This window comes from Gobius niger, assembly GCF_951799975.1.
Source record: "Gobius niger genome assembly, chromosome: 18".
Taxonomy (NCBI): Eukaryota; Metazoa; Chordata; class Actinopteri; order Gobiiformes; family Gobiidae; genus Gobius; species Gobius niger.
Genome location: NC_136869.1, coordinates 13,685,366 through 13,829,544, shown reverse-complemented (window position 1 = coordinate 13,829,544; position 144,179 = coordinate 13,685,366). Strand labels below are relative to the sequence as shown.

Below are 144,179 nucleotides of genomic sequence, written 5' to 3'. Positions count from 1 at the left end.
CAGTAGATGGCAGTGCACGTCTATAGTAATATGCATCCCCTTGGTGTCTCTTATCAATTTCCTTTGCCCTTCCTCTGTCATTTCAAGTGAAAATGAATCTGAAAAGTAAAAACGAAATTCAAGAAAAAAAAAATGTATTAGCATAAGGGTCACCTGCTTGCATATATTAAATATTTGGAGTTGCATTTTCGCATATGCTTTTACGTTTAGACTTGTAGAAAACATCAGCATAAATTCTTTTGCTGTCTTTAACCATAGCCTTTGCATTTCTACATGTAAAATAACAAAGTTGGACAATGTTTCGCCCAAAAAACATTGCACAGAAGTTACACTTCTGCAACTTGCTATGGGGATATTGGGCCTATATGGTTTGAAATGAATGGCATGTGTCAGCGATGCCAGATTAGTGCCGGAGATTGCCGACTATCATTCCTCACCAGTGCATTTACCCATAATTCCCCTCTGTCTCCCACATATCCGATGATTCCTCCTGCAGGAGACAAGGTGATGCTCTATGAATCTCTGCCTCCAACTCGGGAATGAATTTAAGACCTCTCCTGAGTGATTTTCTGTGTCTCCATCCCAGCCCTATATATGTATGTGTATATGTGTGTGTGAATACATGTGCCCCTGCTGCAGAGGGGGTGAAGGGGACGGGAAAATACAGTGACAGCTTCATTTCCAAAGCTGAGTTCACTTAAATGAAGGATTAAAGCAAGCGTCAGGGTTAAGGCACACCTCGGCCTTCAATGACATACCGCCTTGAAATCACTTTCTTCCCTTATTCCATAATAATTCAAATTTCAAAGATAGATCTACAGTCAGTTCTATCACATGCAAAGTACATACGGAGACGTGAAATTGTGTTACTCTCGACCTCCCTGTGCAAATAGAGCAATATCTGAAAATGTGCACAATGTGGGTAACAGTGGAGTCAGAGTTGTAACAGCAGATCAGACAGAAGAAAATAGAAAACAGAATGATTATTCACAATATTTTCTTCATTTCCACTTTGATTTGAATTTGGAAAGAGCATGTTTGTATATTCCACAACCACATCTGTGCAAAAACAGTAAAACATAAGGTTCAAGTCCACTATATTAACATTATCAACATTTATTTTAAGTTCAGGTTTGGGAAAATATATTATGCAGATAGTGTATGTTAAATGTTTTGTCCTTCCATATATATTGTGAAATCAGACATTTGTGGGGGGAAAATACCTTTGTGTGCTGTGCATCTAATTGTGCAGCCTTTTTATTGATTGTGAACTAGCAGGTTGGTTTGTGTTGTTTACATTACCATGAAAACATCGCTCGGTGACAGCTACGAAACACACAGAGAGTTAGGAATAAGTTTGGACACACTTTCTCTTTCATTGTTTCATGGTAATTGCAGCAAAAAGGGTCTATTTGTATAGACTGTCTTCATTATGCCGTTATGCAGAATAAGTATGATGCAACTCTAAATCAAACATAAGTGAGTATTCAAGATTTCCTTTTCAAACCAGACATTATAGCAGCCCAATTTTAAGCTTTCATTTTAGCCTGCGGGGATTATAAATACATATGGATAAACATAAAAGTGTGCATATGCACCACGCCGGATAGTGTCCCCTATCATTTTAATGGGGACTGGGTTTGGGCAATAACATTAGGGGTTAGGGCCCAGTCAAGGGTGTGTCTGCACAGTGGGGTACATTAGGAAAATGAGAAGGGCTGAATCACTCACAGCAGCAGGGGCTTGTTAGAATAAAGGAGTATGTCTGAAATAAGGAGATGGAGAAGATGACAGGGGAGATGAGACGATGGTAAAATGGCCCCATGTACCCTGAAATAAGATTGGGCTGACCACAGGAGCAGCTTTGTTAATGCCTATATGTTCTGGAAGTGGGGAAATACATGAAGATATTTCTTTGCTTTGGAAGTTGTGGTATCAGTAGTAACTGTAGTATCTGGAGTTGTAATAGTAGAAGTAGTAGAAGTAGCGGTATAGTACAAACAACAAATCTGATTAGATTTTCAGCATTTTTGTTTATCTTTTTTACAGATACAAACGAGGGCTTGTATTATTTTTTTATCGCAGTATGTTGTATGGAGAATGATATCTTCCGTGAATGAGAAGTAGACATTTTTTGTGCAGACACAGACTAAAACAAAAACGCACACTCAAATTAAGTTCAATTTTAGTATTGTTTTTGTGTTGATTTAGCATATTAAGTCTAGTTTTGATACGATTTTATGAAAAACAAAATGCATTAGTTGCATAACGTTGTCATCATTGTAAGATGCTGTGTAGCCAAAGAAGACTCTTCAAAGTTGAATGCACTCTAAACACTATACTTTCCACCTTGCAAGAACAGTGCCTTGGCAGAGGTTTATCAAGCTCTCTATGCATTTCGAATTTTGGGGATTTTTTCTTGTGCAGTGATACCTTTTAACAGCTCGAAAAACCTGCCGAACCTCACACAGCACAGCACAGTCTGGAGGGCTGTAAATTAGGGAGAAGAAGGAGAAGAAAGGGGAGGTAAGGGAGGAGAAAGATGTCCGACTTGTTGGTGATGAAGCATAGTGGGAGTGAGCCGCAGCAGACACAGCGCCATAGCGGGACGAACAGAAGACGAAATAGAAGAGGTATTACGAGCCCGGGCCACTCTGAATGATAAGTGTCTGCCGCGCTGAGGGTTATGGGAAGTTCACACAAACAAATGACTCCCATTTGCCAGAGGCGAGGGACACAATCGAGAAGGAAGGGGCGAGCGAGGAGATGAGGTGGAGAGCGAGAAGGGTGCCGGCGACTAAACAGCGGCGCCATGATTTCAGATAACTCCATCTGCATTGAGGTATTGCCCACCTTTTTACCTCTCCTAATGTTCGGTGTGGCGCTAAACTAAAGCACCTTCAATCCAAAGAGTATTAGAATCCCCGTCGTGAAATTTGTACTTGGTGTCTGAAATTATAGGGCACCTATAGGCCGTGGTCAATAATACTAAATGTGTTCTAAATTGCAGTGCGTGGGTGGGGTGTGTTTTTTCCATAAGGGGTAATAGCACATGATAATAAGGGTGTATAGCTTTATTTATACACAAAGATATAAGGAATCAAGGATAGGAATTTCTCCCAGGCGTCCACTATGCGTTTTATTTCCAAGAATGTGACTTATAGACTGCAAAATAACGCAACATTGTCAATACATAACAAAGAAACCCAATTATTTCTAAAACCATCAAGAAAAAAGCAAGAAATAGCGTTTTTCCAATGACGTCAGTACAATACAAACAGTCTATAATGTGATAATGCAGCCAGCAGTGCGGTGTTTGCTCAGACTCGAGTAATGGGGGAACCTGTTAGAGCTCGTGGTCTTTCTTAGCACAGAACGCATTAGGAAGATCGGGTGCAAAAGTGTAAAACAAACGTGGTGACAGCCTACCATTGTGTTTGGCAGCACCTGTGTACGACAAAAACATTGCACATGGTTTTGGTCCCTGTTCAGTGACTTTTCCCTTTTCACCGGCCAGCAGGCTATAAAGTTAAAGTGTACCTCAGAAGCAATCAAGTGCAGAGAGAAACTCGTGGTCCTTAGTATAGAGCAGTGGTTCTCTGCTGTTGTAGCTTCAAGGCCCACTTTCAACTAATCAGGAAAAGACACGACTAAATAGGTTCAAATACATTATACTCATTTCAACTTATTAAAGACGCATTATGCAACTTTTTATGCGGGAAAAAAAGTTGATATATGTGTGTATTTGACCTTGTAGTGACCCAGAGGCTTTTATTTTCTATCATGGTAGCCTCTACAACGCTCCAGGATCAATTGTTTTGTAGGTTTTCTGGTGAGCGGGTCCGTCAGCAGAGAAAACCTTCCAAACAGTTGACCCTGGAGCGTCCTAGAGACCACTGTGATTGAAAGTAAAGGCGTCACACAGACCACTCATACAGCCTCTAGGTCACTACAAGGTCTAATACACACAAATATTAACTTTTTTTTAAAGTAAAAAGTTGCATAATGCAGCTTTAAACTAAAATGCAATTTGAACTTCGGGCATGTTCCAGTAGTTTTAACATCAAAATACATAATTTCTTAACAAAGTGTGGTTAATTCATGCATTAATCACAAAATGGCTTATCAACTCGACTGCGACCCTAGAGAAATGCTTCCACTTTGGGGTCCCGATCCACCAGTTGAGAACCCCTGGTATGGGAGGGGTCTAGAAACTGCTGTTTTTAAAGGATGGGGCCACTCTTCATAATCATGTGCTAACTGCTGCAAGTGTAAAGTGGCCTGAAATTCGTTTTATATGTTGAGGAGTTTTTCTAATTATGTACTCATACAGAAAAAAAAAAAAAAAAGAAATGGGATTTTTTGGGGGGATTGAGAAGCTAATCCACATTCCCTAGGAGGCAGAAGAAGTGCAACAAGCATATTCATACTATATTTAATTTCATGAGATAATAAACATCTTCTATTAACGTGGCCCAGCTGGCTACTTTGAAAACCTTTGCCGCTACGCCTCTTTGTGTCGTTCACTGAAACTATAATGAAAACTGTAATGGACATGACAGCAAACTGCACTGCACTGAAATACAGAGATGTAAATAAAGTTATCTCATGGTGCATTTGTGTGCTAATTGCCTCAAGATGAGGTTTGTGCAACAGGGCATTGCCGAGCGAGTCAAGTTTAATCATGAGAAAATGGAAAGGGAAAAAAAAAAAGAAAAAGAAAATCACCTGAGGAAGATCAGTAGAATTAGACAATAGCCAACCTTTATCTCCAGTTCACAAGACCGTCGGGCCTCCATTTTGAATTTTATCATCAGAAACAAACCAAGTGTAAATAATTTGCCTTTCATAGCAGAGGCGAGGCGTTTCATTTTCTACCAAACAGCTCCGGATCTAATTATTTTACCTCGAAATTAGACCGGCGGCCGCCTCTGAAATGTACAAAGGGATCCACTGTAAGCGTGTAATTAATTTCATATTACTGTTTACCTTTACGTTAGTTAATTATGATCGCTATAGGACGTGCCCCGCCGACACACGCGCGCAACACTGCCTCCGAGACACTCTCCCCGCTATGGGAAAAATAAGAGCGTGAATTTCACACACATGACTTCCTGTCCTAATCAAGGGTTTTCTAGGCCTCCTATCCGAGCGCCACACTTGACTGGCTCCCTTTAGCTGGATACCTACAGCCAGTGCGTGCATATATGTGCGCATGTGTGCCGGAGCAAGCTGGAGTGGTGGAGGATATTAGGGCTGGAATTGCAGAAAGATTGCAAGAAGTGACATCCTTAATAGAGAAAGATTACTGTGTGCAACATCACTTTGATTTGAGCCGCATACATTTCCCTCACATGTGGACAGCTCCTCGGCAGCGCCGGTTGGCCCCTTTGTGTGCAAATGCGTGCCGTAATGTATGCAGGTATACAGCTGAGGTACTTGAAAGCGATGGAGTGAGATGCAAGCGTCCTTTTTGGGCAATCATTTTTGACTGAGGTGCCGGTTACACACCCGCAGTGTTTTAAATTATACGGCGTTTCATGTCACCTTTGTCGGAGGCGAAACGCGGAAATGTGCGGCAGTAGTCCAGACTTACAGAACATACAGAGGAACATAAGCAGCATATTAATGGACTGAAAAGAGAGACAGTAAAGTCAATGTTACCTTTGCTTTGAACAGAGACACATGTCCCGTCCTGCAAAACGGTGGAAAGTAACAGGATAAGGTGCCAATTAACTGAGGGAGACTTTTGAAAAAGCCCTCGGTTAATGGTTCAATCTCAGCTCAGACCAGTGCATGCAGTCACTGTGTTCGTGAGCAACACACTTCACTGAAAAGTAATGCAATGTGTGAGCCAGTAATTAGGGCTGGTGAGGTGCAGGTTTCTGTCAGTCATACTTCTTAAGTAACTTTCACCACTGAGTTTGGGAACTCACTGACATGCAGCACAGTGAGCACAAGCTTGTAAAGTGCAATAAAAATCCATTATTGTTTCAATTTCAAAAGATGTTTAGGGCTTGGATATATGTTAACATAATTGGCAAAAGTGTAGAGTAGAAGTGGGTAACTCTTTTGACTTGTTTTGTTGTGGTAATAGTGGTAATAGTGATAGCAGCAATTCGTGACACTTTGAAGCAGTATTTTTTTTTTTTTTTTTTTTAAGGTAGGATAAAGGCAATCTGGATAGCCATTCATCTACTAAATCTGCCATTTTGTTGCAGTTTAGACAGCAACAAAACGGCAACGTTGGCCAGAGAAACGCATAGGTTTTTGCTCAGAATTGACTATGTTGTCAGAGGATTTTTCTTCACACGGACACCCGAAATCAGTGGAGAGGGCGTTATTTATTGATCAGCAAGACCACGCTCAAACTAAGGCCCAGGACCAAATACTAGCCTCTTAATCTGGCCCGCAAAACATGAAGCCAGAAATGCATTAGATAATAGACATAAGACATAAAAAATTATATATTGCAGAACTGGTGATATTCTTTGCTTCATGCAATTGAGAATTTGAGAATTGCTTGAAACGCCCCCAAAAAAAAACCTGGTTCAGCTTTCCCGGGAAGTAAAAAAAAAACCTGTGTGGCCCTTACATCAAAAAGTTTTCCCATAATGCTCTATACTATAAAAACAATGCAAATGAACAACAACTTTTAATACAAATATTTACAGTTTTCCATGATAAGCATTATTTTACACCTCAGAAAAAGTGAACATTGAATCCACAATGATCTCAAATCCTGTCCACTCAAGTATGTTTCTAAAAGTTTCCACTTCCTTCCACCGCACTCTTTTCTAACTTTCGATTCCCTTTGATTCTTAAAATAAACGCTCTAATCAATCCCAGCCAATACACAAAGCAAAAATCACCAGCCCCGTGTAGTCTTTATCATTTGTTTAATTAGCAGCTTTACCTCTCATTTCCATCTCATTAAAACCACACAACCATATTCAGTGTCAAGTCGCATCACGAATCTCACGCCGCGCCGGTGGGACGACATGTCAAAATAAAAGTTCCCGCCTTGGGTCAAAACAGCTTCAAATCCCTATTGCGCGCTCTCATTTTCAATCAAGTTTGCACGTTAGCAGGACAGAAGCAGCACCAGGGAGGTCCTTTATTTAGCTAATTCCCCATTATTTGAGATGTACATATTTCTAGTGGCTTTGATAAGGCCTGGGGGACATGCATGTTTTAATTAGACCTGAGCAGAAGGAGCACAGTGCGCAGACATCTTTGAACATTTTCCCTGGTTTTTAGTGACAGGCGATGCGTAATTAGCGGCATATGTGCATTTGCATATACGCACCCGGTGACATGTTGCATCGTATTTGAATAAGTCGACATGTCTCGCTGTGATATCCCTGAAGTGAATACATGAATATGAGCTGCTAATTATACCAATCTTGCAAATGATCTATTTAAATATTAATATCTTTTGCATTGTTTAGCTGGGAGCTTTTTTAGTCAGCGCATGTTTGTTTGTGTCTCTTCCACCTGGGCTGCTGCGCTGGGGATTGTCCTCAGTGCACCAGGATGTGTCACCGTGTTGCTTTTCATGTGCCGTATACATGGAGTGGCAGCATGCGTGTACACATGGTCTCCAGTGGAGGCAGACATGGTAAGAAAAAAGAAAAAGTCACATTATTGAGGCCACATACAGTTAGCAAAGCACATAAAGTATATATGAGAGTTGTAGTAGCTTAAAACCAGGTGTGCTGCAATATTGAGAACTGCCTCACCACATCTGCAAATGCACTGTGTTGAAACGGCACGTGTTGAATGATAAATAAAATCCCTCGTACTTCGCATTGATTGTTATAAAAGCGCATTGTTGCAAGCCAAGTTCAAGTCAAGCCTCGGCAATCATGAGAGGGAGAGGGATGTGCATGCAAAAAGGCCCGCAGACTCTCGGTGTTGAATGAAAATGTTTGGTCCCGTGGATTACGCTTTGGCATTTCCGATTTTCCGGGGCCTTTGATGATTGAAGCATATCACAGTCAACCGTCAACCGCCAGTGAGTAGCAGGAAGAGTTCTTGATTAAACACACAAGCAGGTGCCCGAGTAGAACCTGCAACTTGAGGGTTGGTTGTTAGTAGAGCAGAACAGGCACTGTCAATAAACTATTGCCGAAAAGTAAGTAACACTGTTGTCCCCAAGCTCAAAACGGGAAGGCTATGGAAGACATCCTGCAGAACCATTAAGCAAATAATAGAATAAATAAAAAAGTATGTCTTATAGCTAGTCAATCAATAAGTGAATAAGTAAGTATTAGTCAAGACCTTTTGTAGGAATATAAATAAAGTGTAAGCCACACTTTTTAATGACTTTTAAAGGAAAGGCCACCGTTCTAATATACTGAGATATGTTCTTACCTGATCTTAGACGAGTTGATGTGTACCTGTCTGGTCTTTGTGCGTGCGCTCAGTCATGCAAATAGACCAAAGACGTTGTTAGCATTTAGCCTCTCCCAGCATATTCCTATAGCTCCAAACTGGGGTGAAGTTAGAAACTCTTCCACGTTTACCACGTGGCTGTAATATGCTGTTTATATCCTGATCTCTTATAATGTCAGTGCCCTCTGCTGGACACGTGTGGAATTCTTTCCTTTTTTCAAATTTAAGCTGCCCCCTAGTGGCTGGAGAGAGCAAACTGGTTATTTCTTTAAAAATCCATAACTTCGCACAGGAATGGGCTAGAGACATGCTCAGGGATTCATGCTCCTCAAAGGGCCATATTAAATCATCTTGCATGTCCTAAGGTGTTATTACATGTGCAACTAGACTTAGATAGTGTAACTTTTCACATAACTGTATTTAAATGGGGGAAACGTGGAAGAGCTTGGTCACTTCTAACTTCATCCCAGTTTGGAGCTACAGGAATATGCTGGTAGAGGCTAAATGCTAACAACGTCTTTGGTCTATTTGCGTGACTGAGCACAAAGACCATGACAGTTACGCATCAATTCGTCTAAGCTAAGGTGAGAAGATATCTCGGTATGGAAAAACTGTGGCCTATTCGTTTAAAAATGGTCTCAAATCAGTATTGACATCCCAATTATATTTCCTCTATTAATTCTGAGTTAGATCTAATTTCTGCATCATTAAAACACTTCTATCACAACACAGGTGTAGAGAGAGGATTCAGAAAACAATACCGCAGCCACGCTGCAAAAAGACACATCAGGCTGTAATTTTCTTTCCCTTTTGATTTTTACATTTGCCGCCATGCTAATTATATAATAATATAACAGCAATCTTATGCTACCTTTTTGTTTGTAATGACAAGGAGTGTGGCACCACTAGATTGGATCATAAAATAAACAATTGTGTTTTTTGATTGCTTTCTCTCCTGTGGTGATACGTAATTGCCCTCATCTTTTGATTCCCTGCGCATGTTTTTGCCGCTAAGTGAGCCGGACAATGAAAAGCCTCTGGACAGATGAACACTATACTCAGCCTTAATTGCATGCTAGTTTTGATGTTTTGATGTGGATCTGCTTGTTTGATCCGTAACCTGCCGTGATTAAGTCAAGAACAAAGAAACGGAGGAAGGCATATTTTAAGTGCGTGCATAGCTATATGTCTAATAGCTGTCTGTCTGCCTGTACCAATCAGTCAGCGGCGAAAACTACAAAACTCCTCTCTCAAACTTATTAACATGAGAACAAAGCAGCCCGTCTCAAATTAAGTTGTGCCTCCTAATTGTTTTCGTGTTTGCGGTCTTTTCGACAACTTCACAAGGCATTTGTTGTTGCTTGATGTATGCTTGCCTCGCCTCGGGCAATGTTTTTTATGACCATTATTATTCAAATGAGCCAGAAATGTGTTTTGAAAGTCCTAAATCATTGAGCATGAATGACTACCCTTGGCGTTTATAAATGACTTTCCACACAAGCAGGCCGCAGCGTGCATGGCTCACTCCAACAAGCTCATTTGGGCTTTTTTTCCCCCTTTATTTATGTCAACAAAATTTGTACAAGTCGTCACAGACAAAACAAGTTATTTTACAAAGTTTGACAAGATTTTTCTGATAGTTGGATTTGCCTTCAGTGCTGAAGAATCTGGACTGAAAACCCACCTCTTCACCCCGGTGTTCAAACACGAATAAGGCGGGAAATCTTGGTTTACTTTTACAGTATTAGTTTGTTTACTGGTGTGCTATGGAAACGTATTTGTTTTACATTATTGATTTCTGGAAAGCACTTTTGTCATAAGTTGTTTATAAATGAGCTGATCTATCTTTCTTCCCAGATGTGATACCTAAGTTTAGCCAAACAAATGCATGAAAACAGCAAAGAGCAGCATAGACAGATGGGAGCAATAATTTCCCTATAGGGACAAAACAATGCTCCTGAACATTAGTACTGGCGCAATCAGGGGGACAAAAGACTTTGTCTGATGGTTACATGTAGTGTTGGGGGTAACGTATTAAAAAAGTAATGAGTTACAAAAATATGCTACTTTTTTCAGTAACTAAGGAATATAACATATTACTTATAGAAAATACGGGAATATATTAGTCATTACAATTCAAGTAACTCGATTTAGAAGTGCATTTAAATGTATGAACGAAAATATGCCAAACTTCCCCCAAATAAAATGCAGAAGGCCAACACTGGTGTATAAGATCTGCAGGTGCTTAAAGGGGCGAGATGCAAGTTGTCCATTTTATACTCACTACTGCCAGCTCAGGTCATACATGTAACTGCACCTTCTATATTAAGCTCGTGCATGACAGCACTTCGGACCCGAAGTAACAACATTTTGAGTGAGAGTGCAGGATTTTAGAGGCAGATGTGGTGAATAGGTCTGGGCTCATTCTACACATTAGGACATGGCTGGAACATGGAGGGGGAGGGGATTTTTAAACTCCGTATAGTCCCTTTAATGTTATGAAAACAAAGCATTAAAGAATGGGGAAATCTTCAGTTTATATTTTATCAAAAGTAACTCAAAGTAGTGTCACTCTACTATGCTACATTTTTGAAACAGTAATATGTAATACAAACATATAACATTTTTAAAACTATAACCACTAATATAGAATATATTACAATTTTAAAGTAAATTGCCCAACACTGGTTACATGCAGTGCAACTTGTGATCCACAATCAGATTGCATACAACAATGTGTCCATTATTCCAAGTTGTTTGTAAAAGCACAACATAACGTTGTATTATCCAGCACCAAATTCCACTTTTGCCTTAAATGTAGGTTAGCCCCAGAATCATGGGCGCCAATAAATCAATCAAAAAAACACTTAAGAAGCAGCAGCAGCAGCGAGACAAGATCATTCTAAATAATTACATACATAGAAATCCACCAAGTTATGCAAGAAATAAATTACTCCAGCTTGACTCTTGATCAACTTAAATATCCTCAAAACACTTTTCAGAGATTACAGCGCGCTCTGCCACAGAAGCAAAAACAGAACTTCTGTGGCTTTTATCTTGGCCTGATAAGATTTGGTTTGTAGATATTTTTAAATCAGCCTAACTGCCCAGCGTCTGCTAATACCACTTCAGCACAGCCTCCAACACACACACACTTGTAAGACAAAGGCCCTCTCTCTCCACACACACAGGCAGACCAAAATCTTGATTAGGTTTTCATAAAGTCTGGAACTATGCTGAGTCGGTAATTGACTTTGACAGCAGAAGCCTCCATGTCCTATGGCTATGTTAAACGAACAATTTACATCTTCATTTCAAATTCTACATGGATAAAAAGCTATTAATTACATTAGCCTGAGAAGAGGCTTTCCAGCTGTGTGGATGACTGTGTCTCTGGACGTCTACGCTCTTTGCAAGTCTAAACTTTTACTCATTTGTGTATTAATTTTATCCTGAGGCCAAACAATGTCCACTAAAGTGTTTCTGCAGTTTGAGCGTGGAAAGGGCTTAAATTACGTATTAAGAAGTGCGCTTATTTAGCTGGTTTGCAAAAGAGCTGCACAATACTGGACAGAAAATGTACTTTTTTTGTACACCAATCGTGTTCAGATTTGCGATTTATGCTTTGATATTAAGATTTAGTCCACTGTGCACATTTAAACAGGGGCATTACAGAGCATGACTGAGCTAAACAACTACTAGAAGGTTGGACCCTTAAAAAGACTCCGTGACATCAAGATATTTTGACATTTTGTCCAAATAAATGCAACCATTAATATTCCAACTTTCATTCAACTGCAATTGTGGGAAGAAATACTGCCTGCCTAAGTCACTGATTACTTTTAGCACTAACAGCTCTACTATCCTTCACAGTACAGTACAGTAATCGTAAGAGCTTTGACCCTTCATTACAACCTACTTATTGCTTTTAAAAGTGTTGGTTGAGTTGTAACAGCAACCTAATATGCAGACATGGATGGATGGATTGATGGATGCATGAAACAACATTAGCCCAATCCGGGTTGAAATTTCTGCATAATAAGGTATATATAAGGTAACTTTTCTCTCGCTGAGTGCTTCTTGTCGGCTTCAAAGAGCACTTTAAGAGGCCGGAAAGTGGCTCTTACTGAACTGAGAACACAGGCATCTGAACTATTGTGCGCGGCAGAGCAACAACAGAGGTGCATGTTTGCTTTGGAGATGTGACGATCAAAGAATAGGACTAACCATGTAATGAGGGAACAGATGGACCTTATAGGAAAATGGAGTGGAGTACAGTGGGAAGAGATGGGTCTCGGCACAACCCAGAGCTAGTCAGCAAGAAAAAAACAACAACAAAAAAATCACTAGAATGTGTACAGGTGTGGTTTTTTGGAGGATCCTCAACAAAATACTTCTCAACAAGTATTTTGTTGAGAACTTATTACACCATTGAGACGCAATTAAGAGTTGATGCCTAAAATGATTCAAGGCCACACTGTGTAGCGATACTGGCAATATCCGTGTGAAAGGGGGGCAGACGTCTGTTTGGAGACGGAGCGATCAAAGAGCGACATTAACCATATAATGAAGGCACCGACGGACCTTATACGAGAAAGCATAATACAGTAAAATGGGTAAAAAGAGGTGTAGACAAAATCAAACTGCAAATGCAACAATCTTTTTAGTAGCGGTGGCGGAAGAGGTGTGCACGCGGGGGTGTGTGTGTGTGTGTGTGTGGGGGGGGGGGGGGTGTATGATGTGGTGAAAAAAAAAAAAGTGCCAGCCATCGCCGTCGCATGCACACTGCCTGCGCTGAATGAGAAAGCTAAAAGGTAATTTCACGGATAAAGACGGGGCCTAATGCATAGAGGTAATGTAGCAGGGGATGGAACAAAGGCAAACTTTCATCTCTTTAAGCTCGGATGGAGAGAGAGAGTGAGAGAAAAGCGCCAGAGAGGAGCTTTGATGCTTTGAAAATGATAATAACAATCTCAAAGTCAGCCTTAGAAGAGAATGTGCACCCCCGTGGCCCCCTCTCCTGCCCCCTACCACTTAATACAAGCGCACAATGACTGTCTAGGACAAGGTGGGCTATGGGTGCCTGTGAGGAGCGGCGCAGCGGGACGGGGAAAGGGGAGGGAAAGTAGGGGAGGTGGGGGGGGGGGTGACACTTAGGGCCCCTCCAAATTACTCCAGGAACAAACACAAAGATGATGAGAATGAAGAGGCTCATTATACCTAAGATTAGACGACTTTTGTGGACACAGAAGGGACGAATTTATGTAAAGGTGAATTTTCAAATAGGCCGGTGCATAATACTATATTAAAATATGAATGCGTATAAAAGATTGATGGATCGCCGCTTCATATTCTCTTTCTGTAGTCAAATGAGCGCGGCACCTGTTTGAGATTTCTTTCTTTCCCTTTTCGGTCGTAAGCCCCTGTCTGTTGTCTATAGAGGAAAAAAGCCGGCATTGTTTTCGCAGCTTGTATTCCTGCCTGCTTTAATGCACAGTGCCAGTGAAAATGATGGGCATTACATCCCATCTGCCTTCAGAATAACGCGGGAGCATGAAATGAGCCGCTGTTATTGACGTGAAAGTACCTATTGTCTTTCAAGTCAGACAGACTACGCTTCGTAATGGAGTTTAGAAATAGCAACTTTCTATTGGTCAATTAAATAACAATGTCAGAATGCATGATGTACTTTTATAAACTATTGTGGAGTAAAAAGTAAAGTTGAAGTCATGGGCGCTCGAAGGCAATGCGATAGATCACGGGGCCCAAATGATTATATCGGCAACTTTTACTAAATAAATCATTCTTTTCTCAATTTGATGATGTATTTTTTCTATAAGTATCTTCATTGTTTGTCAGTAATAATAACACTATACTGCCTGTGCCTAAAATAGGAATCAATTGAAAGATTCCAGGCCATTCAGTCATCCGAGGTCAACAGTTAGTACCAGACTTGGGCCATAAAAGTTGGATGATGGATGACATCAGGATATATAAACCAAAAAGGTGAGTTGTTGTACAGCTGTATTGAGTATGGTAAGTCGTCTGGAGTGGCCCAGCAGGAAAGAGAAACATGATTTGACATTTTATTTTCCATTCTGAAAACTTCAAAAAAGTCTTCAACGTAAACACTTTATTCATGTGTATTAACCTTACCCTGAAAAGGCCATACAGATGATATTCTTAATAATCTTTCCCACATTCAAATGTTGCACAAAGGGATATTTCAATAAATAAAAATTAAATGCATAAATAAATAAGGCTAAGGAACTGATCAAGATAGGAGAGACAAATTGCAGGAGGCTGATTTAAATAAAACCATTTCAATGGAAGAAAAATGGACATTGCCCACTGTCATTATAGGCCAAATTCCCCAATTATGAGCATGGTCCAGTTCAGTTTTTATTGTCTTTAAATTGAACAGATGATGCATTTAAGTGCCTCCAACCATGTGAGTGCTTGCGCTGCTGATCTTTGACCCGCCAGAGCTGGGGGGATATCCCATTAGCAGTGTCCAGACGCTCAGTGTGTGTGTGCGTGTGTGTGTGTGTGTTTGTGTGTGTGTGTGTGTGTGTGTGTGTGTGTCCACTGCCCTTCCCCCTTTTTACGTCCAACGAAAATGCAATTTAGCACCAAATCTTCAATTATTCAAACCAAAAGCAGGGCCAAAATCATATCCACTTTCTTACATATGAATAAAACCTATACTTTTTGTGCAGCATATTGCAAAAAAAATGCATAATTACATTTTTTGATAAGATTTTTGATCTTTGTGAACTGATCAAACCCTTGCCACTTTGGCAGCTCAGGGATGTGTGGTGATAATTCGGCTTTGTTCTACCGAGCGCTGTTCTCCTGTTGATAGAGGAAATTGGAGCCACGATCAGAGATTGAATTCCAGCATAAAATGTCCTTGTGTCTTAGCTCATTGGTTATTCTGTCCCGGTTAGCGCCAATTGCACATAGAGAAAAGACCTTTTTATCCTTCCTTCCTCATTTCGCTTTGCTCTCTTCTGACCCCTCGGAGTATCACCAGACCTCAAAATTGCATTGAATATATAAATGCTAATGCTAATAACTGCTAGCAGGAGAAGATAATGTCCTTGACTGGTACAAGAGAAGATGCTTTTCTCTTACATGACTCACTGCCTCTGAATAACATTAGGCGAGTTCACAAGTCCCCGCTCCTATTCTTTCCCATTCCCTTTTTCTTTTTTCTTAATTTACTTGACTCCCCCTCAACTCTAGCCTCCGTCTTGTAGCGAGGAAGAAATGTAGCTGAAGTGTAAAATATTAATTCATTTATCTGCGCGATAAGATCTTGCAGCCTCGCCTGAAATTCCAATGACATCCATTTGCCATTAAGTCAACGCAACGCACAAGCAATAAGGCCTCTGGAGCTCGCCCGTCCCCGCACCCACAGCATTGTGTCGCGCCGCCGTTTTTATGCCTCTTGGAAGCTTTTCATGGTAAGAATTAAACTATAATACTTGTTTCAGTGGCACGTTAATGGATGCAAAGCTGTCATTTAAGAAACCGGGAGGAAACAGCGGCGCCGAACAAAGTGGTCTCACGTGAAATGGCCCGGGATGTCTCTCGGACCTGTTTTATTGTTTGCGCCAGAGTTGGATATCAGCTGTGATAGCTAAATCCCCGCAGCTCTGGAATGAATGTGCAACTTGTTATTGGGCATTCTGATTGGTCTGTGTTTAAGAGTGTCCGGTGGGGTCCAGAAAGCCTCTTAAGCCTTCTCACTAGGGTTTGCCAGTAACAATAGAGGAATTAAAGTGCCCTGCTCTGGTTAAAAAAGCCCCATGACATGAAGATGAGATGCCAAATATTCCATTGTTTCATATAGGAACTAGCTTCTCTTTGAAGATGGATGAGAGGAGAGCTGCTCGGCGGAATTTGCCCTTGCCTCAGTTTCTTAAAAATGAATTATTTCTCGTCTAGCAGGCAAGCTCTCCGGAGGTGAGAGGCTGTCTCTTTACATGAGCAGGTATCAGTCTTAAAACCGCTCAAAGTAATTGTAGCTTTGAAGTCACACACATCACAGATGGCACAGTCAATATTGCACCAACTTGTCTGAGTAGACTTCTCCCAACTCCACGGCGCTGCTGCTCCTCTTGTTCCTCCGTCTTGAGTCTTATTTGTCAAGAACTTTTCATTAAAGGAGGCCAACCATCAGTCAATCATGCAATCACACGCACACGCAATCACATTAATCATTTGTCGCGGCTTTATTTGCGTCATTTGCGGAGAGAGCCCCGAGTGAAATGTGCTTCACTGTGGGGCATCTGTTTCTACATTTTAAATCACGTCAGCAATATTGAGAGGAAGAGTTTCCACAACTTTTAGCGTTTCAGTTCTTCCATCAACTTTACAAAGGATTTAAACTGTATAGAAACTACGCATATCGAAACTACCCGTCCCAAATGATGGCACAAAATACAACATGCAAATGCTTAATGTGTGTGTGATGTATGTAAAGTATGTAGTCAGAGCTGCACACTGTTTGTTTAACCTCTTAACCCCCGCCCGAACTGAGCACACTTTCTCCAGTTCGGCTTTACCCAAATTTAAAAGCTTCTTGAAAAAAAAAAACATCAAAACATCGACAAAAACAAGCCAGTAAATAAGGATTAAGACGCAGCCAAAACAAACATCAAAAGAGCGAAAAAACAGGTGACAAAAAAGTGATGAAAAAGCAACAAAACAGTTACAAAAAAAGCATAAAAAAGGCAACAAAACAGGCTGACAAAAAGTGATGTAAAAAAGTGACAAAAAAGCAAAGAAACAAGACAAAAAAAGCACCCAAAGTACAACAAAACAGTGCAGACAACTCAGCAACAACGCAAGGCAAAATGTTAGATCATTTTCCTTCATTTTCATTTTCCCTCAAGGCCAGAAGGTTCTAGATTTGGGTAAAGCTGAACCGGAGAAAATGTGCTCAGTTAAAGTGGGGGTTAAGAGGTTAAGGTTGAGTCGTCAAAAAACAACAACTTACTTTCTTCTAATCCAACTATTACCCATAAAAGGTTATCTTTAAATATTTCTAAGCTACATCTAACAATGCCATTGGTGCCACAAAGGCCAAATAACTACTTCAAACGCCGCTTTTATCATAAGTTTTATGCGAGCAAAAACACAGCCCAGAGTTTAAGAAAATGGCCGTGTTTACAAACAAGAAACACAACTCCAATTGACTGAAAGAAATCCCAGCGGATCACAGCTAACCAGCCACAGGTAGCTGCATATGCTTAATCACAAACAACCACCAAACAGCGCAAATGAGCCGAGCGTGGCTTTTGACAGCGCAGAAGATAGGTGTTTTGTAAAGAAAGCTATAGCAGGCTTCAAACCATCTGTGGCCTTGTAATGAGAAGATGAAACGGATGAATCACAGAGACACAGGAGTGCGGGGTCCCCACAGGTGTGATGCTGTAAATCATTACCACCTCTCGAAGCCCCTGCTTGAAGAGGTATTGTTTTGAAATCCCACCGCTGCTATCTGATCTTCTCAGAGGCAAAATTTATCAGCGGGGCATTCGACAGAGAGAGAGAGAGACAGAGAGAGAGAGAGAGAGAGAGAGAGAGTGAGAAGGCGGCGAAAGGTGCAGAAGACAACAAGACAAACAAGACAAGACATCACTCGGAAACAACAAGCAAAGTCTTTAGGCCAGCCGGAGAGGTGGCACGCGCTCCTGACTTGATTAACAAGGCCTGTGCACCGGAAAACTTTTAAAATGGCTGCCAGCATTTCTCTACAGATGTCCTTTTTGTTGTTGTTGCTTATCTCAAAGGTGGGAGGATTGATCCAAGATGTTTTGTTGTGTGGGAGTTTTTAAATATTCACTGTGTAAATGGCATATTATTACAAATGTCCACATACAACATGAAGCGGTAACATTAGCCCAACAGAGGGATTTCTGAAAAGGTTTCTAGTCCATGCAGCAACTTCTGTAAATAAAAACATTTTACGGCATGAAACTGCCCGACATCAATAGTGGAAAAATCGACATAGTTTGCAACTTTTTTTCATTTTTCACCAAGATCTTGTATTGATGATGGGAGAGTGTGACCACTGTGCAAAGCCTTCTCTAGCACATCCCAAAGATTCTCAATGGGGTTAAGATCTGGACTCCATGTTTAAAATGATGTCTCATGCTCCCTGAACCACTCTTTCACAATGTGAGCACGATGAATCCTGGCATTGTTGGAATGTTCCCTTGTCATCAGGGAAGAAGACATTCATTAATGGAGTAACCTGGCCATTCTTCGGGCGCATAGTGTTACGGAGCCAAACCTTGAAGAACTGCAGCTGCGACAGATCAAAACAGTTAGCTAACTCCATGTGGCGATTTTTTCTTTGGGTATTTTGGAGTGTCAAAGTGTTAAAGGAACAGGCCACAGTTTTTACATACTGACATATGTTCTTACCTGAACTTAGACGAGTTGATGCGTACCTGTCTGGTCTTTGTGCGGGCGCTCAGTCACGCACAACAACCAAAGATGTTGTTAGCATTAGGCCTCTCCCAGCATATTCCTATAGCTCCAAACGGGGTGAAGTTAGAAGCGACCCAGCTCTTCCAGGGGCACGCACACAGACCAGACAGGTACGTATCAACTCGTCTAAGCTCAGGTAAGAAAATATCTCTGAATGGAAAAAAGATGGCCTGTTCCTTTAAATTGTCAATAAAAAATCCTTAAAAACAGGGGCTGGTCATAATGGTAAATGGTCTCAACTTTTAAAGCGCTTTTCTACCTTCATTATGCCCAAAGTGCTTTACAGCAAGGAACCAGTCACCCATTCACTCTCTCATTCATACACCAGTGTACGCAGACAATGGAAGCAAGGTGGGCACCTTCAGGAGTTGGGATTCGAACCCCTGACATTCTGATCATAAGACTACCAACTGCGCCACCGTCGCCCAAAAACACGTAGTTTGGGCCTTTTTTTTCACGTTAATGCTACCCAAAGTACATGCCTTTTTTTTTTTTATGTTTTACCACAAACAAAGTTAAATGCTTAAAAAAAAATCCAGTTCAACATTGAATTAATTCTGAGAGCTTTCAGGGACAACCCAGGGATCTTTCAGCTCATCCTAAGCCAGAATCCTGGACCTCGCCAGAGAATTTAGCGTCTTGTGAATGTTGGCGAGCATCAGAACACGTGATATACAGTTTGGAAACCATTGCAAATAAAATGCACTTTTAAGAGATTTGCAAACCATCAAATTGTTTTTGCTGCTTCTTGCAGCCTTTGTACTTTCTTGCTTACAATGTGCATCTTCCAAGCACAAGTGTGTATGTGTGTAGGCAAGCAGTCCAGCCAATGATAATGCAATAATGAGGTCATATCGGTATTCATCTCACAGGCCGGAACAGGCTGAAGTGTTGATAGAAATGATATTAGTCCATCCAAGATTAAGCACTTTTGCTCAAACACAGAGCCAGGTACTTTAAGCCTAACCCCTGGTAATGGCTCCATTCGTCCACTGCATAATGGGTCTCCTATTTCAAACTGCATTGAAAAGAATCAAATAAAACATGTAATTTTGATCAAAAAAGTAAGAAACACTCACCAAAATGCATCATTAGAGCGGCCCTTGCCCACAGTTTAAGACATTAAGGCCGTTTAGCGATAAGGAGTGGTGAGCGTAATGGGCTGGGCGTGGGTTCATCGGGTTGTCTGCTAACATTTTTATTGCCTTTCTGCTCCATACTTTAGCCATTAAAGAGTTGGAAATGTACAAAAATTGTGTGCCAATTTGTCAGTTATTTGCCCGCTAAATGTCGAAGCACTTTGCTGTCATTTGCCGTGATCAATGCTTAATGAATTAGCGTGTTTTTCACCTCCGTTAAAGGCAGACATGCTTAGCACCTTCACAATCCCTCCGAGGCCCCGTCTGATGGAAGCCTTCTACCCCTAATTTATGAAAAGTGAGGAGCTAAGCAGTTCACGCGTCTCCTAGTGCGAGCTTTTTGGGGCTAAATTGCTTTTTGTCAATTCACTGGAGTCCGAAAACGGAACTCTTACTCAACTTTGATTAAATGAGGGATGAAAGAATGTCTTTAGAAGTGGTGGATATAAGAGAGAAAACACAGAGAGAGAGAGTGAGTGAGCTAAGATAAATGGCAGGCGCTCAGAGCAATGTTTACATGATGGGAACGAGCGTCCTAATGCAGTGATGATTGCAGAGTATTTCCACTGATTCCATTTAGCCGATTGAATTAGCCCGAGCTGGAGTCTGCATTCTGGGCCATCCGAAACAGACACCCAGGCATCCAAATCTAATTAAATACATTTGTTAAATAATGTAATGATTGCCGAAGCATACTCTTTCCGCCGGACACCCATTCATTTTGCGGCCATAAAAACGCCATTGTTTTTCTGAGCTTTGGGAAAGGTTATGCAGATGGATAGAATTAATTGTCTGGCAGGCGAAAAATGTCATTAGAACACTTAGATGGCCATGATGGTCCATTTGTATCCCCAAGTCTGTTAGCGGCCAAGCATTTTAATTTGTAACTTGACATGATAATGTGGCTAGTCCCCCGCACACAGACACAAATATTACTCACATTGATTAAAAGGGCCCATTTCTTCCTCCTTTCCAATAGCCGGACACAGTGAATCCATACACTGTTAACTTTATCTGGCCAACATTTACTTTGCGCTGACTTTTATTGCTTTTATTTAAATGTAGAATGTAATAAGAATATCTGTAATATGCAAATGCAAAGTAATGTAGTGCTGGGCCGGAGGGCATTAGCTCTGATGATTAAAGTCCTTATTACCGTAGGGCATGGATTACCTTGCGAAGAACTATAATTTCTAAACAAAAACAAAGGAAAACAAATGTATTCCTGATAGGAGACTTCTTTCAAGTAATAGTGGATCTGTTGTTGTGGTGGTGGGAAAGAAGAGGGAGTGAAATCAATCAAGCTAGGACTGAGTACCAATACCTGTCTTTTGGTACAGGTACCTCAGCAATGCAATGTAATGTGAAACTGCGAGACAGAATTATAGTGTTCATAGATTCTTTCTTCGAGTTTCAGTTTCATTTCTTTGTTCTGGGACTGCCGTGAACCTTTAGGACCCACCAGGCATCAAAATGGGATTGAGTTTTCTGCACCTTTTCCCCGCAGCAGTGGTAACATTTTGTTATATTCAGTTGATCATTTGTTAGTTTTTTTTCAGGTGCCTTTTGCCGTTGGGTGCGGCTAAGAAGAGGGAAATGGGCGATCAATGGTTAGTTTGGCTCTGGTTCTAAGGTGGTGGTGGTTTAAGAAGCTGATTTGCAGATTTCACTGGTGAGGTGGCAAAGGGATTAATCGGTCGGGATGGGAGGTAAGGCTAAGGTAGTATTGGTGCTGGCAAGTGGAGACGGCTATATGATGACAGAGTGTTGTGAGAGATGGTTTTGCTGCTAAGGGGGTCAGAAGAGAGTGTGTTTTGCTAAGAGGCCACCAATGAGAGAGATGTTCATGTGGAGATGAGTAGGAAAGTGAGTGCAAGTGTGAGAAGGCAACGGAGAGGACAATTGTCTTGCTGCTTTGTTGGGAGCAGGTTGGAGACAGTGAGATCATTATGAGTGAGACAGTCAGACTGCTTGGTTGGTAGATAGCTATAGCAGGCAGATCAAGGGAAGGGACATGGGGGAGTTAGATGTTTCTGCTGAAGTGGAAATGAGGGCTTTGGCACCAATTTAGACATCTGAGCAACGATCGTTCGCTCGGTTGTCGAAGCAGATTGAATTTAAAGCAATCTAATTAGTATTTCATAGTTTAAATACATTTCCCGGTCACTCTGGGAGAGCCTGTTGTGCATATTGCCAGCAAGAGAGGTCACCGGCAATTACGTTCAGTGTATTATTTAACCTGGAGGAATCCTAACATGAGCTTAAGGCAGGCCAACAGTGTGCCGGCGCCAGCATCTCCAGAGAGGTCGCAGACTTGGCTCGAGACTGAATTAGACACGGATGAGGAAACCGGGCTGCATTAAAAAGGCCGGGTTTCCACGGTAACATATTCAGGGTGCGAGTGGATTGGATCATTAAACCCGACTGGAGACTTCAAGGTCAAATGTCAGCGGCGCGGCGGTTACAACAGGGAGCGGCGTCTCGTGAATCTATCATTAAGGGTGTGTTCATAAACATACAGCACACGGCACGGCAGAGACGCGCCGCGGGTCGACAATGGGATCCAGGACAATTAGAGAAAAGGTGGAGGATTTCATTTGTTTTTTGCACTTTTTCGAGATCTGTTTTTCCATTTACATAGAAGAATAAGGCGTCTGTGCAGCCACTTGTTTGTCCATACGTGTTTAATTAAAGTCTTTAATATAGGAGCATTTTATAGCATTACCTTTGTATGTAGGCCAAGGGATGTGCTATTTCATTGGTTATGGCAACTGTATGTCAAAGTATGTAGAAGTGTAAAATACTGCTCACCATGTAGTTTAGACCTTTCCAAATAAACTCTAAAACACATGTGCTTCTACAAAATGTTGCTTTGGAAGTTTATATATTTCAGACTTCTTTCAAATCACAAATCTAATGGTAATTGACTCATACCTTCAAATCATAACAACGCCAGCCCAAGAAGTGACTTCCTGTTTTGTACCAGCGCGCCAAAATAAAAGCACACAGCTTGTCTCATTGATTAGTTCAGCAGATACTTGCAAAATTACAATATAATTAATTCACACATTTTAAATGTTTTGCCTGTTAATAGTTAGGACGACAGAACATTTAACTTACGAACTGCTAAACTAATGAACAAGATGGTGCTTTTATTTTGGTGTGCTGGAATGAAACAGGAAGTCACTTCTTGAGTGGTGTTGTTATGATTTGAAGTTATGCACAGAGTCAGTTGCACTGCATGACCATTGTCCACGATGATGTAACTAACTGTTATGATCTGGGGCTGCTGCAGTTGTTCAGGTCTCGCTTCAACAACACTATGCGCCCAAAGAATGAGATTAAATAACCTGAATGACCAGGTTATTCCATCAATGGATTTCTTCTTCCCTGATGGCACAGATGACGATGCCAGGATTCATTGGACTCACGTTGTGAAAGAGTGGTTGAGGGAGCATGAGTTGGATTGGCCACCACAGAGTCCAGATCTTAACCCCATTGAGAATATCTTTGGCATGTGTTGGAGAAGGCCTTGCCCAGTGGTCGCACTCTCCCATTATCAACACAAGATCTCTGTGAGGAATGAATTACACTGGATCTTTTGAAATGGCAGAAGCTTTTTGAACTAATGCCACAGTGAATGTGTGCTGTAATCAAAGCTAAAGGCGATCTAATGAAGTATGAAGTATTAGAGCATATGACCTTTTTTTGTGCCGACTTGTGTATGTTGCAGTCACCACCAAGTTTTGGTAAGACAAACATCCTACAAACAATTATCACAAATCAATAAACTACATGATTCAAGTTGCCCTGAAAAAAAAAAAAAAGATCAATGTGTCCATATATACAAAGTTTTAATGAATAATTAGTCAACTTTTCCTGCGCTGGGAAGTAGGGAAAGTCATAATGAGCAAACGAACACACCTCAACATCTCACATTTTCCTTTTCTCCCGAGTGTCAGATTTTGTACAATTTTGTCTTTGAAATTAATAAAACGCAAAGATCAAAATGCTGCGAGACAAATGAAAAGCCTCCGGTATAGAGTTTTGATTTCTCCGACTGGAAGGTGCTCCACAAAGAACGGATGATGACAGATCCCACGGTAGTCATCTATATCATTATCAACCCTTATCAACTCGGTTCAAAGGCAGCAGATGCGTTACATGTCCCCACTTTGTACGCCATGGCAAAAAGCAAGCACGTCTTTTAACTTGATCACACAGACGGTTAAAATTAGCTCCTCTAATCAAAATACGGCACTCTAAGAAATTCAAATGACAGAGTAATGATTTTTTTTTTTTTTTTTTTGTGGTTTTGTTTAAAGCAAATCATGTCATGTCAATTTGCAAATTTTGTTCCCAGCCCAGGCCTATCTAAAGCTAAAATCTCCGGAGAACACAGGTTTACAAAGGTGAATCAATATAGGATCTTTCATGTGGATTCTCTTGATCAGGCTGTATGTGGGAAAAGGCACATGCTCCCAATATTTCTGCGTTCTTGGTTTTCAACTAAATTTGACAGCGCTGAAAAAAAAAAAAAAAGAGTTGAAAGTTGACTATCAATGATACAAAAATCAGTACAAGGTAATGCATTATTTATGCCAAGATGTACTTTAAGTTTTATCACACCTCAGCTACTTGGATATTCTTTTTGACTTCATAACAAAAAAGGTGTTAAGCAAGTTATTGATGAGCAAAGATGTATTTTTAAAACATCGGACCAAGAAATACACCTTTGGAGGGCATTGCTTTTTGTATTCAAATTGTATTTTAACATTTTAGAATTTGAATCTCATCTTGCAGGAGTGTAGTTTATTCAACAAAGAAATGGAATCCTTTGGTTACTTTATTATTATTTTATATATAGTACACTATCGTATGGTAAAGTAATGGGCCACCGTTTTTGCATACAGAGATATGTTCTTACCTGAGCTTAGACGAGTTGATGCGTACCTGTCTGGTCTTTACGCGTGCACTCAGTCATGCAAAAAGACCAAAGATGTTAGCATTTAGCTTCTCCTCCTCTCCTCTATGGGGCCAAACGGGGGTGAAGTTAGAAGCAACCGTGCAGCAATATTCACTCCTAAGGAATTCTGAAGATATTACTGCGTGGATGTCGAAGTACTCCTATGGTGTTAGTACGCCTTACAATATAGTACCCCTTTTTATCCGCTTAGAAAATTTAGATTTAATTTTCTACTCACGTAACCGTATTTAAATAGAGAAAACGTGGAAGAGCTTGGTCACTTCAAACTTCACCCCGTTTGGGTCCACAGGAATATGCTGGGAGAGGCTGAATGCTGACAAGATCTTTGGTCTTTTTGCGTGACTGAGCGCACACACACTGACCAGACAGGTACACATCAACTCGTCTAAGCTCAACTGGAAAAACGGTGGCCTGTTCCTTTATGACTGACATACATAACAATACTTCCCAAAAATAGCGGAATTTATATTGCAAGATTCTTAGACAGGACTGACTTGAATAGAACACCAATACTATCTCATAAAATATCTGAGTATCAACCAGATAGGATCAAGATCAGATCGGGAATAAACCTAAAAAGGATCTCAAACAAACTGTGACTGAATTTAATATAAACCATGTCTAAACCAGAGAAACACTGAAAAAATTCTGTCAGCAGCAACTCTGAGCGCCGCCACTGTGGGCCAACCTGACCAGCATGTTTTTGGAGGCAGGGGAAAGCAGAGTATCCGAATGAAACCTATGCAGACACGGGGAGAACATGCAAGCTCCACAGCGAAGCTGGGACCTTCTAGCTGGAACCACTCAGCCACCGTTGATTCCGACAACTACCTGAAGTAGCCCACATGCCACCAAGTACACAGTTTGAGAAACTCTGCACAAGAGCATTAAACTGATATGATGCTTTACCTTGCTCCCAGATGTTCATTTTGTTGTGCTTGGCAGTGAAAGGACCTGTTTATAAGTGGTAAACTCTAATCCTTGGTCGTTCTCTCTCTCCTTCAGCAAAACCACTTCTATTATCACTTGTAGATTTACGGATATTGGTCAAAATCTACTCTTGAGATACATTTTCTTTCACCCATGCTTTTAGACATGCTTTGAGGTATTTAAGGTCATATTTTGGAGAAACCTTGTGTATTTGTACACTGGAAGTGAAAGGAAAGACACATTACAGAGATGATCCCCTAATGGCATTATTCTGAAGCAGCAAATGTGACATTACTCATGGACATCAGTAACCTTAGATCTATTTTAGACCATTTTTAGACCTGGTTAGTCCTTCGTCTAGGCCTGGAAGTAGTTGGGATGTCAAACATTTTATGAGGTGTTACAAGGGAGATCGAGTATTTGGTGGGACCTGGTGTGAAAGGTTGGAGAACCACTGGGCTAAGGAAATAGACAAACCGGTACAACGGTAAGGCAATGTTTTTACAACTTAAAAATGTTGAGCATGTCTGCCTACTTTATGAGGTTTATGGGGTATGGAAACTAGTCCTTTTTACGTACAACTACTACAAGTACTGAATGGCTTGAATAAAAGAAAGGAAAAAGGACTAAATAAAAGTGATCAGCAGTAAAGAGGATGACTTGCCATTGTCTACATATGATTTCTAGGACTTTTTTCTAGATGAAAACCGCACCCAAGCTTTATGTGAAAAACAATAATTCTACAAGAAACAACTGATGCCGAAAAGTTACTTGAGCTTTTGGTGCTGCCTAAACAAGGTACTAATGCTCTCATTTCAGACATGTTAGAGATTTCCTAGATTCACAATAGATTACTTTGCAATTTAAATGACTCAAAAAAGGTATCTTTCCACCACTATCATCTAATCTGCACGATGACAAAGAAAAGTATTCCCCATTTGCTGATGCCACTTTCTGCAGCAAATTGCCAGAGTTTTCCTCCTTTAGTTTGTCGTTTACACGTCAGTCCATAATGTCTCAAAGGTTTTCAATAGAGCTCTTAAAGGTGATTAGCAGTTCAGCCTTAAGTGCTGCTGTCGTGGCATTATGCACTTTAACATGGTGGCCTCTGATCAATGCGAATCGATCCATGTTTCGCATATTGTAGTATGAGTTTAGCCTATGAACAACCTGATTAACATTTTGAATATAAAATAAGAACAAGGTTATTTTTGATTTTCTTGTTCCGTATGGGGCTGTTGCTTACACTTGTGGTGGCACCTGCATGTACAGACAAGGGCCAAAGAACGAAGGCCCCATCACAGCTGAGGGATAACAAGTGTGAGGCGGCGAACGAGGGGCAGAGAAAATCGCCTCAATTTACACTCATTTTCACTTTTCTGTGGCAAATGTTGCAACATATTGGGCTTGGTGGTTTGGCGCGCGGCTGCTCGCTGGCCACCCCTCGTCGCGCGTCTGTGCTGTGTCTATGCGCGAGTGTGCGTTTGCATGCGGCGTGTGCGGACAATGGGACGCCTCTCCTGGTCTCTCCGTTGTCCTAGCCCCCCGCGGCGAGACTGAATAACACACCTCATCCCGTTCCTCTTTTCTCTTGTCCCGCACCCTCATTTTCGCACTGCCGCCTTTTCAGCACTCGAGAAAGCCTGAGACAAAGGAGGGCCTGTGTTATTGCAGTCTTGTTTGGCAAGTGTGTGCCCAGGTCCTGTCTCGCTCCTTCAGGAAATGGTGTGTCAATGGGCATTATGTAGATGTTTTTCAATAGGAGCCACCCAGGGTCCGTCTGCGTGAGAAGTAGGTCTCCCATCATCTTGTCTGACTGTCTGTCCGCATGTCTGTCCCCCAGTACAATGAGGCGGGTGCACCAATGTTCTTACGCCAAACAGCTTAAGGCTATTTACCAATTATATAGTGAAATTACTGTGAGCTTTAAGAAGACAGACATCAGAAAGTAAAAAAAAAAAACATGTTGTAATTTTTCCACAATGAAAGCCTTAAGTTGAGCAATTAGCTTGATGGACATGTTTTTGGGCTAAATAACCATGGCTTTAGTTGGGATTAGTTTTGGACACTGGGAGAAGGAAAAAAGATCCAGCATAGAACTTCAACTCGGAAAGCTAACTACTCTGTTACCACAAAGGGAAACTCAAGTCAAACATAATATGAAAGAATACCACAAAAAGTGATAGCCTTCTTGTGCAAAAATGTAGCATATTTTTTATCTTTCCACTTAACAAAGCACTGGATCATTTGTTTGTGTGAAGAACAGACGCTTGTCATCTTTTAGAATAAACAAGCTGTGATATATTTTCAACCGGATAGTTATTTGATGAATATGCAGGCATGACAAATCACTCCCCTTTGAAGAGCCCAAGCAACAAAGCCTGCTAATCTACATACGTCATTGTCAGTCTGTCATTCCCCGCCAATTTCTCTTACATCTCCGTGCACTTATTACATATGATTGCTCGCAAATAAAAGCCAATTCATCCCGCAATTTTTGATCTAAATTCGCCTTTGCGCGCTTCCCGACTAATCCTTCACTCTCCACCAATCTCGCCGATCTTGATGGCTGTCTCCCCGACGGCCATTTTATGTCCGTTTCAATTTCGCCACCGGACTGTGTGATGAAGTACAGTATTAAAGCAGGTACGAAATGCTCATTTTCTCCTCATCAACAGGCCCAGCGTGCGAGTGCGAGTTTCCCCCCGTCGCGTCGGTTGGAAGAGGAAACGGATCACCGCGTCTCCCCGAGGTCCTACCGAGCGATTAGGCTTTTAGATAGAAGATCATCAATTCATAGTGGGATCCATACCGGCTATAATGATGTGGGGTGCGTTGTATATATGCACTGGCTATTGTGTTTATATGATATTTGAGCAGGTGGGGGGTTTGCGGGGTGACGGGGGGACACGTGGGAGTCAATTAAAATGGAAGACAGGCTAAAGACAGCGATTACGCCTTGACCTTTCCAGCAGTTTTGCAAACCCCGGGCCGTGAAAGGGTTTATAAGGGATTCCAAATAGACACAACGTTTGTGAGAGCAGGCGAGCCCCGTACACACGCAGTATATGCCCTATGGATGGAAATTAATTAAACTTTGAGGTGATATGGCAGAGGTTGATTGGATACTAATGTCCTCCCGACTGTTTACCTGCGCGGGGCCGAAACAACACGCGCCGTATCTAATGGCCTGAGGAGGAGGAGAAGACAGACCACACCTATCCAATCTCCCACACACTGCCAGGGCAATTAAAGAACCATTTCCTTTAGCGGCTATTGTAAATGTTGTAAGGAATTGCTAATAAAGAGTGTGAAGGGAAAAAAAACAAATGGCAAAGCTGAAGAACGAGTCTGTGTTGGATCAAGATGATAGATATTTTGTCTAAATATTTGACGTATATCTGATTGTAAAAGTTTGTGTGAGAACATGCATGCCTTTGGGAAAATATAAAGAAAGGTTTAGGTAATATTTCCAGTTCTGATGGCGTATGGCAACCTCTACCTGGCTTTTTAATGTCAGTGTTCCATCTATCTGTCCACTTTTGTTGGATCAATGTTGTTGTACAGTGACATACAAACTTTGTACAGTAGAAATCCATCTTAAAACTAACAGATTGCCGTTTTACTGACCCCTTGTGGCTGGAGTTAGAATCACTACCTAAAAAAACAACCTTAGTTGAAGCATGTCCATTAATAAGAGGTTTCTCTGTTGACTGCCAAACTCAGGAGGCAAGGGAGATCTTTCTTCCGCAGAATAATGCATCACAGCGGAACAATAAATGTCAATTACAGCAGCTCTCTGGACTGCGTGATTCTACCCCGCTCCTTAAAATGTCAAAGAGGACAAAATGCTTTTAAGTTACACCGTTTTTTCCATGGACATGTGGTAATTGATACTGGCCTTTTCTTAAGCAAATAAAGATGAATTCTTGCTTTCAACCATCCCAAAAAAATGCATGCATTTGGTGACCTTGTGAATGAATGGTTTCTTTTTTGACCATACAATGTGCACCACAATGTGTACCACACCTGAACACAACAGTCAAACAAATTAGGGGAAGAGTTGAAATGACAAAACTGCCACCTTGAAAGGATTGTAAATACATTCTCACAAATGGGAAAGTTAAGAGACTTATTATTACATTTAAGATAGTCCCACTGAGAATAAGAATCGCTTTTTCGGCGGCCCCAAAGGGGAACCTGTTTTATTATTTTCAGTGGTAGGGGAAACTGGAGTCCCCGGAGGAAACCTACACAGTCACGGGGAGATTATGCAAACTCCACACAGAAAGGATCAACCCTGGACAACCTTTCAAACTAAAACATGAAAATGGCAGCTTCAGTGGATAATATTTTGTTTTTGTTTCCTACTTTTTGAATGCTTCACTGAACATATTTTCTTCCAAAACAAAACTTTGGCCACGCAGCTGGATGTGAAAGTAATCTACAACTGTCTCCACTCGCCCTTAAAGGAACAGGCCACCGTTTGTCCATATGTTCTTACCTGAGCTTAGACGAGTTTGTACATACAAAACAACCAAAGATGTTGGTAGCATTTATCCTCTCCCATTATATTCCTATGGCTCCAAACGGGGGTGAAGTTGGAAGCTACCACGCTCTTCCACAGGCACGCACAAAGACCAGACAGGTACTTTTGAACCTGTCTAAGCTCAGGTAAGAACAAATCACAGTATGGAAGAACTGTGTGCCCTCAGTCACGCAAAAACATCAAAGATGTTGTTAGCATTTGGCCTCTCCCGGTATATTCCTATGGTTCCAAATGGGGTGAAGTTAGAAGTGACCATGTTCTTCCATGGGCACGCACAAAGACCAGACAGTCAGGTGCGTATCAACATGTCTAAACTCAGGTAAGAACATATCTCAATATGGAAAAACGGTGTTACTTTAAGAAGATGAACATGCCACACGCCAAACGTCTCCCACCTTGAAATTACATTCAATAAAAGCACCACCACCAGACTGTCATAGAATACATGGAGTAGGTCAGGAGGCTGGCCGGGCTATTGCCTTCGGCCCATAGTTGCTGGGATCGGCCACTCACAACCTTAAAACCGCAACCAGGCAGCGAGAGGAATTGAACGAACTAATGAAGTGTTGAGATTCCTACAGCACGCGCCGCCATCTTGGCCTATCTTCCCCGACCATCCAGGAGCAATGATTTAAAAGCACTCTCCTGTCTCATTTTAATCCTGCCACAGAGACATTACATTAGAGAGACAAAGGTAAAAAAGACACAAGATGGCAATAAATAGGAGAACAGATAGACGCGGGATGGCAATAAAAGACAAGGGGGGGTGTGGAACGGCGGTGGCGTACTGCGGGGAGCGGGAGACGTCACACGCGGGTAGACAAGGCAGGTGTACCGCTCCGCTGTCCTTTACGACTCTCCGGGCTCATAATAACCCGGCTAAACGTTTATATTAACACTGCATATCAGCGCCGCCATCGCACCAGTCAATGATAGAGGAAGAAAAGCACACGTAATTATGGCCGCGCCTCGGAATGAACTGTCGTTAGCTGCGCACACATACACAAGCGGGGCGGGCTGCACGGGTAGGGCAAGAAAGAAGAGAAGAAAATCTAATTTAGCTCTTCAAATCACATTCATAGGCTGGGACTGTCAGGTACCTCCGGAGAGTACGAGATGACAGAGAAAGGGAGAGAGAGAGAGGGAGGGGTAGACTTAGGCGGCTGGAAAGGTCAGGGGACCCCAGCTCAGAGAGGAGATAGCCAAATATTATGTTAATACAGACTGCGTTTTACATACAGGGCTAATCAGTGTGGCCTCGAATTAAAGGGGCACATAATTAATTCTAGTGTACGGGGTTATCCTGACAGTTTCTTTTGTCTTGGCGGTGAAAAAGGGCAGAATAAGTGAAAGTGTGCCGGACACGCGGGTAGATAAGGAACAAGCCAAGACAAGAGGAAGTGAAAGGAAAAGGGATTGGAAAAAAGTCGGTTGCTCACAAAAGGCGAATCATAAAAAAAAGAAGAAAAAAAAAAAGCAGAGAGTGGGAATGATGTCTCGGCAGTGATTTTTGACACTATCACGAGGAGAAGATATAAAATAAAAAAAATGTGGCGTCGAGTTATGATGAGGGATGGAGCGGCCGGTTTGGGCAGGCCGGCTGACCATCAATGCATTCAGAGGTGCAATAATGGCGTTTGGATATGGAGGCTTGATATATATGCTGTCACGAGTGCAGGGAAGTAGGCTAGAGGTGTTAGATTTGGATTTGTTACCTGTCTTTACAGATAATCTATGTCAATAAATCATATTGAGTGATGAAATCAAATTCTCTCCCAACCAAAATGTGAAAATAAATGACACCGGGGTGAGAAAATTTAATTTGTTTCTGTTCTACTTTGGCATGCTTACTTTTATTCTTTTGGAGTTCTCATTTTTATGTGTTCATTATGTCCCATTATGTCTATTAGAGATACAGATTTTAAAGTTAATCCTTTGGCATTGATATATTTTGGGAAAGGGCTCACGAGGATGTGATTTTAGGTATGCCACTTGGAGAGCCTCAACAGCTGGCTCCGGACACCAATTGATCTCCAAATGCTAAGGGATCTATTAACAAATACTGTAAATCCTGTGGTAAAACGTGTCTCTTTTTAGTAACTGCAAGAATACTTTTTAATTTTTTTTTATACATAACTAGTTTCTCCGGGTGTTTTCGTATTTTAAAATTCTATGTTTCTAAAAAAACTAAACTCTTCCTGGGCTCCGTCATCTCCCGCTCATGTTTAAACCATGAGGAGAAAGGATCATTACTTCTGCCTCCCACCTGCCCCTGCGCAGCCCAATGACAAACACTGTCACACAAATGAAACGTCCTTCTACCTTCTGCAGGAACATTTAGACGGACACAAGGTGCACCGCATGGACTACCAACCAGCCAACATGTGGAAGTGGTAGCTGTTGTTGTGTTAGTCAAGCACTGTAGCAAAAGCCTTTAGTGACTCAGGAGTAAACATGCATGTATAGAAAAAGCAATAGTAGAGGAATTTTGCACTTAATACTTAATAGTTAAATGGTTTATCAGGAACGACAATGTGCTAAAGCATTATACTGCCGGCAAGGAGAAAGCTAATGTACTAACTGAGCTCTAAAGAAAGTACCTGTACTTGAAAACAGACTTCTGAGTACTTTTCCCACCTCTATAATACAAACAAGGGCTTATGTAGAGTACGCCCTGTTTACATGGGCCTAATGTCTGTTAGCCAGTGCTTATTTTGAGCTATCATTCCACTATGGCTGTAGAGAGCAAGCCAGATTAGGCTGAGGCTGTCACTAAGGGCTATAAAAACATGCCTACACACACACACACACACACACACACTGGTGCACACTTAAACACTACAGGAGAGCTTACACGGTACCAGTCTCCCCCTGAGCAGACTAAACAAGGTGTGCATGCGTCACCCTTTTCTGATTTACATACATGAAATGCTGCAAATACAGCCTCATGTTTTCACCTCGGCAAAAAAAAGATTACTGCGACTGGTGCGCTTTGCAACATGAAACGTTCCAGCTAAAATGTAATTTTCACCCCCATTGTTGGGAGGGGGATGAGACCAGACGCACAACAAAAGATGGGATATGACAGCGGAGATAGGAAGGAGGAAGGGTAGAAAAATAAAAGGTATGGATCATGAAAGTGGGAAGATCCTCAGCTTTGATATTCGCAGCCGCAACACAGCACAGTAAAATAAGATTATGCCAACGTGACCGAAGCAGAGGAAACAAAAGCAACTTCCAGGCCCCAGCACTGGGACGCCTGTTAGACGAAATTAAAAAATAAAGTCTGTAAAACTACAAAGGATCGCAGCGTACAAAAACAAAACAACAGCAACATTGACTTAAATCAACTTTTTCCACCTCAAAGTTTTTTTTACTGATAGAGAGCGATATTATCTTTTATCCGTATCTACTTAAAAACCATGACGACATGTTAACAACACATTAACACAAGGAAATATACTTTTATATACATTTGAATAGAGTCATATACCGATTTTACGTAATCCCTTTGTTACTTTTCAGTTAAACAAACACTTTCCCGTGCTTTCATTCGCCTGTGCTCTTTCAGTTATAGGCAGCACTAGATTTTTATTACTGAAAATATAGTTAAAGAGAATTATTAAGAAAAACTTACCAAAAAAATTGAGAGTTAATCCAGAAGTTGCTCCACTGTCTAACCCGGCCTCTAGCACAGGGACTTTCTCATCCATGTTCTTTTAATTTAAACATTTAACACTGTATGTAACAGTGTTAATCAATTGACCTCCATTGTGGCTAATCCTCAGTGTGCCTAATTCATTGAGCTCCAAGTGTCGTCTGGTCCCTGTCTTTTCAATGACACTTACCCAAATGGGACTAATATGGCCTCAGCTGATTCACTTAATTTCCATCTGCTCAATTTGGTGCAGAATGAGTTTTAATATGGGCTAAAACAGATCGGTTGAACCTTGTTTCTTGGCTCTTTGAAACTGTCTGAAAGAGACAGGGGTGAGGACTCTTCATCTTCCCACAAGTATTGAAAGCACAGAAGAGGAGAAAAAAAAATCATACACAACAAGCTATAATATGTCTTCAGAGATGATGTATTTATGATACTACTTCTTATGACACAGTGGCTGAGTGGGTAGCACTTTCACCCCAAAGTAATGAAGGTCCCAGGTTTGATTCACGGTCCAGGTGGGGCCTTTCTGAGCAGAGTTTGCACTCCCAGTGTATGAGTAGTTTTTCCTCCAGATGCCCTGGTTCAACCTCAAACCATGCAAAGATAGTTCTCCAACTCATTACTTCTGGCCAAGATCATACCAAGCTTATTTGGTCACCAATTGCTTCTGACAGATTGTCTTGAGGCACTGGCTGAAGGGTAGTTGAATGCAAAGGATATATTTCCCCAATACAGACACAATAAAAAACAAATACAGGGCAAGGTAAGTTTATTTGTATGGAGCATTTCATGTACACTACAACTCAATGTGCCTCACAGCAACACCAGACACCCAACTACAATGAAAAATACAATAAAAAGCAATAAAACAAATTGATCGATACAATTACATTAAAACAATGTGGATGTATGTATTAAATGTGTTAAAATGCAATCATTTGCTATAGACAGCAGTAAATAAGTGTCCTTTCATCCTGGACTTTAACATAATCAGGGTTGAGGCCTGTTTCACATCCTCACAGAGGTTTTAGCTGCGTGAAACTGAAACGCAGCATCACCATGTTTAGTGGTGACTCTGGGAACCACCAGTACACTCCTCCCGGAGGATCTCAGGCCCCGAGGTGGTTCATACGGCTGTAACATGTCAGCTACACTTTGGTGCCCAACCATGAAGCAGAGCTATTTTAAAATCTATTCTCTGAGCAACAGGAAGCCAGTGCAGAGACCGGAGCACTGGACTAATATGGTCATGTTTCCTGGTTCTGGTCAGGACTCGAGCAGCAGCATTTTGTATATACTGCAGTATATACAAATAATACAGATATTCCATACCTTATGCACTACCCAGTACCTGCATCAAAAATATCACTATTACTAGCATTCTTACTAGTGATAGTGCAGTGTATATTAGTAAAATACACATCTTCCCCATCAAGGCTTAAAAATTCCAATACTAAAAGTAATGTTTTTGTTATTTCTTCAAGTAAAAACAAAGTACAAGCTTATAGAATATGTTAAACGAATGAATATGTTTTCTACGGTAGTCATTTCTGTATAAAACAAGCTCTTTAAAGTCTTGAAAATACTGAAAACTAAAGTCAGGCGCCTCCAAAGTACTTGAAACAAGAGCAAATATTTTCAGAAACATCAATATCCTGTGCCCAGGTCTGGAGCGTTAGTGTCCTCATGAATTCCAGCCAACATATTTCATGGAAGCTGTTTTTTCCTGGTTAAATCTGAGACTTGGGTCAATGGTAATGCAATCATCCGACTTTTACTCCATTTTCTGTCTGTTCTCGCTGAAAAACCGCAGCGTACAGCCCCTGACAGCGGCGGCGCACAGATGTAGGGATATGCTTTGTGCCGCAGACAAACACCCGATACAAAATACACTTGTGTATTCATATAGATATACGCTGCACTAAAGCTCTCCTTTGTCTCCTATCAATCCTTCCCTCCGCCGTCCGTCTTATTGGAACACGTTTCTTATCCTGCCAACCCCAGCTCCGCGGGGACATAAGGTGTTTGAAAAAAAGAGATAGACAGATCATAAAAAGAGGTAAAAAAAAAAAAAAAGGGCGAGAGACAGGGGAGGAGATGGACAGATGAAGACGTATTCAAAGCGCGGAGATGGGAGACAGATAGAGGAAGCTAGCGGACAAATTTCAGAGTCATTACACGCCAGGCCAAACCACAAAATGCATCAAATTCCATGTTAAGGGTTGTATATAATGAACTTAATGCACTATCCCAGACATACATATAGGGCTTTTACTGCCTCGCGCTATCCGAAAACGACGTCAACGTTATTAAATCTAAACAACAGCTTTTTGCCTCAATGGATCAAGACCATTTTTGAAATTATCTTCCTGTCATTAGCGATTTTGGGGTGAGGTCATTAGAACGCCATGTAAACAACCCACTCAGACGTGCTGCATATGTGTGTTGTTTGTTCTCAGAACATTATGTGCAATTTGCCTTTGAATTGTGATACAGTATCTGCTCCAGTCTCAACAAGGCGGCGTTAGGTTCATCGGCCCGGATGCAAATGCTATGAGGGGAAAAACAATTTCTTTTGATTTATGAAGACAATATGATACTGCAAGCACTTGAGTAGGATATTGTCCAGTACTTAAAAACACAACAGCATTATTTTTCACATAAAATCACTAATGTAACAATTTCACACATGTATACAGTGGAACGTACAGTGGGAGGAAAAAGTGAGTACACCGTGTGGAATCTTACATTTCTGCCCAAATCGGTCATAAAATGGGGTCTGATCTTTGTTAAAATCACAAGAATGAGTAAACAGTGTCTGCTTAAACTAATACCACGCAAACATTTACATTTTATCATATTTGTATTGTCCATAACGTGTAAATATGTTATTTTACAGCAATAACTGCTTTTCTGTAGTTGCAGGTTAGACACTCACAACGATCAGGATGAATCTTGGATCATTCCTCTTTACAAAACTGCTGCAGTTCAGCGAGATACAGCGGGTGTACTTACTTATTCTACCCTCTTCTGTGAATGTTTACATGTTATGGCCATTAAAAATATGCTAAAATGTAAATGCTTGGGGGGTATTAGTTAAAGCTGACACTGTTTAATCAGTCTTGTGATTTTAGTAAAGATCAGAAATTCTACACGGTGTCCTCACGTTTTCCTCCCTCTGTATTTAGCTGTTATCCTATTCAAACTACTATGAACTAGCACATATTTACTAGTAGAATATCATTATTTTTTAACAGTGTACATAGACTTCGGTTGCTGGCAGTCCTCAGTCTGTGGCCCAAATGAACTCCATGCTATGTAATTGTTAGGGATTTTTTGTTGTTATTGAGAAGCATTTTGGCGCAATTATTCCCATTTCCACTGTCAAATCTATAAGCCATTGCTCCGATACTTATCATAACTCCGAAACACATTAAAAAGTAATACTGCGGGGCCTGACAAAGACAATTGGACACATTCGCACAGGGGGGGAGAGCGCGTCGGGGACACGGCCAACATGCACGCACACGTACGCACACACGGTGCAGAATAGGTGTTCCCACAGATAGTTCTTAATCCAAAGCAGGCCGCATCTGTCTCCCATTATAAAAAAGAAAAAAGAAAAAAAAAAAGCCCCAAGAATGTCTACATTTCATAAATTTTATCTAAGCCTGGCAAAGCTGGGCCGGACAAAAGCCAGAGCACGCTGCATTTCTCAGGGCCGCATCGGAGCGTAATTAGAAATCATAACATCATCCCTACATGCCATACTCCCTTATTTTCTGGAAGCCACTTAATTGCCTTGAGGTACAAAGGCAGAAGAAATGGAGGGAAAAGAATGCTTCCTTAGCTTAGAAACTCTAATTAGATAGAAGTTAAAAGTGGGTCAAGAAATTCTCAAATAAACAAAAAAAAAAAAAAGTTTAATGAAGTTAGTGGAGTGGACGTGAGGGCGAGCTCTTTTCTCAGCTCGGTTGTTCTGTGCTTGTATAGAGATGCCAAGCAGAAAAAAAACAAAAATAAAAAAGGCCCCGAGGGAAATAAAGGGTCAAATATGTTGCACTGTACATAAATGTTGACCTTAAAAAACAGTGAGGATATGGCGAAAACAAATAAACCCTTCACCTTTTTCGATTTCAGCCGCCCGGTTTCCGCCAGCTATTCCATAATACCAGAGGAGGAGGAAGTAGATAGGCATACAACAACATTACATCAGGTGGAGCGAAAAAGACAGATTATCTCCTCAGAGCGGCACCTGTTTGGGGACACCAGTCATCAAGTGAAAATGTTGTCCTCAACGTCGTGAGACAGAGTTACATTTTGACAAAATGGCGAGAAAACTTAAGAGGAGCCTTAAAACTTTGGCTTGATATCGATACAAGTTAAATGCACTGAATCTGAGGGAATTACAAAGGCCTTTATATCTCATGCTCTTCACATGCTTGAACTGAATGAAATGGAGAGGAGAAAAGAAGAAGTAGTTCCTATAAGCTTAACTTTTAAAATATAAACAATAGATAAATAAAATTGAATAAGTAGCTGCATTTAAATGGATCAATGTAATGATATTTTGGCATGATGAAATTGTGTGAAAAAGTGTGTTGATTTTATGCTAAATCATTTTTCATTTATTTTATTTGGCCTTAATTAACCTCTTAACCTCCACCTGAACCAAGCATATTTTCTTCCAGTGTGGCTCTACCCAAGTCCAAAAGCTTCTTGAAAAAAGCCTTAAAGGGACTAGATGCAAGTTGATCATTTTATGCTCACTACTGTCACCTCAGGTCTTATGAGTAACTGCAGTCTCTATATTAAGCTCGTGCATGACAGGACTGGGCTCATTCTACACATTAGGACATGGCTGGAACATGTAGGGGAAGGAACATACTTGGTTTGAATATTTTTAAATATATTGTGATTATGATACTTTATAATATCAATAAAAGTTTGACAAAAAACTGACATAAAACCAATGAGAAATGACAAAAATGTGTGAAAAATAGTGACAAACAAGTGACAAAAATACAACAAAAAAGCGAGTATGAAAAATGTGACAAAAAAAGAAATGAAAAGAAATATCAAAAAAGTGACTACAACGCGGCAACAACACAAGAAAAATGATCAGTTTAGTAGGCTTTAGCTTTCAAATGAGCCGTTACACTGGCCTACTGGCTGTGACTTTTCAGCTTTGAGTATAGCTGAATCGGAGAAAATGCACTTGGTTAAGGTGGGGGTTAAGAAGTTAAACCAGGATGGTCCCACTTACTGTAAAAATCTCTTTTTCAGGAGAGTTCTTGCCTATTGTACGGATTGGTATAGAGGAGAACATGCTAACCCCACACAGAGAGGCTCTGTCGAGCCCTGAGCAAACTGGGACCTTCTTGCTGTGAGGCACGGGCGCTAACCACTGTGCCACGGCGCTGCCCGATAACAACATGAAAAATCCAACATTGTAATCACCGGTATTAGGCAGATACAGCCATAGTGCTCTGTGCTTTATGGGTGTAGAGTACTTCAGAAACCAGGCAAAAAGATGTAAGCTCATTACAGAGACAGGGAGAAAAAATGTCAAAGTTAAGCACTTCCTGAAACTTTCTATCAGTCTTTCTTGAAGAGTTTACCCCCTGCACCTCTAGCTCCCCCAACTCCCTCTCTCCCTCTCCCTCTCCTTCTCTCCCTCTCTCCTGTTCTGTCTTTGAGTTAAGGAGGGTAAGGTAATCGTAATGAAATGACCCCGCGAGGCACGATGGCAGCCCTTGCCTGATAAGTTATTCCTGACTGGCTTTTAAGCTGCTGTCAAGCAATTTCCCTTGAAACCTTGCTTTGTTTTTTGGGGATGGCGCGTGTGGTGTTGCGGGTGTGTGGAGGTAAGGCGGCGGTGTCTGTGTCTTGTGCGGGAGACGGAGGGGGGGCTGCTTTGACACCCAGCGTCTCTCCCATGAGGGGTACACATGACAACCTGAAGGTATAGCTGAGAGTGTGCGCCGCTGAGGGTGTGTCTATTGCAGCGGGAGACGTCTCCTAGATGACAATCCGGCTAATTGAAATGACAGATTATTCTAATGCGCAGAAAGTCATTAAAAAACCCAGCCGCCGTTTTCAGCCCTTTTTTCTGTTTCCCCTTCGCTTCTCTGAGTATTCCTGGAGCTGAGGAGCTGTACTCAAAGGAGATGTTAGCTTTCCTCAATTCAAGCTCATGATTATTATCAGGATCTCCTGCCACGTACTTAGTAACACTTTTCCAAAAGTTTGCCACAAATGAGTCTCCTTTTTTTTTCCGTAGAGTTTTCCCCACCCGGGGTCATCACAGAAACACATCTGTCCTTATAGTTTGAAGCAATCTACACACCAGAGGCCCGTCCTGACGCAAACCTCTTCATTTGGGACCAGCAAAAGGGGCCCACTGGTATGTGACCCTGTGTGGCTGGATCTTTGTTGCTGAGAGTGAGAATAAAAGATCATGCAACTGTCAATTTAGGGAAAGTGAGGCAATATCATCCATGTGACACCCCAGGCCCACCCTTTGACACGCCCTAGAACATGAAATGATGCAAGTCTACAAAGAGAGGACTAGTGTGAGTATGATAAAATTCCCAACAAGCATAATTAGTCAAATGAATCAAGTAACACATACCAAATTCAAAATGTTCCTTATAGTTATATCTATATATTGCTAGTTCTGCAAGTAGTACCTATATATTGATGGGGGATGTTTAGTTTCCATGTGGCTAATCATGGTGATACCCCGGGAAGCACTGATAATTCACAGCATTAGTGGTTATCCCGAGGAGCTACAATATGTTCGGGTGGATTACCTCTCGCTTTACGACACGCAGCCTTCACACCTGCTCTTATCTGACACTATACAGGACACGACGCGTTGCATTTTTATATCATCTTTCCAAATGGCAGCGGCGCAAAAGACAGAGCCCAAGTTAAATAAGCCCGTAACGCGAGACAAATCAAAGATCAGGGATTTCTACCATGCAAGGTCGGAGGTCAATATCCCCGTGTATTTTCGTATCTGAGCGCTATATTATTGGAATGACATTTCGGTTTTGGAGAAGCCGCACGCCCAAACGACAGCTCTGCAAAAATAACCAGAGGAATCCACGCGGTTAGCAGAATAAATCTCAACTTGATCTGAGGCCACGGCAGTCTGCCTTGTTGTTGCTATAACTTCTGGCCAGACTCTGCAGGGGACTGGCCTTTTTTGGAGAGCAAAGCTGGTCTGACACAATGGATGAAGAAGGCAGAAACATTCCAGTGCATCCAAACACATAGATTATTTCAGTTATTTGATTTCTTTCGCAACTCTCTACTTCAATCACAATGTCTGAAAGATACCACTGTAGCAGATATGGAATTTCACGTAGACCCCTTTATAACCCGCCGTTGTAGCTAGAGCTGTGCAATTAATCAAATTGAAAAGGAATTGTCTATCTATGGAGCCTTGCAATCACTGGCATGGGGCTTATTTTCCGACAGGTCTACAGCAAGTGGTTTGGAATGGAAAGCATTTCATTACTTAAAGCCCTATTTCACGAACCTCATTATTAAATGTAAAACATGATTTCTAAAAATGGTCCTCAGCGTGTGCAACGGGTTCAAGTCCACATTGCCCTTTCTTCTTGTATGTCTTATCAAACAAAGCGCATGGGCCCAAAAAAAATCTTCGAAACAAGAGGTCATTCAAAATGAGAAATACACTTTTTGACTTGGTTCTAGCTCCAACTATAGATGCCTTTTCCCAATATGTTACTCGAGTAAAGACAGAAGCCCCGAACATCCCCAAGATAGTAAAACTAGCTCGCTCCACACTTCCTGTATTCCATTTTCCGTTCTCTGTGCTTTTCCTCTTCCTCCTCAAGCAAACATTGAAATCACAATACTTAAACACACCACCAGGTGATGTGGAATTTCTCCCAGCATCGCTCGCAACCAACGGCGACAGCCAAAACGCCAACAGGGGACAGATTTCCCCCCATCCCGTCCCCCCGCCCCCGTTTTCCGATGTCTCTCCTCCTCTGTCCCCGCCTACTCCTCTCCCATTGACATTCAGTGGAGGTAAATATTTAACGGCGCTGCTATTGAGTACCGCGTGTGCATGCGTCGTGTGGTGGCACGGGCCAGGCTGCGCTCCAGATATGTATATAGACAAGGCTGTTTTATTAAGAGTCGCAGCAGACATATTAAGGTAAAGTATGCCTGACACCTGGGGAGGAAATTGCCAGTATATGACACGATTCCTCAATACTGTGGCAGCTCGCCTCACTGCAATTTTGCACGAGGCGAGTGACAGAGAATGACATGCAGAAAGAAGGGGCGGGGCAGGCGTGGGGAGCATTTGGAGGGGGGGGGGGGTAAGGGGGAGAGAGATGAAATAGTGCGCAGGTATAGACCAAGGGGTGTGTCTATGCCAGGGGTATATGTGTGATGTCGGTTGGCTTGGCGCGGTGACATGCCGAGTTTGTAATTGCCTTGCTCCATGTGAAGGATTGGCCCTGAGATAGGGCTGTTTACCTGGGGTCCATGTTTGCTGTTCAGGGGGATGGGGGGGGGGGGTTTGAGATGGAGGCTGCTCTGAATGATTGTCACACCGGCCAATGTGGGCAATCTGTCGGGAGAAAAATGTACGAGTATGAGTAGAGTTAGGGCAAGGCAAACCGTCTTCTGAATTAAACATAGTAGTAGAAGTAGTTGTTGTAGAGTTCAAGGGCAGACTGAGACGACTGATTTTAATTTGTTGAACAATAATCCTACTTACACACCAAGTGAATAGCATATTATGACGAATGCTGTAAAATCTGCTCTTATGCTCTAGTCTACACAATACATACGTCTACACAATAAACAAGTAGTTGGACACATTTCTAAGGAAACTATGTTGAGTATACTTTCTTCTGCATTTTAGAGTGTTTCTTTTCATACACAAAAAAGTGCCTTTTCATCTTGATGGCAAAGCAAGTCTGCTATTGCAGCAAAAGAGTCTCAGGACTGAGAGGTTTGAAGAGGGAGGCAATATACAATGATGTTTCAGTTGATGAATGATAAATGTTTTAACACTTACTGTGTACTTTCCCCTTTACTTTAGTGCATTCTCAGCAATGCATTGCATCAAACTCAAAGATAATCAATCAAAAATCACTCTTTCATATAGAAATAACATTCATAAGCCCACACAAATACTGCACAATAAGACTGAAGAAAGAAAAAGAACCTTCAAAGTGCTGCAATTCCCGCTTTCACATCTAGAGGGCACTGCTGCCTACAGTCTCAGCCACATCTTAAACCCCAGTTGCCTCAAATTTCTCTTGGACAGACATCACAATTACATTCTAATTAAAAAGAACAACCTAATTAACCCAGGGAATGTATTCCATAATTTCAGTAATATAACATGATCATCCCGGCGCTTGTAAATGATAGGTGATAAAAGCAAAAGCCGAAATTAATACCACTTACTAATTAAAATGGGTGAGATAAACACAGGATTACAAAAATGAAGGAATTGGGGAAAGCTTTATAGTTTTAAGTAGTTTCATTATTACCGTGTCAAATATGAAAATCCACTATTTTATTTGAAGGCAGTGATTTGGATGAGAGGAGAGCATCACACGGAGAGCTCGCCTGTCCTCCTTGTCAACTCCCCAAAGAGATATCCAAGCCCGTACTTCTCTATATCTTAAACATGCAGAACAAGAGCCGAGACACCCGGCTAAATTGCTATAATAAATTCCCCATAATTCAATAACACACTGTGTATCTCCACTTTTTAGTCTTTTAGCATTCTGCTGTTGTGCACCGGGGGGAAAAAATGGCGGCGGCAGCGGTGGCGGCGGGCGGGCGGCACTTGACTGCTCCTGACTTGTGATTCGAAAATTGAACCAGAGGACAAAGAGGTGAAGCGTCGATGAGGTGGGAGAGACACAGGGAGAAAATGAAAAAGGCAGAATACACTTGTGTACCTCCTCCTCCTCCTCCTCCACGGCCACACATCTCCACAGCGGCAATAGATCTGTCAAAAGCCTCATCACCATCCCAAGGTACAGACTTGCACCCATAATGACCCATTTAAAGTAAATAGCTCTGATCACCAGCGCAGCAACCATTAGAACAGATATATAGCTGCTGAGGTGTCACCGCATGCAGAATGTTTGTAATATACATATTCATTGTGGCAGAGCACTTTCAAACCACCTCCATTTAAGGATCATTTAAAAGTAGATGGCTGCAGCTTTTAACTTAATTTTGACAAAGTGGCTTTATGCTTCAACACGGGAAACTGATGAGGTGACACTCCCTTCATATAGGCATCCATTCTCTGTAGAAGTCACAATGCATGTTTAGTGACAACAGAGTTCTCATTCACACAACTTCATTTCTATGTAGTTTCCCACAGCATTCTACACATTCAGTACAAGAGAGTGGGGCCTGTGTTAACATTATTGAAGAAAGATGAAGAAAGCAATCTAGCATGTCGAGTATGATCAGAAAAGGAACATACAGTATAAAAAAGCAAAATAAAAAGCTGAGGTTATGTTTTGCTCCAGGGAATAAATGAAGAACCAAGCACAACAGTGAAGCACAGTTGATAACAATCCCAACATCCAGCAGCTACAGCAGATACTCTGCTGCAAACCTGAGAGAGAAAAGGCATAACAACTATTGCTAACCTTTAAACTCATGTTTTGTTTCATTTTATTGTCAGTTATCAAAAGTTAGTTAAATCAAGACGTAGACATACTTAACTTTTTCATATCAGAAGTAAAGGGATTTTTTTCCACAAAAAAACCTTATGAATCTCTACTTGAAGCATTCCTTTTTGACTCTAAAAATAAATAAAATAAAATAAATAAAATAACACAGAAGACAATTTGAACAAGTTACTAAAATTGGCACAAACAGAGTTAGTATCCAACTATCTGCTAAACAGACACATTCAGTGCAATATTTTCCAGAGTGGTGCTGATTTGGTTATTGGAGACAGTGCTGCACTGAGACTAACTTCTAACAAGAACCATTTGTATTGCTAACCGAAACCACAGCTTGAAAGTGCAAAAACTGCGGACCCTCCCTGCCAAAAAACAATGGACTAATGACTTATCTTACTGCACACCTGAACAAACACACTATATAGTTACTGGTGGACAAAGGGACTTTTCGGTGGACTTGACCCAAAAGTAAAATTTGAGTTTATTCAATACTTCATATTCAATTTCTTATGGAGAAAGGGTGTGTAGATTTTTCCTTTTATTCATGTTTTTGTTTTATTTGTATTATATATTATAAAATAATACAGACACATATATTTAAAAAACTTGCAAAAGTATTATAAGATGTTAAAAGTTCACCTATAGCCATGAAACTTTGTTGCCAATGGCAATTCATTTATATTCGAGCCTTGGTCTGCTTTTGTCCATTGTCTCTGTATATAGATCTTGGTAATGACTTAATGGTAGACATGAAAGGGTACACATGCTTTAGGTCCACACAGTGTTGTCCATTAGCATAATTCCATGCATTTTACATGCTTGACTATTGCATCTTTTAATGCTGGTCACATTCATTTGAAGGGAAGCATAAAACAGAGCATTTGTTTTGATAAATTATTCTGTTGCAACACCACCAGAGAGCTGTTTCAAATGTGTATTAGCCAAATGTAATGTCCAGGAATTAGCCCAACATGATGTGTGCGGTGTGCATATTTTCCCCTTCTTCATTAGAAATGTGATAAATTATGCCAATGCAGCCTTTCAGTGATTATTAATTAATAAAGAAGCATAATTAAAATTCAACTTTAAAAGAGATGTTTTGTGGACCATTGCATGGAGGAGAATCACACATAGAGAGTTCCTCAGAGGCTGTGGCTGTGCCTGAGGCTGTATCTGTGGTGGCCCTGACGCCTGCTGCCTCTGTCAGACACTCACAGTACAACGGCTTTCAACACGCCTGGACCAAACACGTCAGGACATACCTGTATGTTGAGACAATGTTCTGTTGACCTGTTTCCCAGAGGTGGGAGCGAATATTCATTATTCGCATGTCCAGTGTGTTAGAATTTATCTGGTAACATGCCCCCAAGAATATCTGTAATCACTAGTAATGTTTGACATTTCAAAGCTGCAGTTCTGACCAGATACAAGATCTCAGTAATATGCAGTAAATAATGAATGAATGTTTATCCTCTCGTAGCCCTGCAGTAAAAACAAGCCCGGCGAGGCTCGTCCATCTTTAGACAGTTTCTTGAAATTGCAAGTCTGCAAAAGAGGCAGGGCTACAAACATTTCTGTTTGAATTTCACATCCACATTCACAGAATGCTGTATGGCATATGTGCATTTAAAATGGAGTGAGTCATGACTTTTTAACTTAGGGAATACAGTATCAGCTGGATCAGGAGTGATTGACCCCAGATAAGAGCAAGTGCTTCTTTCTGGCGGCTCTTATGGATAGAATTTAACTTTTACCTTTCAGTAATTCAGTGACCAGCATCATTGAGTCAGCCTTTAGATAATTTGTTGCATGTTTGTTTTAATAAAACTTTTTTTAAAGAGTAAATGGGTTTTATGTGACTTTTACTTATTAGTATTCTAATACATAACTTGCTAATGTTGCCCTAAAATGGTCTGTAGCTCAGGCCTGCTCAGTCCAGTTGATGGTCTTGTGGTCTTCATAAATATGGTAAGCACATATGTTTCCTTAAAAAACAAAACACACATATCTTTGTAAATGGTTGGAGAGAAAAAAATCTCTTAGGCACCAATATAGCATTCTGCGTCAGGTAGATGCATTATATTAATGCTTAGAATTACCAGAGTATAACTTTGCATTGCTCTGCATATTCTTTTCATTACACTTGTTTCCCCAAGCATTCAGTCTGTACAATCTTTCCTCTGGCTCAGATAATGAAGATTTACTGTATATTATGCAGATAGGGACCCACTTTCCTTTCAAAACATCCAATATAAACTTGGCTGGCTCATTCTGTGTGTCAGGGTACACTCTCCGAATTAATGTAATAAAAACACAGACGCGACCTTATAAAGGTTAATGAATATAAATATAAACAGTGGGATGTGAGCGAGATTGGGTGTATATGTGGGGAAAGGGGTGCAGGTAGTTTGTCTCGAGGAGGAGGTAGTTAGGCCCTGGTGCTGTGCCAAGCCAAACTCTTCGAGCATGCGGCGGCCTAATGCTCCCTCTTCTGATGTGTGGCATTGAAAAAACCACAGGAGCGCTGGCTGGGTCCACTAAAACCCCATCACTCACTCACACCCGGGCAAAACGCGCAGGAACAGGGAAGCCAAGGTGCGCCCACAAAGAGAGACACGCTGGAGTAACCGCAGGATTTGAAAAATGGGAGGCAAAAGGCGGAAAAATAGAGCCACTATGTATTCAAGGTGTCTTAATGCATATTCCATTCATCTTTACCCCTCGGAAATTCCTCATTCGCCGCTGCTATCAGATGGCGGCCGTATCAGATGGACGCCTGTGTGGACGATGGCGGAGTAGATCAAAGGTGTGGCGCCGGTTTATAAGTCGACTTGCCATCTCGACGCAGTTCATTTGTCTTAAAAGGCGGCCCATTCTTCTTGTCAGATAGGGAAAAGTCTATATATAGCAGTGATTAAGATGTCTGGGCCAACTCTCCAGTCAATAAGCGTCTTCTAACAGCCCGGAATGTAGTAAGTACTTATTAAGTGTTGAGGATTAGCTGTTGTTTTTGGCCCACGGTTCGTATAGGAATGCATGTGTTTGATCCTATCGAGTAACACTTGTTGTAATTTGGCATGCAATAAGTGTTTGTGGTTGGTTTAATGTAAAAAATATATATACAGTATATATATATATCGGCTGAGTGGAGTTGAAGTGAAGTTTCTCATGGTTTAGATTACTGAAAGTGAAGTTATAACTATCATACACAAACTTAAATACTATACTTAAATACTTACAAAATATTTTAAGGGACTGTACCCAATTTTTCCAATTTTCAAACTGACAAAATGAGAGCTCATTCATTTTAAAGTATTAGTGTCGTCCTAACTTTCCTAACAATATGATTATTTGCAAGGATGAGTTTATAAGCGTCTTTCCGGGAGCAGAGTGACTCTATACGGTTTACAAGTATAGCCTCCACAGGGCGCAGTGAAGTTAAGTTACGTTTTGGGAGCAAGACCACACCTCACGTGCGCCCTTTCCGGTTTCTGCCCTATAAACTCCTGCTGCTCCCTCTCCTCCGCATCTCCTCAGCGTTCCCATTTGTATGCCCCTCCGACCCCTAAATCACTGCTTTCTCATTCTATCTTTAAGGCCATGGGGGGAAGAAAGTCCAAAAGCTTGTCGTCTCCATCTGTCGCCCCAAAACTGTCACAGCAATTGCCTTCAATTGTCATCTTTGCCTGTTTAATAAAACGTATTCCACTCTATCTTGAGTTGTATTCCTTGCTAGAGCGGGGTCTTTATTACCCCCAAAATAATGTTTGCAAACACTAAATACTAGAACTGGGCAAAATAATCCTGCCAAAATACCTATTATGTAGTACCAATGTCACTCAATGGATAGAGCCTTTATGTCTGAACTTTACCCCAGGTTCAAGTCCAGAAGGGCCTTTGAAAAAAAAGCACGGGGGGCCAATGCCTGAGGCTCTTCAGGCTCCTATAAATCTGTCTTTGCAATGGCATATACACTCAACCATTAGAAGTAGGTTGGTATGTGTATCCCCAACAAAAAAAACACTTCCCTTCCAACAGTTAGCCTTTGAGTTAGGGAATACCACTGACACCGCTGAGCGAAACCTTTGCTTTCGCTGCTTAGTATCATTTTGCCAAGTCCTTAGAGTCTTCTTGCAATCTCCAAGGCCCTTTCACCAGTTAAACATATCACAAATAGACGCACACACACACACACACACACACACACACACACACATATAAACTGGAGGCTTGAGTCTCTTGCCTCTGCTGCATGATGTCACTGGCAAACACTCAGCGCGGTGAACACACGGCCAAACAGCGAAACAATTTGTTTAATCATAAAGTGCATTTACATAAGGCAACGGCTGCATAAATGAATGCATAATTGAACAGGTTAATGCATAATGTAGCGCTCCCCCGGGACAATAAATAAAGTGCCTTTTGAAAACGTGTGAGACAGAAAAAGATAGAGACCGAATGGGAGAGAGAGAGAGAGAGTAGTATGGGGGAACATTACCAAGTGTCAGACAAAACATGAAACGCACTCAACGAGACAATGCCAAGGCCACCGAGGTAGAGAGAGGGAGAAGACGGGAAGAAAGAGGGGGGAATATGGCAGCAAATAAATAAATAAAAAGGTGAAGCCTTGCTAAGAGGATTTCAGGACATGCTTCGTTTCTTTCCATAATCTGTCTATTAGCACCAAAGTATTTCCAGCTCTCATAACCGCGGCGGGGATACTATTACTGACAGCCTCACACCAATGCAACTTCCTCCTGGGAATTCATCCTTCAGTCTCCGCACTCTCTCCCGCTATTCCCCATGTTAGCGCTCATCATCATTTTTTATCTCTCCCCAATGTTTTTCATACACTAATGTTCCTCTCTCTGGGCCCAGCGCGATTGACTTTGTTCAGACACACTTGGCTTGTCAAGCGAGCACACATATTAATAAGTGTATAATTTCTAATTAAGGGGCAGAGTGTGGTGCCATCAACAGATCAACACACTCTTATGATCCGGGCTCGGCTACACTGTCATGCTACAGCGCAATTTCATCTCCCCGAGCACCACAAAAAGATGACAAGTAAATGGAAGTCGGGGTTGCGGGGTGAAATTAGCTCTGTGGCTTCTTAATACTTAGCTTTTTATCTGATTAAAAGTAGAGAAAGCTTTACAAGATGTGAGCCAAAAAGCTGGTGTTTTTAATTGCCAAAACCAAATAAGGTACAATTGGAAAATCAATGGGTTACGTGACCACTGCTGCGCCGCAACCCAAACACTAATCAAGAAGACACGCAATCAAAGACTCCTGTTCGCACATTTACTGCACTGATAATGAGGAACTAAACACTCGGATTTGTTTTTTTCTGCTCGATAATATGACTCATCTGTTGAAACGCATCGATGCAAGCGGCTCAACACTCCACTTCCTCTTTAAATCGTTAGCCCAAAATCAGAGCGGGTAATGAGTATAGAACAGTTGTTAAAAGGAAGCCAAAAACTGAGGCTAATGTCTTCAAATCAAAAGTGTGGACCCAGGAGTTTTTGGGGGGTAAAATGTTTTGGAGCAACTTTTGGGAAAAAAAATCTAATTGCTGTGACTATTGGTTTTCTAATAATGAAGTCTAGGGGCAAATTCAACCCGGAAGACTAATTTGAGCATCACCTTCCTCCAGCTAATGATCCCGTCTGCAACGGTCATACCTCAACCTCAGCCTATCAGCGCAGCGCCCCACCTTCGTCGCAGCCAATCATCGCCCGCTGTCCTGCATTTAAGCCCCAGCATTCATGGCTCGTCAGCTTCCCGGCTGTGCTGCAACCCGCCTCCACCCCTTCACCGCCTCTTCTCTTCTCTTCTATGGCTTCACCCTGCTACATCCGTCACCGGTCTCCCATACCACCACCAGTGTCCAGGCTCTGGGAGAAGACATCCCTAACTCTAACCTACTGGCCTCCAGGCTATCCAGGAAATACAGTATTGGAAACAATTGTGATCTTGTTTGTGTAAGTGTATGTAATACGAAAAAAAAAAAAAGTATTTTATAGTCAATTTCAAGATTTTTCAACATATCGGGGGGTTGTGAGGCACTGAAGCGGGAGTTTTCCCCCAACATCATTTTACATTGGGTGGTCCAAGTTGTTCACATAATTCTTTTGGACACCACAGCCTGAAAAGTTTGGGATCTGAACTGACATGCAGGTTCAAGATCTAAGAGCTCTTCAGGCCCTGCACTTCAGTCAGCCACAGGTCCTGATAGAGAGCAGTAAGAAGCAACAACATAGCGTGGATTACTTGACTAGATGGAAATTTTCACTTTTATACTCGCTACTGCCACCTCAGGTCTTACACATAACTGCAGTTTCTATTTTAAGCTTGTGCCTCGGACCCGGACACCTTCTTGAGTGACAGTGCAGGATTTTAGAGGCAGTTGTCTTAAATAGGTCTGGGCTCATTCTGCACATTAGGACATTGCTGGAGCAAATACATACAATACATTTCGATACATAAATACATAATTTTAACATTTTAAAACTCTGTCTAGTCCACAACAATTATACACATTTAGTTATACACAACAACAGTATAATGTTGGTGTTCACTGACTTGCCATATAATTGTCTCTACTTTTAATCAACTGTATGTTGCTAAAGGCAAGGCAAGGCAAGGCAACTTTATTTATACCGCGCATTTCGTAGACAAGGCAACTCAATGCGGCAACTATTGGAGTTGCTGGTGTCCTTATGGTTGACCTGGTGCCCAGATTAAATTCATAGCATGTCATTTCCACCTTGCATTTGAACTATTGCTATAAATTAAAAAGCTAAAAGACAAACTTTTTAAAAAATCTTCTTAGCTTCAAACGTCTTCCTGTCCTTAAGTACCTGTTATGGAAATCCGTGGTGATAGAGTGAGGTGAGTCCTTGACATTTCAATCAGAAGTCCATCAAGCCAATGCATAAATATGTATAAAGGCCTCTCTGACAGCATATCAAGAGTTACAGTCTACTTCAACACCGATCATTTCATAAACTATATCCATGCGTCAGAAACCAAAGCAAACACAACAAACGGGCTGTCTTCATTAGAGCCGGTGTCTCGTGCAGCTCATATTCAGATGTGTCATTGTGTATTTGGAAACAGTGGTCCACGGAGCAAACATGGCGGGTGTACGTGTCTGTCAGGAGCGATTGGAGCTGCGGCACCTTGATGTGTCACACTTGATTATGGATACACATACCGCTCCTCTCCCTCCCATAGGCCTGGTACTTCCACTATTCCTTGTGTGTAAGTCACTATGTTGTCCATTTTGTTTGACAATACAGGATGTAATCAATTAAATCTACCAACTACGGCTGCACAATATATCGCCAAATGATTTGCAACATCTTAATTAGTTTGAGTATTGTGCAACTGTCTGGCAACATGGGGGCTGAACATACAGTATGGGGGTCATACCAAACGTTGACCACGAGCCAGACTGATCCACCATGTTAAGAGATACATGGGGATGCAGTCTGGTATTGTGTGATTTGAATTTCACTGACTCAAAACGGGGCAAAACCCAGTAAAGCCAATCATAGCACGGGAGGTGGGAGTTAACGGTGTGTCATCTTCTGCGCCAGGATTTCCCATAAAACGCACCAGTGCTCCTCCAGCACCCAAAACAGTGAAGATGACACAACAATATTTTACCACTGCCTTTTCTTCTGTTTTAAATGAGCTAAACTTTTCCTTAAAGCCACAGCAAGACGCTGCTCTGACGGCTTTCACCGGAACATTTATTCGCTTACTATGATTGTTTGAGGACTACAAACAATCATGGTGCAGGACGTAAACGCAAAGCGTAGGTCGCTTTGTGTTTGATTGGTTCTCTCTCGGTCAAACTGCGATCGTTAGCCCCGCCTCGAGTCCTGAATTGAAAATTGCGTCCTATTACCACAATTCTAGACTGTCTTTATATGTATTTATAAATACATAAATAAAGTCAGTCTGGCTTTATGCCACGCTAAAAACGAGTAGCACATGCAAAAATGGTTCAGGAGCACAGACATTTGTGCATTTTTATCGCACGGAGAAGCATCGAGCTATTGTAAAACCATTGAGGTCTCCCATCCGGTGATGATTTACACTTTCTTTTACAAACACAACCTGAAACGAAGTTTACTTTCAGCCTAAATTTTCCAAAGGTTTTTACAAAAGTTGAAAAAAAAAAAAAAAAAAGATTTGATCTCACTCTGAATTGGGTTAAAATTACAACTCAAACTTAGATCTGATTTACTTCAAATTCTTTACAGAAAATGGTGCTGAAATATTTCAATAGCTACAGCTTATTTTCCTAAAGTCAGGAGAGGTGAGATATTGTAATTGGAAGTGACCTCCCTCTCTCCTGGTGCAGCTGAATTGTTTGCCTTTTTCAGTGAATTGTTTGCCTTTTTCGGCGAACCACGTTGTTTTTCTGGATACTTTTGTGCGTCTTTACCGAGTTTTTGTGGAGGTTTGGTGGATTTGTTTACTTTGAGAGTCCAAAATGGTCCTGAAGAAAGCAGCTTTTTGAAGGTAAACAAACTGCTAGCTTATCAGCTATACCCATTTGAGATCTACAAACATCTTCTTCTGAGACACTGAACAGTGAAGAGGCACCAAGAGCCCCCACACCTGCAGCACGGAGGAGGCGTCACAAGAGGAGCGACAGGAAACAACAAAAGGGACTAACGAGGAGATGGTGATAGACTGTGGAGGGAGCTGTGCAGGAGGAAGAGGAAGGACGAGGTGGAGCTGACCAGTGCAGGACACCACGCTCTGAGACGGGGACAAGCCCAGGAGGCACCGTTTCAGATGATCAGAGGTGACAGAGGGCAGCTACAGTTTCTCCATCCTCCAAGGTCATGCGGGTGGAGTGGCTGAAGGACAACGAGATCATCGACCCGGCCTAGGACAGGAACTTCTACATCACCGTGGATCACAACCTGATCATCAAGCAGGCGCCTCTGTCCGACACGGCCAACTACACCTGTGTGGCCAAGAACATTGTGGCCAAGCGCAAGAGCTCCACCACCGTGGTCATCGTCTACGGATTTCCCATCAACCAGTGCTCCTCCTGTGACCAAAACAGTAAAGATGGCGGCCGCGACACAACGATCTTTCACCAAAGAAAAAAAAAAGAGTGGAAAAAGAGTGGTGCGCACTGAATGAGTGCTGCTGCCGGATGCTCTCTCATCGAATGCAATTTCTCCATCGGTGAGATCAATAAAGTATCATCTTAATTACTGCACATGTTAATGTAAAAAACGTGTGTATGTAATGTACATTGAACTCGGAATAATCAATCAATCAATCAATCAATCAATCAGTCAATCAATCAATCAATCAATCAATCAATCAATCAATCAATCAATCAATCAATCAATCAATCAATCATGTTAAATGAAGTGCTATATTTGTCATATACTAGATGTAGGGTTAGTCCAGAGCAAATGTCATTATGAATCTGATCATATGCTTTCCTGTACCTACCTGTGCCTACCAACCACTTGCACATCTATTTTCTCAAAATTAAAGTCACATTTTCTCACTCACTTTCAATAGCCAAGTTAGTCTAGTTCGTGTACGACACTAAACTTTCATAGTTTAATTTTTGCCAGGCAGGGTCAACTTGTCATCTCAAAATATCGGCCCAATATCAGTTCGTTATCCAGTTTACCCTCTTCACCTGCAGACTCTTGCCTTAAAAGAACAGTGTTACCGACAAGAAATGGGACCAAAGCCATAAGATTGGTGCGCGGTGTAGATTTGAGAGGTGGAACAGCCTAATGAAGGTCATAGGCAGTCATAGAGAGGGCTTCTCGGATTGAAATTTGGGCTCTTGGAGGCACGGGCCGCTATGATGAATATGATTATAGGTGTGCGGGCGTGTTTGACGGTAATGAATTCAGGAATATAGAAAGGGGATATAGGTCTTTGAGAGTGCTGAATTTCAAACAGGGGCCGGCCTCCGCTGCCTCTCTCCTCTGTCCAGGTTTTTTTGTATGTGCGCGCCGCTGCTGACTGATGGCTCTGTGCTGTCTTTGAGCAGGAGACGCCGCGCTCCGGGCCGCCTGTAATTGATGTGAAAACTAACAGAGCTGTCCCGAGACGTCATTAGCTAAAAGGCAAATTTCATTATTTCTCTAATATGGGACAGGATGGCTCTTTTTGATGTCCTTCACTCCCTCCCTCCCTCCCTCCCTCCCTCCCTCCCTCCCTCCCTCCCTCCCTCCCTCCGCCTTTCCCTTTCCGTATATGTACAGTATGCCTGACTCACATTCTTCTGGCTTTCTATTTACAAAATCATTTCAGTTTAGTTTAGTTCTAATTTAGTACGGGTTTGGGCCTTGTTTTGGCAAGGGGTACAAGTAATGTATGGGGTTTATCTAGAAACAGTAACACAAAATGATTGCTCAACTACAATGATCGTATACTGACACAACTACTTCCACAACAGGCCACAACTAGTGAATATCTAACACACTGCAGTGCCCAAATACTTTCATGTGAACAATAACTCTAGTAATTCCAGAAATCTCATCGGTTTTGATAACACAATCCCAAAATAATCTAAGCCCACACAGAAAGTAAACATGAAAAAAAAGCATCCGCTTCAGTGCTACTATTGTCTTAATACAATACATGCACTCATATATTGATACTACATTTATTCCTTCCCCTAAAATTTCCTCATCTCTTTTGCACACTTTGTCAATCCCGTTAGCCCCTCCCATTCAGTGGACTGCCTTATTCAGAGCAGCTTTGCCTTTCAAGGTTGGGGAAAATGGCCCGTGTGATTTTCATTGGCTGGCGACTCACCTTCAGCCCACACACCTCATACACACGCCTCTCTCTCTCTCTTTCACTCCCACTTTCTATCTCTCTCTCTCTCTCCCCTCCTTCGGGGCTTTGATGTGCGTTTGAGTCGATGGCTAATCAGCTAGCATCAGGCCCGGTCCTCATTCCCCCTTCACACCGGGCCCATTAGGGAGCAGGCTTTCTGGAGCGGGCCGATAAGGACAATATGCTCCTCCTCAGCCACTTCTCTGGTCCGAACCCAAATCTCACCAACTACACACTCCCTCATTCGGGCCTTCTTTCTCTCCTACTTCTGTCCATCCATCCTGCTTTTCATTTGGGGGGGCTCTCCAGTTTCGTCTCACACCTTTCGCAGTTTTCTCCCCAAACAGCCTCCTGTACCCGTCCCAGCTGAGGCATTGTCACCACCTACGTCCATCACTCATTTGAACTTTTACCAAGAACACCTGAAACTTATCCAGCCAGAAGTACAGTATTCATGCACAAGGCCAGAACAGGCAAGTCAATTATCACTCCTATAAAGTATTTCATCTATATTAAGCTATAGTGCGCAGTTTATTGCGTTTATTTATAACATTTTATTCATTTTTGACTTTTATTGCAAAGCCTTTTGCGTTTATACTGTAATTCACTTCAGGAAAATGTGGTCATTCAAAACTAAAGCAGTGCATACTTCAATACAATTACAATATAGCAAACATTTCATTATATTTATCAGAGGAACTGTGTTTTTCATCAAGTTGTGTCAAAACAAGATTTAAGAAGAAACTAAATCAGACTCAACAGTGCAAAAATAGAACTAAAATAGGAACATTATGACTAAAATTATTCATAGTTTGGCTGGGGGTGCAACTTATACTCAGATGTGACTTATATATCAAAATATATAATTTCATGTTTGTTATTTTCATTTACTGTACCACTGAAAATTTAAAAACGATAAAGTTTGGGGTGAGCCAGAAACTTGTGAGGGACTGGCAAAAAGCGGAGGTTACTCTTACCGCAATGAAGAAAACAAAAAAACCTAATCGCGGGCTAAAAGCTAGATGGCCACAGCTAGAGGAACGAGTTTGCAAATGTGAGCTTGAAGAACGTGCTGCCGGGAGAGGCTTGTCAACGGTGCAGTTACGCCTCCATGCCCAGATAGTTGCCAAGACTGGTGCGACTTATACTCCAGAATGACTTATGTTTTTCTCTTCTTCATTACTCATTTTGTGGCTGGTGCGACTTACACTCAGGAACGACTTATAGTCCGGAAAATACGGTACTTGTTTCGGTAGCGCTGTATGTTCGCGTCAAGTTGAAACAAAGTACGTATTCAAGAAAAGTAAGACCATTTTCTCCTTTGCCTAAAATACATACTTAAGTAAAGATATTGCCTCCACAATCATCATTCACATTCTCCTCTGAGTAACTTTTTTACAGTCATCTTTCATTCAAGTGCTCAAATCTCCCGACTACATTTTTCCTTTCCCCCTAAAATTGTCTCGTAATCTCTTCTCCCCTCTAGGTTTGCTTTTTCAGAATGTACCATTTTTCCCATTTCCGCACACTACTCTCTCTCTATACCTTGGGGGAACACGCCATGTTTTTTGATAAATTAGTCTGGTGGTCCACTAACAGATGAGAACAGAGGCACAGAATCTATCACATGACGTCGACCGCTATCATTTATATGTCAGACAAGAGGCTACATTTATCCTGATAACTACAACTAACATAAAGTTGTAGTTATCAGGATAGGGGCTAATCAACTATGTGGTAACTACTGACCATAGCACAAATTACGTATTCCAAATACAGTGGAAGGATTTTATAATTCTTTATCTACAAAGCTTTGGATGAATGAAATTGTGTGTATTATGGTGAAGAGTTAGTATATGCTGTTTAGCCTCTGCCTATTTTCTCAGTGGTGTCCAAACTTTTATCATTATGCTGCCGACTGAAGTGAAGAAGACCGGTGGTTATTGCATTGCATTCAACTGAGCGCATCTAGCAACCAGACCTTTATTTAGGCTTGGAACATGACAGCTCTGCCTCACATTAAAATGTAAATTATTGAGATTATAATGGAGGAGAATTATTACATTTGCATTTAAAAGTAACATCTCTTGTGATGTGTGCCAACGCTGCAAGAAGAACTGGTCTACAGGCTACGTTGCTTTCACTCTGAAGTGTTTTTTTTTGCAATAGGAATGTATGAAGTGAATGGGAATTTCAATCAAAAATGTCGCTATAATAAAAAGAAAATAATAATAATTGGAGAAAAAATGCATGACATTCCAAATTTCCCTTGTGAGTCAATGAAGTACTGAGAGCTAATGGACTTGTGATAATAACCAGCTTCGTCAATGAAACTTGAAGTTCACTTTTACTTCAACATAAATACCACTGAGACTACTTAATTCATCAAACCCTTTCAAGTCAGGGCTAATGGCGCACACAGTAATGTACAGCACTCCAATTCATTTCTGAATCTCAAACTGGCTTGACTCCACTTCAGATATCATATTGAAATATTTCTGTCGATAAATATTTCCGTCGAGCGCTGAAACTGTGATATGCGGGCTCAGGGTCTGTTATTGACAAAGCCGGATCATTCTAAAGCCTTCTCCTGCCCCTCCCCTCAGGGACGAACCATGATTATCTTCAAACTTACCTCGACTTACAATGGCGCTGTCCATTTATTGCTGCTGCTGCTGCTGCCTTCAGGGCCTGGAGACTGCAGTCAGGTGAGCTCCTATACAGAGAGACAGAGGATGAATGGCTGGAGCACGGGATGGTCCCCGATGAGACAGGAGCTGGCGCCCCGGGTCAAACTACAAGTTGTTATTTCTGATTTTATTTTAAGACGAGACACTACAGGGGACTTGGGCAACATATAAAAGTTTAAGGTTTTTTTGAGGGGGGTTCTTTTGCACAGTTTGGGGCAAATTTCAAGTGGGGTTTAAAGAGGGGGTATTATGCTGTTTTCAATCACATAGCACCAGTCTATAGCACACTACAATGATGACGAAACCTTCTGTTGGTCTGTAAATGCAGTAAATTAAAATAACTGCCTTGTATAAAATTGCTCTCTCAAAATGGCTGTAGCGAATGTCTTGAAATAGGCCTCTGTCTCTTTAAGAACCTCTGACCCTTTCCGACACGCCCCCTCCACACTCTGTCTGTGGCACAAGTGGGGAGGGGGTTCTGCTGAGGAGCAGTGGTTGGTTACTCGGCTGGTGACGAAGGCTCGGAGGCGTCTCCAGGAGGTGGGGGCGTTCCTAGGAGGACTCAGGCAAACCTATCCCTAAAATGGCCGACATCAGAGTTTTTACAGATTACTCAAAATTACGTGAATGTGCCAAGGCAACACTTCAGGCATGTTTTTAATGAGGGAATGACATGATAACATGATGTAAAGCTTGAAAAAGTTGATTTTGCATAACACCCCCCCTTTAAGAAATACAAATTAATTTGGGGGATGAATTTGGTTAATTTTGGTGACAAGTAATTTTTAGAAATAGTTAAATAAAGCAAAACATTTGACACAGGGATACGTGAATACTATTGATGAGGAAATATCTGGAACTGCCTGTCATTTTAATAGATACAGTGTGTAAAAATGTTGTAGGACAAAACATTGAATACATTTTTGGCATGAAAGCTTAAAAAAGGCAACCCCTGATCTCAGAAATCACCCCAACATGGAAAAAAAAAAAAAATCACCTACAGTGTTTCGCCTGAAGTTTCTAAGTACAGTTTGGATCGGTTTAGGCACTAAAGCTAGTTGTTTAGGAGAAAAAGAGGGATCAAGTTGCACGCTGAAAAAATAGTTTACCAAGTCGCCGCCATAGCCTTTTGCTCTGAAAAGGCAAGAAATCCTTGAAGGCAAAGCGTGTACACATGCCCACTTATCACGAGCGTCGAGCACTGTCCTACCTATTTTTATGAGAATCCTTGGAGGTTGACTTCTGCTCTCTTCTACTCTTTTCCTCCCCTACGCTTGGCTTAACATTTTACACAGCATCCTTTGGCTTGGCTCAATACTTCAATATATAACGCTTTCCTTGAACACGCACGGTTCGCTCAAAGATATAGGGACGTTACGGAGTTATAAAAATACATAAGATACATATGAATATATAGAAAAGCATTTAAGTTTCGGCCCTTAACAACGTGACTAAATTGTATTGAGAATGCAAAACTGTTTATATGGGGAGTGCAGTTGTAAAATAGAATATATATGTTCATTACCGGGGGCGTATATTCATGAAGATAGATTTTGTAGCGTAGCCATATGTTGATGATATTGATACGTTTGCCAATTACGAACCGTGTACTAAAATAGTAATATGAGGGAGAAGTGTATATTACAGCTCATTAATGTAAAGCTGTCGCATCAGCACAGTCAGCAAACCTCTCAATACACATTGGCTCTTTTGCTGTTATATAAGGTATAGCAAAAAGGTATAGCAAAGGGTAATGTGAAAAGTTGGAAAAAAAAGTATCTATCTATCTATCTATCTATCTATCTATCTATCTATCTATCTATCTATCTATCTATCTATCTATCTATCTATCTATCTATCTATCTATCTATCTATCTATCTATCTATCTATCTGTATGGACCACACATATTCTTGCACATGTGGAAGTTTGTATACTGGCCAGCTTGGAAACAAAACCAACAATTTGCTTTAATGAAAGACAATCATGCAAACCATATTACTTGAGAACCAGGTAAAAACAACGCAAGACTATACGTAACCACATGATGCTATTCCATTACACTTTCCCATGCGCTAAAGATAAAAGTGTTTTGCTTCCCTTTTTTGCATGTGGCATATACATCCTGCATAAATTGCAAACGGAAAGCATTATAGATAGAAGACATAAGTTAAACAACAGCACCATGAGGCGCATTTCTAAGTTTCTTTTATAATGATATGAGCTACATTACAAAGTATATTTCAACGATTGCGTGGAAGAAGAATGCGTAGGGGAACGAGTGCTCCTACTGTGACATTTTGTTATTGTGAAAATCAATCTTCCAGCTTAAATTTAACTCCACAATCTTAATGTCAGCCTCCTCCATACAGTAGCTTTGCGCACTATAAAAAGGGAGCCCATAACAGAATGTCTTTCAAAAACCGCCACATAGTGAAAACTTGTCATTTTTTTATTATTATTATTTTTTTTTTACAGTGACCTAACTTTGAAAGGTGACACACTGCCAGCGCTCCTGTCACTTCTGTTTCCTCCGCGCGTCTTGCTGTTCTGTCATTTTCAGTCGGGCTTTGACAGATTCTGCCGCTGCCACTAAAAGTCATTGGAAACCCAGGCTGGACCAAGGTAAAGCTTTTATTTAAGTGACAAAAGAGCCTTTCGAGGTGTTGCATATACAGTGTGTGTAGGCTGTCAGTGTATGCGAGCCATGAATGTCTGTTCAGAGGTAAAATGGTGAAGAGAAAAGAGAAGGGGGAGTCGATACATTTGTATTGGTCACAACAGTGGGAGGCCAGTGTATGGCACAGTACATTGTTTACATACTACAGAAAAAAAGACCTTCAACACCACAGTAGAATTTTTTCCGTTTTACTGACAGAGAAGATGTTGAACTTTGTGCCATTTTTTTTGTCTCAGTAAGTAAAGAGATACTTAATTAAGTAGAGAGATATTGACCAAAAAACAGCTTCAAAAAAATACACTGTGCATTGTGTACATTGTGGCAGTTCAAAGTTATTCCATAGAAGACCTGTCCTCCACAACAATGATAAACTATAGGCTTTGTCACAACACATGAACACAACCTACTGAGTAAATACAAGGTTTAGAGGTTGTGTTAAAGCTGAGGTAATCAAATTATTTGCTAAACTTAAAGCAGTGCTAAGTAACTCTTGCCCCTAGAGGCCATAAGCGCAACTGCAAGTATCATAGCACGTTGCAATTTTTTTTTACTTATTGTCTTGGAGAGTAAATACTACGCTGACAGAAAAGGCGAAGGGAGAGAGGGATATTGTACATCCAATTATAAAATGGAAATATTTTTTTCACTGAAACTTGGCTGTAAATACTGTTTAAAGTGACGCTAGCCTGCAGTTAGCTTTGCCCGTTAGCCTGTTAGCTTCTTCTTCATGATTCTATTAGTGTGTATTGGTTGCTCCGGTCCGGTGCCAGTCAAGTTACAAGCATGGTTTTCTGGCCAGAGACACCAGGGGGGACCAATCATCCCATAAACACTTGTATTACCCCCACAGGGACTATGAAAAGGATTTATTAAGGTAAACACGTTATTTAGTACTGCTTTAATTTGAGACCATAGATCTACATATATCTACATCTACAAATCAAGCTCAAATCAATTTAAGCTACGCCCCTGCGCTCTGGCCAAGCACTAGTGCACCGTTTGTTTGTACGCAAGATCTCACACTAGTCTGCGCTAACGCTGTTGTTGCGCCAGGCAGGAGATCGGGCCAAAGCGGCATTTTCCTCCAGCTCAAACCAGGAAGTTAGAGGCTAAAATTAGCACACTGTTAGCACCCGCGGTCCGCCCTGTTCACGTGTCACTTTTGGCTCTGGCTGAGATGAGCTTCTAATTGACTCAAATGAACCATTGGGATGTGAGGAGGGTCTGTGGGAGCTAGAAACAAATTTAGGCTACTCAGCTGCCTCCGACTTTCTCGGTTTGATTCAGGAAGTACAGCTTTAATAGAGACAAAAAATGACTCTTGCAATTTTCTCCTGCCATTCCAAATATGGCAGCAATTGAACAGGTTTTGGAATAATAGAAAGAATACCCTTCTCTTGTAACGTTCATACATCTACAGACTGGAGTGACCCATTTACGGTATAGCAACAGCAAATATAGTAGACGTAGTATTTGAAGTAGTGGGAACAGTCGTAGTAGTGGCAGATGAGCGCTTTCCACTTAATATATCTTACAGTCAGTTTTATGTCTCAGTTAGTTTTATTCAGCTTTCGCTTGTGCAACAAAATTTCCTTTTATCTCTGTATTCTGGGGGGAAAAAACCCTATAAAATCTCTATTGTATTGTAATACTACAAATTTGACCATTTATTATAGTATCTCTGCAACTGAGCAAAGCAGCTGGGAAGAAAAACAAGCAGCAACCCAATTATTTGTATGTGAAAATCGGGATCAAATCCAGCCTGGTAAACACACTGTGTCTCTATCCATAATTTGTGATAAAAAGAAAATACGGAATGGCAATATTTAGCTGGTTTACCACAGCTTTCCAAAGGACCACACATCAGCAAGCTACCACACACATGCTCATTTGATGAAATTAGGTTATAGGAAAGGCGCCTGGTATTCTTTGCTTATGCCGTCTTTGTGAGAATAGCTGCATGGTGTGGAAATTAAGAGTCGCTAGGTGCTTATGTGTGTTTGTGCGCGGCTGACTAATCCCTCTGCAAGAGCTGAAACGAGTTAAAAACACATCAAAGGGAAGCTTAACCTCTGTGAAACCTCACCGGGTTTTCAAGAACAACAAATGATCATTCTCCTCATTGTTTCCAGGGGGACTCTTTTCACCGCCGCGCCGCTGACTTTTTCCCTCAGTCCTGGGAGTTTTCAAAAAGCCTGTGGTTTCGTTTTTAATGACTGTGCGCGCGCGTATGTGTATTTGCGGAAGAGTATAAATCTACAAGTGTGCGCGCGCGTGTGAGTGGGTTTGCACATAAAAAGACGGGTATTTTTGAGTCTGACATGGCAAATGAGGAAAACTAAGCTAACAAGGACACGCAGTTGGGCTCAAAATCATTAAAACGTACGTGGCTGGCTATACGACTGGTATGTATATACAGAGGCAGCGGAGGATAAAAAGTGGATTTTGTATTCAAAGGCAGGTGGGGGGTGCGGGGGACAGGTGGAGGGAGGATGAGGAGGAAGCCAATTGTGGCCTGAGACCTGCTTTCACCGCAACTCTCATTATCACAGTGGAATAAGGATCTTTAGGCTTAAGTCTGAGCTATCTTTACTGGCCTTTTGCACTTATGCTCTTTATCAACTACCACTATACAAAGAAATACATTCAGTATCCAAAATGTAATGGTCAGTTTTCTTTAAAAGCCTTGACGCACACAGCTTACCATCAATTTTGGCATATTACAAAAAATATATAATAATAAAGTAAAGATTAAGCATATTTCACATAATGAAATGATCAGAACATACTGTTTGTAGTAAAATTATGCCAGTCCCGAGCACAGATAGAGAAGAGGGAAGCCTCATAACTAAAGGGAATGGTTTAAACTATATAATGCACATGTTAAAAGCATATCAGTGTATTTATCACCTGTGAACATTCAAAACATGTTTTCTCAAAGAGCAGTCGTACAGTTAGAGAGGATTTGGGAACTTTGTGGTCCCAATGGCGAGTTCCACCAGGAGGAGTTTTTCTATGTCTGGGTGTTGGGATACTTTGTGGAATAATCTGGGGCTTGACTTAAAGCAATGTCAAAGCATTCACAATTTCAAACGTCTTTATAAACTAAAGGTCTGGTCCCAATACAAAGATAATGAGGTTTGCTTGTATTCATGCTGTGTGGACAGTTGGATTAGATGTTACTTACCCTTGTGGCATTCCGTCTACCATTGTTGGTATTTGAGATCATTGTCACCTGTGGTAATATCTGGATATCATTAATATGTATAGTATGTATGTGTGTATGTATACTGTTTCTTGAGGTATTACTATTATTACTATTTATTGTTTTAAGATAGTTGAACAAGGAATGAACATGTATAACTCATATTTATACCATGGTCTGGGTGAATACTCGATTCTGATTGGCTGGAAGGTGTCCGTTAAAAAGTGAAAATGTACACCTGGCCTGGCATCATTTAAATAACAGTTAAATCACTCCACTGCAGCTGGAGTGATATGGAGTGATAATATCACCCTCCAAAAAGATTCCTATGGAGTCTCACTATAGGCACTTTGTAGATGCATCCACACTCAAAAACATGTTATTATTAAGTCAACCCAACTAAACCAAGCTGTTCCAAGTTCATTTGTCACTTCTGGTCTCGTTTTTGTCCTCTTCATCACGGCATCATCGTAATTACTTCTTGCTAAATACATTTGTCTAATCTACATATTGTTGTTGTGTAGTTCTTGCTTATAAAATGATAAAATTGAATGCCTTATCCTTCCTTAACCTACATGTCAAGAAAAACGCCAATCCCAACTAATTTAATTTATAGATGTTAATGTGTTCGTGCCTATTCGTTATTTAACAATTAAGTATCATTTAGCATTAATTTAAGCACATGCCTAAAAGCAGCACATGGCGCACAATGAACTCACTCATTCAGACTCATGCAGTTAAGTCCATGCACGTGGATGCTGCTGTTCAGCTGCTCATTATATCAACATGTGGGTCTATGCCAGTGCTCATAGAAAGAGACAATCATCACTGTTAGCCACTTCCTGCAATTAGTTAATTTGTGTAATAAGTTATAATCAACAGTCATTTATTTCATTACTCACTACTATGGGCCTATTGTTATAAGAGAGACGTCTGTAAGTGTGTATGTGCTCTTGAAACATAAAAATCCACTAAAACAAAAGTTAGTTTGAGAAGAGCTTTTTTTTTAACCCCTTTTTTTCTTGATGATTTAAGAAAATTCCTTTATGCTCTCAAAGTGGATCTTTCCCTCAGGCAAAACCCACAGTGGGACGTGACATTGACCTGCAGGACATTAACCTCATACTGCGTGGACTCCCTGGTGAGAGGCCGGGGGGTCACAGGGGTCACTAGAGGTCAAACTCTTCAGGGGCTCGGTATTTGATCACATCCGCACTGTTATCCTTTCCACCGCCCTTCTGTGAAGGAAGTCAGGGGGACGCTTTAGTCAAACCCCCGGTACCCGACCCGGCCCGGCGATTGCATCGTCTTTTAACGTAGAGTTGGAAACCTGTTCGGTCCCGTCCCAGGAGGGGAGGAAGAAGAGGAGGAGGAGGCAGGAAGTGGGTGGACGGGGGAGCTCTTGTGGGAGGTAGAAGAAGAAACACGTTCCACTTGTCTTCTCAGGGACCTCTCCTCTTGCAGCTGCCTATGCAAATGCCTGTTCTCCCGGCTGAGCATATTTAACTGCAGGGAGAGAGAAAAAAAACACACGTTGCGGAAAGGAAAAATTTCATCCACGAGTGCAAATGGAAAAGTTTAAATTATATTTAGTTGGAATAAGCTTTATCATGCTTTTTATGAATTTTTGTAAGCCAATCTGTAACACTATTCATAACATGGTGGAAAGTTTAAAAATATAAATCGACCTCATCAACTCGATTACAAACCCAATCCGAAAAGGTTCAAACACTGGAAACAATGTTCTGTTTGCTTCACATTATGGCTGCAGGGCTTGGACCGTATTTTCCGGACTATAAGTCGCTCCGGAGTATAAGTCGCACCAGCCAAAAAACAAAAGCATAATGAAGAAGAAAAAATATATATATATGTCGCTCTGGAGTATAAGTCACACCAGCTTTGGCAACTACTTGTCAAGTTTCTCGCTCACTCCACACTTTTTTCTGCTGGTCGATAACCGTCTTTTAAATCTTCAGTGGTACAGGAGTAGCAGATACTGGTACACAAGCCTAGAGCACCCTCTAGCTGCTCTCAGTATGAAAATAACAAAAGTGAAATTGTAGGCTATATTCTGATGTATAAGTCGCACATGAGTATAAGTCGCAACCTCAGCCAAACTACGAAAAAAAGTGTGACTTATAGTCGGGAAAATACGGTATTGTGATGGGATTAGCAATTCATGTTTTGAATAAAGATTGAGTTCACCGCGCACTTTCTAAAAAACTTTGAGACGTTAACGCATAAGAGAAGATCTCAGTATGGATGACACATATTACTGGAATAATTTCAATCAGAATGCAAACATTTGTACAGCCTGACTTCACATACTTTAGAAATGTTGCCTATTCACTTTTATCTGAGGAGCATTTAGTAGTCAAATGATCCTCCAGTTGTCTTGTACGGTACATTTGTTCCCAGATCTGCGGGCTGAACTTGAAATAAGCAGCAACGGACAAGATGTTTATTGGACGTGTTGCTGCAAACAAATTGAAATTGAGCTACAATTCTCCCTAACGTGGCAAAATACCTCAGTTCCTGTTGTGCTACGTTCCATGGTGTATAAAATATGGCTTTATGAGATTTGCAAATCATTACGTTCCGTTTTTATTTACAATGTCTGAGCTTGAATTGGAGTTGCATTCGAGCATGACAGTGAAAATCAAGAAATGAGAAAAGTTTCAAACATCATATTTATTTAGTTTAATCAACCAAATTACAAAACTTAATTTGAAGCTATGAATAAATATCAAGCGGCTATCGCGTTGATGAAGCAACCCGGCATTCGATTAAATGCCTAATTCATCGTTCACAGCTGCTTTCATGCCCCTTGAAACACAAATATGAATGAGGAGGAAATTGCAAGAGGCTTTTTTTTTTTTTTTTTTCTTTATATGGGATGGTGTTGTGCTCACAGTCTGAAACGGTCACAAGTGGGAGTCATGCAATGGTGTAAATTTCGACATGAAAATACCCAATTTCGAGCTATCATTAGAGGTCGATTTGACACAAAATCATGCGTGACACAAAACAAATCCGGCATTGTCAGAACATGATTGGAGTCCCACTAAAAACACAATTACAGAGAGCGGCTAAATAAAGGGTGTTTTATATTTTGACAAGGACGTTTGGCTAAAACAGCAGTGCATTAAAAAAAAAAAATAGCTAAAAGCATTTGTTGTAAAGCGAGGTGGTAATTATATGCAAAATGTGCCAAGTCTAAAAATCATAATACAGGAAGATAAAAGGTGGTAATAATGTATTTTTAGCCGTAAGTGGGAGTAAAATAAGAAACTAAAGGCGCTGTAATGACAGTTGCGCTCCTCAACATCTGTTTTGCAGCATGTTTGTCTGCAGTTAAAGAATGATGTCACACGAACATGTCTGGTCGTCTTTTCGTGGATTTGACAGGAGAGAAAGGGAGAGAGAGAGAGAGAGAGAGAGATACACTTCCGGGAGCTACTATTTCCCACATGCTCAGTAAATCTTCCCAAATGTATTACATCTGATGACTTCAAATAGCACAGCTTAACCCGACACACCGACGACATGTGTCAAAAAACCCACCCTAAGACTCTTACGGGGGTATCTCCAACCGGCGCCATTTAACAGCATTACCGTTTCCACATGAAAAACAGTGAAGATGACATTTATAATTAACTGTATATCCGCGCAGACCTGTTTAATTCCGCTTGTCCGTTTGGCTACAGCTCTGGATGCGTTATTAATTGCGAAAAGGGAGGAGAAAGTGAGCGAAGGGAAGGGGGGCAAAATTAGAAATCACAGCTTGTCTCCCCCCAGTCTTCACATGCGGCTGGTGGACTGGTGGTGTGCATGTGTCGGGATGAGGAGGGATGTGTACAAGAGGAGGAGGAGGGGCAGAGAGGAACAGACAGGAGCCCTCAGAAAAGAAGCAGCTTTGATGTTGTATGTAGCTGCTTCTTTAATTTGTAAAGACGTGTTTTCCATTTTAACAAATTATGAACACAGACGGGGTTACGGGAGTTGAGCTATAAAGGAAAAGTTGGTTCATCACGTTGGCTGAAAAGTTGAATGAAGAGAATTTGGTGTACGGTCTATTCAGCCAACTCTTTCTTTGGACTGGACTTATCGTGGGCAAAAATAGCATCAAATAGCATTTTTTTGTTTATCTCTAGATTTGTTCTGCTACACATGTTGTATTGGACAGTGAAGAATGACGTGAAAGACACAAATCCTAGAAAAAAAATAAAAATAAAGGGATCTTGTGATGTGCTTCTCGTGTTGTATCATTTTTGATACAACTTTCAATGAGTACATATCCTGATTACGGCTGGATCCGGTTAAACGCAAACAAAAAGTTATGGAAAAAATGTAAGTATCGATAGAAGGCGGCGACATTTTTTTTTTAGATCTTTAGATCCAAATTTTGATGGTGTTGATCCAGGGACAGCATTACAGTAAGTTACTTGGTTGGTTTCCCTTTTTTGCCTACTGTTTACCCCATTTTTACATCTTTTTTTAATATATATAATTCAAAAAAAAAATTCTTCTTGCTTTTCCATTTTTTCGCAAATTTTTGCAATATATATATATATTTTTTACTAATTTTCCCCTATTTCTCTCTTCCCCCCCCCATTTTCCCCCAATTTTTTCCCCAGTTTATTCCAAATTCTTTCCTTATTTTGACCACAATTTCTGCAATTTCCCCCCCAAATAATTCCCCATTTCTTGCACATTTCTTGATCGGAGATATCTATGATATTGTAAATTTGCAGATCTTCCAAACATTGTTCACTTTTCTGGTTCTAGATGGTGCATTGAAAAAAAGTATTGTTCATGCATCGGTATTGAAAACCAAGTATTGTTAAAGTACCGGGATCGAATAAAAGGTAACGGTACCCAGCCGTAATCCTGATATAATACTGATACAAAACAATAATGCAGGATATTGATTAGTAAAACGAGTATGAAGAGTATGAAGCACAGGCTTATATGTTTTGTGACTGCGTCTGACTGAAACTGATAAGGAGCACAGAGACAGAGGTGATTTATTCTGTGGCACTTCTCGCTCAGATAAATGCGGACCATTTAGAATCGCGATATCTGTACGTGCCTCTGGTGGACAGTGAAGGAAACAGCTTTGTGTAGAGATTAACGGTGGGCAGCCCGTCCAAGCTGAATCAATGAGTGCAAGGGATCCGGGGCAGGGCGAACAAAGAGTGAGAGGAAAAAATGTGTTAAAAAATTGGGGGGAAATTGGGGGGGGGGGGGGGGGAATTTAGGGAAATATGGATAATATTAGTTAAAAAATAGCAAAAAATTAGAGGAAAAAATTGGAAAAGAAGAAAAAAAAAATAGGGCAAAAATGTAAAAAAATAAAATAAAAATACAGTATATATATATAAATTAGTAAACAGTAGGCAAAACATTGGGAAACCAACGAGGTCACTTACTATAACAACTTATAACAACATCAAAACTTGGATCTAAAGATATAATTTGTTTTCTTCGGTAAGCTGTTTTCGATACTTATATACTACAATACTTATAGTACCAAAACTTTTTAACACTACCCAGCCCAACTTGCTACTAACACAAAAATACTTTAGCTTACATCTCAATTCTAGAGCATTCTAATGCATTTATAGGGCTGAAACAACTTAATCGATAACTAATCGATTATTGAAATAGTCGACAACTATTTTTGTAATCGATTAATCGTTTTCTGGTTCACACAGAATCCAATACAGCAAAAATGACAGGAAAATGTAGCATTTTGGATAAAAACCTACTAAAATAATCGTTAGTTGCAGCCCTATACATGTATAATGCATGTGGACACCAATGAGGATCAACACTAAGAAGCCTTTCACTTCTGACCTGTGCAACACCACCTGAACCTCTTATATGTTTGCAATGGCAACCGCTCCTCCCAAAACACATTTGAAAACTTCAACAAGTACTTCTTCGCCGCGCGTCAATCAGCGGGCTACTCTTCACAAAAAAGTCGGGCGAGCCGTTCCCCAGACCCTGTAGTTTTGGAGAACTGAGGACGGCTGCCGAGTACTTTTTTGATTTCTTTCTCCTTTGGTGATTTGTTGACTCTTGTGAAGTTAAAAAAAATGTCAGCTTTTTCCTCTCCAAATATTCCTATGTGTTTTTTTTTTTTCGTCTCCTTTCCTCCCCTCACATTGTCTTATCACAGCGGGCCATTTCCCTATGCTGTCACGGAGAGATCAGCGTTCCTGGTATTGATATACATCCCTCTTTTACTTTCTTGAAAGGAAAATCATTTACCAGTGGAAAGAAACGTCACCGCTTTGTCCCGATATGATTTCGCACCCCCTCCCTCCCGCTCTCCCCGCGCCCCCAAAGCACGCCCCAGCCCGGCTTTTTGCGCTTTCATCGTCGGAAGAGGAAATGGATGCCTGTGTGTAAGTGCATGTGCGTTTGAAGTTGGACGCATGAAAGGTTCCTCTAGTGTGCGAGCTCAACAGCAGGTGGGCCGGGGCGCGTGGGCGTGTGTTTGTGTTCGCCGCGTAGAAAGGACTGTCAGGACCCTGCGTCTGTTTATCTGAGTATCTGCTGCGTTCCTGTGTGTGTGTGTGTGTGTGTGTGTGTGTGTGTGAGGGGTGAGTGCAGGTGAGTGTGCGCCGGCGCTCACTTGTTGATTTCGCTTCTGGACGGCCTCGAGGTTGTTTTGCGGTCTGGTCTGCATCCCCTCGATTTGATTTCTTAAAGCAAGGCAAGTGTCCTGTTCAGCTCTGAAATGAGAGAGGGAGGCGAAGTGTTTTAGGACTAGGAATATTTCGCTTTTTTTTTGCCTATGAATGCGGTAATAGTTCACGGGCAACAGGTGCTTCAGATGAGATCCTCTCTGAAGCCGCGCCACCCATTTGCACCCATTTTTTCGAGCCGTTGAAAGTCGGCGGCAGTTCTGGCTCTCATCTACCGCCCGCACATCCAATTATTCACGTGACTCGATTCGCTTTGGGTGTGTTTTTGTCAAATTGCAACGTGAATCAGGACTGGCCACCATAGAAATACACTGATTTAGAGTCTTACTTCCACATTCAGGAATGAAAAAGCACTATATTTAGACACCAACAGTGCCCACATCTCCACACATTGCTGCATTTACAATAAAGTACTCCACTACAAGAGAAAACAGTAGTTACCCCAGCTTTATGTTTGTCTTTGTCTAATGATGGTTTATCTGACCATATTATATCCCCAGGAAAAATAATGGAAAAGAAAGCAGAATCAAAAAGTGCTTTTTGTACACGATAGCAAAAATGTGTGCAAACTTTCTGCTGTTCGTGATGTTTTCTAATTGGGATTTAAACTTGATTGAAAGTTGGAAATGTCCAAGAGAACCTTTCTGAATGCATAAAAAGCCCCACTCTTCCATTAAGTGCAACTCTGAAATTATTTTCTGCAGTGAAGTGCATTTCTGAGTAAAAGAGTTGTCTTCGTAGCTCCTTAAAAAACCCACAGCCTAAAGAAGTTGGTGAGCGTTTTCATCTTAACCATCTTCATAATAACTTATTACTGAACTCAAAGATGGGTTAGCAAATGTCTTCCTGAAATCGTTAAATTAGATATGAAAGACCATATAATGTCTGGGGGAAAAAAAACAAAAACAGAACGCAGCCAAGGAACATTAAGAGTACAAGAAGTCATTTAAGATTTTAACTGTTTATTAAAAATGCTTTTGTGAAATGACAAACAAACGTTAGGGTTCGCCATCTGCAGACACAGGGCTGACTAAAGAACGTCTATTAAATTAACGACGCTGGATAATGGCGCTCTATACGGGCTGAGGAGCTCGCTGCCCCCGCTTTACGCTCTTTCTTTCATGCCCCACTGAACCTGTCCAGTTAGCATTGAGGGGAAAACCTTCTAAATACTTTATTGAAGACTTCTTAGCCCATTAAAGTACCACAGTACCTCCCTGATGTTAATTTTCTTGTAAAAGAGCAAGCTGGGATTTTCTATCAGAGCGGCGAAAGGGAAGACGGTCCTCGTTTTGCATGAGTTGAGAAGACGCAAGTGCTCATCAAAACACTAATAAATGGCATCATTGTTCCTGCATATCGAGGAGACGTGCATAGTCAAACGCATGAATATACAAAGACTTTTGGCCCTATTAGCCACAACTTAAAACATTTAAGATGTGAGCAGACACTTGAGGGAGACGCTAATATGCAAACTGACATTTTAGTCTGAAAACTTTATGAGACTCATTAGAGACACAACACAGAGCCCATGTTTTTAACTGTGAAATCTCAACAAAGAGACAATATAAATAAAATAAAGTATTGCGTTGGTGTACAAAAAAACACAACACAAACTAAATTGACTCTTTTGGGATCTCTCTTCACTGCTAATGTGAAAATAACATTAAGTGCAACATGGCATGATTTGTTTTTTTTAATCCAGCCACAGGTCGCAAGTCAGTAAAAGTGTGACATCAAGCTATGTTGACATGGTCTGTATAAGAAGATGGATCCTACTTTCAGGCTTGTTGTAGTGAATCGCACACATTCAAAGTATGTTTTGCCAGTCTTTTTCATGATGTCTTTGGTCCACATATCGTCTTTGCTTTGCCCTCCCTGTCACGCTTTCTATTGCACCTGCCATCAATAGTCTGTGTGTGGCTCCTGCTCTCACTATGTGTCTTAACCTCTCTTAACCCCCACCTGAACCAGGCACATTTTCTCAAGTCTGGCATTACCCAAATCTAAAAGCTTCTTGAAAAAAATAGCGACGAAAACAAGGACGAAAACAGCAACAAAGTGACCAAGAAGCAACAAATGAGCGACAATAAAGTGACATTAATGTTACAAAAACATGTAAAAAAAAAAAAAGGGGCCAAAACAGAGACGAAAACACAAGAAAACGACCTGACAAAATAGTTATCAGTTTTGTAGGTCTTAGCTTTCAAATTAAGTGTTACACTGGCCTATTCACCCTATTCCGCCGTGCCCACTTTAGCCTCTTTTTGTCATGGATCAGCACTTCGATCATATTGACACTTCCGGTAGAGCAAGAAGCCTGTTCATTAAACGCAGAACGAGGGATAATGTTCGCCGCTAAAATGTGAGGTTTAGAAGACTGATTTGTGTAAAATGTCCAATGTTCACTTGCACCAACATGCCAACACTGCACCGTTTCTCTGCGCGGCCTAAAACTGGCTTTGTTTTCATGCAGTAACTGATTTTCTCTTGACTTTTCCAGTTCTATGTAAACTAATAGGAGAGAAGGGGCGGGCACAATTAATGGCGGCACCCATGCAAACTTCCAGAATAAGGTGAATAGGCATCGAGAAGCTTTTACATTTGGGGAAAGCTGAACTGGAGAAAATGTCGCTTTAAAGGGATATTTCAGGATTTTTGACATAGCGCCTCATTAGCTATCCAGAGTGTTGCTGATTTCTGGAGATTTTTTTTTTTACATTTATGCATATTTGAAGAGTTTAGTGGTGCTAGGCTAGCGCTAGGCTAGTAGTCCTCCAATCGTTGCCATATCTGATTTGTAGAAAGCTCCTTTGTGTCATTCCACGTGCAGTATTGCCGGCTGCAGGGAAACAAACTACTGTAGATCCAGTAACCTCGCAGATCACTCCGCCGCTGCGTAGCTTACAACCAGGAAGCTGATGCTGCTCAAATATAAGTTATTTTAAATGCAAAATGGTTATATTTCAAAAGATTATTCAGTCAGCACAGACATTTATATTAGTAGTCTGGTATTATAAGAGACTATTTTAATGCAGGCTACTAGTTACCATAGACATGCACCAGCCGAGCACTAGCCTAGCACCACTTAACTCTTCAAATATAAGGACTGCATGAATAAGAAATTTAAAAAATCTCCAGAAATCAACAACACTCTGGATAATTAGGAAATTAGGCCCTATGTCAAAAATCGTGAAATATCCCTTTAAGCGTATTGGGGTAGAGGTTAAGTGTACACATTTTTGGGAATTGAGTAGAATGCTCACTAAACATCATTACAACATAAGTTCCCATCCTGCTTTGTTGTAGCAGAATAGGAAAAAACGCAACTGCACAGACCACAATCCTTTGCTCTGTTTCCGCGCAGAAACTCCCGGTGCAGGTGAGAAAGCAAAGTAAATGTTTGAATACAGTGCCAAGTTTGAGAAATAGCTGGACCTGAGTATTATTAATCACAGCAGCTGACACAACATCATCTAACCGGCGGCATTTACCAGAAAGTAATATAAGCTCTGCCAATGTACGTAATTTTAAAAGAAACCTAATTTCCTTAAAATGACATTCATAAACTGAGCGTAATTGCAAGTGACCCTTCCCCATATTTTAATTTCACACTGCAATAATGACACAAAGCGCATTAATAAGAAGAAATGCCGAAAATTCCTTTGATCTCTTAAATTAAAAATGCAAAGAAGCCTTATGAGTTTCCCCGCGGCTGCCAAACAGAAAACTTCCAAGTCCATAAAGCAAGATTCCTGACATGATTTGCAGACTTTGGTAGTTCTGTAATGTGGTCTCGGGCACATCATGAACCATCACCGCTGCCGAGACAACTGCGATTTATGCTCTCTCGGGCTCAGGAGGCGGCGAGGCGAAGGGGAAGCTTGGCATGACGCCTGTGTAAACATGTGTTTCTGTGTTTACACGCTAACATGGACGCGTGCAATTAGCAGCTAACCCAATCAGCCCGTGGATAATTGCAGTCATTAGTGTCAAAGCCGCGATGCCATGCTCTCTAAACCAGGCAATAAAGTACACGATGCAGCTTTTCCCCCTCCCGCTTTTTCCCTTCCAATCTTGCTCTCATCTTTCTTATTTATTGCTTTGGTTTTTGCTGTAAATTTTATGCAAGACTTGAGCCTCTCCTCACGCAGCTGGCTCTTTCTTATCTCCGTCTTTTCTCCGTCATATGGCCCGTGTGTGTGTGTGTTTGTACAAATCCCGCGCTGTGATCACGGGCTGCTCTTAATTGGAGACACGTCGTTAGTGGTGCGACTGATGAAGCCTAATGCCTAATGAGCAGCCCCAGATGGCTTGTGTCAGCTAGTCACCCAGTCAGTTTGTTGCCGCCAGCAAAACAGGCATTCATCTCTGCTTCCACCGCCGCGTTTTCCGCCGCATCTCTTGCTTCCACCACTTATTTTTCTTTAAAATTCGCACAATATTAGCAATGTTTTCAGCTGGCAGGAGTTCACGCTGATCCATTGATTCAAAATAAGGTTAGTTTAGTCGGGTCGGGAAGACAAACTGATGAAATTTGGGTCTTGTGGTGAGTTGGTGTTGCTGTTTCTTGATGATGAAAAATAACTGGAATTTAGTTTTGAAGCCACAGTAGATAAAAACAACAAAAAAGATCAATTGGAATGTTTGGCTTCATGACAAATACTTTCTGACACGGAATTCTACTGCCCATACCTAACTGTTGATACATTTCGTATCAACAGTGACAATTGCATACATGTTGTACAGTAAGTGCCAAAAGTGCATTAGAGGGATACATAAGGCAGGTCTTAAAATAAAATGGCTAAAGCTTAAGTCTTTTATTAACTTTTTTAGAAAAGGATAAAAGGCCGCTGCTTGTTTCTGAAATCAACACTAGGACCATGTTGTTGTGAGGGTAGAGTGCACACCATCAGCCTTTTAGCCCACTTTGAGATACAGAATCTCACTGGCAAATAAACACTCTCATGCAATAGAAAATATACAATCTACTTTGATCTTTTTTTAACCTCTTAACCCCCACCTGAACTCAGTACATTTTCCCCTGTTCAGCTTTACCCAAATCTAAACGTTTCTTGAAAACATGACAAAAAAATTACCAAAAAAAGCAACAAAAAAGTGTCAAAAACGGGACAAAAAAGCGACAGAAATGCAACAAAAAGTGACTTAAAAGCAACAAAAAAATGGCAAAAAAGCAACAAATGTGCAACAAAAAAAACAACTCAAAAAATAGCATCAAAAACATAACAAAAAAGCAACAAAAATATGACAAAATATGACAAAAAGTGGCAACAACACAAATCTTTAGCTTTGTAGGTCTTTGCTTTCAAGTCAGGGAGTCCAGTGGCCTAAGCTCTAGTCAAGAAGCTTTACGATTTGGGTAAAGGTGAACGGGAGAAAAAGCGCTCGGTTAAGGAGGGGGTTAAGAGGCTTAAACAGAATACCTCCTGGTTTATACCATTACTATATCCAGCTATATTATGAAAACCTATAAAAGTGCTTTACAGCAAGGAACCACTCACCCATTCACACTCTCATTCATACACCAGTGTGCGCAGACACTGGAGGGAAGGTGGGTGAAGTGTCTTGCCCAAGGACGCAACGACAATCTGCACCTTCAACAGGCGGGATTCAAACCCACCGACCTTCCAATTATGTAATGACCCTCTCTACCATCTGCGCCGCCGTCGGCCCTTCTACAAAACGTTCAACTCGTTCCACAATGTTCTCAAGACCACAACAGGCCCATTTCCTTATCGCTAACCTTTCTGTTGTCTCATTGATGCACAATAACTGCCATGATGTAAAGCCGTGACTCTGAGACAGCCACAGAACAGTAGGCCAAGTAATGATAACGCATTTCTTTAATAAAGGCACCGTCTAATGACAGAACCGGCTTGGCGCGTTGATTGCTGTCAGTGATAGCGGCGGTGGAAAGACACAATGGTGATATCCTTCTTGCCTCCAGTAATGAGATTTATGCACTCAACGTATATGAGATCTGATGACATATCTGTCGCCATATAGATGTATAATTTTCATACATATGGCAGTTTAGGTTAGATGCATTTGCAGGGCAATGGGTTGCAATAATGAAATGAAATAAATTAGGAATTCTGGTAATAAAGAAATGGGAGAATGAACGGGGAGGCACTGGTGAAGCAGCTTTCATTCACTGTTTTTTATCTCATGCTGTTATTATATTCGCTCAATCAAAACCCCTGTTACTCGTACATCTATATGAACTGCCTCTCTGGCTATGTCCCGACCCTCTCTCTCGCTCTCTCTCTCTCTCTCTCTCGCTCATTCCCAATTATGAAGGAAAGACAAAGAAAAACGATTCATCTTTCTGTCGCGGCCCCTTAATGATATCATTAAAATGACTGACAGCTTTGAATAGCATTGAAAGCCCTTCCCCGTCAAAACAAATCTGATGCGTTTTGGAAACAGAGCTGGGTGGTTTGTGAGGGGAGGGGTCCTGGGACGGGCGTGTGTATGTAAAACGTGACGAGCTGCGGGGGAAGAGTGGGGGGGGCTTTTAATGAGGGGGACCTCTGGGGGTCAAATTGGGGGAGCAGGGTGCGACGCTGGAGGCAGGTGCCCCGTCACACCAACAGTCTCCTCTGCTTTCTCCCCTCCCATCCAGCAAACACCCATCCCCATCTGTGCCACATTCATTTTCATTGCCTTAATGAACATAATAAATATATCTCCTCTCTATTGATGAATGCTATTTGACAGCCATGGGGGAGGCCATGCAGAAGAGGATGGGCCCTTGATTGGAGTGTAATCATTGTTAAAGGCCCAGCATGAATCACATATTCAGATTGACGAGGAAACGCTATGCGCGCACACACACACGCGCGCTGGCGGGCCACGCACACAGGTGGCCCAGGCCCATGGGGTGTCTCATTCGCAAGTTGGCACTCCCCGCTGTTATTATCATCATCAGCTTTGTTCGGGCGAGATTGTGTGTGAAAGAGCGGAGCATGGCGGGCAACGCTTTTGTTCAGATCTGAATGCTTAACTCCGTTCAGCTGGTGGGGTGAAGTGTACGCTCTAGTATGTGCGGCCTCACAAGATCACTCACGTTCTGCCGGTGTGCCAACAACATCGGTGGTCTTCAAACTGGGCCTGCAGCGACAGAAGCAGATAAATACATTCAATGAAGCCCAATTGTAGTTGTTGTATTGGAGTCATAACAATAGTAATAGTAGCAGCAGCAGTATAAAAAGTTGTATGTTTTGTTGCACAGCTGTATATCTGAGTGCTTTTTCTCATATCAACATACATTGTGCTCTTAGTGGAAAATGTTGGTGCAACATGTAAAAAAAAAAATTCTAATTATAAACACAACATGTCTTCTCCTGCCACATGATGCTGTCCTTTGCACTTGTTCACCTTCAAGAGCTCCAAGTCTTTCTCCTTCTCTTCTGCCACTTCTTTCAGCCGCTTTACTTCTGCCGTCAGCACATTGTTAGCCCCCTCTAGGTGTCTTGCATGAGCATCAAATCATAAAAATACTACTGTTAACAAGGTCTGCAAAAGGTACATGTTGTCTGGCACAAGCATTATGTCTGTAACTCACAAACATGCGCATACACATCAGAGGCTATTGGCAATGCTTGTTTACCCTGGTGGCTGATTCATTCTTTAAATCTGAATCTTTGAGGATGCTCATTTCAACCCAATAATGCAATGCACTGAGAGAGAATCTTTACTCCAGGCCCATCTACTTGCTGCATGCATTGTGCAATCAAAAGTAAAGTACAGTACAGTACAGTAGCATAGTATAAGTAATTAATGTCTTCCCAGCAGTAGGACAGGAGAAAGTTTGTTATGTGATAGGAAGTGATACTAATGCATTAATGCTATTATAGAGACCAGAGAGCTCCTATGGATTCCTCAAACAAAGGCAGAGACGTAGACAGACTTTATACGACTTCAACTATGCAAGGTCGGAAAAGCAATGTTGTTTGAATTGCTATCAATTATGTGAACTATTCTATTTGTAGATTCCTGGTTGAGATCAAGAGTTGCTGTGCATCAAAGACACTCACTTCTTCTCTTCAGTGACCACACTCAGAGCCACGCTTTGGGCTTTCATCTGGGCAGCAACGCTCTTATTGGCCGCTCTGGCTCAAAATAGAAATGCAGAAAAACGGTGACGACAACAATACGTTTTAAGGGAGTTATCTGTGATTAGGCACCACTTATCCCAGTTTCTGACACTGGACAATGGGTAATGATGTGCTACTTTGTTGTACACTTACTTCTGTTGTGTGATCCACTGGTCTATATTCGTCATCACCAGTTGGCTCTCCCGACGAAGGTTGTTATTGTTGGCCTTTACAGCGTCGATCTCCAAGCGCAATGACTCTATCTACAAACAAAATGCAAAAATATGACTTTCCAAACAACAACTTTCCACTTAAAAACAAGCCCAAGCAGTTTTTTTCTGTGTGTGTGTGTGTAGATGTGCACGTCTGCCCTGCACACTGTCCCATGAAGGTTATAAATGTGTGAGCTAAAAAGGTTAAAACAGAATAAGTGCTTCTAATCGATAGGCGGCAAGGCGAGGGTGAAAATGAATGTCATAAATAGAGCATATAATACAGGGGCAAAATTAGGTAAATTGAGAATAATGCGGGATGAAAGAGATGGCATTTGCAGACAGGGATATAAATAGTTGAATGGGTGGAGCATTAGGCAGGTGCAAAGGAGAAAAAATAGCGGAATAGAGGGATGGGAGGATGGATAACGGAGGTGAAAATTGGAGAGGAGTGAAAGAGTGTATGCCTGTTGTGAAAAGTGAGATGGGTTGGCACTGGACAAACTGCTGACTTTTCCATTCGGTGGGTCTTATCGCTGGGACCTTTCCGGGCCTCAACTCTCGGGACCCTGACGTATTATTCTTATCGCCATGGTAACACCTTGATATACTTTTACCATCTCCCTACAAAGCTTTGGGTAGCGGCTCAAAAAAAAAGAAAAAAAAGAAAAAAGTTTCCAATATGTGAGCCGTGATTTGAAGGAGGCCCAAAAAGGCATGTGATTAACCTAAAATGTAAAAAAAAAAAAAAAAACAGATATCAACTGCTGTGCCCGATAAATTATGTCCGACTGACCTTTGAATGCGTCTTACTGTATATGCCAATTTATTTTTTATGTTGATATGAATCTAGAGCTAAATGCTGGGTAGATAGAGTCTCTTTATACAGTGTTGCCTTTAATGTCTAGTGTGACTTTGCCGATAATTTCTGAACTGACAAATTTATAGCTCCCAAACTTCACGTGGCAAGACTAAATAGTCATTCGTGGTGCCTTTGCAATGTGAAAATGACATATTTTAGCTACCATATTGGGAGAAAATGAAGGGCTGCGTTGTGTACTTTTGGTGGTTTGTGTTTTTCCAACCATCTGTTGCAATACTTTGTGAGTAAGTCAGTAATATGGGCCGCTCCAATTGAGATACTGCAGTAAGCGATTTATAGCAATGAATCCTAAAAGAAGTCGTCCGCAGAGGTGAAACATTTGAACAATTCAAAGCAAACCATTTCTATCTTTTGTCTGGTCAAAAGTCCTCAGGGTTAAATCCATTACGGGAAAAAGTGTCTGCAAACAATCCATCAAGATGGATTGGTCTTACAATATGATATGTATAGAGGTAGCATTAGGAGAATTAGTGGGCCCATTAGTGGTGCTGCTTGGATGCTATTAAATATATAGAAATGCCCACTTTTGAGACAAGCGTCTAAGAGCATTACGGCGCCAAGCTCTAAATGTACATTTAAAAAGTCCACTTACGACATTTATAAAAACTTTCTATTTTTTTACTTTGAAAATCAACTCTGAAGCAACAGCATTTGTCAGGTTTTTGTTTTGATATTTTGTTTCCTTTACGCTTCAGAAACTCAATGCGCAAGAAATACAGCGACAGAAACTCAAGCAAGTGACACATAATCAATAATTAAAATAGCAAAGAAGTCCACTTTTAATTGGATTCCCAGGCAGCAGTGTCCGCATTCGAACAAACAAAGCAATCAAGAAGTACTATGAGAACGAGAAATTAGATCAAGCGACTCATTCAATTCTGAAGCCTTAACTGAGTCAAAGCATCAATTGTAATTATATTTGTCAATATGAAATACATTGGGTGAATCCCTTGTTGAATTCATTTCTGTTTTCCTCCTACAAATCATCATTGCGAAGCGGCCGCCGTTGTAAATTAACTGGCCCAAACTGCACATTAAAGGCACCACCAATATTAATTATATACACAAAAATGAAATCATACCAATCAAAAAGCTGCACCCACAATGCATCTGGGCACACTTAGGGACGTACACACGGCGGCGGGATCTGCGGCATGGCGTAATGACAGTAATTACCTGTGGTCCCATATTAACATGTCCCCACTGACTGTGTGACTGCCGCATGTAAATCGCCGGGATAGTCTGATGTTGTGATTAGGACTAAATTACACCCCATCAGCCTGTTTCCACTGGTGTCAGGGGAGCCGGAGAGGGGCAAGAGACAGGGGGTGGGGGCGCCCCTGACAAGAAGGGGACATTTACAGAAAGAAAGGTAAAAGGACGACGCGCAGTGTGTGTGTGTGCGGGAGGGGGGGGGGGTTGGAAGAGCGGCACACCTGCTTAACATTTAGATTGGTTTTGTAGCACAAATATTTTAGCAGATGATGGGGGGTAAAGGGGCCAACAAAACGCATTTGGGAAACGCACTTAAAACCGAGTTTAGCGATACGGCCGGACCTAGGAGTTGATTACGGAGGTGCTGGTAAAAAAAATTTGGAATAGTTTCGGCGGCGTCAGGAACAAAAGTGATCGTTTTGATTATTCCATCACGTGAGGCAGAGATTGTGGGCCATATTCAGCGACAACACACTCGCATAGGCTTTCTCAGAGCTTATACATCTAAATGAACCTCCATGACATACCGCGCGGCCTACCTGCGGAGAGAAAAATGATTTTGAGGACTTTAGCAGTTAATGGATTTTCCATCTATTCTGTTCTCCATAGAGCAGCGGACAGGCATCACATTGCACATTAACTGTACAGTTTCACTAAAACAGACCAAGGTCATGGGATAAGCATAATTCAACTTTCAGTTTTTGGGCTGAAGCCAGGGACATATAAAGTAATAAAATAATAAACTGACTCATTTTCTATTTTCATTGTTGAATGGGCTACTTTGCAGATGGGTTCACGTGCCAGTGCCGGTCCCAATCTTCAATAAAAGGAGCAGGTTGGATCAGGTTGGATCAGGAAGGACATCTGGTATTAAATGTATCCAAATATGTATGCAGATCACAGCCCTCTAAGCAGGTGATTTGTTGTTTCAACCCCAGAAAGGAAAAGCCAGAGGGAGGACTCTTGAAGCCTTCAGTAGTACAGTACTTTGAAGATATGCAGTTTTTAAATGTTCTGTAAAGTGGAGCCCTTCTACGGTTCTCCCTCAGGTTTATTGCGTATTCTGACTTCTTTTTTACTCCTATTTGCTCTCTTCCTGTAATAGATGTGGATTTCTGAAGCGCCGAGTGATGTGATTTTGTGTCGCAGTGTTTCTTTGCTGTTTTATTTGTTTTATTCTTTGGCAGTATCAGAATGGTGCATGTTTATATTCATATATTTATTTAAACAATTGTATTTGTTATGACCAGTCTATGCGCTCACTGTGGCACAGTGGCACAGCAAGAAGGTCTCAAGTTCAATTCCCAGAGTGGGTAAGGCTGTGTAGGGTTTGCCTGTTCACCCCATCAACCCAAAACATGCTAGGCTAAAAACCTCTAGTTATGTTTGCACTCCTGATCATGAACCTGGCTCAAGATCTGGAGAAGGGTCTGCGAGTGCTGCACTGTGGTCACCTACCACTCCCTTTAGGTTACCCAGAGGCACTTGTTGAAAGATGGGTCAAATTTCCCTACGGTGACAGTAAAGTCGACAAATACTCAAGTAGAGTCACTGTTTTTGTTCGTTTTGTCAGACACTAAGGTTAGAGATGTCTGACAAAACGAACAAAAACAGTGATACTAGAACACAAGTAGACACAATGAATTTTACGAAGTTTACTCAAGTAGAGGTCGACCGATATTGGCTGGCCAATATATCAGGCCAATATAGAGGTATTTTACAATATCGGCTATCGAAAGTGATAGAGACTTCCCATTGCACTGAAAAGAGCCTTGAAATGAGCCCTCCCACAACTTTCATAGCTTGGATTGTATTATATATACTTTATGTTGCAGATTTTAGCTTATATCTTCAGAACCATAAGAGATAGAGACTTCCATTTTGTTGGTTTTCTTTTGGAATCTGCAGATATTTGTCTTTCAGACGAGCTCCCTGTGAAGTGTCTGCATACGGTACATTAGTGTAGGAATGAGGGTGTGAATCGGTGACTGGTTCTTTTCCTGTAAAGCGCTTTGGGATGAAGGTAGAAAATGAAGACCATTTTACCATTTACCTACTTAATATGAATGTCCTGAAGCAACCGCATCAGTCGACCTCTATGCTCAACAATACTCTTTCCAATCTTAGACATGATCAACTTTTTTGTCATACATACAACACAAAACAACCTTGCTCTCACATACAGACACACATATTGCTCACTCTTCCCACCTCTAGAACTGTGTAAAACGAATGTCTTGTCTAAAAAAGCATCATCATCATCATCAAAGTGGAAAAGCTGAAACGGGCCATTACGCTGTTGCACTCAGCCCATCAGAACACATCCCCTCATCAAATTAATGAACACATTTATTGTTAAACACGATTTCATAAAACATTCATTCATTCTGTCTAATTAAAAGACTCAACAGGCCTGACAGCACTTAAATATGCATACTTATCACTCACAGGCCTCTGAATTAAAGATCTATACTGCACTGTGCATGCATGTCTATGGGGCCTGTGGAGAATGAGGTCCTCTTCATACTTGAGACCTAATGGTGATAATCGTGGCGTGACCCGACATTAAAAGCGAGTGTGTGCGTGGCTGTGCGCGCGCATGCCGTTGTGTGCACGTGTGTGTGTGTGTTTGCGTGTCTCTCTAATGGTGATGATGATGACATGTTCCCCATTAGACCAGTCAGTGGGCCACAGCAGATCTAGCATATTAATGATGCTGATGATGGCTTCTTTAATTACCTTGGTCTGCTGCAGCGTGGCCTCACTCAGTCCTCTCATCTCAGACACTCTCCTTCCTACACACGCTGCCGGCTTGTTTATCCCACATTATTGAAGTTATATCGCATCTAGCCTCCAAAAGCACAACATGCCTCGTTTTTAGAGCTGCATGTAAAGCATAAAAATGGAACACAGCGACTGCTTACTTATAATATGACTACTTTCTGCCAGGGAACAATGTCGGCTTGATGATAATGATGCCGGGGTTCACAAGAATATAAAGCAATCAAAGCTATACAAGAGACGACCAAAAAGGAGACGACTGCAAGGTAGGGCATCTGACATAAAGGCACTGCAAAAGAATAAAGTGACTTGCAGTGGAGGGCCCCCAAAACACCTTGTTCAGATTCACTGGGGTGACACTACCTTGAGCTGAGATCATATTTTGAGTACTTCTTACACGTACAAGACAATATCTAATCATCATTGAATAATCACACTTTGCAGCTCTAACTCTTAATTTCTAAGTTGGACTCAAACACTTGATATTCTCAGATTTTTCACTGAAAAAGGAAATCTCTTAAATTTCCCTTTTTAAAGTCCATCATATCGCTTTGAGTTACTATTTCCTTTGCTCGAAGATTTCTTAAAAAGGAAACTTCAATAGGGCGCTTTTACAAAGCTCTTTTGAAAACCTGTTAAGAGGGCAGTGGAGGTGAAATGATTAAAAACTTTACCTTGAATGGAATAGTGGCATTTCACATTACTTTTATGCATTTCAACTAAATGAGAGGCGGATTTGATTAATAATGGAAATTTTATGGCACACTGTATGCTTTCGATCAAGGCTATGAGCACTTAAGCCTTATTAAGAGAGACATGGTTAAACCTTGACCAAGCATGTGATGAATTTGAATGGGTATTTTGTTCAAACACGTGCATACACTGAATAGGTAACATAATTTATGATTAGCAGTCTTAAATATTTGCCCCATTTCTTTCCTGCAGGTTCTAGTTTCTCCAATTATTATTATTTTTTTTAAACTTTATTGTCCCAGTTGCCTTGGACTAATCTATCAAGATCACAGGAATAGCGCTGCACTCAGGGACCCATCACTACACTCTTCATACCAACTCATACCAACTAAATACACAAAATACTCAAAACAGCATGCTGACTAGTCTGTCCCTTTGTGACTGTATAGTCCCACTTGGAAATGAACTTTAACAATTAGTAATTTTGACAGTATTTTGAAAAACTCATCAGCTCTGGCACTGGGTTTCAGAGATACAAAATAAAGGAGAGCAGGGAAAAAAAGATTCAAATTAAATTGCAAGTAACAAAGGAGGTGTTTTTCTACACAGAGGAACAATGAAACGCTGTCCCAGAGCAAACAATGGTCAGGTTGGCCGCATGACTCCATCCGGTGTGAATCTGAAATGAACCTCTGTGCTGTGGTTTAATGAGCTGTGTGGGATGACAATGGGGCCACACATGCCTGAACATACGTATGCACTCACTCACTGGACAAATACCAGCTCCATTCTCTGGTTAAACAATCAGACAATCACACTTCCGCTCTGTATTCATCATCAAAACAAATGAGCGCCATTGGACCGTCCTCATTCCCCCTCATCAGGCCGATGTGCGTGTAAAAAACGGAGGTTCGCTTTGGGTCATTCTTGGCTAATTAGGCCAGACCCAAGGCTTTTAGTAACTGTAATGGGCAGGATCAATGGACAGGCATGGTGTCAAATCATTACCAAAATATAGCAAATGTACCATGAGACACCCATAAACTAGAATAGGAGTAGGGAATATAAACTAAATATGTAGTGATAAACTGCTATGTAGTCACAGATGCCCTGGGGCAGAGTGACAGAAGCGCCTGCATCAATCGTTGGCATCGGGCTCTCTGACCACCAGATACTAAACCCATCATTGCTTCCTAGATCTGACGAGACTGGGCATTCTGAATATGTAGGTGAAGGTTAATTTGCTTTTGTGGGTTATAGTGAGTTTGAGCATTTGTCTGAGAGAGGGAAAGTGTCTGGTTCAAATCAGGGCACAGCTTGTGTCGTTGATGGGCAAGTGGAACGTTTCAAATATTTCACCTGTATCATAGTAAAATCTCAGTATAGAAACTACTGGTATAGAAAGCAAGTACCGAAAAATATATATTTTTTTTGCTCAATGTTTGCCCAATTAAAAAAATAAAATAATAATTGACATGATTTTTGTTGTTTGTTATCCAATTTTTATTAGATAATTGTTATTACTAGCATTTTGTCTATTCACCCCCATTATTTTTTTCAATTTTCCTCCCAATTTTTGACCCATATTTTTCTACAGTTTATTTTCTTAATTTTGTATTGCCACAGTTTCTAACAATTTTACCCCATTTTCCCTAAATGATTCCCTATTTTTCACACATTTTTTAAAGCAGTACTAAGTAACTTATATACCTTAATAAATCCTTTTCATAGTCCCCTTTGGTACATATAAGTGTTAATGGGATGGTCTTCTATCTCCCTCTGGTGTCTCTGGCCAGAAAACCACACTTGCAGCTTTCCTGCCTCCGGGTCGGTGGTGCAATACACACGAAGGGAATCACGAAGAAGAAGGCTAACGGGCAAAGCTAACTGCGGCTAGCGCCATTAGTTTGAGTGAAAAACATTATCTCCATTGTGTAATTGGATGTACAATATCCCTCTCCGCCTTTGTCTTGTCTGTCTGTGTAGTAACCGCAACATGCTATGACACCTGCAGTGGCGCTTATGGCCTCTAGGGGCATGAGTTACTTAGATCATTAGAGATGAACCGTAAATTTTCATCTTCCACACATGGATGGAAATATTTTAGCATATTAGAACAAGTATAATTCAGGTCAATATCGAAAAACCAAGTATTGTTAAAGTATCAGTATTTTAAAAAAATATATATTCTGCCAAATTCTAGCATCCAGTCATTTGCAAATTTAAGTTGTATGCCACAATCCCTCTTCTTACCCTCTCTCACCATGCTGTATATACATAATGTATATGTTTGCTCAGTTTATTACACTAGCCCTTGACTTCGTGTGGCTGAATTAATCTCATGTAAAATATTCAACATGAAAAGCTTGTTTCATCGCGACAGAGATGAATCACGGCTCTGATCTAATCGACAAGCCCTGCCTCATGGACCAAAGTTCAGTTTTAAAACAGTTTGCACAAGGGAGATTAAAAGTCACCATCTCATATTGTAAACAAATGACTTCAGCAGTTACAAAAGCTTACCCAAAAAGCTAATAAACACGGACCCCAATTCAAACTTTTGCCATCTGAAAACTTCTCATTAAAACTGTTTGAAATCTTTCACTCCATATGCTAAAAGAGCTAAAGTCAACACACAACTAATGACTGTGATTGTGTGTGTGTGGCAGAGAGAGAGAGAAAGAGAAAGAGAGAGAGAGAGAGAGAGAGAGAGAGAGAGAGAGAGAGAGAGAGAGAGAGAGAGAGAGAGAGAGAGAGAGAGAGAGAGAGAAAGAGAGAGAGAGAGAAGTAAAGGAGTGACAGAGGAGAAAAGCGGAGATCTGATCAATGTTTGAAGCAACAGAAGTCACAAAAACATGCCTGGTGTTTACCACTATTTGTATTTGAACTGGACCCATGCAGAGGGACAGGCCAGAGTGATGACGCCGTGTGCACATGCAAACACCAAATTGCAAACATTATCATCTTTTCCCCCCAGATACTAAGAGAATTCAAAGACACGTGTTTCATACACACACTATAGTACAGTAAGATGTACGCGACACAGCTATCTGAGGTTCACCTACTGTGCACCCAGGCAATTTGTAATATAGATTTCCTCTATAGGCCACTGTAGTGTACCATTTACCATTTCAAACCCTTTGATTTTTTTTTCACCAGCAAATAATTCATCTTGCGCTGGTCAATAAGAGCGATCGGGACCTAATGAAGGAGTTATAGTCAGAGAGGACATCACACTGGTGTTTAAATACTAGTCAGATTTATCGAAAACGTCCCTTGATGTTGTGGAATAAAGAAAATGCGAAACAGATATGCTGGCATACAAAACACCACACATGCACGATTACCCTAAAAACAATGAAAAGTAGGCTCATTCTCTTGGTTCCTGGTAGTTCAAATATGTCATCATTTTTAATCAGTGGACTATGCTATTATTTTTGTTGTCATTATCATTATATTAATAAGGATTTTTGCTTAATTTTTGTTCATGTAGACTAAACAGCCACAACAATTAAAACACATAATTATAATTGTTTGTTTGTAGCCTTGTGAATTTGCTAATTAGGCATGTCCAAATAACAAGCAATAAAAATAGTCTTCTGTTTTTATCATGTAGTGCTGTAACCATCTAGTTATAAGTTTTCGATTGGAGCTAATATAAGAATGGCTTTATTTTTTGTTGAAAGTCTTTGCATACCAATTACTTTCCTATGTTGATTTGTTTTCAGATTCACAGCTTAAAATAGTCCCGTGAATCACAAATATACCAATGGCTGTAATGGCCGTGCGTTAAAGCCAGGAATCCGACAAACTGGAGGATGTCTCTTAAAGCGTGACTCGGTTTGGACAGAAACATCTCTTACATCATTGTTTGATCGTAAAATGTACAACTCAAGTCAAGATGGCTGCAACAAAAAAAGGCCCCAAAGATGAAAGAAAAGCACTTCTCCACAGCAGAAGAAATACTGCAGATGAAGAAATCTTTTTGAAAGCGCTGTCTTGGCTACTTGGCTACCTAACCGGCTAAAGTCGGTGTGTCTACTGGCCCTGGGTAATCACTGATGTCAAACCCTACTGCACTAATGTGAGGGGGGAGCAGTGCTATGTGCCATGCATTATTCACGAGGCCCGACAGAAAGACACAAAAAAAAAAGTAAGGTGAGGGAGGACACACGGAGTAAGAAGTGTGGAAAAAAAAAACATGAGGTTGAACGGGAAGCGGAACCAACTTTAAGACGGAACTGAACAAAATGCAAAATCAAGATCCGAGTGAAAAGAAAAAAAAGAAGCACCATTGCGCACTGGAGCTTAAGACAGAATTCAAAGTTTGTCGAATCTAAATGAACATCACTTGCCGTCCTGGCTTTACCCTTAATTATCCATTCTGCCTTTGTACAGCAGCGGCTCAGCTCTGACAACTCCGCTCCCTCGAGAGAGCTGCACCCCCCCTCCCGACCCACCAGCACCACCCGACGAACCCCTCTCCATGCCAGAACATTAGGGAATAACAGGGAATATTACACCCCGGAATTAACGCTCCAAATCACCTTGCCAGGTTTAGGTTCCCGTAGCAAACCTTCCCTCCTCCCCCCATTTGGACAAGATAATCCGGGGCTCGAGCGCGGGATATATGCCACTAATCATCAGAAAGGTACGGGAGGGAGGTGAGGGAGACCTTGGAGGAGAGCGAACAACACACCTTTGTATTAGTCTATGGAGCGGCAAAGCAAAGGGAAATTAAACCGCTTCTATTACACAATGACGTTTGAATGACACCGCAAGGTATTGCAATTCCATGATATAGTTACTTCACTTATAATCCGACTTTACCTTTAACTGGTGGTAGGTCCTTCTTAATTGGAAATGAAATCTACTGTATGTAAAGGCAGTTTGCGTTCACGCCCCCTCAGCGATCTAATTTGGAAGTTGGATTTTCTTTAAAGCCAGAATAAGTAATATTTCAACAAATATATCGACTGACAAACAAGTGCTTATTTTAAATGGGTGGATGTTTTAATGAGAAATACCTAATAAAGTGAACGTCTTGGGACTCAATGATCCGTCAAAACTGATTTGTAACTTTGCTGGGAGCAGGACATTACCAGCTCCATGGAGATGTGGCTAAACACATAAGGCCTTCGTTCAAGCGCTTTATTATCTGATCATTAGGAGCATGTTTGGTTTGGTTGCAAGACTTTTGTTGCCATTGTGATTCAGCAAATGTTTTCGGATCATGCAAATATTCCGCAGTGTGGCTTTAAAGTAGGACTAAACCCTTTACTCCCCCCACATTTGCAGTAAAAAAAAAGGACCTGTCAAAGTGGGCGGCGCCTGGAGGACAGCAGTGGACGAGTGAGGAAGGAGACAAGGAGGTTTGCGGAGGGTGTGGTTTGTGACCCGTGGGTAAATACAGGAAGTTGTCACGGCGCGTTACCGTAGCTATAGCTTCTAGACAGAGTGACACGTGCTAATAACGTGGTTACTGAATGTTAGCACTCAAATTACACAAATTCACACTAAAATGGCTACAATTTGACTGGAAACACCATATAGTATAATTTACCAGCAGAAAAAAACCTGGTTTAGAGTTATGTTCCTCTTACTTCCGAAGCTATAACACAATCGCAACAAATATGTGTGTTTTAATTAACAGTAAAGAGTTCATTTTAAACACTTTAGTGCCCACTCCACATTGTTTAACACTGGTCCTGATGTAGTGGAGTTGTTTACCTGCTCTTGTGCTTCCCGTTTCTCTGTTTGTGCTTTGAGCTGGAGATGGACAGCCTCCTGAAGCTCCCTCTTCAGCTCGGCCCGCTCCGTCTCCAGCCTCAACACCGCCGACCTTTAGAGACACAAACACGCGGGGCAGCCTTATATATTTATTTCACCTTCAGCCCGTCAAAAAAAAAAACAAGCTCGTTTTAAATAATACACATCTGAAAACGCGCAAATTTAAGTATTTTATTTGCACCATCAATGCCTCTGCGGGACTGGAGAGCGTGCGAAAAGAACGTGAACGCATGTTGTTTTTATGCACTGATGCAATAAAGATGTAATGTTTATGTATAGTTGCATTTATTTAGAAAAAAGAAATCACCTATATGGATTTCACTTAGGAGTCAGTGTGTAATCAGTGCATCTGTGAAGGTGATCATTTCGTTGTACACTTATAATGACATTTGATGAAGAAAATATTACTTCATGGGCAGCAGATGATACATGTGTTGCTTATCAATCTATCTAACTCTGTCTAAAACTGTAAATATCCTAAATAATGCATGCAGAAAAACAAATGGATTTAAGTATTTAATTTACCCGTCAATAGGAAGAAAATGTGGCGCTGTGGGACTTGGTGTGGGACCAGAAAGTGTAAGCATGTGTGTTTAAATGTGTGTGTGGCGGGCCAGCTAAGGGAATGTGAAGGGGATCAATATAAAAGGGTCTATTCCTGCCACACCACTGTGCTCCCGAGCGCTTGTGGGCTCCGCGAGTGTGAGCGCACGTGCGCGCCAGCCGGGGCGTGCGCGCGGGGCTGCCCTGGCTACGGCCGGATCAATACGACAAATGATTACCATTTCCACAAACCTTCCCGCACCGTCTCAGTGAGTCTCCACATCCCCCTGCAAGCCCCTCCGCACACACAAGCACACACCCGCTCGCGCAAACATATATATACACACGGTATACATCTACGCCAGGCAAAACAAACCTCCCCCACTGCTGACCTATAGCTCCAATGAAAAATTTAAAAATGAGAAATCGTTAAGTTTATGAATAGTGAAAATATTGGGGCCTTGAACATACTGGCTCACATTTTAAAACAAGTAAGCCATGAATGATAATCGGCTTTTTATTAGTAATTGTGTTGAAATATGAACTATAATAAAATAGAAATCCACAAATTAATCATCTAACACCTTTTGAATAAACTATTTTGGAGCGCTAATGAGGATGGGAAGATGGCAAAAAACATTCCATATCAAAAATAAACGCTCCATTGTCTTACCATAGCAAGACAGAGTCCTCAATCATGAAATCAACTGTAAAAACATGTACATTACAGCTGAGAAATTCACCCTGACTGAGTACACAAGCTACATGTTTTTACAATAAACTAAATGAAGCCAGAACAATGGGATAACGCGGTGGTCGTAAAAGCTGAAGAGGAAAGAATATGTCTGGGAGATAGGGCCACAGAGACTGAACATGATAGCGGGGACAGAGTTGTGGAGAAGGCAGTGAAAAAGTCGAGGCATCCTGTGGAAAAAATGGGGATTTCCCAGTGCACACATGGAATCCATCAGTGTCGCGTTGTTGCCTAAAAACCCGTTATGTCTCTGCACTTATTAGATAATACCCAGTTAACGGCAAACACATAGATGTAGTGTGCAGACTTGACTGTTGTTTATCCACTTAAAATTAGCCGAAATGTCATAAAAGCTAATCACGGCGAGGGGGAGGCTATAAAAGTTTGGAGCGGGCCGGCTCCTAAATTGCCGGGTTTGCGGATAAAAATGTTCCATGGTTCAACTTAACCGAGAAACTCCCTAAAAAGAAAGAGAGAAGAAAAAAAAAATGGGGGGGAAGCAGTGCAGTCAGTGAAGCCATGGAGCCCCAAAACCGCAAACCGCAAGTATGCAAAACAACAAAAAAACAAAAAAACAGGCACTCAAACTGGGTGAGACGCGCCTGCTTATGTCATCGCAGCAGCTCTGGTGACACACAGGGGTCAACGAGAGGTTGCACCCGTGAACTCTGAACTCCGGGACCCAGAGCATCTGCTTCCAGGTGATAAATCTTATGAAATGCCTTTAAAGGGCCAGACGCGCCGGTCACGATAACTGCTTTCACATCATCTCACATGAGAAAAATATGGCCATTTTTTTTTTTCAGTCAGTGTTATTTCTTTGTACGGTCCGGGTTTTTAAAAGGGCCTGATCTGTTGAACACATGTTGAGCTAAACGGCCTACTGTACGCCAGAGAAAAATCTAAATGTTTTTGATTATGGCGCTTCCACAGGGGACAATGGGATAACGGGGAAGACAGCTTCAATCCCTGCCTTTTCTTACCTTATTTTCTCCTCTGCTGGCTTCTCCTTATTCAGGCAGCCCTCCATCCGCCTCGCCTCCTCTGCACGGGCTGCCAACTCCTGCACTAAGCAAAGACAGCATCGAAAGAAGAGAAAAGAAGAAGAAGAAAAAAGTGTGATAAAAAGCAACAGTCTGGTTAAGATTCATTAGACGAATTTAAAAGCCCACATCACAACATGAAAAAGGAATCTTTCATTTGAGCTATTGTGAAAGAAGGGCACTGGGTTAGCTCTTGAAGGCTGAGGAGATTTTTTTTTGTTATTTATTGTCGTCAAAGAAAGAAGGCTATATACATGTAAATATAAGGTTTACACTGTGCTCTGCATCCTCCAGCGGGCCAAGGTTAATAGAATGATTTACAAAACACGCATACACAGAGGTGATTATTGATTCTGTTCGAGTTCGGCATGAGTGGGAAAGTATGAACAGCAAGTTGCCTTCAAAGAAAAACCAAAGAAGTGGGTGACGGTGGCGGCTGTGAAAGCTTTTCAGGGGCAATGGAGGAAGGAGGAAGCGTCACCGCGCCGCTCTGCAACCCAGGACGGGCAGGCAGCAGCAGCTCCGGCTCCTTTTGTTGAAGGGAGGACAAAAGGCGCGCTCCCGGGCTCCGTCAATAGATGGCACTCTTTACCTTGAGCAGGCTACTTGAGATCCGACTGCTGACTCCGGTCCCTCAATCACACAGCCTTTTCAGCCGGTCCATTCCATCTACATGCAATAAAACCCCATTGTCCTACACTTACTGCTTTAGCACATTGAACCCCATGCATAATAAACGCCGGTCAGGTTTCTTGGTTAGGTTTGCTTTGGTGGCCCCTTTTTTTTTCTTTTCTCCAGGTTAAAATTTAAGTGTAAACCCCCCCATCACCCACCCTCCCCTCCTGCCTTTTTCCCCACTTTTTTTGGTCTGTGCTGTTTTGTGAGTCAATGTCCCCTTCAGAGCTCTTAAAACCCTTTCACCAAATTCAGCATTCATTGTATAACATAAACTGTCAGCCGTCGGTGGCCGTGGCGAGTGAATATTGAGAAGTGCACACTGAATATGTAGCGGCGGTGAATATTTACGGGCCGGACCTTGGCTTTGTGCGCGTCGAGTGTGTGGAATAAAAAAATAATAATAAAAAATACAGAAATGTTAAGCGTGCTGCCGTAATGCTTTCAGTGATGCACCATGTTGCGAGGCTTGTTGCTTGGACAGATTGAATAAAGGAAGCTTAAAAACCAATACCAGAAGCAGTGGAATACAAAAAAGAAAATCTACATGTAATGAAACCATGATTAATTTATGCCTTTCCAGCACTCAAACTGTTTAAACTGAAGCCCTGGGAAAATTGAAGGCGCATCTGAAAAGTCTAAATATTTAACGATGCACAAACACTTTATTTGTGTGTGGACCGTGCCCCCTGCCTTGGCTTTTTCTCAACCTCAAGGTGAGAGTCAGCTATGTATCCCGATAATCAATAAAGGCGAGACGTGAAAACTTGAGAGGTGGATCAAATTCACATTTAGGGCATTAGATTGAGGTGACCCCGGTGACACCGCCCACCAGGGGAGGCAATTAGCCGCGTGCACTGACCGGCTACACACATGGGCAAAGGTAAAGCGCACACACATACACGCAGACAGCGATATGAAATTAAGTGGGGATGTAGACTGCTGCTTCTGTGACCTAGAATATGGGGGACTTTATGCTAAAACATACATAGGAACAGGAGTCAGGCTGGGAGAAGTCGATCAGGGGTTGTCAGAAATAATTCAGCTAAAATGTCTAAAAGGTTGGATTTTTGTCATTTAAGTGCTGAATTTTATATAGTTAAACTAGTTAAATTTGATGTGTACAGGTATAGATGATTTGTTATAAATCCATTGCAGATAGGAATGCCTTTGACTTGGCTTAAAGTTTACCAGGTTCCCTCTCAGCCTAAGCACCCGTCTGATCTCCAGTTTCTCCTGTTTCCAGTTTCTTATCCTGAATTAACTTAGCACTTTTTGTTGTTAGTTTTTCAGGATAACCAAATGCATTAGAGTTAAGAACAAAAACATAAATTGTCGGCATCTGAAGGCACTTTTGAAGAGGTGGTTTCATCTATCTGTCTTATAATGCTAATGCGAATGCTAATATGAAGTTTAAAAATAAATGCAGTGTAGCTCTGTTTAATATGGACATTTCGTGACCATAATCTCAGATCCTGACCTGCAGCTTTGACCTTTTTTTTTTTGACCCTTTTACAGCAGATTCACAACTTAAGGTACAACATCAGTCCATAATCCAAAGTGGCCTGTCCCTCTCAATGCACTGACTCCACTTCAAAGCACACCATACATTGTCGGGCCAATAATCACTGATCTGGAGTCAGATTAGCCCACTCTCACGGCTAACCTTTAACATAAGAAGGATGAAAACCTGGCTAACCCTGAATCAGTGGCTGGGGCTAGACTGGGTCCTGCCTTGGCCCCTATAAAAGCTTCACAAGGCTTCATAGGGGTTTCCTTTGGCTTTGTTGGGGGATTGGTAAGCAGGCTAAGGTGCTCCTCTGAGACGTCCCGTAGCCTCCCTCGACTCCCTCTCTCGCTCTCTGAAGTTTCGTGGACTTGCAACACTTGCTTTTGGGTACGAGCCAAAAAGGTGTAGGTGCACAGACGCCCGCACATCATCACGAATAAAAATAAAGCAAGGCATGCACACACAACAGAGGCGGGCTGAGGAAAAACAAAGACTGACGCACACATGGAATCAAAAAGTGGTGCGCACAACCCCAACACACTCCCCTCTTGCTCTCTCCTCTTCTTTGCTTTATTTACAATCCTCTGGCAGCGGTACAAGGGCCTGGGGCTATAACACACGGCACCTAATGCTCAAACTGCCAGGTAATCTCATGTCTGACATCCCCCTTTGATAGAAACTGATCAATAGACTCTTGTAAAGGAGTCATTTTCTCTGATGTTTCTACCAACCACTTCTCTCTATCTCTGCCTCTCTCTTCCCTCTTTCCCTCCTTCTCTTTTATTAGCCATACATTTATAATTCATATTTCAGTGGGGTTGAGTTTGCTCTAAGACAAAAACGAAGGGAGGGGGCTTTTTTGTGTAATAAAGAACAATGCTTGTGAAATGATGGGGAGAAATGCCAGTGTTTGCTGCTGGTTCCGGTGAACAACAGTTTTGGGGATCGATAGAGTGTGAAATGGGATTATAGCTAGTAATAGAGGTGAATTGGAGGAGAGAGGCCTGTGCGCGTGTGCGTCCAGGGATCCAGCGCACACACACATACACAGTGCAGTGCACACAGAGCTGTACATGATAATGATTTCATCATCTTTAGGCAGATGCACATCAGCGGCACAGGGGGTGCTTATATCACATTTCTGTTTTTGTCAGTGGAAATATGGATATTAGGTTTTTGTTTATGCGCTTGTTGCAGTTGTTTTTGCACAGTTATCAAATTCATTTTACATCAAGGCCATCCTCACAGCGCGTTTGACAAAGATGCACAATGACTTTTACTAAAATGTCATCTGAATGTTTTAAAGTTCTGTCATTTACATTGACATCTAGTGGCATTAACTGAGCCTCTTCAAAACAAATGAAATAATGTATGAAAATAAGAAGTTGTATTGACGTAATAGAACAAAAGTGAATCTCAGCCAAGGCAATAAGAGAATAATTCTTCTTTTTGCAAATAGTGTCATGTTTTGTTCAAATAGCATTGCAACAATGTCATTTTTTAACATTGAATTGTTTTGGTTTCTTCCTTTGAATGACTCCTACAAAGATGAATTTACTGTTCATGCTTAATTCTTGGAGACTTCAATTACATCAAGATCATTACAATCATATTTTCCACCATTGTGATAGTGATTTAAAATCCTGTGGCAGACACTCTTCTCTGACTTAGTGACGGAGTGTGACAGATTGAGTCATAGGTAAAGTTACGGGACGTATTTTCACTCCAGTTTTAATCACCCTCTTCTTTACGTCTCGTCTCGGCTCCTGACACCGGCTGATTGAATCCAGCTGCCTCTGACGCTTCAGGACCCTCTTTATGACACTTCCCCTGATTCCTGCCCTTGTCTTTCTGCTTGACACTTGACAGCCTCGTGCACCATAGAGGCAAGAAAGAGCAACTTTGGCATCAGATATGGATTTCTCTGCGGGCATGTGCAGATCTTTGTGGCATGTTACTGGTTAATGTAATGTTAATGGGGTGTCCATACCACTGGTGAAATGATTATAGTGGAAAACACAAACGTATTTGCAGTTTGAATGATTGTAAAATACTAAAAATGCAAAAATCTAAAGAATATTCAGCACAGTTATGATATAATATTGCTTCGATACTGTTACCAATGCCCTGAATTTTTTAGCTAATTGAAATGGTTTTATTAGGTTTAAATCCTGCCAGTTTGACCTCTATGAACATGAACAAAAAACGTTTTGCATTTAATTGAAAATAAAAAAAACATTTTATTCTTCTGTCATCCAATTATCTTTAATCTCAGTTTGGTGTTAATGATTGCAATCGAATACCATCAAATTTAACCCTTGTCCAGTTGATGTATGATGATTGTTTTGGAATATTTTTCTTAAAGGGACTAGACAGAGTTTAAAAATGTTAAAATTGTGTATTTTCCACCCTCTACTTGCTCCAATGTGCTAATGTGAAGAATGAGCCCAGACCTATTCACCACAACTGCCTCTAAAATCCTGCACTATCACTCAAAAAGGTGTTAATTCGGGTCCGAAGTGCCGTCATGCACGAGCTTAATATAGAAACTGTAGTTACGTGTACGACCTGAGGTGGCAGTAGTGAACTCCCTTCTTGTCCCTGTAACACCAGTTTAGAGATGAGTTTAGAGATGCATTGACTTTTGAACTTCATATTTAGGTCTCCTTTCGAATTTCAAGGCTATTGGACATTTAAAGCATGCCTTTTAATAGAATCCTTACTTGAAAAAAATAAATCCCAAATGCAATTACAAAACAATACCCGTTATTTCCCAAAGCCCGACTGCAATGTTCAATCTTTATGTTTCATGGTTGATTATGAGAGACTATGACTAAAGCATTTTATCATAAAGAGCATATTTTGTCCGCGCATCCCTTGAACTTCCTGAATGGATGAGCAATTCAAGGCCATTGTAATTGGACATTGTATGTGCACTGCAACATGTCTGTGATTCTCTATAAGTCATAAAACTAGAGAATAAAAACTAGCCTTGTTACCTCTTCCAGCCCCTACACGTCCATAGATTTATTTATTTTTCATATGCGTCCAACCGGTTTACTGCCACACTCCACTTGATGTGGTCTTATCAAGCAACAAACACAATCATCAACACTCAAGGTAATGTTATCGAAAAGCAAAAAAAAAGAACTCTCCTAAAAGGGCTGGCCTCCATAAAAGGCCTTTTGTTCCTGACAGTAATTCCTCAAACTGACTCCTCACCCAGTCTATTCAAGCCATCGCTGTATCTAGGTAAACAATGTCCCCTTTGTGATAATAATGCATCTTTATTCTTCTTAAGTCGTCACAATGGGCTCTACATTGCTAGATTGTATTTGCTGAAGGTAACGGCTGAATAATATGTGGTTTCGTGTGGCGCACAGAGTTGAGGGAATGCGTTTTGATCACAGACAAAGGCCAAGCTACACTGCGTTGTCCTTCTGTCTCTATCTTGTTAATGAGCAGTGTTGAGCGCAGAAGCCAGCCACTGTCTGCCACAGAGAGAGACCTCAGATTCATCTCTCTGCGGACAATAGGTGGTTGTGTGTGCGTGTTTGTACCTCACAGGGCCAGTGTGTATGGGCTAATTAAAGCAGTGGGAGTTGGGGGCCAGTGGACACTTGTGTGTGCGTCTGCGCGTGTGCGTTTGTGTGTCTGCCGCGACCGTGGATGTGTACGTTAATTCTTAATGAGACATTTCTGTGCCCGGAGAGACACCCATTCCTGCGCTGGATACACCGCGCTACAAAAGGCCACTGTTGTGCGCTCACACTCAATGGCATCATTACCATACAGCTAAAGCGACGTGCTGTTAAATCAAACCTATATCACCAGCAGAGTGGGTGAAAGGAAGCTAAGGAAACACGCTAGGTGATTGAGCTAACAGCAGGCAGGCCAGTCCAGCAGGGCATGTGTACAGTAACAAGACAAGGCATGCCAATACCTGCGTGGGCCCTTGTGGCACACACAATGCAATTATAAACTGTATTATCATTTGAAATGGACAGACACTTTCATATATTAAGTCGACTTAGTTGCATTAAATAGTAATGGCAACATGGTTAGGAATCCTGCCTATAGACCAGCGTGAGGGAGTTCTGTATCAGCCCTAACAAGACATTTTTCTGGATGTACCTTTACCTCATAGTAGCTTGGATCAGTTCCAACCTCAAAATTGCAAAAGACAATTTTAAATGGATACAAGTTGACCCTCCAAAATAATTCTTATTTCAATTGCTGGTACATAAAGGATAATCGGACACTTGAGAGAAAATGAATGTGTGATTGATACCTGTTAGTTGGTGTTTGTGGCGCAGTTCCTTTAACTCCTTCCTCTGCTGCCGGATGTATGCATTGAGCTTGTGTCTGTCTTTGAGGGCACTGGTCTTACTCTGCTCCTCCTTCTGCAGCTCCTCCTGCAGTCTCCACACCTCACTGGTCTTCCTCTCAGCCTCGTGCCTGGCTTCTCTCAGCTCTCCCTCTGACCTCAGCAAAGTCACATGCACCTGCAGCAGAGGCCCATACACATCTGTGAGCTGGTCTGTCAGTCCAGACCCAGGCGAACGTGAGAGGAGTCCACATGCAGAAGCAAAATGAGTCTTCAGTCATTTGGAAATATTTAAGTGCTGCCTAAGCCTCAAGAGTAATGGTGTTTTCTGTACTAGGTCTATTGTCTTACAGTTATCGGCTTTGTCTATTTTTATTTTTCAAGTGTAGTGCAGCAATAGAAATATTGCTAATTATTGTTTTAAATACAGTATAATGCTTAATCTCTTGATGCTTATTACATTTTTTAAGTTGTAATAAACACATTCCACATAAAATCTGAAAGAAAAAAAAATCACTGTACTAATAATGATTGCACCTAATGTGACAAACGCACTGACCTCAGACTGAATGTGTCTGACTAAACATGAAGGCACTGCATTATTTAAACATTAGAAAATTATCCATTATGTGCATAATGAAAAAGATTAATAATGTGCATATGCATAATGAATGTAAGAAATGTAAAAGTAGCTTCACGACATATGGCTGCACTTGACACTGGACATGACACAGTCATTAACAACACTCCACAGGGACAGGGCTAAATGAATGGACACGTCCTGACAGAGGACCGAGGACAGAGGAATACGTGTGTTTGTGAGAATGAGAGCGGGCAGGTGTGAGACATGTATCTCACTTTATGTGCCAGAGGACACACCAACAAATGTGTAAAATCAAACGCTCCACTTCCACCTACACTAACAAGGCCACACATGCACGCTCTGAATTATGTGTCTATGACTGCCAGCAGAACTGGCACTTTGCCAGGCTACAGTCACCACTTTGAGTAATTTGAATATTTAGTGTCCCATTGAGCTCTTAATTGGAGTCAATTTCACCAGCCTTGGCACCGTTTGGTGCTTTAATTAATGGCAAAGCAATTTGTTTCTGCCAGGCAATCATGGGACAATCACATGAGTGGAGGGTGTAGGTGGATTGGGTACTCGTCCTTAAGAGTTGAGCTAAAGCTTCACTTAATGTTCTGGGCTCAAGAGTCTCCAAGAAACAATGTGAGGTGCAGAAGGAAAATGAACATAAGAACACAAGTGAACATCACATTTGCTGTTATAAGAGAAAAGACAGCACAGCCTTATACTTAATACCTGTTGGGTCTTGGCCAGCTCCTGCTCTAAACGTGTCACTTCCTCTTTCAGACGAGCTGCTTCCTGTTCCTGGAGGCTGCAGCTCTTCAGGTGTGTACGCTGCAACACAACAAGCTGTTTCTGCAGATGCATTTTTTCTTCCGCTCTGTGTGGAGAGGGGACAAAAAGATAACCTACAATGAATGCACCGGACGAATAAATAAACTGCATATCAGGCAACCGAAAATAACAAAAATGCACACAGTGAACATTTTTGTTTGTGATGTACAATAGATTTTAAGAGCGAAGAAGAGGATGGGGGCGAAAGGGAAGGGCAAGGAGGAGAGACAAGGACACAATCCAAGAGGAGCAGAGGAGAATGAGAGTTTTATAGACTCTGTTATTACTGTCTCTCCAGCTCTGACTTCATCTGAAGAATAGCCTTTTCACACTGGGCGAGGTGCTCCACCTGCTCTGCACAGGGCTGCAACACACACACACACACACACACACACATGCAGATAGTCAAAATGCTGGACGCCTTTTCAAAACACAAGTGCCGTGATGTCTATTGAGTTATTCTGACTGGTAAGTCTGCACAATATGAGGAAAAATATCCATATTCACGAACTGCCTTGGATGTTATGAAAGCAATATTAATGCTAAAAATCTGGGCCATAACAAAGGTAAAATGGAACAACATTAGGAAACTCATGATTAAAACTGAACTTTTGCACAAATTTAACATGTGTTCTTGTTGTGGGCCGTGGTAGTACGATGGATGCCTTCTAACTGGGGAAAATAAAAATGCATAACAAGTAATGAATCTACCTTTTGAAGTTCCTCTCTCTGTTTTAGCTGACTTGGGTGCTCATCATCAGAATAGTAATGGATTTGTTATTAAAGCATTAGGTCACCCTCGATCACACGCTTGTGGAAGTAAAAAAAAAAAGAAAGCAGCACTTTATTGTGAGCTAAATTTCATCTTTAAAAGAAATATAATAGCTTATTGGAAATCACAAAGACCAGATTTGGTGCATTGTAATACAACCTCTTTCATCTCATTATAGACAGAACACGTTGGTTTCCCGCGATGATAATAAATCTATTGTCTTTGCTTCCTTTGTTGCACTAAGCACAGCGACATGGCCTTTAACTGAAGCAAACAGATTAAAGGCACTTCAAAGGAACCACTGTTATTAGCGTGTCTTTTATTATGAGAGAAAGTCTTGGCCCGACAACAAAACAAAACCACCACTGAGCTCATTGGGAGTTTTGACTATGCCCATGCTCACTCCATTAAATGATGTCCTTCAAATGATCAGAGCAAATTAAACTTTAGGCAGTTATCATTATATTAAACAATCTGAATGCAAATGTATTAGATAGTGTTAACAAAGTACATTGTGTTATATATTCATAGCACAGTGCACAGTTCTTTTCTTTTTCTTCTTTTTCTTCTATAATTTAGTTAATAGGTAAATTTATATTCCGTTTTATAGTGTTCGCCATGTTTTAGGTGATCTGCTGAAATAATTGGTTCTAATGAAAGTATATGAACATGTATACTTTTCTGATGTGAAGTAAAGTTGTTGTAGTTGCAGGGATAGGCATTACATTAACCTCTTAACCCCCGCCTTAACCTAGCACATGTTCTCCAGTACAGCTTTACCCAAATCTCAAAGCTTCTCGACTGGAGCTTACAGGCTATAGACCAGAGTAACACCTCAATTGAAAGCTAAGGCCTACAAAATCAATTAAGCTTCTTTCTCACACTGTTGTGGATTGATCACAGTTACATTACACACAAAAAAAACAACGAAATGGCACCAAAACACTACAAAAAAGCAATGAAAAAGTGACAAAAACGTGGCCAAAATGTGCTAAAAATGTGCCAAAAGAGCAATGAAAACAACCAAAACGAGATAGCACAAACAAGGGGGAAGCTTGGATAAGTTTTGAAGGTCTTTCTTTCAAATCAGCCATTACACCGGCCTTTAGGCTGTGAGCTCTCAGGTCAAGAAACTGGAGAAAATGTGCTCGGTAAGGGGGTTAATTTAAAGCAGGACTAACTTGTTTACCTTAATACATCCTTTTCGTAGTCCCTCTGGGGGTAATACAAGTGTTAATGGGATGATTGGGGGCTCTTTCAACTCCCCCTGGTGTCTCTGGCCAGAAAACCATGCTTGCAACTCCGCTGCACCGGGTCGGAGTCACCAATACACACTATTGGCACCACGAAGCTAACAGGCTAACGGGCAAAGCTAACCGCGGGCTAGCGCTACTTAAACAGTATTTACAGCCAAGTAAAGTGAAAAAAAATATCTTCATTGTGAAATTGGATGCACAATATCCCTCTCTCCCTTTGTCTTTTCTTTCAGCGTAGTATTTACTCTCATGGACAATTAATGAGTAAAAAACCCCAGCATGCTACAACACCTGCAGTGACGCTTATGGCCTCAAGGGGCATGAGTTACTTAGTACTGCTTTAAAACAAATTTAAGATATCAAAACTAATATCTTAATCTAATATCTTAGGTAAGATGTAGGGACTGCACACTCTAGATTCCTGAGCCAGATTCACAATCATGACTCCGGAGTTTGTAACTGGAGCTTTTTGCCCACAAGAAACCAATGAAGATATGGAAGATACACAGAAAGGCCTCACTGTCTGGAAATAGAACTCAGGACATTCTTCCCGTTGCTCTTCTTGCTCTAATTTACCAAATCTAATATACTTATCAATAATTTGTGTTCTGATATTGCACACATGTGCTGCACAACTTTAAAAAAGTATTATCAGGAACTTCGAGGAACAAAAAAAAAAAAGAAAGATGAGTCATACTTTAAATACAATTCTGCTTTTCTGTTTAAATGAGTTAATAGATTTTTCTGCCAAACAAAAAAAATGCATAAATGTGCAAGTTTAGGGTTAGCTGAACCCAATCCTGGCCTGAGTTAGAGAATTAGTGGGACGTAAAGCTCCATAAGAACTCCTAACCTCTTGATAGGCGCCTCACAATCAAAGTCATTAGCCGGCGTAATAAAGGGCCCGAGATACAGCCATTCTTCAACAGCCTAACTCTTTTATAACCAACAGATTAAAGCTGATTGGATTAAAATGACATTCTGCCCGTCTGACCTTGGCGGCAGCAGTTAAGTTCATCCAAATTAAATTTCTCTGTAATAAAGATGATTCATTTGTTGCCTGACGTAGTAAATATAAAACAGAAAAGGAAAAAAAAAAAAAAGAAAGGAGAAAAGATTAAGTGACACACACCAGTGCTCACGTGCACACGCCCTGTACATAAGCGTGCGCGCGGGGACACAAAGGAAATATAACCCTCGCCTCATAACTCATGCGCACGTCAGGGGCCAACACCTGATTGCAAGTACACAGTCAAAAGAGTTCAAAAGACAAGCCATACTCACAATTACAATTCCTGTGTTTGAGACCTCTGCTCGGCTCCAATGAAAGCGCTTTATTAGCCATAAGCTGGATCTAATCACCTCCATGTGTTTATAAGATCATCTTCCAACTAAATTTATTGGTTGTTACGTTAAAATTACTGGGAACTGCGGAGTATAAATGAAATCTAATCAAACGTGCCAAGCTCTGATGCACCATAATTCCGTCTCCGCATAAAATAAAATGTTTAGGACTGTTCATTACTTGTGAAAACTGATGGAAATCTGCTGGGATAACAATAGAGTTGGGTATCATTCACTTTTTAATACCAGTTCTTAGATATGATTTTTTTTATTTTATTTTTTATCAGTTGCTGTACTGCAGGAATCATTATTTAGAACCATAAAACAGATTGAAAATGTTTAGATGTTTCATTAAATTCAATGTCTTTTTGCAAAACTAGTAATTGGCATCATGCTGGGACTGCAAAGTAACTTAAGTGTTTTGGATTAAATAGGATCAAGTGTCAAAGGTAAAAGGGAAAAAAAAAAAAAAAGACTCAGACCTTGATAGCAGTTTAACAATGGCTTCACTACGCCCTGTGCTCATACCTGCGGTTGTAGTGAGTCCACCTGGCCCCGTAGGAATGTGATGACATCTTCCTGGTGCTCGGTTTTCTGGTGACTCTGGCGCAGCAGATTGTGGCAGGACTTGAGCTCGTCCGTCAGCCGGTCCAGAGCCTCCTGCGAGCTCTCCCATTGGCCCACCTTCTCCTGATAGCGCTGCTCCGTTTCCACCAGGTCAGCTTTCACGGCCTCATTTGCAGTTACGGACTTTCTGAGCTTAAAAATGATGATTCAAATGATCAATAGTAAAACCACTATTGATGAGTAAAACATGTTATTCTAAGTAGTTCTCAACTCATGGGGACAAAAGTGGGTCCAAGAACAGTTTTAAATGTTAAATAGGCATTTTGAATTTACTCTTCAGAGCAGGTAAAGCATCGGGTTCAGTTTCTTTCAAAGCAAGCTGTGACCCAAATGAAAATATTAATTCCATCTTATAATGAAAATATTTTGAGGTATCAAAAGACAACATTTCTTCTCAGGGTTCTGTGGATTCATGCATTGATGATGAAATAAAAATGATCGAAAGTATCAGCTGAAGTCAAAGATTCACGATCCACTGAAAATGGTCTTGCAGCCCAGTTTTGGCTTCCGACCCTTAAGTTGAGAACCACGGCTTTAGAGGCAGAAGCAGAGGAAACTGTCATTTGTTGTCTACCTGCTGCTTTGAATAGCGCAGCTCCTCTTCTAAAACTCCCACTTGTCCTTGCACCCTGTGAACCTTCTCTATTGCTGCTGTGTACTTTCGCTTAAAAATACCTATAGTTTCATTCTGGCGCTGGGCTTGCAGACTAGCCTCTCTTAACTGTTCTTTAGCTCCTTTCAGCTGCTGATGAAGGAGTTCGATCTCACGCCGCTGCGTCTTTAGCGTCTCCTCAGATGTTTCCCGCTGAAAGCAAACAACAAATTATGTTGGAAACAAGCTGTTCTATACATGCTGCACAGTGGTGTCTTGAGGTTACAGCGGCGGAAGCTTTCTTGCCCTCTGCATTCTGGACAAATAGCAGTTTAGTATTTGTTTGTACGAGTTACTACAAAATAAAAGGGTCACACAGTACAACCTGCCTGCACAATTTCTCAAACTATTATATAGATGGAGCCAAAAGATTCAATGTTCTGGTTGCACAGTGCAAGTAAATAAATAGCAATCCTGCTTGTATTATATCTGCCAAAACTACTGCAACCATATTTGAAGTATAACATCTAAAAAACAAAACATATGTCTATAATGTACATAGACTGAGTATCTATTTACACCTCCCAACACATGTGAAATAGTTCTGGCAGTATTAAAGTGTTACTAGTAGGTGTTGTTCCCAGAGTATTGCAGTATCTTCTGTCTCTGAGAAGTAACCTCAGCCGTAATGAAGGGAAAACCCAAGAAGTGAAACCAGGCTTAATCCCGGAGTTACACACGGAATCCCACTGCAGCATACCTTCCAGGGAGAGAGGTTCAAAATGTTAAGCCCGCTCTAACGCTCATTTTAACTTCATCCACAATAATCCAGCAGTAATCTGGATCAGAACACGTGGCTTTAAAACTAATGACAGCCAACTAGTTAGATTTCAGAGGTTCGCGGCAGTTGGTTTAGCCCGGGATTAGCCAAGGCCCAGCGCAGGCTAACACTGGGTGGATGATAGCATGACTGTGTAGAAAATTAAGCTAACGAAACGAGCGCGAGGTGAGGGGACTAATCTTGCAAAGCGGTTTTCATTTCATGCAATGGAGAAAAAAAAACGTCTAGGTTGTACTGTATGTTGCCAGGTCAACTCCTGCGAAACAAATGTATGCAAACATTCTAGTGAAACAGACATACTCCAAAATAAATAGATAGGACATTTAATATATTTAGACATCATTTTTGGTTAGTAGTATTTTTCACTCATACATATTTTTCATCCAAACAAACGCTTGTATTCTATTCTATGTATTGTTGAAAGGCTACACGATATGGCTCAGATATTAAATTAAAAATATTGCATACTACACAGTACAGTATATCAACTTTTGGCCTTATACAACACTATCTAGCGAGTAACTTCAATTATAGCACGCACTCTGCTATAGTCAAACACTAATGGTAGATTTTTCTGCTGCTGGATGAAAGGCTTCATAACAAGGCCTAATAAGAACACCATGGTTTTCTCGTGACCATAATGGGGAGCGTGTGCTTTGAGGAAACAAATAACTCTCATTAAATATGATGGAAAACACATCGCTTTGACCCTCATGACCTGACGAACCTCATTGGGCCTGCACTCTGAGTAATTACAACTGTCACATGACTGTCCAAATCACTGCGCCTTGATAATAACTTTATTTATCTTTTTTAGCTGAATGCTTCGCCTATCTCTCCGTCTTTGTTTCCTGTTTGACTGGATGTGAGCGGCTGACAAACAAAGGCCTCATTCAAACTTCTAATTCAGATGATGTATTCCGCATAATAGGGCTTGTCTGAGTGCAGAGAGATGCTTGTTTGATTTAAATGTGTTTGAAGAGTATGCGGTTTGCGCTCGCACAAAGTTGTAGTAAATGCATCTTATATTACTACACTGCTACTTTCATGGATAACAATGTTTATTAGATCTTGCTAATGGATCGTGACGTGGCTGAGTGACACATGCAAATAAAGGATTCTCTGTGCTGCTATCTTGTCCTGGCTTTGAGCTCCATGACCCCTGCTCTCTCTCTCTCTCCTGGTGTAGCCCCGCGTCAGTCAGCTGTGAAGCCCGCTGCTCTCCTGGCTCCAGCGATCCGCATCAATCTACTGTGTATGTTCAACTGCTCTCGGGTCGGAGGTCAAACTGATCTATAGATCATTCCACCTGTAGCGCGCTGCACAGGGAGGATGCTCCTTTACCTGCTGATGGCTCCTACACAGCCGATGGTGTAGCTGCTGTTGTTCCTGCTCCTCGCGGTCCTTAAGGCACTCAATACCTCTGACCTTTTCACTTAACTGACAGGCCTCTTCCTGGCGTCCTTTGGCCTTTAGGTTCAAGCGTCTAACTTCACCCTCCAGTGATTCCATCTGCCAATGATACGGAAACATACTCAAAATGCAGTATTGCGCAAATGTGAACCTATTTAACTTTCTATTTCTTCCTCTTTTTACACATATTCCTACTCCTCCGGCAAAGTATATCTAATCAAAAATATAGCTCACCAACTTCACAACACACAGGGGAGAATCAATGAAATTATGCATACAAGTTTAAACAAAAGCTGAATTTAGAATTTTAAATATTCTAAGTTCTCCCTTTGCTTAAAGGTGAGTTGCTGCCTTCGCATAACTACTTGCCCGCAGCTCCTCATGGGCCATGTTTGTGGAGGAAGAAAGGTCTGGAGGTGCCTCTGACAATAATCAAATTGACAGTGCTTCTTCAATCGACCAGGTCTTTTGTTTTTTTTGTCATACTAGTGTCAAAATACAGTATTGTGCACATCCTGAAAACTGCAAACAGGCATGAAACACATTCTGAGTTTAGTCTGTGGACCAGCTGGGAGAGTGTGGGCATGGCGGACATCAAGGGAGAAACGATTGCTTTATGTTTTCTTTGCTCCAACTTTTGAGGAGCCTTTGAGCAAGGTGCTATACCTCCCACTGCTCTAATGGTGCTGTTCAGATTCCGACAGTAAAACGGCTCAGTCGGGCACTTCCCTGGAGTGGGCGTCTGCAGCCGGGATATGTGGGTGTAAAGCAGGAAAACAAGAAGAGAAACAACCACGCAAAGCTGTTCAAAAGTTGTCTTGGTGCACGAAAAGTACCAGAAAAGACAGGTATCCATAACACTGTAACTGTAACAGTGCGGCAGAAACTCTGGAAGAATGAAACGGAAAAGAAATCATTCTCTTCCAGCAGCCAGGGTTGTCACAAAAACAAAGAAAAGAAATCCTATTACTCCGATGTTAAGATGGTTGCACTGGCTTCTTTTGAGATCTGCTGGCTCCCGTCTGCTGGTGGGTCCCAGAGCTTGGACTAAATATGGCGAGGCCTTTTTTTCCTTCTTCTGGAACTTACTACATGAAAATCGTCGCCTTGAGACCTCAAAATTATAGACATTTATTTTAAAAAGACTTTAATGTCATTAATATACAGTAGGTTGATAGATGATTGATACTAGAAATAATCTTTTCTAATGGTATGTCTGAGGCACTTTTGAGTTGTACTTGAAAGGTGCTCTATAAATATAGTTACCATAGTTAAAGTTACCCATGAATTGATGACACTAACAAATGAAGGCCCTACACAACGCAATTTTTAACAATACAAAATACCAGTGTACAGTCATCTTTTCTCCTACTTAAGTTCATGATTCTGTAGGTATTTTTAAGGATAATAATTTCATACCGACTGCAGAAAATTGATGCTTTCAAGTTTCAATATTTTCATGTAATTTTTACAATTTTACTTTTCCCTCCACTCTATCATAATGAAAAATTAAAACTACAATAGTGTCACCTTGTAACTTTTGAAGAGATACTTGCTGGTAGATATATGAGCAGAAAGAAAGGAATCGACTGAAATTAACAATGAACTTAAACTGACGATGTTTCTTCGCCTGTTTCAATGCCAAGTGATGCCTTTTGTTCATCTCGTTTCTCAGCTGGTGTTAAGCTGAAGTTAAGCAAACACAAAGACGAGGGCACAGCCATGATTCATTGTTTTTGTTGAAGAAAAGCGCAGATAATACAGGGAACCAGAACCTCCAGATGTGAGGTGTGCAGTTTTCCCGTGGCTCAGGGCCAAATGGATCTCCAGTTGCTCTGCGGCCGTCTTGGCTCTCAGCTCACCCTCCTCCTTACATAGTCTGTCAAAGTGTTGAAAAAACACTTCTACAAGTAGCAAGAAGATAGTGCTATGTACCTTGTGCTATAGGTTAACCCATATTCTTCTGTACAGTGATTTCACAAGTACCACAAACAACATGTGAAGAGTTGTTCAAATGATGGCAGTTTTCTTCTCTTAAGTCCTTTACCAGATAAAGGGAGGTGATGAATATGAAGATTCAAAAGCTGTTTTATACCTGACAATCCAGCATGAACCTTTCATTGAAGTCCTTCAGTAATGCACATATTCTAGCCTCTTCTGAATCCGAAAGAAAAATAAAACACATTTCACTATATACTTCTATTTACCACCATAAGAAACATGTGTACATCCAGGAGTCAGAAAACAACCATCAACAATTCAGGAATCTCCATCCATCCATCCATTTTCTTCCGCTTTATCCGGGGCCGGGTCGCGGGGGCAGCAGTCTCAGCAGAGATGCCCAAACTTCCCGATCCACACACACCTCCTCCAGCTGTTCTGGGGGGACCCCGAGGCGACACCAGGCCAGCTCGGAGACATAGTCCCACCACCGTGTCCTGGGCCTTCCACGAGGCCTTGTCCCACTAGGACATGCCTGGAACACCTCCCGCGGGAGGCGACCAGGAGGCATCCGAAACAGATGCCCGAGCCACCTCAGCTGGCTCCTTTCGACGTGAAGGAGCAGCGACTCTACTCCGAGCTCCTCCCAGGTAACTGAGCTCCTCACCCGATCTCGGAGGGTGCGCCCAGCCACCCTGCGAAGGAAACTCATTTCGGCCGCTTGTATTCGCGATCTTGTCCTTTCGGTCAGGACCCAAATCTCATGACCATAGGTGAGGGTGGGAACGTAGATCGATCGGTAAATCGAGAGCTTTGCCCTCCGACTCAGCTCCCTCTTCACCACGACAGACCGATACAGCGACCGCATCACTGCTGACGCCGCACCGATCCGTCTATCGATCTCACGCTCCATCCGTCCCTCACTCGTGAACAAGACCCCGAGATACTTGAACTCCTCCACTTGAGGCAAGGACTCCCCACCGACCTGAAGAGGGGAAACCACCTTTTTCCGGTGGAGAACCATGGCCTCGGATTTGGAGGTGCTGATCCTCATCCCGGCCGCTACACACTCGGCTGCAAACCGCCCCAGTGCGTGCTGAAGGTCCTGGTTCGTTGAAGCCATCAGAACAACATCGTCCGCAAACAGCAGAGATGAGACTCTGAGGCTCCCAAACCGGACACCCTCCGGCCCCTGGCTGCGCCTAGAAATTCTGTCCATAAAAGTAATGAACAGAACCGGTGACAAAGGGCAGCCCTGGCGGAGACCAACACGCACCGGGAACAGGTCTGACTTACTGCCGGCAATGCGAACCAAGCTCCTGCTGCGGTCATACAGGGAACGGACAGCCCTTAGCAGAGGGCCCCGGACCCCATACTCCCGGAGCACCCCCCACAGGGCACCACGAGGGACGCGGTCGAACGCTTTCTCCAGATCCACAAAACACATGTGGACTGGTTGGGCGAACTCCCACGAACCCTCGAGTACCCGATGAAGGGTATAGAGTTGGTCCAGTGTGCCACGACCAGGACGAAAACCGCATTGTTCCTCCTGGATCCGAGGTTCAACCATCGGCCGGATCCTCCTCTCCAGCACCCCGGAATAGACCTTACCGGGGAGGCTAAGGAGGGTGATTCCTCTGTAATTGGAACACACCCTCCGATCCCCCTTTTTAAAGAGAGGGACCACCACCCCGGTCTGCCAATCCAGGGGCACTGTCCCCGACCGCCACGCGATGTTGCAGAGACGTGTCAGCCAAGACAGTCCTACAACATCCAGAGACTTAAGGTACTCAGGGCGAATCTCATCCACCCCCGGAGCCTTGCCACCAAGGAGCTTTCTCACCACCTTGGTGACTTCAGCCCCGGTGATGGGCGAGCCCACCTCCGAGTCCCCAGCCTCTGCTTCCTCATTGGAAGACGTGACGACGGGATTGAGGAGGTCCTCGAAGTACTCCTTCCACCGCCCGACGACATCCCCAGTCGAGGTCAGCAGCCCCCCACCCGCACTGCAAACAGTGTTGGTGAAGCACTGCTTCCCCCTCCTGAGGCGCCGGATGGTTTGCCAGAATCTCTTCGAGGCCGACCGATAGTCTTCCTCCATGGCCTCCCCGAACTCCTCCCAGACCCGAGTTTTAGCCTCCGCGACCGCACGAGCCGCAGCACGCTTGGCCTGCCGGTACCTCTCAGCTGCCTCAGGAGTCCCACAAGCCAACAAGGCCAGGTAGGACTCCTTCTTCAGCTTGACGGCATCCCTTACTTCCGGGCGCCACCACCGGGTTCGGGGATTGCCGCCGCGACAGGCACCAGAGACCTTACGGCCACAACTACGAGCAGCCGCATCGACAATGGAGGAGGAGAACAGAGTCCACTCTGACTCCATGTCCCCCGCCTCCCCCGGAATCTGGGAGAAGCTCTTCCGGAGGTGGGAGTTGAAGACCCCACTGACAGAGGGATCCACCAGACGTTCCCAGCAGACCCTCACAACACGCTTGGGCCTGCCAGGTCTGACCGGCTTCCTCCCCTGCCAGCGGATCCAGCTCACCACCAGGTGGTGATCAGTTGACAGCTCAGCCCCTCTCTTTACCCGAGTGTCCGAGACACGCGGCCGGAGGTCAGACGACACAACTACAAAGTCGATCATCGACCTCCTGCCTAGGGTGTCCTGGTGCCACGTGCACTTATGGACACCCTTGTGCTCGAACATGGTGTTCGTTATGGACAAACTGTGACTAGCACAGAAGTCCAATAACAGAACACCACTCGGGTTCAGATCGGGGAGGCCGTTCTTCCCAATCACCCCCTCCCAGGTCTCACTGTCGTTACCCCCGTGGGCGTTGAAGTCCCCCAGCAGAACAATGGAGTCCCCAGTCGGAGCACTATCTAGTACCCCTCCCAGGGACTCCAAGAAGGCCGGGTACTCTGCACCGATGTTGGGCCCGTAGGCCGAAACAACGGTGAGAGACCTGTCCCCGACCCGAAGGCGTAGGGACGCGACCCTCTCGTCCTTCAGGAATCTATATATATATATATATATATATATATATTTTTTTTAATCGTGGTATGACCTTTTACCTTCCAGTCTGGATGTTCTGGACTCAACCACCCTCAACGCAAAACCTGCACAATATGACAAAGAGAAATTCAACATATGCCATTGTCCATAGACTTTCATCTTGCTCCAGGATTTCACATGTAAACATCTCCATTAGCTTCTCAGCGGTTCACAGTTTTGACAACACAAATCCAAGCTCTATTAGAATCATCATCATCATCAACTATCAAAACATTCTTGAAGTTTTATAATAACATATGTGCAATTAAATGATCCTTATTTAACAAGTGTGATACAAACTGGAAATAGAAGAATATGTAATCTCGCATTATGCTACAGTAAAGGTATAACGTGGTGGGCGGATGTCTCCACATTTATAGGGCCTGTTGTTTATGCCTTCCTGAAGCGTACAGTGTGTTGGCTGATTGCTTGTGTTTGTCTGTTACCTTGGTGACCTCCCCTAATTACCCACCTTTGAGTGTGTCTGCATGTGCCTTTTTGCTTTCATAGCTTTGGCAGAAAAGAAATGGTTTTGAGATATTTCTTTTTTTCTCCAACCCTTTTTGTTCCTTCTTTATGTTGACTTAAAATGTGCTTTTCCAGGCATCAGCTTTGATCAAGGTCACTCTAATTGCCCATTTATCTGCCAATATGTACTGCATGGTTTAAGCCAAAGAGGTTATTAATTGGAGTCTGGACTTTTGACAGCAATAACGTCTCACTAAATCTTGAAGTTATATTCAGTCCTCGCCCCGAGCAGCAGAACAAGACCCTGACCGCTCTAATGTACACTGTAAAAATTAATAGGGCATCTGACTGAAAGCTTAACTAAAGATTTCAAAATGACCAAAATTTGTCAAGTATGTCAAGTCATAATGGACGCCTTTCAGGTAAGTACATTGCCTTGTGAGTACCATTATCCTCTCCATCTGCTTTTTTCCAATTTAAGTGTATAATTACTTTCATACAGTAACACTCTGATGAAAAATAGTCACAAATTAGTGTTAACATTTTGTTGCTTTGGCATAAGACCAATCCATGGGTTTCAAGTGATGTAAAATTAAGACCATCGCAATGCAGCTGCACAATTAGAGGCAAAACTGAAATATTTTACTATGACGATATTGCAACATTATGCCAAAACAAGACTTTAAATACTAAACCAAGAACAAAACAATGCTAAAATTGACCTACATCTGGGAAATTACAACTAAACTTTTGCTCATTATGTTAAAGCAGAACAAAGTACCTCATGCCCTTAGAGGCCATAAGCGCTACAGCAGGTGTCGTAGCACATTGTGGTTTTTTACTCATTAATTGTCCGTGAGAGTATATACTACGCTGACAGAAAAGACAAAGGGAGAGGGGGATATTGTACATCCAATTACACAATAGAGATCATTTCATTCACTCAAACTTGGCTGTAAATACTGTTTAAGTAGCGCTAGCCCACAGTTAGCTTTGCCCGTTAGCCTGCTAGCTTCTTCTTTGTGATTGTATTAGCGTGTATTGGGCCACCGCCTTGCCAGGGGAGATGAAAGACTCCCCAATCAGCCCATCAACACTTGTATTACCCCCAGAGAGACTATGAAAATGTATTAAGGTAAACAAGTTACTTAGCTCTTCTTTTAGTCACTATGTGGTTCGATTTAAAGCTGTGGTAGTCAAAGTATTTCCATGTACAGTAATAGAGTAAACTTCATTTGGCACCATAGATCTACATTGTAAACATTTGCAACAGAAAAATAGACCATGTGCGCTGTTGTGTGTCAAAATATAGCGCATTTTCCTAAAATTAGCACAGTGATATGGTGCGTTCATGTGGACTGGGGTGCTCGTTTTCTCAAGATGTGACGTCATTGTCCCCACTTGGTTTGTGTTCCTGTTCCTGTCTTTTATCACTGATAAGCGCTTAGCTGAGCCAATCATTTAAATGTGTTGTTAGCATCTCAAAAGCTAAATGTTAGTTTGATAGTTTAAAAAAATATCACGTACATTTACTTTTTGCTAAGGTTGATGTCAGGCATTTCACTCGCAATTTTGTTACCACGAGAATGACGACAGCTCACACTAAACTAAAAAAGTAGCAGTATTTGAATAAAAAGCTCACATTAGACAATAGAAGAACAAATCAGCTGATCTCCACAGTCAGTTGTGGAAGTCGGGAAGTGCGTTTTGCCCCGAGTTCCCCAGACGTTTTCCCCGGTTGAGCGAGCGTTCACGTGCATTCCCCAACTGGGGAAGTCGTTCACCCGAGTTCCCGAGGACCACATGAACACACCATTAGCATTGGCGGCACGCCCTGAACTCCGGCTGAGAAGAGCTTCTAATTAACTCAAGCGAACAATCGGGATGTGCGGAGGGTTACCAACCTCTGACTTATTTGATTTAGATAGTACAGCTTTAAGTTGTGTAGATCTCAGTAGGTCAGTTGAAACTGATGCAATATGCTATGGCTTATTGCAATATAGATATGCCATCACCTTAGATTGCGATATCAATATTCTCACAGTTTATTGTACAGCCCTATGTAGCAATAAACAAATATTAAATCACCAAAATCTTTTACAGTGTACAAATAATTAACCACATGATTTTGAATTCAAAAGAAACATCCTTCCTGTGTTTATCCCTTTAATTCGATTTAATTTGTCTAACACACTAATTTGATGCGGTAACACAGTTAACTCTCCTCTCTCTCCTTCCCTGGGCTGACGTCAGCTCGACATGATCCACAGATTGTTTTGACCCAAGTTGAGCGCTCGTTTGTAACTGTCCACGGGGATTGATGGAGTTAACGTGGCTTTTTGACCCCTCACCTCTGGTTGTCAGCGGCCTGGCTTACTAAACGCACTAAACATGACGTACAGCATGGGCAGAAGGAGGAGAAAAAACGAAACAAACACTGCGTGGCTACTGTAGAACAGGCATAATTTTATAGACGTGAGAGAAGAAGGTACAAATCATATTTAGACACAAAAGACTGATCCACCAGGAATTATCAAGAGTGAAGTTTGAGACATTCTGGTAGCAAAAAGTGCTTTGATACATTCAGAATAATATCTTATAATCATAAAAGATCAGCAACAGGTTAAGGACAAAACTGTTAATTCTGGTGAGGTTGGATTTATTTTTCTTCTCTACAATCTCGACAATTTCTTAAGCAGCAAAACACCTCTTTGTTCATTCCCTTTAAAAGTACAAGAAATAATTTGACTCCAGCAGCAATTCTGCGAAAGAATGAGCATTTCTCGAGATCCGCAAGGTTAAGGTAGAGCCGTTCAACTTATTGCTGCACTCTGAATTAATAAACACACTAAGCATACAGACACACCAGCCCTTCATAGACGCCTTCGGCACAGCATGGACCGAGATCAAAATTAAAGCTTCATAAAAATAACCTGGACGAGATGATTTCACGGACATCAGAGTGGGAAGTACAAACACGTTCAGACGCACAAAAGATTGACCCGCAGCCGTAATTTCTTGTTCCAAATAGAAGTCATTTCGCTTACCCGCTGCAAATACACGCCTCACTTCCTGCCACTTTTTTTTTTTTTTTTTTTTTTTTTTTTTTAGATCTTTGCATGATTTATCTTTAAGTGTGTGCGTGCCAATTCCCAATGTGAGTGTGTGATAGGCAGAATGGATGCTGCTAAACACTGGAGAATGTCGTGTCAAAACAGACAACTTGTCAAAACGACAAGCTAACTAGGTCAATCACAAAGTTTAAGGAGAAAACTTTGGAGTGGAGCTTTGGTTTATGCATATCTCCTCCACGTGGATGTCTACGCCGCTGTTGTGATAAGCCGCTGAACGAATCTGCAGGAGGGGACCACCAATATCGAAGGTATTTTTAAATCAATGAGCTCTTAAGTGTATCTCAGTCTCAATGTGTTGGCACGTACACACACAACACTCGGCGCAGATAGAATCCCCACTGACAGGCAATGACAAGATAAAGAAAGTGGGGAGAAGGCTACAGAAGGGGTAGAAATAATATTTGAACAGTCAGGGGGGGGCGGGGGGTAGAAGCAGAGGGGGATGAAAGGCAGGAGTGGCAAGGCACGAGAAGAAATGAGCAATAAGAGAGATCAAGAGCGAAAAAAATGGAGGGAGAGAAAAACAGCTAAGCTTTTCTGATAGTTGTAACGCAGGGAGCATGAGCAGGACCCGTGTTTGTCCAAGTCCAACCTTGAAGACACAGCAACAACCTTTCACTACGACGTACCTACCGTCACAACGTTGCCCGTGTACAATCTACTGACTTTCCCTCCTCTTTTTATGAAACACAATTTGAATTCTGTGAATGTTTGCGGGCGCGTCGCTCTGCATTGTGCACAAGTTGGACTTTGTAAACTTGAGCCGGCATTTGTACAATAGTGTAGAATTGAAAGTGAAAAAAAAGCAATCTACGCACACAGCCAAACAGGACAATGGAATGGAATACGCTTGTCCTTGTAATTGCCATTGGATGTAGAGGGATGGACCACTTTACAGCATCACCAGGATACTATGCACCCCTTTTACAGCTGTGCTGAACATTAAACTAGAGCTTTACGTTAAAAGGGAGTTTACTTCCCTATTGTTTAATCACTGTTTTGATCAATTTTTCATCAGTTGCAATATTTAGTGGCTTGCATGGGAGGTGAGTTCAAGAAATGTCTTCATGCACACACAAGGAATAGACAAGTCCAAGTGTGCCACTAATCCAAATGCTAATTGCAAAACATATCCATATCCAAACTGGCTGACTAGGGTGATTTTTCCCCATACCCGTTGAATATGGTTAAATATTTCCCAAAGAAATGGTTTGCTGTTCTTCTCTGGAAACTTGTCTGTGAAATGTCTGCGAGAGAATGAGTCAGCACAAGTAGCTTTTCGGCGGCGGGTTGACAGTATTTGTTCAGCTGTGCTAATGTTAGGACATTTGAAGCAGCAGAGAAAAATACTTAGTGCGAGTTTCTCTCAGTTTCACTTAAATTCAAGCAGAAGCAGGAACATTCCCTTTCCTCTCACTCACACATTCAGCGCTGTCCATGCAACAGTCCGAGGCTCCATGCAAATGTGTGCGTAACAGATCAGAGGCCAGCGCTTGGGCTTCTAAAGCAGGACCAGATGTGGGGCAGAAACCAGATCCCACAGCACTGTGTAATGATCCATAGGTTGACTTAACCAATCCAAACATGAGAGGTGGAACGCAAATCTGCACTTGGGCCAAATGCACACATACAATGACTTCTGCTTGTTCATTTATAATAACATGAAGGTGAAGATCTGTTTCAAGCACAATTACTTAAAAACTTAAAGATAATGGACAGAAATATTTTAATACGGTTGTAAAAAGACAAATAGGACAAATCACTCACAGTTTGTAAAGCGACTACTGTATTTTCCGGACTATAAGTCACACCTTTTTTCATAGTTTGGCTGGGGGGGTGACTTATACTCAGGTGCGACTTACATATCAAAACATATAATTTCATATGTTTGTTATTTTCATACTACTTTAGGCTTGCGTACCAGTATCTGCTACTCCTGTATCACTGAAGACTTAAAAAACGGTAATCGAGCAACAGAAAGAAAGCTTGAGAAGGACTGGTGAAATGTGGAAGTTACTCTTACTGCAATGAAGAAAACGAAAAAAGCTAACCGCGGGCTAAAAGCTAAATAGCCATAGCTAGAGGAAGAAGTTCGTAAATGGGTGTTTGAACAACGTGATGCCGGGAGAGGCTTGTCAATGGTGCCCCAGAGTGTCTGGGGCGACTTACTCCGAAGCATCTATAGTCTGGAAAATGCAGAACTGCAATCGCTCTTGGTACATTGGTAAATTATGCCAATTTATTCAGCACTTTCTCCTCAAATGGGCACTCAGAGTACTTACTCATCACGGAACAGAACGAATCACCCATTCATACTCACATACACCATTGGACACTGTCAGGGGAAAGGGGTTGTTCTTCTTACCCAAGAACACTGGTTTGGGCAATTCTGTTGGAGTCAGAGTAGAAAGGGAGATCCGATCCGAAGGCTTTACCAACTTAGTCGATCTCTGCTACTTTCATGAACATGCACTGTCAAGACAAGTTTAATAAATAAATAAAATGATAAACACACTGCTATTATTAGTAATATCATTCTCAAAGTTATTTAGCTTTATGCAAATCAATAATAGTATCTTTAAAGCATATTCTAAATATGTACTCTAAGTCTTTTATAGAATTCACAAACTACTCCTATTTAATTATGAAGCCATTCACAGACGTCGCACTGAGGAGAATCTTTCCAACCTTTGCTAATTGAAGGTTAAACTAGAGCCACTATTCAGAAACATACTCTTTTGGCATATCATCAAAAGGGCTTGTTAAAGAGCAGCACAGCAAATGAATGTGAGATTTGTTGCTATCACACGGAAGGGAAAAATTAAGAGCAATAATCTAAGGCTTTTTCTCCGTCTAAAGTGTACGCTTTTAATAAGACTCTAAATATCAGAACATCCCATTACCCATTATCTAAAACCTTATTATCAGCGCTATTGTAGAAATAGACAATGCCTGTCAGGGCGAATATTGCATAGGAAAATTGAATATTTAAATGAATCCATCACCTGTACCACCCCTCTTATCAGCTCCATTGTGGGAAAGACAATGCATTACATTAAAGCGAATATTACATTTCATCTCAAAATTACTGAGTTTTGGTTGTATAGAAAAAAGCTCTGAAAATATTTCTTCGGCCATGGAGCGCAAGTTGTCAAAGCGCGTTCCTCAATAAGTAAAAGGCATTGCTGTTGAATTTGTAATGCAATATATTTGGATTCAGACCTTCAGGAAGAAACCAATTTACCTTTTTCTGCGCGCTCAGACGCAAATGAATTAGTTCTCACAGCAGACGCCCCACGTCTTTGTTAGCAGTTAGGAGCTGGTCATGTATCCAATCCTTCTCCCTTCTCTGGTTTTCCACGCTACGTCCAGCCACATCCAGGGACTTACTTGTGTCACTCACCGCACATTCACTTGTGCACAAATGGTGGCTATAAGCGCAAGATTGCAATCTCCAGTCCTTTACCCAAAACACCCAGGGACAGTCAAAGAGACACATCGTGACAAGATGCCAAGGTGTAAATTAGAAACGCTTGCCCCAGCCTGGTCTCCATAGCATCGAAGAGGAGCGCCATAAATGCTTTGTGTTAATCTGGGGAGCTCTACACTCGCCGCTTTGTTTCAGAACCAATAAAACTGCTCGGCTACACATCATAAAGTCGTAACGGCACTGTCTCTAGCCTTTTCAAATGCTAATCCGGGCTAAGAATGTTAAAAGTTGGAGAAAGTTGGGACACTGTAAAAGGATATCAAATAAATACCAACTGAATGCAATCATCTTAGCAACTGTTCCAATATGAAGTCACACGTACAGAACTATGTTTTACTTATGTGGGACTGAACATTATTGGATAACAGTAGAGGCAATACTATGATAGGTAGGCATGTAACAAAAAATGTACCTAAAGATTTAACTTGGTGTGTTGTAAAATGTTTCTTACTGTAAAAATTGGCTTCCTGGAATTTATTGATTTTTCAAACCCTTTTTGTGTTGTTTCCAGCTCATTATTTTGTAAACTGCTTCAACTTCAGCTCGGTACAGTAGCTATAGACTATCCAAGTATTAGACCTAGACCAGTGGTTCTCTACCTGGGGTGTGGGACAGGCAGACGGTCCCCGAATCTGGTGAAAATTCCACACATATGGTTGGATAAGGAATGCAGGTTAAAAGAAGGTGTTTAAATGCAAGCCCTGTTTTTGTCTCCAATGACTTGGGGGAGTCACATGTATTATTTAATTATTTTCAGATTATTTTATATCGCACTAGTATATACAGTACGTCATACACTGTACACTACGGTTTGCCAACATAGCATTATCTTTGGTACATTATCACTTTGTCCATCTATTCAAGTTAGTGCTAGTGGAAGTAATAGCCTAGTCTCTATTAGAGTGCTCAGGTGTTCCTTAACTCGCGTAACTTACATGCTTTTACGTTGAAAGTATTTCATTTAGTCGGGCCGGCCAGGCACCAATAAACCACCAATGGCAAATAAATGAGTCAGATTGGTCAAGGACACGGTAAATGGGTTAATACAGGCCTAAAACACATCACTTCCACGCACCATTCCTGCAGGGGAGAAGTAGTGAGACTAACACAGGGAGCGCATTAGAAGAAAAGGAAGGCGAGCACATATATGAGAAACCTAAAGGCCATTCCATTCATCATGCCCATGACTCTCTAATGTCCTCATTCATTATCATTGCCTCTCATCGCGGCATGTGCCAGACTGGACAAGAGAGGCACTAGATATAAAGACGAGAATAAATATTTAAGTATTCTTATGCCTCTATTTATTGATAACATTATCATTATTGTTTTGTGAATGTTCAAAACCAGCAGAACTGTGAATGAGAGGAATGAAATGGGTCTGCAGTTGTTGTCGTGGGTCTGATTTGTTATGTCATTGAAAGTTTTGTTTTTCTTTTTATATCTGCAATGTATTATGTGGGTTTTTTACGGTTAGAAAATATATATATTAGTATGACACTGCTAAATAATAAAATAGAAATAATTAATGGAGGTCTGAAAACTTTCCGAATCCGACAGCAAAATAATGAATGAACCAAAGCGAATAACAAAATCAGATTTTAACCCCTCCCTCGGCCTTGTTCTTGCTCTTTCTTGGTTAAGTGATATTCATATGAACACGCTGCTTTATTGTACAATGAGCCAACCCTCTGCGGAGCAAAGTCGGTGGCGATGAGTTATTAAATATGGAGAGAGGGCGAGAACGAGAGAGCGTGGGAGGAGGGGAAGAAAGAAGAATGATTAACTGTGAAGGAAGTTTAAAAAAAATGAGCCCAATTCCCACATGTACCTGACTGGATCTGATTTAGAGACGGTTTCCCAAATCCTGTTCTCTATTTAAGTAGCGCTACAGTATGCTGCACGTGCACATGTCTATGAGTGTGTGACTTGAATACTTGGCTTTGTAGTGTGGTCAGCCTTCTCTTTGAGTTGCGCGTCGTCTTGGGGAAACTGTTGTGCCTGTTTCTCCTTCATGGTCAAGGTTCTCTTCAGAGGGGCCTGGGTGGTTTGTAGAGAGACCACATCCTGGTCCACATGCCTCACATGTTGTTCTTGGGCTTTCATCTATGGGAAACACACACAGGCAGAGCAGAAGTATTATCATATGAACAGTGGATTCAACCAACTGGAAGTCTGTACTCGTATAATACTATGGTGGACTTTATCGTCCCAGTTGGAAAGTGTGTGCTTTGCATTGGACCCCACCAGGAGACATCTGCAGTCGACAACCTTCTCCAAATTGCGAGACAGGATCTTATAGGACCACATTTTACTGACAAACTGAAGTAGAAAGTAAAACATAGGGACGCACCGATCCAATTCATACGAAAGAATATGATGTATCGGCTACAAATATCCGATACTGAACCGACACCAGTTTTGGCTCTCAACGCCTTAAAAACAAATGCTAAATTCTGCGGTTAGCAATAGCAAGCTAAGGCTAGCGGGAGCATGCTAATACTAATGAAAACTAACCAAGGCTGGGACAGAAACTATGATAGAAATACCTAAATTAGCCTTATACAATAACCACTGCTGAAGCCAAGTCAAGTGTTTGTATCTTAGTTTAAGAAACAACTGATCTGACATCCGTCCATCCATCCATCCATTTTCTTCGACTTGTCCGTTGCCAGGTCACACTGCACCAGCCCCCTATGGCTCCTCCTGCAGGTGGTGGGTCCACAGAAGGACGGCCTCACATTTTAAACCGGGCCTGTTGGTCTCTCATAAACGGCTTCTGTTTGCCATGGGAGACCCTACGAGGGGCACAAATCCCCGACAACAGGGCTCCCAGGATCATTTGGGTGCTCAAACACCTCCACCATGACATATTTGTAATTAATATTAATATAACCTAAAGCCTGTTATATACCCAAGTAGTGTAGAAAAGTCATCCTTGTTAAATGTTTATCCAAGAGTTTATCAATAGAAAAAAATTATAATTACCTGTAACATCACAATATAGACTTTACTGATCTTACAATGGAGAAGAGTTAATAATTTTTTTCACTCAGAGAAAGCCACTTTTAAGAGAGTCTCTTGGTATCGGTAGATATCGGACATCAGCAGATACTCAAACCCCAGTATCGGTATCGGTATTGGTAGCAAAAAAGCTGGATCGGTGCATCTCTAGTAAAAAAACATGAGTGAGCTGTGCTATCTGCATCCTGAGCTGTGGGAAACAGTACAAGCTTTCACTTTCAACTAACGGCATTGACATCGGCTTTGAAACTGTGGAGGGCAGTTTCAACTCCAGGTATGTGTTTGAACACGGTTAAAAGTTCAAGAAACTTGATCTTGCGACATGTCTACCTCGGAATTTCCTTTAATATCTGGGCATTGTTATTGTTCACTTGTGTTTGTTGTAGAGCACACATAATGAGTTTCATAATCACTCAGAATGGTGGGAGATTGCATGACTGTCTCGTGATTTTTATCGTTAATAACATTCATTGTAGCCTTATCTCATCTAACCTCAGTAAAACACAAAAAAAAGTAACTTGAAATGAGGCCCAGCCATGGACTGAATCTTGACTTGAATCCAACATTGTATTAGTTGTATTTTTCAAAAGCAAAAACATAAATAAATTAGCAGTCTCGTGATGATTGGAGTAGACATGGGCTGAACTCTTCACCCCGGTGCATGAGAGAGAGCGTGTGTGGCCTTTTGTTTGAAGCCTGCCCCAAATCAAAGCCTCTATTCATTAGTACTGCTCTAAATGAGTCCTGTGTTAGATTAGTAAGGAGGCTTCTCAGACGGCCAACACATACGGAGCGGTGCTGCAAACAGTAGCTATGGACAAAGTCGCAATAATGAAGATTGTATTAGGACTTGAATAATGTCCAGTTCAGGGGTAAACGCTTTTTCTCTTCGAATGGTTACCACAACAAGTAAAGGCCTCGCGTTTACTTCCTGGTTGAGTCATTCTTTGTGGAGTTTGGATTTCTCCCCTGAATGCAAAACATGCACAGAAGGCCAATTCCTCCAGGTACAGTAGGTAGTCCTGACCAAGATCCTGGCTCTAACTGCGATTTCGTACCTAAGCCTTTGCACAGTAGTAGTAGTGGAGCTGAATGTACTTCTGTCTTGGCATAGTCACAGCCACTGCCTCTGCTCTCCAGACACTCCACCAAAGTGCATATATCATCAAATGTATCGTAGCACAGAGCTTAAGGTTCTCTTTTATGGACTCAACTATAGCTAATGGCTGGAACAATTACAAGCTGTGAGGCAGCTCGTGTTGTGACACTGAATTTAATTATACTTTTATCTGAGTCTTCCACAGATCTCAGGCTTACTATTGGGAAATTAAATAAGTTTCACAACACCAGGAACATGTATTTTAATGCTTTGGAAGCTAGGCATCGGGAAGACAGGGAGACAGTTAAAATAATAAGCTACCGCACAGAAGTAAGCGAGGATATACAGTATGTGGATATTTTTTATCATTAAACTTTAGGATACTATATAACCTCAAACATAGATGGATAAATGGAGAAGGTACAAAGGAAGGTACAAATGAATGCATGAATCACTGTGTGAAATCTCCATTTACTATAGAAATATTAACAAATTTCTGAAAAAGTCCATTGGATTTTTAAATGTGATATATCCACTGTAAACTATAGTTTTATACGTCAATTTGTTATACACTCATTAGATTTATCTCATTATTTATTCAAATCTCTATTCCGCTCTAGTTCGCTGCCCAAGGTCTTTATATGCTAACTTTCCGAACTCTATAATATTGTTACATAATTACAAGATTTCTTTTTTTTTTTTTTTTTTTCCAAATCTTCCCCTATCAGAGATGATTAAAAGTTCCCATGTGGCCCGTGTGAAGATTTAATTCTCCAGTGGGGAAGTATAGGTCCTTAGCTGGAGGTCCGGAAGAAAGAATATCAGATTTGTGATTTTATTTCAAATGAGTGCTTAAGCCTTCGACTTTCATATTAGTCGAACCCCTATTGAGAGAAACCTCAATCTGATCAAGTCTCATTACTTTAGCAATCAAAGTTTCGCCCCCGGGGTCCGCTGCCCTCTCTCTCCTCCTCCCGCCATCTTTTCATGTCCTGTGTTTTCGCCGCTAAAGCACTAGAAGAAGAGAAAGAAAAGGGAGAGTGGCTTTGGCAAATCCTTCATTGGCCCTGGACTATCCTCCATCTAGGATTATGAATAGAAATAGAACAGTTGAGGACAAAGGAGGGAGGGCTGAGGTGGGGACGGGGATGGGTGTGAGTTCTGGAGTTATGGGCGCAGAAAGAGAAAGAGAGGAGAGAGAGGGTGGCTAATATAATTGAATTAAAAAGATGGAGCGGGGCCATTTCTAAGCAGGTGGGAGTGTGGAGTGAGAGAGAGCAGGCGCGATATTAACTTCTAATAAAAGACAGATTAGAAAGTGGCTAGGAGGACGGCTCTGTCTTTACCTGTGGGAGTGACAGCCCCCACATAACCTTTTCACTGCAATATGCACACTGATATTGGCCACCATATTCTGATCTCAACACATAGACCAGTCCACTTCCCCGCAATGTTGGCCGGCTGTGATCGACCACATACATGGTATTTTTATGCAAAGTGACATTTGAAGACGCACGCATAGGTCTGTGTGACAGCACTGCTCTATCAGTCATTCAACTCCTACAGCAGTGCACGACAAAAACCGCTTTATTGGCAGCATAAATAGCCACTTTTAATCTAGCGTTGATTTGTAGAAAGGTGTGGCCGCATGGTTAGCACACTCAAGGGCACTGTGTATTTGTCATTATTATGGAATCTATTGTCTCTTGTCAATTAAAATGGCCAGATCGTGCATAATCGACTGTGTCAGTACAAGCAGGACATGTAGCATTCAGTTCAGAGCGTCCTACTGACAGAGAGGATGACACTGTTTTTGAAGTAATGCCTACATAAGGAAAACACAGAAAGAAGATATAAAATTGGTCGGGAGCAATGTTATAACACGGTTAAAAGCCCAAAAAGAATATTGTGGATTCTTCTACTTCTTTATTTCTATATTAGCCCCTGAAACTGCGTACCCCACCAAAGCTGCTGGGCGTGACAGCTCACACATAGGTTTTAAAACATAATTTAAAAGAATCCTAGAAGTATTGTTGGTGATGGTATAGCAAGAGCAACAGTATGTGACATTTGAAGCCACACACATGCATAGCCTCAGAATATGACAGAAATGCATAATCAGCTCTACCCAACACGCAGCCGCCATCAGATAATGAAGACACAGCTCTTTGGGAAGCTGCTGCTATACAGACAATTAATTAACTAATTGGTCTAACGAGCTTGTTAATGCTGTGCTTTTTTTTCTTTTTCTTTTTTTGGCAGCCGGCGTGAATACATTAACAAGGCTAATTCAATTAAGCAGGTGCACCTCTCACAGGCAGCTCTCGGAGGAACGCGCACACACAAGCGCTACAGGTGTTGTGTACAATCGCGCTCCATTTGATTCTGATGTCTCTCTCTGCTAAACCTTGGCATTCGATCAAAAGTGTAATGATATGCAGATCAAGTACAGCGTGTTAGTGTGGCTGTATGTGTGTGATACTGTGTATCTCAATGGGCCGGTGTGCCTTTGAATTAGAAGTGCAGCTCAATACGCTCCTCTCAGCATTAGTAACCTGTATAATTGAAAGACTATAAAATAAGTGGGTGGAAAACTGATTGAAGCGCTATGATAGCATAGTTAAATTAGCTTACAGCATCCCAGGGGTCAGCCAATAAAATTAGCCAACGCCTCACATTGCAATGTAATTTTTAATTTGCTGGAAAGCATCTCAGTAATATGTACTTCTGTTTGTCAAGGTCCCCACTGCATGGAAAGGCTGTCTTCGACACTTTAGCTTGATGCAAAGGTTTGCTATTGCGCAATACCCTTCATTCATCTGCTTATTACTGTTAGAGACAGTGGCCAGCAGCTATGGGACTTATAGTTTTACATCAGATACTGAGATCCGGACACAACCTTGTCCATTTAATTGAAACAAGTGTCGAAGGTGTTTATAATCTTCACAGTTTATAAGTTTGATAACCTCTTTTACTAAATAGTGATGAGGTGGGTTTGGTTTGTTACACCAGCTGTAAGATTTGGCTGACTAAATCGCTGAGGTCAGGTTAGCTAAACTACCATACAGATAATAGCACAGATTAATTTCCTCTGTCTTCATTGTCCCACCCCTTCCCCCATTCACATGTCCAGCTCTCCTCCCCCAGCGCGTACTGCTGAATATTAAAACAGTTCCTTTTTTAATTTCCAGATAAGCGCACTTCATTTTTCTCCCCGTGTCATGCAGCTGTGACACAGAGGAGCTGCCTATATGTGCTCCATGTGAGTTATTGTAGTTGTTATCTTCCTCTCATTTATTGCCTGGGTGTCATACAGCAGAGTATCCATTGCTAAACCATTGCCTGTGTGTGCGGCTGGCCAGCCCAATAACAGTATTAGCAATGTAAACTTGAATAAATGCAAATCACATGAGAATTGTATTTAATGTTTTTCGATAATCATTAAATATGAACAAGCATGTAATTATTATAATCTTACTGCCATTTGTTTTCCAAATGTACAGAGAAGTGTCAGCGTGTAATGGCTTTACTGGAAATGTCTCCTCTCTATCTGTGTCCCTTGGAAGTCCTGTGTCACTAAATGACACTATATTTAGTTTAACCTATATAAGGCTTCTCCGCAGTCCTCATGGCCATTAAAAGTCCTGTGTTTACTCATATAAAAGGCATCAACAGCTGCTCTCACATTTCAGTTTTTCCAACCTGCATTGTTTGCTTCCCTCTCTCATATTACTCCACATCACCTGATTGCATAGCCTGGAACCTCGCCCAGGAAACTGGGGAAGTGGGAAGTGATTTGGAAAAATGAGGGCAATAAAAAACACAGGGATGAATGGAGAGATGTGATATAAGGTAATATGCTAACCCAATCAGCTGCTGCTGTTTGCCGACAGTATAATCAACATATCGGCCTAATGTCATTACAGCTATATGAGAAATAATATTGCGTGAAATGATATTGTGCAGCGTGCACGTGTCGTGCGCATGTGTGTGCACATGTGAAGGAGCCAGTGTTAATGTATATGTCACTATCATGTTCTAGACAAAGACACACCTGCAACACAAGGTGACACACATCAAATTACAGCCACAAATTACATATTGAAAAAGGATGTTTCTTTTTTTATAACGTGAGGCAAATTAGACAGAGGAGAACATGCCCAATCTTTATGGTGATGAATTGATTGATTTTTTGGATCCTATCGACTTCCAACATTGTTTTCAGCAATGCCATCCATTGCACAAAACACATTATGGATTATTACTTTCCAACAAAATAAAAAATATATAAATAGCCACAACCTACAAAAAGTAAAACAATGCAGCCAAGCACAGCTTTTGCATATTTACACACACAGCACAGCGGATGGCTTTGACAACAAAGGATATTAGTTAGTGTGTGGCTTCCATATCCTGAATGCATAGGCCACTGATGGCCTCTATTGATGGACACTGGCGTGAAGCCATCACTCAAGTTATGGAGCTTTAATTGGAGACAGCATAAAACGATAAACCAAGAAACATGCATGGCTGAACAGCCCAATGTAAACCATTAATCATAGCACAGGCAAAGACAAGTGGCCAGCGCACACAAACACACACCTTGTGTTGTGTGCATATTCGCACACACTCACGTGGAGCATGGCAGAGACAAGTGTCCCAGTCACATATTCTCATGATAGATGACCCATTTAACTTTGATTTCAGAGAGAAATGAGCTCAGCAGCGATACAGGGTTACCACACACACACAGCCCGTTCACATACCTGCACAAGCCCCGTTTATGGAGCACTGTACATTTAGTTTATATGTATATAACTGAAGCATTATCTTGTAGAGGCACATTCATGCCTCTGCTCCGCTGTCTGTGTCATATACACACTGACACTGACACACTCATTTACATGGGAGGTTATAATAGGGCCATGATTTGTGATGTGGGCAATCAGAAGTGAAGCACTTCATCAGTGATGTGTCACACGTTACACATCTTTATGGTCATAAACACAGCTCTACCTGAGCGTATACAGGTCAGCTAACTAACTGTGGTCAATCAGATGTACATAGACTCATATATACCTTCATAAATACTGTGCCTTCTTGGCCATAGTTCATCTTAAACATAGGCCATTAATAAATGAGGAAACATAAATGGATAATAATAATAATAAAAATAAAAATAATAATATTTAAAAACGTATGTTCATCAAAAGTTAAAGTGCTATGAAAAAAGTTTTCTGTCTTGGAGCCAGCAGGTTGTACATTTTACGAAGACAACACAGAAGCACAGACAAAGAAAAATATTGTTTTGTTTAAAAGTGAGGCTGCTGCCAAATACACAGGCACTTCTGCTCCAGCCTGAGTCCCGGGGGCAATTAGTTTTTGCAAAGTGATAATGTTGTAACCCAATTATTTCCTTATTTGGCCCAAGATTGCAAATGTTAAGCCTCACAGCCAGACAACGGCAGCACACAGTCACTGTCCGCTCACACAAGAGAAGGGTAGATATTTAGACAGATGGGCGGTGCAACAGAAGATAAAAACTTTTCAAATTCATACACATATATTGTTGGCAGACCCACACGTTCCATAGAGCGGCCCCAGCCCCTCAGCGCCTCTGTCCTCACATGCTTGGTTTCCTCGTCTAATTGCTGCCATTCGTCAGTGTGTGTGTGTGTGTGCGTGTGTGTGTGTGTGTGTGTGTGTGCGTGTGTGTGTGCCAGTGTGCGTACCAAGTGCTCCTGTACTTTGTGTTTTGGGCTCCTTTCGTGATTCTGTCATTGCAAATTTACAAACAACTGCAGTGAAAAGAGAGAGAGTTATGGATAATCAGACGGACAGGTAAAAATGGAGGGAGGGAGTGGAGGAGCTGTCACAGTGCCATGGGGCATACTAAAGCTGTCAGTGTCGGAGCCTGCTGCTGGCTTGTACTCAGGCTTGCCAGCTGAAATTAGTCTCACATAATGTGCCTGAAAACAACAAACACTGACTTTAGACAAACAATGGGATGTTTAAACGCCATGAAACACCAGGAAGTCCGTGGAAAGACAGGGGGTATGTGGAGAGAAAGTTTGTTTGCTTATTTCAAGCCTCAACTTGTAATGCATATTATATATATATGAAAATGTGTAGAAAACAGTCATAAAAAAGCTGCAATTTCATACACATAAGTGATCGCAAAAACACAAAATACTAGATGTTCAAGAGGGAGTGGGAAGAAGTTAAACTGTAGCTCTGTTCATTCTCTAATCTGCATAATATATGATTGCTGACCTTCAAATATTTTATACAAATCATTGCACGGAATGACACGATAAGAACAGCTTGTACTCACATTCAGAGTAAGCTGTATGAGACGTGGCACATGAAGAGTAATAGTTACTTACACTATGTGACAATTAGATACAGTGTCTTCCTTGGCACTGTACATTTTGTTTTTCCAATTGATGAATGGGTGAATGCTGCTTGAGTTGTATTCCACAGCCATTTTAAAGTCCGACGCGCCATCCACACATACTTTCTCTAGAGGTCCTTACAGCTAGTTTACCACATTTCCTCAAATTGTGGCCACATTCTCTCATTTTATAAAGAGTTTTTGAAAGTCTTCGGAGTAAAATAAGTGCGGTTTGTTATAAATGTTGTGGACGAGAACACAGTTTTGTTTTGGCCGGTCTTATGTGGGTTTTGCCAAAACAAAAGTCTGGAGACAAAACAGAACAAACAAACCTAATTAAACCTTTCTTTTTGATTGGTTTACATGTTTATGAAAATTGACTAGGTAAAAAGTATAATTTTTCAAACTAGTAGGTGATGTGGAGTAATATGGATAGAAAATCAGACTATAGGAGGCCACCAGTCTCCTCTATAAAAGGAAAACACCGCTTATAGTGCTGTACTGCTTTTATATTTTATTAGTTAAAAATGATTGTTTTTTTCTGTGTAGGGCACGATGTCACATGACCTGATGTAATGTTACCTATAGCTATAGTTTACAGTGGAGGCGCAGGTCATACGGTGCGAGCATTAGCAGTGTTTGTGTGGCTAATATTTGTTTATTTGCTGGATTATTCAAAGCAAACAAACTTCTCGAACCATAGCGTTTTGGCGAAGACCAGCCTCGAGTGGTTTCCCCTGATTTCAATGTCATTATTTTAGTCAACACAAAGTGAAGAGGAGAGTGTGGGGGGGGGGGCACACACTGTCCAAAAAAGAAAAAAAAAGAAAAAAGGTTGATTTAATTGATTAGAAGTTAACTCGAGCTATCTCCAAAGCATCATATAAACAAATGAGGATGATTACAGCAGATTGAGCGCAGACATAAATTTGAAAATGCCACTGAAATTATGTTTGTATGATTGTGAGCTTGATGAGAATCGTTACAACCCCCCCCCCTTTTTAATATGTGTGCTGTGTGTGTGTGTGTCCAACATGATAATTTGTCAGTTTATGTTGTGGAGGGGGGCTAAACAGATAAGCAATCCACGGCTCAATCCTTCATCCTGCTCTGATTATAAATCAGCTGGAGCTCTCAGAAGCAATCAGCAAGAGCAATCTGCAGCCACCGCCGACACCTTATCAATCAGAGGGGACCATCGCTGTGGCACACGCGCAAACAACAGGCCCACTGACATATTCATAGGACCCCGCACCCATAGAAACACACACACGCACGCACACAATGCCACCTGCTATTGTAATTTAACTTCCACAGCCTTAAGCCCTTTTTATAACTTCCTCCTTTCTTTTTTTTTTGTTCTCGAAACGGGATCCCAAAGTCGCTTCCGAAGAGTTTTTCATCCAGGGAACTGCCTCACGGCCACGGCACGGCGCGAGACACATCACTCCTAATTACACTCTGATATTAATAACAGAGAAAAATATTAATCTTGGAGGTAAACACTAAGCCGCTTAAAGGAAAATTGCAAATAAATCAGATTATGCTATAGAAATATCCTCCGAATGGGCCGAGGGGGTAATGAGAAACCTGGGTCCTCCTACCGCTTGGCTCGCCCCCCCTCCCTTCTCCCATCGCTAACTCCCCTCTTTCGCTCTCTCTCTAATTTCCCACTCCTCGTTCTCCTGCGGGATAGAAAAAGGTGAGACTGCGTGTGTGTCGTGTTCGTGGACCGCATCTGCGCAATGACAAAAGCCCTGTTTCTTCACAACCAGCACCTCTCCCTCTTTTTCCTTTTTCTTTCTTTCTTTTTTTTTTTATTTGGGGCATTGCTATATTCATTTTTCACCTCCAATTTTATTTTTTCATCAGTCGGGGGGGACGCCGCCGAGCAGATTCAATTAGGGTCCTGTGATTGGGCTGCTGGCATTCAACGGGGTCACGCAAAGGTTAAAGAATTCAGTGGCACAAACATGATTATGGCTCCGTAGCATTTGATCACAAGTAGTGTTTGTCAGTGCATTGCCAAAACCCTCTTTTTCTTCAGCCAGGACCACCGGAGTGGACTGAGCGACGCACTGGACCGTCAAACTACAATGAATGGGAATTGCAGGTTGAATTGCTAAAAAAAAAAAGTGTTTGTTCTATTGCAAGATTGATGATGAAATGAATGGTTGCAATTTCCAGCAACAGGAGATCTCAGTATGCATAACACCCTGTATCTATAAACATGTTCTGAGATGCATGTGCTTCTTGTATTAGTTTAGCATTCTGTCACTGGCTGAGTTTAAAATGTACAATGTGAAAGCAAATCTAATCTCAGTGACAGGGTCCTAAAATAGCCTTTGTAAATAATCGGTCATCTCTAGTTCACACAAAAACACCTACTATAGATAGGCTTGCATGGCCATTACTGCAGTTACCACAGTTTGCGTCGTAAGTTGTGCAATAAATCTATTCAGTAGTATTCACACATTGGTATTTTACACAAATCATCATGTGTTTCAAATCACATGTTTGTAAATTTGTGATTTTAGTCTGTGCAATAAACAAAATGTAGGTTCAAATTTAGATTTCACTCCTTTTTACAGGCCTATTCCCCTCCACTATCTAAGTGGAGGGAAATATCTGGATGAATGAGAGCCTTCACAAACATATCCACTATCTAAGTGACGGGGACCTAGCCCAGCAGCAGCTTGAAACCTCAATAATGCTTTTCATCAGAGTTGAAAGATTTTGGGAAAACTTAAAGGCACACTGTGTAACATTTGGACAACAGTACACTGTGCCCACCAATACAAAACATCCTCCTACGACCAGCTAGACTCAAACTATGCTATTTGGTGTGGGTAATCAAAGAATGGATCTGGATGAGAACTTAACCTTTTTCAATCCTAAATTTGGCTGACTTTAGTCGACATCTCCATGGAGACGAGCTAGAGACGAACCCACTCCCGGAAAAGTTTGTGTCGTGTCTTAGTAGAGCTGAGCCGCTCACAGTAAAGGCTCATGTTTGTTTGTACATTTATGAGGTATTTTTCAATGATGAAAATATCTGTCATAAAATAAATGCTTGTATTTCAATTTTGTTTATCGGGTGAAATTTTACATGGTGTGGTTTTAAGTGTCATTTTTGTTATCAGTATTGTAATTGTGATTGGATTTGTATTTTTGTTTACGTATCTAGATTCGGTTCACAGCTACAGATACATCAACATTTGAGAGAAAAACTGAAATATGAACTGCCAAGCCAATGTAAGAATACGAGGTTAGCAAGTTTTAGACATACGGCTGGAGACCCATAGCAACAGGATTTTGTTATTTACAGAAGACATGTCATTAATTACTCTGCAAACCTTCAAACCTACATTTCATTTATATTTATCTCGCAGCCCAACTTTGCACAAGGAATAATACTCCAATGTTTAAAGCCATACAAGTATCTATATATATTTCGATTGCATCCATGTATGTTACAAATAATAATGTAACACATCTACAGGAATAATAACAATTCTGCTTTGAGATGAAAGAAAAACACACGACCGAGTATGATATGAAATGCAAGACTAGTTCAATAATTTAAAAAGCTACGTCTGCTTTTTTTTTAACAATGCAGATTTGGTTCTTTCTACTCTCTTATAGTCCGTGTCTATTTCTCCGACACAAAGAGAGCACGTGTTTGGAGAGTAGGAGTAATAAAGCCCACCCTTGCAGTGAAATTAAAGCTAGTAAATGACAGTGCATGCTGAGTACACACTAAATCATTTTTATACCCCGATGAAACAGCAAACATAATACCAACCCTGTATGTGTATCCAATATCACCTGGAGACTATGAAAAGGGAGGGAAAAAAACAACTAATCAAATATCATATTGGATGTGTGAGATGCATGTCAGTACAAGAGATTAATACTAAATATAGGAAATATAGTACAATAACACTGCAGCATCTTTTTATATTCAAAATGACCAGACAGAGGGCGCATTATGAGATATTGGATTGATAAACAGGCCGGGATGCTGTTGTTCACTGAATATAATAGAACAATAACATTGCTCCTGGGTTAGCAAAGATTGCATTATGATTTTAATGTGTTTTACAGACACAGGCCCTTCACCGAGAGGAAATTATGTCGATAAATAAGCAGCCACACATTTTAAAACAAAGGGAATCAGAGTCAATGAAAAACATGTGGAATGGAGAGTGATGTTTTCTTATTATGGGATATTGTCCATAAACACGTATCCACAATCTGATGCGAGCGCAGCCACGACACGGACAACTTCATATACTGTACACTGAATCATTTGAATAAGACTTGTTCCATTTTGATCTTAATGACACACTTTGTCAAACATAACTCCTCAAGGAAGTGATTTGGTTTCAATCTGAAAACTTTACTGCTGACCATTCTTATAAGTTTGTCATCTTTGCTACACAATATGAATACTGTATGTCTGCTTACCCAAAACCCTTTCCCCATTTTGGAGGTTGAATGCTTAAAAACATCTTGAACCAGAATCCACCTGTGAGCCGATTCACGTTGGCAGGGCACGTCAATCAGTGCATTTGGGGAAAACCCGTCAATCATTTCCTTCGCTCAATCAGTAGAAGCCAGAGCCGTCAGGAGCTTTCCCTCTGCCACTATCTGCCACTTCAGGTGAACAGCACCAGCGCGCCACAACCAGTCAATACAACTGTTTGGCACTCCGCTCCCTCGCTGTGGCCTAATTTCTTGAGCAGCTCAAAAATATTTCCTTCCTCTCCAATTCTGATGGACCCCACACAGGCGGAGTAATCCCAATTCTACACCCATGAAGTGTATTTACATGCCCCGCGCTGTGGCGAGCAAACAAGCTTATTTAAAAGTTCACATGCTAATGTGTGACATTTAATCCAAACTTTACACGGAAAAGGACATGCAACAATAGATTTTAATTCCTTTCTTGTCCGTGAATCTCAACATCTTGCCTCCATATTTATGAGCTAAAAAGGCAGGACACCTTAGAGGGGCGAGAGGCAGAACAAGGGAGCACAATGTTTCAATATTGGGATGGTTAGTGATATTTACGCTGCTCAAGTTTTGTTGATACACACAAATTGAGGCTTGATGTTTTTATTCCTCTTCTATGGCCCATCTTTTATAGGTCATGGCAAACTGAAACCTTTCAAACTGTTTCGATGTAGAGCTTGGGGCACGTTAAAATCACTCCTGCACCCCTAACAAATGAAAACACTTTTGAAATCTTTGTTTTACTTACGCTGTTAAATAAATTTCCCTATGTTGTAATTAAATATATGTTCAGTCTCAGTGATATACGTGGATTGTTGCTATATGTTCTATTTATTTATTTTTATTTATGTATCTGTTTATTTGGTTTGGACAGTGCATGGACACACGCGTCACATGCATGTAAACACACCACGCCAGATTGTCCCCCCATACACACTCTTAAACACACTCTCACTCATCCTGGCCTATTGTACATGTTTTCAGTGGTAGGGGAAACCGGAGTACCCGGAGGAAACCTATGCAGACACGTGGAGAACATGCAAACTCTACAGAAAGGCTCGGGGATTGAACCCAGAACCTTCCAGTTGTGAAGGATGAGCGCAAACCGCTACACCACTGTGTCACACAAGTTTAGCCTAAGTTTAGCCCAAGTAGCATCCCTTGTTAATTCATTACTTTTCTTCATACTTCATGTTATTCAGTTCTGCTGTATTGTCTGATTTAGTTGGTGCCCAGAGACAGAAAGTAGGAAAGACGGTATTCTGTTTGATTGTATGACCTTCGTGCATTAAAATCAGCTAAAACAACCGCAATCTGTTGAATTTTAAGTTGTAAGAACAAATGAATCAATAAAACAGATATAAACCAAGCAAATGTTTTTGTTGTACCTGTGTGAGAAGTGGCTCTTCCCTCGGCTGAAACTCTGACAGCTCTGTGCTCTGTCGCTCCATCTGCTTCCTGCACACCTCCAACTGTATTGAGACAATATCAAGGGAAAAGGAGTTCAATACCACAGAAATAATCATAAACAAAACATTTATAAGCCACCTAAAGCGTATTGAAAGCAGGCACACAGACGGGATCGACCAGGACAGGCCAGGGTTGAGCACACCCCATCTGATCTGTGGCCCGTTCATTCATTAGACCCATGCTCTCCCCTATTGATTTCAGCTTAAGTAATGAGAAAGCTTATCCAAAAATCTTTAGCATTTGGGCTCCAACTTAAGGGAATCGATGAGGCCATTTCCCATTTTGAACAGCACATACGCATGGGGTTTTATGTACGGTGAACGGGACAAATCCCGATGCTGATAAATCAATAGGCCTTTTTGTCGATGGACAGGCATGCTTGCCCACACACATGCATGGACACACATGGTTGATAAATGGTATTTTTGAGGCAATTAAAGTGAGCTGTAAACATATGAAGGCCAATCAATTGGTCAGTGAGGTCTATTATCACGACTTTAACACTGATTTAGAAGGGCCTTAAGGAGGCGCTGCTTTAACTGTGGGACAGTCATTTATGTAGATCAGCAGTTAGTGACCTGCTCTGTCCACTGAGTGTCTTCATTGCAACAATGCGCTTTGGCATTTGTTTTTGTTTGTGTTCAAGTGTGGGATTTGCAATATTTTTATGAAATTACCAAACACAAAAACTTAATAATAAACAGTCAAGCTAGATAATATTGTTTGTACATAACATATAAGAAAATGTTGGGAGAAAAAGCTGTAAACTGGACATTTTATGTTGCTGAAACAGAACAAGCTTGTTAGGAGAAAAACGAATACATCAGCACTGCCCTCCCTCCACCTCCCACTGCTTCCACATTGCTAAAGGTGAGACACATGTGTTAGCAGAGCTAACCTACAGACAACATTTCCCTGAGGTAATTGGTTCCACATTAATATTCATTTGATTTTGTATTTGCAGGCTATGTCAAGCTGCTGTGCTTTGATGCTGTGTGCCTAAATCCCTGTGTCCAGCAGGCAGTTTAACCATATAAGCACTGCTACAGAGACGCACACGTATTCATGTACATGTCGCTGGTTTTTGAATACCTCAGTACAGCCAGATGAAACCCTGCTAAAAGCCCTCCTCTCTCTGAGTGTGCCACTAGTGTGCCACTTTTGTCTTTGAATTCTCTTATTTGGACTTGTACAAAGTGACCTGCTTTTCAGGTTGGCTGCTCGGGCGCGTGTGCATGTGTGTTGCTGAGGCATGACATTTCAATTGTGTGTCCAATCAAATGGGCAGAGAGGCAGCTGGGGAGTGATGAGGGGCGCGGGGGTGTCTGAGGGCTGCTGACCAACCGTTGCCATGGTGAACCACTTCTGTAAAAACCACCAAGGTCACAACTGCTGACCTGCCGAGGTACAGGACTTCTGAACAGCACACAGGGATATGAGAGCGCTGCTATTTCTGCACTTGCTCTATATCACAGCTGTTTGTCAAATTTTATTTTAGGGTTGCAAAAATATGAAATTATTGCAATATTCAATAATGTCTTCAACACTGCGATAACATAATATTAATTATTTCTAAACAAGTAACAAGTGAATTTCTCCTTTGTGAGATCAATAAAGGTTTATCTTATCTTATCTTATCTTAAACCATTTCGACACAGTACGTTCTATTAAGTTTAAAATAAAATCAGAAGCAATTTGTTTCACCAAAATGTACCAAACAAAGCGACTAAACTGTATTGTAATTGTTTGTAAATCTCATACATTTCTTGCTGTGTGAATATTACACCTAATTTTGCCATATTTTATTTTGTTTTGTATTATTTGTGCATTGCTACTATGTTTCCTTAAATATCTCTTTGACTAATGTTTGTTCTACGAATTAAAATTGTGGTCATTTTTGTTTTTTATTGGCCCCCATTTCTTTTCGTTTACGTTATCTTAACCAATTGCACTATTAGGGGACCTGTGGTGTTGCTGAATCCATTATGTATAGGCTGCTGGCTGTTGAAAGTCATTACCATTCGGTTTGCCAACACCCAGCCATTGTGCTACTATGGGGTTAGGGGAGATGGTATGATAAAATATTGAGGGTGAGCAAGGCGGCTGCAGATGCTGGCTGTCATGTGTGAGCGAATGAATGTTATGACAAGCGTGTTTAAACATTCATGTGGGGAGGAAAGTTTAGGAGGGCTTTTCATTAACACCAATATGTCTTCGTCTCTCTGGCGCAGACACTGCTGGTGGAAGCATGACAACAACACGGAGGAGAGGAATTAAAATCTCCAGAGACCAGGCACAGTCAGGCTGAGGTATGGCATGTGTGAATGAGCCGCGCAAATGGACACATGTCACACTGGTCAAACGCACTACAGTAACTTTCTTCAACCAGCACTTTGGCACTGCTCATACAGAAAGATGAAAACATGCAATGGAACAATGTATATATTTAGGCATATACAACATAGCAGCCGTCACATAAGAGTAAAATGATTCCCCTTGGACAAAACATCTAACCAGGTCTGCACTTTGTAATGCCTCTACAGATGAAAACTACAGGAAACAAAGGCTGAGCACAGTGTGTTTGTTAGAAGGAGACTGGCCAATTAGTTTACATAACCTTGACAAAACTAAATAGAGACGTTAATGGGGAGGGGGGGATAGCAGAGCGCTGGTAAAGAACAAATCACAATCTACACAGTTGTGAGTGTGGAAGTGCGTCTGTGATGAAAAGCACATGGCCAGAACATTAGAGCGAGACAGAGAGAGGAGGACACATGCTATTACAGGGGCTGCTACACATTTAAGCTTGCTTAAACTCCATCAAATGGAGTGCAAAATCAATAGCCGTAGTATGCTGATGATCTCATGAAGTCAAATTGAGGCTAAGAAGCAAAAGAGCATCAGGAATTCTTATCATAAGTGACTTTGACTTGCAAAGTGTGTTTGCATAACATGAGCTTTACTTAATGTTATAAATGGCTTTAAATACTGCAAGGTGCATTAAAAATATGCCGACTCATCTCTTTTACTTACACCTTGATGCAACCATTTTGAATTAATCTAGTTTTCACTGGTCAAGCAATTCCATTTTGATATTCAAATTTGGTGTGTCCATGTATAAGAGTGCAAGTGCACGCTTTTTTCAGACTGATCCAATCAGTCTTAAATGAGTTAATAAGCCAAGGACACAAAGGAGATGACTCAGCTGAGGGGAGCCAGAGCTAATATTAGCATCTCACCCCATTCAAGACCTACGCTGCACACATTAGCATCCAGCGCAGCCCCAGGATGTTAAACCTGCAGTTTAGGCCTCAGCACTGAATCCTATTAGCACATTAGCTACGTATGTGTGATACTCAGAGCTGGTGTTGGCAGAGTTTGGTTAAATGGCTTCATTAAGGTCTTTTACAGAACAAATGTGACATATGGGAAGAACTGGATACATGGGTCATGTGTCGCACCAGACCAATTAGACCAAGAGACTTAGCTCACTGTCTGCTGCCTCCAGACTTTTACTTTTTCAATGACATTCTTAAAGTTTACTGTCCTTTTTCTATATATGCAACGATGAGTCGCAATAGACTACAGAAAATTGAATCAACTACTGTAGACAAGTGGTTCCCAACATTTATTCCTTGTAGCCCTCAAGGTTGGGAACCTCTTTGTAAAAAATTCAAATAGTAGAAACTTATGCAACTACGTAATAGAATTGCTGGGACCAAACTACAAGAGTTCACTCAATGCCCTCTTATGAAACCATAATGATATTCGTGTGGGCCCCCTTAGCTCACTATGAACAGCAAAGAAAACTGCTGGCCAGTTTAAAGATGATCTACATTCACCGCTCATTCTTCCATTTGTATTTTTCTTTGGTGTTTGCTCTGGTTTTCTCTCCCTCACTCCCTCACCGGGTCTCAGTGTCACTCGGCCTCCCCTCCCGCCTCTCCCTCTCCAAACACTGTCTCTTCCACATGGCCCGGATAATGAGTGCCGGAGCTAAACGAGAGGAAACACGGCTCACTATTAGGAGGCAGCGCTGACTGAAGGTTTTAAATAAACGCGCAGAACTTGAGGCCAAATTCTATTTCCAAGGACATAAACTAATGGAACAGGCAGACATTCTCAGAACAAATACAACCTCTGTTTAAACTACCGTAATACTTGTAAAAATATACATGTGCCCGTGTCGATTTAACCACGAGACAGGCGGCAGGAGGGCTCCGCAGCTTGTGAATGTATAGATCCCGTTGCAAGAGTCGAGAAGCGCTGTTGACACGGTTTCAATACCACTTGTTTTCAACAGTGTGGAAAGCCTATTACAGTGTATTCAATAACAACAATAAGGACAAGGAAAACACAAATGCTCGTCTGTGTCAATAAAAACTAATTAGGCAAATGTGTTTTCTTAAGTGTGTGTGATACGCTCTCAGGCAGAAATCTACAGCTGAACACACTGCTGCGCCTCTCTATGAGGTTAATTGGGTTATCTAGGCTGATTAGCATAACTAATTAGCCTCCTTGTTAAGGGATAAGTATTATTTATTCAATTAGCGCTCTGTGTGCATAGACAAAGCGGTGCTTGTTTGGAGCCCTTTCATCATTGGCACGGGTTCAAAATGAAAATGAGGCGCTGCTAAGTGTGCAAGTGAGACCCGAGTGTGCGTTTCATCATTCATCCAGGCAACATGAAAACTCTCTTAACATCAGGTGCAAGATAAAAACCTACTCTCAACCCCCTCACATCACCCCGTACGCTCGCTCGCCGCTTAAATCACTCATCATTATTAGCAAGCTGTTTTTTAGCATAATTAGCATTGTTAACCAGATGAGCTAAGTCGAGTCCCGCTGTGCCAATCAGAGTGGTTGACACATGTCATCTCATTGAGCTCCGAGAGCGGCCTGGTCCCCATCAGGTGGCTCTCAAGCACATTTGCATGTTTGCACTGATGGCTGACAGATAACACGGAGATGGCAGCACACTTTGAGCAGGTGCAAAAATGTCCAGTAGTGATCTCCTAACAGGCAGTTTGACACAGCCATTCAAGGTTTTTTTTTTGGTTTTTTTAACCATTTTATAAAACAACAGCTCATTGCTTATGCCCCTCATCTGTTCCTTTCATGTTTGTAAATGCAGACGCTGCCTTTTGTTTGCAGCGCCTAACATGTAGTAAACACAAAAAAGGCAAATCAACACCACTCCTCTCATCCTTAGCTCACAAGTGCGAACTCACAAACACACTCCAGCACTCACAAATAACCAGGGAAGCAGAATAAAAGAGAGAGAAAGGGAGAGGGAGTGCTACATTTACTGAAATTAAACATTTTCTCATCAGCCCGAGGGTGCAGCAGGCCCACTAATGTATTATTCATCCCCACTTCACAAAGGAACATTAATCAATTATGAAGATATGAGGATCTTAAAGTATAGAGCAGAGACGAAGAGCGGCCTGTTCGTATTAATATGCGGCCGCAATCGTGCGCCCCCATCCCCCGCCCCCTGCTCCTCAAATCAATATTTTGCAGATTAATTTGGAGCGGTTGTGGCGAGATGGCAGGATGGAGAGAGGAGAGGAGGTGGAGGAGAGGGCGAGTGTCTGAGGTCTGAATTAAGGTGAAGTGTTTTGTTGTTTTTGTTTTTAACAAGTCTGGCAGAACAGGAACAAGATTTAGTTCTGTCCTGGTTTTGGACAAACATATGTAGACAAAACTGTAGCCTGCGGAATAGGGGGTAAAAAAAAAAAAAGAAAGTCAGTTGGTAAGACAGAGATCAATGTGAAAAAACACAACAACAGAAAAACAAGCTGGAGAATAAACGGCTCATTGCTCAAATAAGCCACCAGACTGGATAATGTGAGATTAAGCCTGGTCTGATACTGCATTGACCCTGAAATATTTGTGAATGAAGTTACTACCAACCTCTGTGCTCAAAGTAGTTGTCTTTTTAACCTGAGTGTGAGCCTCCCTCTCCTCTTGAAATGCCCTCCTTCACTCTTACTCATGTTCCTCGCTGCCTTGTCTATCTCAAACTGCTTCAGTCTGTTGCTTCCCTTTGCCTCATCTCGACGCTTCCTCCGTTCTTCCTCTCCCCTCTTCACTTCCGCTAGCAGCACCTCCACTCTCTCATCTAGCATTGCAAGCTAAATCCAATAAGAGACATCCCCGTTCGAATCATAAACAATATTTACATCCGCGATACCGAATGTGTGAATGCCGGTGCTACCTCAGGCACGGTGGCGTCTGCCCACCTGAGCGCTCTTATCTGCCTCCTCTTGTTGCCGTGCCTCCATGTTGGCGCGGAGTTTAGTGATGCATGGGTCTTTTCCCTGCGATCTCCTTCATGTCGTCTTTCTGGAGTTGCTGTAGACAAGGAAGCTTAGACTGCAGGTGCGCCGGGCTCCCCAACGACAATGCTGCTCCCTGGACCAAATAGAAAATATTATGCCGACAGCAAAAACACACTACAATATACCAGGTGTAGGCTGGAAAAAACATATTATTGAGGGTGATATGTGAGAGAAGGATGATAGAAATATAAACTGCTAATTACTTGCACTGCAGAACATGCTTATAGAGGTCAAAACTATAGGGTTATTTTACTATAGACTCCAAGGAAACAGGAAATATTGATGTTTACAACCCAAAAATAATCACAGCCTTTATGAATGCCTTATATCAACAATTAAAATGGAAAGGAAATACGCAAAGGTAGTACGAAATAACAACATTTGGCCAAAAAGTGCACTGTTTATGAGAAGGGAAAACTTACCAAATGATTATTATTATAGGGCAACTTGACAGCGAGCACATTTCTCAGAGTATCGGCAAATTGCTTAAACAGAGACACATGCTGAATGAAGAAACGTATCAACCCCTCTCAAAAATATGATTTACAGAACAAGCTTTACTTAGTGCGCGCATGTTCCTGCGAGACTCTGTAATCAGACGAACCACTAATTAGCGTCAGCGCAAAAGAGTCAATCCAAAAAGCGCGTAAACAAACAGAGCGCAGCCAACTCGTAAACAAGCAACAAGTCTGGGTTCACCGCAGTACATGTGTGTCTGTGCGCTTCAAGTGTAAGCCACAGCAGATAGTAAAACAGCAGTGGGTATAATTTAGTGACACCCTATAAGGAGGTGTGGGAAGGTCGTAAAAAGTCTCTCTTCTAATCCCGGACGGAGAGAGAGGCCATGTTTGTTACCTAGGGCCTGGAGATATGCGGGTAATTCATCACACACGCCTCGGCTTCCTGTTAAACCTGGCTGCACACAGAGCGCTTCTAGCTCAGCTGCCAAACCAATATCGTAAAATAAGACTTCTCCACCTCGGAGACAACAATAACAAGCACACCTGCCTTTAAAAGCTGTTTAATTTTGCAGCTGATCTGAGGCCTGAGCTGAAATAGTGAGCCAGAATTAAAATCACAGTTTTTTGTTTTTTTTTGTAAATGGAGCAGGTTGACTTTTATAGAACTAAACTTCATAAATTGGGGTAGCAGCAGATCTAATATTTTCATCTAACTTCAGAAAAGACTAAAAGAAAATTACTTTCTTCCAAAAGGCAGCCTATTTTAACAGGTGTGAGACTAAGTCAGCACTTATCTGAAATTAGTATATACTTAAAACCAGGGAAATTAAGTCCATTACCGTTTTACTGGCTCTTCATTCTGTCTCAGCTTTCTCTTTGGATCACAGATGACCACGTCCTTGGACTGCAATTGGACTTCAAGGACCTCGAACAAAGTCATAA

The 144,179-nt window shown here is 41.5% G+C and overlaps 1 protein-coding gene across 1 annotated transcript; it reads right to left on the bottom strand.

Moving 5' to 3' along the window:
- Positions 1–65,331: 65,331 nt before the first annotated feature.
- On the bottom strand, positions 65,332–142,809 carry LOC306977910 (uncharacterized protein). Its single transcript, XM_079576349.1, has 18 exons — positions 142,678–142,809; positions 136,351–136,434; positions 121,865–122,033; positions 121,003–121,007; positions 107,774–107,941; positions 105,571–105,801; positions 104,898–105,128; positions 101,285–101,361; positions 100,899–101,043; positions 99,539–99,752; positions 93,003–93,087; positions 90,663–90,774; positions 79,302–79,411; positions 79,089–79,163; positions 78,430–78,523; positions 78,119–78,162; positions 70,956–71,055; positions 65,332–65,818 (listed from the first exon to the last, which is right to left on the bottom strand). The coding sequence occupies exons 1-18, from the start codon at positions 142,717–142,719 to the stop codon at positions 65,624–65,626; spliced, it is 2,181 nt and encodes a 726-aa protein (XP_079432475.1). The 5' UTR covers positions 142,720–142,809; the 3' UTR covers positions 65,332–65,623.
- Between the last annotated feature and the right edge of the window lie 1,370 nt (positions 142,810–144,179).

Excerpts from the sequence above, each read along its gene's own strand:
- LOC306977910 (XM_079576349.1), bottom strand. The coding sequence starts at position 142,719 with ATGGAGGCACGGCAACAAGAGGAGGCAGATAAGAGCGCTCAG. Across the intron at positions 101,362-104,897 it reads TGGACTCACTACAACCGCAG|CCCTGTGCAGAGCAGGTGGA; the intron begins GTATGAGCACAG and ends TGTGTGTTGCAG. Across the intron at positions 78,524-79,088 it reads GTGGTCACTGAAGAGAAGAA|ACACCTAGAGGGGGCTAACA; the intron begins GTGAGTGTCTTT and ends TGCTCATGCAAG.